Source organism: Dromiciops gliroides, chromosome 1 (genome assembly GCF_019393635.1).
Source record: "Dromiciops gliroides isolate mDroGli1 chromosome 1, mDroGli1.pri, whole genome shotgun sequence".
Classification (NCBI taxonomy): domain Eukaryota; kingdom Metazoa; phylum Chordata; class Mammalia; order Microbiotheria; family Microbiotheriidae; genus Dromiciops; species Dromiciops gliroides.
This window is the reverse complement of record NC_057861.1, coordinates 63166679-63296031: the sequence shown is the minus strand read 5'-3', so window position 1 is coordinate 63296031 and position 129353 is coordinate 63166679. Positions and strand designations below refer to the sequence as shown.

Genomic DNA, 129353 nt, shown 5'->3' with positions numbered 1-129353 from the left:
GGGTCCCAGCCCAGTTCCTCACCCCGCACCCCAGGACAAGGGCGGCGGACTGAGAGCACTGAGAGCGCTGCGTTCGCTCCAGCTGCTCTTGCTGCCCCACGCCTCCCCAACCCCTCCCTCTAGCCATTCAAGTGGTCGCAGCCCCTTCTTGAGTTCCGCCCGCCTCACTTGTTGTGGGGGCGGGACCGCCCAGCCTCAGGTGCAGCTGCGGGGGAAACAATCACAGAGAGGGGTCACTGCTTTGTGAGCTCCTGGAAGTCAGGGAGAGAAACCGCTTCATTTTTGTCGTTGTTGTTGTTCTGGTCTTCGCGCAATCTGGCACAAAGCTGCGCACGTAGTAGGAGGTTTCATAAATGTTTGTGAAATCGAACTCAAGTTTTGGTGCGTTCGCGTATGCGTTGTGGGGAACAACAAAGAGAGGAGTACCTTGAGGTTAACTGGCCTCAGCTGTGGAGCTCCTAGGTAGATTGTCCTGACGTCCTGAGAGAAGCAATGACTGTATATATGGGTTGAATGGAGAGGAAGGGATTTTCCCGGAGGGCGGGGGGTGGGGGTGTGTGGGGGGGTGCCTTCTAACCTCACTATGTCTACGGGGGTGATAGAAACCTTGACCTCCTTCAGTCAGACCTCCTACTCTGCCCAGGCATTTTCTCTGCATTATCCCTGATAACCCTTGCTCGACCTCCTTCAGGGCTGAGGAGTTCCCTGCTTCACAGGAGATATATAGAAATAGAAAATAGATATAGAAAATATGTTATATATAGCACTTCGGGACAACCGCGATCATCAGAAAGCTCTTCCTCCGACGAGAAAAAAAAAGAGCTTTCTGTCTGAAGTTTCTATTCAGTCTTTCTTCTACAAATATACAGAATAAATATACTCTCCCTTCTACATCACACCATCAAGGCCTAATTAAAGGGAGTTAATTTCAGAGCCAGAAAGACCTGGTTTCAAGTCCTATTGCTGACATATACGGCTATATCATTCAGGTTTTTAAGATGAAAGTCCTACACCTAGAACTTGAAGATTCTTATTAGTTGTCTTTCTTTTGAAATCCGGGTTAAGTGACTTGCCCATGGTCTGAGGTTAAATTTGAACTCAAGTCCTCCAGACTTCAGGGCCCGTGTTCTTTATTAGTTTTCCACTCTTCTCCCCTCCCATCTCTAATTTCATTACCAATTCTTTCAACTGTACCTTGTGTGACACTGAGGGATCATAGGAACTCAGAGACCATCTAGTTGACTCTAATGTATGTTCCTTTGTCCCCCCAACCCTCATCTAAGCTGCGGGCCCTCAAAAAGAATATGGTATTCTACACATTGTGGAAAGAAACACAATACTTCCAGACTTTTGCCTAAAATGAGCTTTTCTGATAGCTTGTGGTTAATTACATTTTCCTTGTTTTTCACAGGGATAGTTCAGGATCACAGATATGGAGCTAAAAGGAAACTTAGAAACCATTTAGTTCAACACCCTCATTTTGCTGTGGAGGAAACAGAGATGTGGAGAAATTTAGTGATGTGTTCAAGGTCACAGCAATAATATTTAAACCTTGATCCCTTCACTTCAAAGACAGTTTTCTTTCCAAGAGGAGAGAGAGAAGGGAAAGTGAACCAGAACACCGAGATTGTGAACATGAATGCCTGGTGATCTAAGAAGGAGGAACAGGCTTAAGGGAAAATAAGGTAAACTCAGTTTTAGATGTTGGGACACACTGTGTGCCACATGTAGCAGGGGTAGGGGTTGGGGGGGGATGTCATTGTGTAGCTCAAAGGGAGACAGAATAGGTAGCTCTAGCCTTTTCTCTCCCCACCCTTCTCCAAGGGAGACTTTGATTTCTGCCCGCAGGGGAAGCAGGAAGTAAGGACCAAAAGAAGCTTGGCCACTCTGCCTTTCCTCAGAGAGATGGGGTGCCAGGCTAGACTTATATGCTTTCTTCAGTATTATTATTGCCAGTCTATGGGCCTTTTGGGGTTATTGTTGTTGCTGTTCAAGCTAGCTTCTGACCACTGTTTCATTATTGGGGGAAGGAGGACCACATGCTCTATACCCAAAGCAAACACCAATTCCACACAAAGAAATCCATGCATCCAATTCAATGAGAAAACATAAACCAGAGAAAATAGACATAGAAGAATATATACCAGACATTACAGAGTGAAGGAGCTCTACCATTGGGAGTGAGATAACAGCTCAACCAAGACAGAGCAAGTGCTAGATCTCACCCAGGGAGAAGTTCTGAAAAGTGTCTCATATAATAATCTGGGGATAGGGACATAATGGAGGCTGCCAGCTTCTTCTCATGTCAGCTTCTTCTCAGATCCTTTTCCTTCAGCAACCTGATATGGGGCTGGTGTCTTCCATCTCTCTTGAAACTAGAAGCCAGAAAGAGCCAAAGTAACTGCAGAACTCAAAGAGACTCCAAGAGTTTGAAGAGGCAAAGAGACTTGAAGAGACCCTTGAGCTCAAAGGAGAATGAGTCTGTCCTCTCTCCTGCTTACCCCTCACACAGGCACAAGATTTTATCTCTATACCAATATGCTTTGGGACTGGAGTTACAAAGACATTTACTTTGAGGTACTGGTGAAATATCTAGGTGGAAGTGTCCTGTAGACAGTTGGAGATAAAGATTTTGAGCTGAGGAGAAAGGTCAGGACTAGTTGGAAGACTTATTTAGTAGAGCAGAATGAATGCCACATTAAAGGCTCTCCCATAACAGTCTCTTTGATGTATTTGTCAAAGTTATATAAAAGTTCTTCTCTGCTGATGGCAGGGAAGTTGATCAGGATACCCTAGATCAATTGATTTCTTATCTGTCAAATTGATGAAATCACAGGAAGTAATGGGAAAGTAATAGAGACAGTAGAGTGTTGAGCTTAAATGAATTTTCAACAAGAGATGGTTTAGCCCTTTACAAGGTTTGAAGTAGATGTTTCATCAAAAACCAGTGGAATCAGAGGACAGCTGGTCAATGGCCACACCTCTGGTGATTCTTTTTGGGGGGGGGCGGGAAATGGGGGTTAAGTGACTTCCCTAGGGTCACACAGCTAGTAAGTGTCAAGTATCTGAAACTGGATTTGAACTGAGGTACTCCTGACTTCAGGGCCGGTGCTTTATCCACTGCACCACCTAGGTACCTCTGAGCCTGGATATTTTTGCAGGTGGAGATTTCATTGGCAGGAGCAATGTCCTTTTTGGATGTGACTAAAGGATGTATTATCACTCTGGGCCTGCCCAAACTTCACTGCCTCACAGATCTAGGGTTTTGATATTTATTCACAAACAATGTCCCTTATTCTCGCTTTGCTTTTCTTGGTCCATTTCCTTCCTATTTCTCTGTCAGATTCCAGCAAAGAGCCACTCTCCTTTCAAAAAATCAGCCCTAGAGTCAACAGAGGTGGAACCTGGTGATTGGGGTATCCTGCCCCCATGTTCAGCGGCAGTAAACAGTTTTACTTTACAGGAAACTACTGTTTTATTTTATGCCTTTACAGGGGGAGAGCATCTTCCCCAGGCTCATAAACATCACCAGTAAATGTCTGTGTTTCTACCTTTGAAAGATTGTTTTATTCCTACTTATGATTATGATAAATGGGTCATAACAATGCATTTTGAGTGACTTGCACTGGTTATACCTGGTGGTCTTTGACTTTCCATCTTTTCAGTTGCCTATTTCTGTTTGTCCTTAAATGCTAAAGAGACAGAACACTACCCCTTCTCTCCTATTAGGGATGAGAAGTGGGTGGAAATGCTCCTTTCACTAGCATTATCTCCCTGGCTATTTATCCCTTAGAACAACTGAGGGTTGAGCCAGTCACTCAACAAGTATTTAAGGGCTCCTACCCCCCTCCCCATTTTTGCATCTCCCTAGTACTTTATGCCTGGACACATAGTACTTTAAAATGCTTGTTTACTATTGAATAACTAAGTACCTACTATGTTCCACAGGGATATTAGGAGTTGTTATCAAGCTCCTGCCTTCACTACCTTTAACCATATTCAGTTTTGCAAAGGTAAATGAAGATCTTGAACTCTCAGGCTCAAGACCAGCACTGTGAAACATAATACCAACTTAAAAAAAAATAAAAACACCAAATGTTCCATTGGGCAACAATACAGAACTAAGCTGGGGGTAAACAACTTCAGAAAACTACACTGGGGTTGGTGGAGGGGAAAGATGTGTTTTTGGTTTTTTTTCTCTAAGAGCTTCTAAGATTGAGCAAAATCACCAAAAAGAGAAAGATACAGATACAAAGATAGGGGAGTACAAATGCAGAAAACCATGACTTGTAAAAAAAATCTATGAATTTAATGATTGTTGTTATATCTAACAGTAGTGGGTAATATGCAGTGGTACTCTCCCAAAGAAACAAAATCAAACAAATTACATGTCCTTGTTAGTTGTGACTATCTAATGATGATGATGACGACGACAGCTGTTGCTGCTACTACAACTACCACCACTGCTACCACTACCACTACCACTACTAGCTAGTTAGCATTTACATAGCTCCTGCTATGTGCCAGGCATTGTGCTAAGGGCTTTAAAAATATTATCTCACTTGATCCTTACAACAAGCCTGGGAGATCAGTACTATTGTTATTTCCACTTTAAGACTGAGGAAACTTTCTTGTACCATTGGATTGGTGAGAAGAATCTAGTCTATCACAGTTGATCAACACATAATCAACTGTGACAGACAAGATTCTTCTCACCAATCCAATGGTACAAGAAAGTTCCAAAGGACTCATGATGGAAAAGGCTCTCCAAATCCAGAAGAAAAAAAAAAGAAAAGAAAAAGGAACTGTGGAATATGGATGCTGATTGGACCATATTATTTCTTTTGTTTTGATGCTGTAATTTTTCTTTTTTGAGGTTTTTCCTTTTTGCTCTGATTCTTCTCTTATAACATGACTAATGCAGAAATATCTTCAATGTTATATATATATATATATATATATATATATATATATATATATATATATATATATATATATATATATATATATATATATATATATATAACCTATATCAGATTACCTGCTGTCTAGGGGAGGGGGGGAGGGAGGGGAGAGAGGGAGAAAAATTTGAAATTTGAAATCTTATCTAAACAAATGTTGAAAACTAAAATTAATTAATTAATTAATTTTTTTTTTAAAAAGAGATAATAGGATTTAAAATTAGGAGAAGCCTTAGAGATCATCTAGCCTGGCACAGCACCTGGCATATAGCAGAAACTTAATAAATGTTTGTCAGTGGAAAAAAAAAGATTGAGGAAACTGAGGCACAGTGGTTAAGTGACTTGCCCAAGGTCACATATCTGACTCTAGATTGGAAGTCATGTTTTCCTGAGTACAGGCTCAATGTTCTGACAACTGTGCTACTTAGCTGCCTCTAGCTATTATGCATATGAAGGGGGTTTTGGGTTTTGTTTGTTTTGTTTATTTGGGCTCAACCTGTGCTTTTTTCATCCTTGTGGAAACTTTCTCCACTGATTGAATGAATGAATAAGGCATTTATTAAAGGCTTACCATGTGATTAGAAAGGATAAATGTATACACTCGTGTGTACCTTAGAGTCTTAAAAAGCTGTTAGGGAGCAGCTAGGTGGTGCAGTGGATAGATGGAGTCAGGAGGACCAGAGCTCAAATCTGGCCTTAGACACACATTAGCTGGGCAAGTCACCCAACTTCAATTTCCTCAACAACAAAAAAGCTTTCAGGGCACTGAGATGTTAAATGTCTTGCCTATAGTCACACAGCCAATATTTGTCAGAAGGAGGAAAGGGATCCAATTCTTCCTGACTTAAGGGCTGGCTCTTCTTCCCCTTACACTATGCTCCATCTCATAAGATGCTTAGCAAATGCTTATTGAAAAGATGAAATAGATGAGAGAGCCATATGCTATCTTTCTTACAAGAAGATGACTTTGTTATATCTTTTGCTGCTGTTAATCAAGCATACCTTGTGTTTGACTTTCTACGAATGGGGTAGACCTTGCCAAATTTTCCTTTCAACTCGTGGAATTTCCGTGAGATGCCAGTGCAATCAGTGCTGGGGATGGTGCAAAGTGACCTGGAATATCTTTGGATTCAAGCTGGGATTTGCAGGCACATTGTTCTCTTAGTCAGGATCTCACAGCAAGAGGACTAGGTTAAATCTAGGCATCCTTCCAAATAATGTTACTGGAGTTTGTCAACAGGATTTCTAAACTACTTATCTATAGAGACTCTGGAGCTTTCTGAATTCTAACTGAAATATGGGGATTTTCATCTTTCTTTTGATGTTGCATCTTCCTGTATAAAAGCATCAAACTAGGGGTAGCTAGATGGCGCAGTGGATAGAGCACCGGCCCTGGAGTCAGGAGTACCTGAGTTCAAATCTGACCTCAGACACTTAACACTTACTAGCTGTGTGACCCTGGGCAAGTCACTTAACCCCAATTGCCTCACTAAAAAAAAAAAGCATCAAACTTCTAACTTCCTTACAAGTAGGATTCACTTCTTCCTTCTCACATTATTTTTCTTTTTTGTTTTCCCCTCACATAATTTCCAATATCTCAATAAGAATGATGATGATGATGCCTGATATTTATATAGCACTTAAAATATGCAAGCATTTTATAGATTTCGTCTCATTTGAGCCTCATACATTCTGTTATCATTATTCTCGTTAGGGAACAATGAGATCAGGTTATGATTCGTGCTAAATGCCAGACAAGAATTTGGATTTTATCCTGAGGAGATTAAAATTATACGGGATTGGGGGCAGCTAGGTGGCGCAGTGGATAAAGCACCGGCCCTGGATTCAGGAGTACCTGAGTTCAAATCTGGCCTCAGACACTTGACACTTACTAGCTGTGTGATCTATGGGGTTGGGTCACAGACCATGGAATGCTGGGAATAAAAGAAGAATGGGAAGAAGGCAGAAGAGAAAGCGCCTCCTACTATGTTCTATTCCATTTCTTTTTTTTTTTTGTAGGGCAATTGGGATTAAGTGACTTGCCCAAGGTCACCCAGCTAGTAAGTGTCAACTGTCTGAGGCTGGATTTGAACTCAGGTGTTCCTGAATCCAGAGCCAGTGCTTTATCCACTGCGCCACCTAGCTGCCCCTATTCCATTTCTTTCTGATGCTGTGCTCTGTTAGATGCCACCTCCGTTGTGTCCTCTGGGTCACCCTGATTGTGAATAAAGGTGATTTAGCTATCCGACAACAACGACAACAACAAAAACTTTTATGGGGTTGCCTTATAATTGTTCCAAGTTTTAGGGGAAATTAGCTGGGGTTCTAATGTATAGCTACTTAGAAATTAGAAGCGACTGCACCAGTTTGGGGGGATTAAGCATTTATTAAACCATATTAAATATTAGGAAAGAGGAAGAGATAGCACATTGCTCAGAAAGATCAAAAGGCCTATCTAGGATAGAGTGGAGAGAGAATCATTTGCGTCCTGCCTCCTTGAGCATTCCAAGCCAACAGAGCAAGTCAGAGCAGACGCTTTCTGCAGAGTGAGATGGAGCGGGGCCTGGAAGCGCTTAAACTGGGGTATCGTGTTCCAGCGGCCCATCAGGTCTTGGTGCCACTACTGGCGCTTGTGGATCTTGGGGTTTCCGGGAAGCCCCTGAGCTATAAGCAGGGGAAAGTTCTTGACCTTGGTTGGTCCAGAGGTGGTGATACGATATGGCAATAGTGAAGCCAGTCCGTGGGAAAGTGCGGAGGCATCCTATTGGGAGAATCCCCATGCTCTGATGGACACCAGCCCTCACCAGCCTTCTCTCCGCTGGTGGAAAGGGCGCAAGGCATTCATGGATGGTAGTCACATCCATGGGATGCGAACTCTAGAGAGAAGCCTGTGGGATTATCAGAGGAGAAGGTACAAAAAGCTCCCCAAAGACTTGGTAAACCCTATGAAGCACTCCCACGTTCTCTTTCTCCCATCAGAATTATGTGATCCACATAACTACTGGTTCCTAGAGTGAACTTTACTTTCATACGTACGGTATGCTGGGGGGAGGTGGAGGGGAGAGAGGTTTAGCTTGAACCAGCGGTTTAATTTTCTGTATAGGAAGTAAAAGCGTCCCTGGGTGGGCTTGAACCACCAACCTTTCGGTTAACAGCCGAACGCGCTAACCGATTGCGCCACAGAGACATACCTACGAGCTTGTCTGCTTCAGCCCTAACTATTGGAATGCACTTCTAAAATTAAAACATATTCTTAGGAAATATGAGGAACTACCTAAGCGACCATAGGTGCTCAAGACAAGAACTGCAGGCAGGGCTGTCTTTTATAGTTGGTTTTATAAATGAGTTTCTTGGGAAGCCAAGGGTGGACAACAAGTAAGTGCTTCTGGATATGTTCAAATTCAAAGTCTTCTTACAAGATCAACCAAGCGAGGCGAAGGAGGACGAAGAAGAAAGAGAAGGAGGAGGAGGAAGAGAGAAGAGAGGAGGAGAAGAGGAGGAATCGATGAATGACAGTGCCCACAGGACCAGGAGCTGAAGCCTAGCTCCACCATTTTTTTCTTCAAATTAGCTGAAGTGCCAAGGTCAGATGGAACCTTTGGACCTTCACTGACGTTTATGGAATTGAACTTATCGACCAAAGAAAGAGCCTTGGGGAACCCGATTTTCTGCCTTTTAAACAGCCGTGCCCTTTAAAAAAGTCATCTTAAAGGAACATATATTAAAGGGTTCCTCATTACATGTTAGGGTGTAGTCCAACCTCAGCTTGTGTCTCTCCCACGCTTCCTGACTCCCCACTGACTTCTTGGATCTCTACCAAAATCCTGAAACCAGGGTCCAGCTGGGTTTCCAGGGACTGGGCCCACTCCTTTCCAAAGCCACATCTGAGGAGAAGAGACAGAGTGTTCCCTAAATTCCAGCTGTTCTCCGAATTGAGAGTCAGATTAGAAAGTAGGGTCTGCACGTTAGCCTTAGGGAGGACTAGGGATCTCTGTCCTTCCACCCTCACCAAAAAGGAATATATATATGGACGATGCTGCTGCTAAAATAGTTTTTGCACAATAGATTGGGGGAGGGTGGACGGTAAGGAAACGGAATCATCTGCCCCAAAGTGTGGGAAATAGGAGTGCAGTTGGTGGGGCAATTGGAGAAAAATAAAAGTTTGGGAACAGTGGCTATGGGGAATCCGGTAGGGAGTTGATAGAACCAAAATTAGCGCTGGGCAAGCAGAAAATTCCCCAAGAATACAAACATACTCCTGGGAAGTAATGCACTGTATGCAAAGAGGCTGGATCTTTTGCATTAGAATATAGGGATCAAAACTTAGAATTCTGCCTTTGCTACTTTACAACTTTTGTTACCTTAGGAAAGTCAGAGAACTTTTCTGTGACTAGGTTTCTTCATTTTAAACAGAGGAAGTTGAACTACATGACCCCTAAGCTTTGAATCAATGAAATCAATGTACTCAAACTGACATTTTTTCCTTCTGCTTGGTACTAACTTCTGTTCTGAATACTGTTAAGACTATTTTTCCCCTCCTCACCTCTTTTATTGTAGCACTTTAAAAAAAAATTCCCATTTAAGGGGGCAGCTAGTTGGCCCAGTGGATAGAGCACCTGCCCTAGAGTCAGGAGAACCTGAGTTCAAATCCGATCTCAGACACTTGACACTTACTAGTTGTGTGACCCTGGGCAAGTCATTTAACCCCAATTGCCTCACTAAAAAAAAAAAATTCCCATTTAAACTTGTAGCAACTGGGACATCTTTCTCTCAGTGAGGCCTCTGTATACCAAAGATTCTCTGTGAGTCAGCATACACTCAATACCTGCTCACTAGCCCCTGCTGATGAACCATGCCTCATCTTTTATTTGGTGACTATAAAATAAGAGAATTATTCATGGGATCAGTAGAACAGCGAAGGTCGGTACAAGACTTTTGAGAGAACAGCCCTGCCTGCAGTTCTTGTCTTGGGCACCTATGGTCGCTTAGGTAGTTCCTCATATTTCCTAAGAATATGTTTTAATTTTAGAAGCGCAACTAATTAAGATTAATACTATGTTATGTAAGTGTAACTTTTGGAAGGGCGTATAAACCCATGGATTTTGTAACTCTGGGTCCAACGCCTGGATGACCGGCTTTATTGGGAGACCAAAACCCTCTCAATAAACCTATTGGGTTTGTTGGGGGACTAATCCTCTCTCAATAAACCTATTTGCTTCAGGCTGGCAACTTTGTTGTTTTTGTTCTTCCGTAGGACTTAGAAATTGTCCTGACAATTTGGTGACCCCAATGTGATCCTTCAGTAACTCTGTCATTCGGGTTCTTCTTCTCCAACTTGGGACTTTACTTTAAGCTCGAGCAAAGGGCCTTTTCCCTAAGTCCCTTCCTTCTTGAGGGAGAGAAATCTGGGCACAGATTCTTGCAGGTTCAACCTTCCAGGCTGGTGAGTATCCACAAGCTGCAGGTTGTGATATTCATTTTTTAATTATTATTATTATTATTATTATTATTTAATACCTTCTGATTCTAAATTGATTTTAATTGGATAAAAAAAAGAGGCAGTAATTTATTCTCTGAGTCCCCACAGTTCCATTTATAAGGGAACTTCTGCTTTGTACATGGTGCACTGGAAAAGAGGAAGTTCTCTGTGAAACTGCACAGCACATAATTCTGAGTTAGGAAGAATTTAATGCCTGAGAGGATTAATTACCCCTCAAGGTAGGCTTGGGTGAGAAAGGTAATAAATCTTGTGAATGTGTTTTGAAAGACTGTGTTTGAGAGGTGTGTGTGTTAACCCCAGTGTTTGTTGATGTATTAAGTGAATGTTATGAGGAGGAATTGTCTGTTTTAATGTTGTCTCAATCTGAAGATTTCTCTATTCCAGACACCTTGCCTGAAAAGGTTTGGGCAAAATCTTCCACTGATGTAGGACTACAGCAGTTTCTATCTCTATTGCTACAAAAGGAGGGAAATCACCATCTGTACCACAATATCCACTTTCAAAGGAGGCAATTATTGGTATTACTCCCATAATTGACTCCCTTATTAAACAAGGAATTATTGTTCCATGTAGGTCAGAAGCCAATACTCCTATTCTTCCAGTGAAGAAGCCAAAGCCTGGTGCTGACAGTGAGCCTCTGTATCGATTTGTTCAGGATCTTAGAGCAAATAATGCTTATGTTGTTGCTCTTCACCCTGTTGTGCCTAATCCAGCCACTATTGTGACTGTTATTCCCTGTGATGCCACTTGTTTTTCAGTATTTGATTTATGTGCTGCCTTCTATTCAATTCCTATAAGCCCTGAATCCCAATATCTGTTTGCATTTACCTGGTTAAATCAACAATACACCTGGACTAGATTACCACAAGGTTTTATGAACTCTCCAACCATATTCTCTCAGATTCTGCAGAAAGACTTATCAACTATCACCTTTAAAGGTTCCACTTTGATCCAGTATGTGGATGATTTACTTCTAGCTTCTCCTAATCAAGAAACTTGCTACTATGACAGTTGCCATTTGGTCCAGGAACTGTTTCAGCATGGACATAAGATCTCCAAGTCAAAGGTACAGTGGTGTAAGGAGCAAGTAGAGTATTTGGGGTTTATTTTATCACCAGGAAAAAGAACCATTTCTCCAAAGAGAATACAGGCCCTGCAAAACTTACCAGTCCCCAAGACCAAGAGGCAGGTACGTGCTGTATTGGGGGCTGCTGGTTATTGCCGTTCGTGGATTCCTTCCTTTGGAGAGATTGTGAAACCCCTCACTGCTCTTCTGTTCCTGAGTCTTTGCAGTGGAAGGAACAACATCTAGTAGCTTTGAGGGAACTTGTAAAAGCACCCATGACTGCCCCTGCTCTTGGCTTGCCGGACTATTCAAAGCCCTTTACCCTTTATGTGTATGAAAGGAAGGGGGTAGCTTCAGGGGTACTGACCTAAACTTTTGCATTTTCCCAACTCCCAGTAGTCTGCTTCTCTGCGCAATTAGGCCCAGTTGGGGCAGGTGCTCCACCCTGTTTGAGGGCTGCAGCAGCTGCAGCTTTATTGGTGGAAAAATCTGCAGAGTTAGTTTTAGGAAATCCTTTGGTTGTTCAGTGCTCTCATGAAGTGGAAGCTTTGCTCTTGCATCATCAAACGCAGGGTTTCTCAGACCAGAGACTTGCCAGGTATGAAGTGACTTTATTAGGAAATGAAAATATCACTATCAAAAGATGTAACATCTTGAATCCTTCCACCCTGCTATCTGATCTTCTTTTATCAGGGGAACCCTTACATGACTGTGACACTGTGGTTGAGATGGCGGAAAAATCTCACCAAGATCTCATAGATGTTCCTCTTGAAAATCCTGAGTTAGTCTTATATACTGACGGCTCTTCATTCATGCAGAAGGGACAGAGATTCACTGGGGCTGTTGTGGTTACTGACTATGATGTTTTGTGGTCAGCTTCACTCTCACCAACTTTGAGTGTACAAGCAGCTGAACTTATTGCTCTGACAAAAGCCTGCCACTTGGCAAGGGGAAAGAGTGCTAATATCCATTCTGATTCCCACTATGCTATTGGAATATATCATGCAACAGGTATGTAATGGAAGCAAAGAGATTTCTTAACTTCATCAGGAAAAGAGATTGCCCACTCTGAATTGATCAGAGATTTACTGGAAGCTATTCAGCTACCTAAGATTCTAGCTATAATTCATTGTTCCGCTCATAAAAAAGGAACTGATCCAGTGACTCGAGGAAATGGCAGAGCTGCTGCTGCTGCAAAGACAGCAGCTATTGAAGGTCCTGTTTATGTGATGCCACTTCAAGCTTCTGGGACTGATGATGATGATGCTGGGAGTAAAACTCAGTGGCCAGACCTTATGTATAATGACAAGGAAGTGGACATCTGGAAACAACAGTATAATGCTCAACAGATATCTGAAATTTGGGCAAGTGAGGAAGGCAAGCCTTTTCTTCCAAAGAATTGTTATCACCAGACCTGTCTAGCAGTTCTTGCTGGAGGTCATTATGGTGCACAGGCAATTAGGCAAGCATGGGTGGCTCCTGGGATTACATCAGTAGTTTCTCGTATTACATTAGGATGTGTTGAATGTTTGGCTTTTAACCAGCATGCCTTTAAAAAGGTGGCATATGGTAGTTGCCCCCTAGCATATCTTCCATTTGAATCTTTACAAATTGACTTTATAAACTTACCAAAAGTTGGGCATCTTAAATGCTGTCTGGTACTTATTGATAAATTAACAAGGTGGGTGGAAGCTTTTCCTGCTTCCAAAGCTGATGCAGTTTTTGTGGTTTAAATAATTGTAAGGGAAATTGTTCCCAGATATGGCCCTCCTGCTAAAATTGATTCTGATAAAGGTTCTCATTTTACTGACACAGTTCTTTCTAGAGTTTATGCGAATTTGGGAATTGAACCAAAATTTCATACTCCTTACCATCCTCAATCTTCTGGACAGGTAGAGCATATGAATAAGGAAATTAAGCTTTTAATTGGAAAATTATGCCAAGAAACTCATTTGAAATGGCCTGATGTACTTCCTCTAGCTTTGTTTCATTTCAGGAGTAGACCCAGAGGAGATTGTCATATTTCTCCTTATGAGATGTTGTTTGGACATCCTCCCTTGAAGGCAAGACCATTCGTGCCTGTATATAACTCTACATTGGGAGGGTATTTATCAATAGCTAACTATATAAGAGAATTACCGAGTAGGCTTAAGGAGTTGCAATCAGTTGGAGCTGTGATTCAATCTGGTCCTACTGGTTTTCCTATACATGATTTTCAACCTGGTGACTATGTGTATATTAAGAATTTTACCCATTCTAGTCGACTTCAACCGGCTTGGGAAGGACCTTTTCAAGTTCTTCTAACCACTCCTACCGCAATCAAGGTTGATCAGAAGGACTCGTGGATTCATTGCTCTCACATTAAGCCTGCTCCTTTCTCCTCCTGAAAATGGCCACAAATTTCACTGATACTGCTACTTTTAAAGATCTTGTTGCCCTTTTAGATTAGGAATCAAGGTACTCTCTATATTTTTCTAAATATCTTTGGACTTATATACTTCTGACTGGATTGATTCTGTTGGTATTTTGGGGTTTGTTGATGTTTTGGTATAGATTTATACTACAACTTTTTCAAAGAGTAGGATTTCAGTTACTTCTTTTTTCAGTATGTAATGTGTAACTTTCCTTTTCTGGTTGCTGGATTAACACCTACTTCTTTTCCTGTTCTTAATTGTACTGTGTCTTTACCAGATGTTTATGCGTGTGACTTATCTTTTTGTTCATTTGTATTTCCATGCGTTATTGGTACCCTCAAATATTGTAGACATTCTCCTGATGATATTAGATATTACTCTTGTAATTCCCCCACTGTATCAAATATACATTCTTTGAGTTTTCAGATTTGCTTACTCTATTTTGGTATGATGCAGTGCCCTTCTCTAAAAGGAGGGGGTGATTTAGACACAGAGTTTCCTCTTTTTACGGTTAGAACTAATCTTTCTGAAAAAGACATATCAGTGGTGACAGGAGAAAATCTTGTGAGTTCTATTTTGGAGTGTCTTCAAATTTCTGAGGTTGATTTTCAGTGTACCCTATCATTGTGTCCTCATGATAGTTTGTTTGGTTGCCAGGCTCCTATTGAATGTGGGTTTCATAGACAGATATTGTATTGCAATGAGATCCAACATTCCTCTTTGAATAGGTGGATGCTTTCTGTTCAAAAGTTTCTTGGGTGTTTGGGTACTTTTGTTGGCTTTAATTGTTCATATGTAGTTGTTGGCTATTCTACTCTTGTTTTAAAAGGTGTTGAGCTAGTTTTGACAATTCATGATCTGGTCCCTCATGAGGGGGGATCTCTTGGAGGTGTCTTTCCATTTATGTCACCTGAGGAAACACCTGGGTTAGCATTTCCTTCTTTCTATATTTCATTGACATCCCATGTTCCTTTATAACTTTTTGTGGATCTGTCCCAAGGAGGGATAAATACGATAGAGTTTAATTTTGAATATAAAAATACCACTACTGAGATTACTACTGAGATTAATACCACTACCGAGATTACTACTATTACTGAGATTACTACCAAGATTAATATCACTAATGTCACTACTGAGTCTGATAAGTCAATTATTAAGACTTGTTCTACCAGACCTCCAATTATGCATAAAGGGACACTATCTCTTTATGGATTTTATTACTACTGATGTTCACTTATTTCATGGCACTTTTGTGTTGTATGGGAATTTTTTGGTTTTACAGATCCTAGGATTTCCCCAAATCCTAGACATAGTGAGGCAGTTTCTAATGTAGTTCCTATTGATCCTGCAAACTTGTTTACTTATGCACAATGGGAACCTTATTATGAAGTACAGATTATTGAACAAAGTGATACTACTTCTGTGACACCTAGAGAATATGTGAATGTTGAAATACACACCATTGACTCTGGTGATAGTGATAGTTTAGATAGCAGTGCTGATGATGGCACACATCAGGATATGACCATAGGGGCAACAGCAACTCATGGTACCCCTGTGCTTATAAAGTTTCCTTCAGTGTGGTACGTGAATAATCCCATTTTTATACTATTACTCTTTTTACCACTGACCTTTGGATATTTGGGTGCACCTTGGGAAGGTCCACCTTCCTTTGTACACTATAATGATGTTTGTTTGCCTAGAATGTATTATGGATTATATTGTCATCCTCATTCACCTGCTAGGAAACCTATCCCTAAACCTTTTCATGTTGCTCTTGTTGATATTCCTTTGATAAACATGAAGCAGGTTTGGTGGTTAAACTCCACTAGGTGGCCAAACCAGACTAGAGAAAAGAGTAATACTATAGAGAAGTCTTCTGGAATAACAAATGAATGGATTAAGGATAATCATATAATTAGGCTACATAGTACTATAGAGGGTATAAGTTATACCAGGCTCATCAGATAGGCCCACAAGGATGTTGGATTTGCAAAAAATTCCATCAATACAGTGTTCAGAAATGGTCTGTGGTACCTGTAAGCTTTAAAGACTCTATACTCCCAACAGTAGGACTGAATTTATCTTATTTTGGTCCATTTGCCCCATTTGTCTATGCAAGATGTGATATTAACAGTACTCATAATATTTTAGACTGGAAAACTTCAGTACCTATGAATATTAATCCTTTAGATCAAGTTAGGTTTATGATGAATGATTCAGATTTTTCACATCAATCTTATGTAGTAAAGTCTAGAATACCTCCTTTGACTATTTTACATCCACTTGCAAATTTTACTTTATGTGTGACCAGAGACAGAATTTCCTATACTACTATTAATTTAGGTAAGACTGTGAATTGCAATGACTTTAGAGATTCCACCTGAAGGTAATTTAACCTCTTTTATTTGTGCTGTTACTAGGAATCTAAATTCAAAGAATAACCTTAGTGTAACCTTTGCTACAGTAACATATAATAAGACTACTTTAAATGGAACTAAAATGGCAATCACACCATTACCTTGGGGATTGGTAACTCCCAAACAATTTTTTATCTGTGCTGGACAAGCTTTTTCCTCTCTTCCTGCAGGATGGTATGGTACCTGTGGAATAGATTATCTTATTCCTACTGTAACCCTAAAAAAACATACCAGTAAGTTAGTTAATGTTCAGACCACTAGAAACTTAGGTGCATGGTGGCACAGAAAAAAGAGATCTCATTTTGGGGGAAGTTCTAATCCAGTAGCAGCATATGGAAACAGCCCTGGTTACAAATTTTTATGGGCACTTATTCCCAACATTGGAATTACAACAGTAATAGATTCTGTAAAGGACTTATCCTCTGAATTGGAGAAACTTGCTCAAAATACAGCAGCTGTTACACAACATACTTCTCATGCCCTCTATCAGTTACAGGCTGAACTTGACACTGTTTCTCATATGGTGATGGAAAATAGGTTGGCATTAGATATTTTGACTGCTGCTCAAGGTGGAGCTTGTGCTATCATTAATCAATCTTGTTGTTCTTATGTAAATTATTCAGGAGATATTATCAATGATGTTGAAGAATTACAAAAATTGTTGAATAGTACATTGGAAATAGCTCAGCACACTCATGTCCAAGAGGGTACTATTTCCTGGTGGGATCCTACTTCTTGGTTTTCATGGATAGCTTCATGGTTTAATAATGGAGGTTTTGTTTTTTTTTTTACTGTTTATTTATTTATTTTTTTTAGTGAGGCAATTGGGGTTAAGTGACTTGCCCAGGGTCACACAGCTAGTAAGTGTTAAGTGTCTGAGGCCGGATTTGAACCCAGGTACTCCTGACTCCAGGGCCGGTTCTCTATCCACTGTGCCACCTAGCTGCCCCTAACATTTTTCTTTCTTTCTTTTTTTTTTTTTAAGTGAGGCAATTGGGATTAAGTGACTTGCCCAAGGTCACACAGCTAGTAAGTGTTAAGTGTCTGAGGCTGGATTTGAACTCAGGTACTCCTGACTCCAGGGCCAGTGCTCTATCCACTGTGCCACCTAGCTGCCCCAATAATGGAGGTTTATTGCAATTTATTTTGAAATGGATTTTGATTATTTTGGGAATTCTTATTCTTCTTAAAATAATTGTGCATTGCTGTGCTTCTCAATTTTCTAAATGTTAAAGATATATATTTTGAGTATATTTTTTTAGGCATGAATTCTTCCATGACACTCATCTCTTCCAAGTATACAAGTGCAAATCCTTGCTTTTATCTATGATATCTGGACTTTTTTAGTATTGTCACTGCAATGATCAATAAGGAATCATCCCCTGGGAAGACAGAATCCTCTGAACCAGGCTCTCCTTCTTCTGCCTTCCGTGACCCAGAACCAGTACCTGATGGACCTTCTACCTCCTCAGATGTTGTCATGTGTGATTCAAAGCTACAATGAAGAGTGTGCAGTAAAGAAGCATGTAGAATTGTATTCCAGATACTGTGTTGTAATGGTTGTTAAGGGTTTTATAGAACAGTTGTAAGGTCAGCTAAAATAAAGGGATATGTGACTAGTCTTCCTTGTCCCACTTCTGATAAATGTTATGAGGATGTGGAATTGTTATTAAATGCAGAGCTTGTAGGTATCGAAAGTGTCCAGGTTGGCTTGTGATTGAAAGCTGACACCATTTTGAGTTATCGAGTTAGAGTTAAGTGTCCTTATGTTCCTCCATGTAGAAAATGTTTTAGTCCTTTGTTCTATGGAACTATTAATTATCCTTGTTGTTTTCTTTGTCATTCCCCAGATGTTGAATGAACTTTAGAATTATTTTTGACTAATTTTCTTGTAACTTTAGATTCAATGTTCCCTTACTAACATAAGTTGTACCCATTCACATTATTATGTTTGTAAATTTTGCGCCTCAGTAGGGGAGTGCCCCCTCTGGAATTTTGCACCACCCATAGAAGACTGCCCTCTATGCATTGAATTGTATCCATCTTTTAGATTGTTAATGATCCAAAGGATAAATTTTAGTATTTGTCTTTGGATCAAAGGAGGGATAATGTGAGTGAGATTTTCCCCATCCTTTAGTTAAGAGACTTACCATAATCATAAATGATTTGATTAAGATAATAATCAATATATTAACTGAAAAATTGTAATAAAATAATATCTAAATATAATAAATCACAATTACTTTAAGGTCAAAAGGTTGTCTCTCTTCTGTCTAACTTTCCAATGTCAAGCATTAAGTAATATCACAAGATTCAGTAGTTCGCAATACTATATTTTAGTAACCATGAGTGACATACTTTACTCAAGGAGTTCACACTGCTCACCAGTGGCCTTACAATGACCCACCCTATTGTCATCATAATGCTGACATTTATGGTCACTTAGATAGTTCCTCATATTTCCTAAGAATATGTTTTAATTTTAGAAGCGCAACTAATTAAGAGTAATACTATGTTATATAGGTGTAACTTTTGGAAGGGTATATAAACCCATGGATTTTGTAACTCTGGGTCTAACCCTCTCTCAATAAACCTATTTGCTTCAGGCTGGAAACTTTGTTGTTTTTGTTCTTCAGTCGGACTTAGAAATTTTCCCGACAGTTAAAACATCTCGAGATCATAAAGACTATAATGACATTTGAGGGGACCATTTTCTCACCATTACCACTGCCTCCTGAATCAGCCCACAAACTCTCCAGTTCTCCATTTGAAACTTCTAATTAAAAACTGAGGGTAGAGTTCAGTTGAATGACTCACAACAATGACAAGAGAGTAGAATGGTTTATTAATACTCACATCAAAGTACAGAAATAGAAGACGGCATAGATGGACAGCAGCAGTTCAGTTAGGGATAGAGTCACACAAAGCCTCCCTTGCCCCCACTATCCTACAGAGCAGCATACAACCAGACCAGCAGTGGGATATACTCCCAGTTGGAAGACACAGAGCTTCTGGAAACCTATGTTTACCTAGATTTCATACAAAGGCCCTGCAATGGTAGCTTCAGCATTGCTGGTGGGATGACAGCCAGGGAACCAAGCAACTTGAGCCAAGAGAAAAAGGGAGGTTTGTAAAGATTAGTGGAAAAGCCTATTATTCATGATGAGGAAGGTGGAGTTATATATAACAAGGCTGCAACTCAAAGGAGAGTTTCAGCAGCCATTTCTAACTAGAAATGGGTAAGATTAAGCCTTCAGTCTACCACTGCTGTGTAACAGAAGCCAGACTTAGGACCATGGTCTCATCCAGTTATTCAACAACACAATTTTCTACCACAGACCAGGAAGTTTTAGTTCTCTTGTTCTAGAGAGGATCTAAGGTTGCTTACAGACACCATTGGTGGTTTCCACAAGAACCTACCTCCTACTACCATGGTGTGTGTACTTGTGATATAGCTCAAGGTTGAGAAGGACTTCCTGAAACACAAGTCCTGGCTTTTCTTTTGGTTTTTGTTTTCACAAGATGCCTTGCTTCCAGAACCCTTCAGTGTAGTCCTTACCTTTTCTATCATCACCTGAATCACAATGATCTTTCTTCAGAGTTGAGTCTATTTTTAGCTTCTGATACACTGGGAGACCCTAGTTCTTATACTGAGGGTAGTCAACTAAATGACCTCTTTGTACTGCAAAATGATCTTGGGGGACAAGAAGTGAGGGGATGAGGGGAGATGCAGGCTTATAAACACAAACATTTCTGTAGGCAGTAGGGAAGCAGCAAAGGCTAGTACACAAGGAGAGATTTGAGATAAGTGAGAAGAGGGATACAGAGAAGGAACAATCTACTGGAGAAGATGGGATGGAATGGGAGCTACTGTACATGTAGAAGGGTTTTCATCAGCAAGGAGAGGAGCCCCCTTTTCTTTCTTTTTTGGGGGGCAGGGCAATAAGGGTTAAGTGACTTGCCCAGGGTCACACAGCTAGTAAGTGTCAAGTGTCTGAGGCTGGATTTGAACTCAGATCCTCCCTGAATCCAGGGCCAGTGCTTTATCCACTGTGCCACCTAGCTGCCCCTTGAAGAGCCCCCTTTTCAAGTGAGACTGGAGTGAAGGAAGAGGAGCGGTATATGGGCCATTTGAGGAGTCCAAGAGGGAAGGCAAAGAGGATTTGAAACTCTAAATTTTTAAAAATGAATCTCAAACCGTTTTTACATCTAATTTGATGAAAAAATCCTTAAAAAACAAGTATTTCAAGTGCCAAAAGAAAAAAGAATCCAGCTGGTTCAAAACAGGATCCAAATAGAAGGATGCTCCAGGGGAAAGACAATTGATATAGAGCCAGGGCAGACTGGACAGGGCTGGGGTTCCTGATGGTACTAAAGTTTCATGAAGACTGTATTTCCCAAGACAATGAGTTGGCCTCGGGGTGGTAATTTTCACCATAATAGCCAATTCGGTAATTTCCTCTATTTTGTTGCTGTTGCAAGTGGTCTTCAGAGGCCATATTCCAGGACTGGTCCATTCTATAGTTTGACTGACTGGGCTCCAAATAAGGATTAGAATAGGTGGGAACAACAGTTGCTTGATGATAATTACCATTTGGGAACTCAGATGTCTTCTGCTCTTGTTTATGTAAAGGAGAGAAGGAATCCCAGGACTGGAGGCATCTTGTATTTGCATGAGTGGGATTATTTGTCCAGGAGTTTTGCTGCAAAGTAACTGTGAGCTGGTCAACAGCAGGCAGGGAAACCCCTTGAGTCCTATTGGGGTCAGTTACTGATAGGTCACACATCTGAAAAATAAAGAGGAGGCATCATTATTTGGTCCTTTGACAGAGTTCTTGACACTACTATGTCAATATGGAAAATTTATGTGATAACAGGGCCTATGAATAGGAACAAAGCTGACCAATCATTCCCATTGTCCAGATGAAGACGCTTGGGTCAGGGGTCCTGGGAATATTGTTTGTTTCAAAGAACACCAAAGGGGCTTGGGGAGTTGGGGAAGAATCAGGAAAGGCCTCTTGTAAGAGGTGGCAATTGAACAGAGCCATGAAGTTAGGGAGATAAAATTGACCAGACTGGGAAATGACTGAATGAATGTAGGAGGGGAGGGACATGATATAGAGAGTGGAGAAGAAGGTACTTTAAGGTGGTAGAAGGGGGAGTAATAAGCCAGCGAAAGACATTAAAACGGAAAAGTCAGATAGGTAGGAGAACCAGGAGTAGGCAGTGTCACAGAAGCCCAAGGGGAAGAGGATATCCAGGAAAGAGTGGTCAAGTCCAATCAAGTCAAGATTAGGAGATAACCCTGTGCCCCACACCCACACACCCCACCCCCACCCCTGGTTTTCCAGAGCTAAGGCCCAGCAAGCAAGCTGTGTCCTGATCTTGGCAAGGCAACAATCCTTTGTGATCACCCTCTGGATGATCTTGATGTAGGAGGCAAAAAAGGGGTTTACAGAAAAACCTAAGACCCAAGCTCTAGTTTAGATATGAGCTCTAAAAGGGATTCAGACCCCAGTTAATGGATAACTTCTTCATTAATATAAGTCAGGGCCCAGGTTCTCACATACTCACATAAAGCAGCACCCATAACAAGAACATAAAGAGGTAGATCAAAGAGAATTTAACTATAACAGTGATATACTGACAGGGTACAGAAATTCTACTGATAAATGAAGATATTTTGAAACTATCCATGGGATTCAAAAAGTGACATATGCAGAAAAAGCCAAATTTGTCCCCAGATTCACCTTATGCCATATAAACCCCCAAAACACACCTCCATGGCAAAAGGTACCTGCCTTGGGGGTTGGCTTAGGATCCCAGGAACTCCAAATTAGGATAAGCCCTCCCCTGTACCTCCCTAAGGTGGAGATTATTATAATGAGGCTGATAATCAATTTATCCATACTATAAATATAACTATCTTTTCTTCACCATTGGAGAGAAACCTTTCCACTTTTCTGGTTTTCTCCCTGTGTTCACTCACAGTATTGCAATAAAACTTGGGAAACTGAGTCACTGAGACTTGTAATTCTTTTGGGAAGACTCACAATCAATTGGACCCTAAATTCAATCCCACATCACTTGGCGCCCAACATGGATTCAGGTCCCAGACTCAAAACTATTTTTCCTTTTTTAAAAAAAAAAAAAAATCAGTGGGGTGAGACCTTGCTAGGGTAAGTTTGGCATCTGTCTTTATCTCCTGTACTTGGGTTTTGCTCCTTTGGGAGGCTGGCTTGCCAAATGGATAGTGGGTATTTCTTGTTGATCCAGGATCAGGTAATTTACCCTGAGGGATTTCGCCTTTTTTCTGAAAAGGGAATTGCCCTGTTGGTAAGACCCAGCAGTCTGGGGGATGACCCGGATTGGGTTCTTTGCAGTTAATTAATTGACACCCAAGTGGACACAAGTGCCCAAAGTCAGTAACCTCTGGGAGGTTATGAAGGGGTCGGGAAGTTAGGGCAGTTTGGGGTAAATTTTGACAAATTGGGATAAATCTGACCTTTAAGGTAAAACAGGTGGTGTTGTATTGCAAGGCTGACTGGCCACAGCAACCCCCTCATTCAGCTCTTGGGTTCCCTGGGATGGAGTGTGCATTGTGTTTTTCTCCTCCTTTGCCTCAGAAACCACAGTCACATTGGATGGGCCCCCAAGGGCTGAGGTAGGATTTTTCTCAGGTGCAGTCTTAGCACAACCATCCTTAAAGGGACAAGGAGAGAAAGCATTCTGCATGACCCCCCTTAGGTATATCCTTACAAATTGGGAAAAGGGAAAAGGAGAACAAAAGTGGACATAGGTGAAAAGGAACAAATGACTTATTTGCAAGAGAAAGGAGATTTAAGGTAACAAACCTCCTGATTAGTCTCTACCATACCTTAGAGTGGGCTGTTTGTTTGCTTGTCTGTATGTGGCTGCTAGTCTGCTTGTTGTCTCATACATTTATGTCTTTCAAATGTTGTGATTGTGTTGTAGAATCTGTGGGGAATTTTTGGTTGTACCTCCATAGCCTTTCAGAGCTATGGCCAGGCTCTGAAGGTGGGGGAAGTGAAGTCTCTGACTTTTGGATATCTTTACAGGTGTGTGTCTACTTAAGAGTTTGAATTTGGAATTGGGATGTAACTTCCTTGCTATGCATTCATAGCCTTAAATGAACATTGTAAAAGCTGGTTTGAATATGCTGCTACTTTGAAATCTTTTGTCGTGGAATGGTTAAAAATCAGGAACTATTTGAAACGTGTAAAAGTTTTAAAGAAAAATGATCTCTAGTAAAGCATGACTTGTGGCTTATACTTTACCACCCCCACCCCCACCATATACTCTGCAATCCAGTGACACTGGCCCCCTTTCCATTCCTTGCACAAGAGACTCTATCTCCTCACTATATTTATGCCCTGCCTGGAATGGTCTCCCTCCTCATCCTTGCCTCTCAGATTCCCTGGATTCCTTCAACTCTCAGCTAAAATCCTACCCTTCTGAAGATCTATTGCTTGCCAAGATCCAGTGCTACCAATACAAGATTAATGCTGGTGCCTTCTCTCTGAGATGATCTACAGTTTATTCTCTATCTTTTTTTGGTTGTTGTTCATGTTGTTTGCATGCACATAAGATTATAAACTCCTTGAGGGCATGGACTGTTTTTGCCTTGCCTTGTATTCTAAATGCTTAGCACAGTGTCTGGCACACAGATGCTTAGAAATGCTTATTGAAGGGGCAGCTAGATGGTGCAGTGGATAGAGCACCGGCCCTGGAGTCAGGAGTACCTGAGTTCAAATCCGTCCTCAGACACTTAACATTTACTAGCTGTGTGACCCTGGGCAAGTCACTTAACCCCCATTGCCCCTCAAAAAACAAAAACAAAAACAAAAACAAAAAGACAATGACTAGGTGGCTATGACTCATGTATCCTGAGTTGAAGAGGACATTGCAATATTGTCAGGCTCTCATATGTGCTTTTTTTCCCCCTAGGACCATGCTTCTTCCCCAACCTGGCTTCCCCCACCCCACAACTTCCATCTTTTGGTGTAGGTAGGTCTGAAGCAGGGATTCCAGGTAGGAAAGGATAGAGGAAGACACTGCAATAGGTAGTCCAGATGGGAGGGGAAGAGAGCATGAAAGAGGAAGGAGCTGGTATAAGCAGAAAGAAGGGGAGGGAAACTAGAGACTTATACTTAGATGTAGGAGTGACAGTATTTGGCACCCAATTAGATATGGGAGTTAAAGGTGAGAGAGAAGTCATGGGGGCAGCTAGGTGGAGCAGTGGATAAAGCACCGGCCCTGGATTCAGGAGTTCCTGAGTTCAAATCTGGCCTCAGACACTTAACACCTACTAGCTGTGTGACCCTGGGCAAGTCACTTAACACCATTGCCCCGTAAAAAAAAAAAAATGAGAAGTCATGGATGAACACCAGGAAACCATCAGGCTCGCTTGAGTAATGTTTAGGGAATATACTTACCTGTGCTAACTGAGGTGTCATCATCTGTCCTTTCTTCTTCATTCTCATATTCTGGAACCATTTTTTCACCTGTCAAGGATGCAAGGGCAAATTTGTTTTTTAAATAAAAGCTGATACAAGGATGAGCAAGGTCACAAGGTCAAAGGGGATGGCCAGAATAGGGTAGTGATAATGAGGCAAAATATACATTTTTCTAATATGCATTTTGTAAAATATACATTTTGCTAAGACATATCCCAGAGAGGAAAAATATTGAGTCATGAGCCTACACTGTTCAAGTCCCAAGGGCTTCTCCCCCTCCCCCAAATTCTCTTCCTTTTCCTGCTGAGCTAACAGTTATCTAAAGTTAGATAACAGAACCATGAAATCCCCATCCACAAGTTGTCCCATGGGTTGGGGTACATGTTTAGGAGTGTCGAGAATAATGTGCATCTGGAGTAGCCAGATCAATGGTGAAATGGGGGAGGGAATCTTTGCTTAGTACCCCTAAGATAAGGCTCACTGTGATGAGCATGCTTTGCACAACTTCTCTGGAAGTGTGAGTCCTTTTTTGCAGGATGGTAATACAATGGCTTTCCTGCTTTGCACCAGACCCAGGACTCCTGCCTCAGTTTACCTGTTTCTTACATTCATTTATGATTTCTTGAAATACATCACTGGAAAACCAGGCTTTGATAAAACTCATTGCGATTCAAATGCCTCAACCATGCCTTAAACCCATATCACTTTGCTATGGTAACAAATGAGAAGAAAAATGAAGATCAGGGGTACATGAATCCCTTCTACAATGGGAGTTTAGGATCTGATGGTAACCTAGGTTAGAAGCCCAAGAGTCAAGGAAGTAGGCAGGGACTTAGGGGTATGATGCTAATAAGACAATCAAAGAAAGGCAGAAGACAGAGAAGCAAGGGAAGACAGGATTGTGTCCAAGTCTTAGCTCCTATCCTGGCATACAAATCTTAGTGCTGAAAAGACCCTTTGGGAACCATGTCTAGTCTTCTTGTTTTCAGTTGAGCAAAGCAGAAGCCAAGTGAAAAATCCAGTCATAGAGATAGGATTAGACCCTCTATCTCTGGGCAACCAAACCAGTGTCCTTTTTACTGCCCCCATGATAGGTTATAAAGGGACACTGGCAGCCCCTGTCCTTTGAGACCCTCCAGGAAGATACCCTTTAACAGCTCTCAACTTAAAACAAGCCAAACCAAACCTGGAATTCTCTCTTCTTGGTTCATTGCAAAACTTTGCACCTTGAACCTTTCAGTGTCCCTTCCTCACCTGACTGTGGGTGAGCTCCAGTTTTATGGCTAGCTGTTCCATCTCTGAAGACTCAAGATAGGCATTCTGATTGAAATAATGGTGCAGTTCCTGAAGTTGTGCTTTGCTATAGGCTGTTCTCTTCCTGACCTTATTTTCTTTATCGCATCTCTTAGCAGAGGATTTGGACTTGGGTTCCTTTGTTTCCAAGCATCTGTCAGTTTCACTAGATTTTGATGAGCCTGTAACAAGAAAAGAGCAATAACCATAAAATTGTCTCAAGTCAGACTTCCAGCCATTTTCCCAAAAATTAGTTGAATCTCTATACTGGAGGGAACTTACCCACCATCAAAATCGCCTCTGGTTGGGCAGAAAGGAGACCTTATCATTGAATGCCAGGACAAGACACACTTAATGGGAAATCAGGTAAGGGTAATGTTTGTATTGTTTAATAGAGAATACAAACTAATATTTGCGTGCATTTGAATGCTAAAGTTTGATTGCTAGTATTAAGAAGTCTAATTAGTGTTTCTGTTGCACTAGTTTGCATATAAAGAAAATTTTAAAATCAAATTTTCACTGCACCATATGTGACATGCACCATGTATAACAGCAGGCACATAATACCCTGAACCTGTGTTAGTCACCCTCTGGGAGACCCAACCTATAAGTGCACAGTAAAGAAAGATAACCTAAGGGGGCAGCAAGGTGGTGCAGTGGATAAAGCACTGGCCTTGGATTCAGGAGGACTTGAGTTCAAATCCAGCCTCAGACACTTGACACTTAACTAGCTGTGTGACTCTGGGCAAGTCACTTAACCCTCATTGCCCTGCAAAAAAAAAAAAAAAAAAAGAAAGATAACCTAGGGGTAGCTAGGTGACACGGTGGATAAATCACTAGCCCTGGATTCTGGAGGACCTGAGTTCAAATCAGGCCTTAGACACCTGACACTTACTAGCTGTGTGACCCTGGGTGAGTCATTTAACCTCTATTTGCCTCAGTTTCTTCAGTTGTAAAATGGGTATGATTTAATAGCACCTTCCTCCCAGGGTTGTTGTGAGGATCAAATGAGATAATATTTGTCTAAAAAAAAAAAGTGCACCTAGTACAATGCCTGCCACTATAGAAGGGCTTATTCATTCTCTGTACCTCTGCACCTAGCCCTAGACACTCCGTTTTTTTGCAGATAACATGGTTGTTGATAAGAAAAAAACCTTGTACTGATAATAGAGGGACATTGGTACACAAGACAAGTAGTCCTTTAAGCAACTTCTTTAAGGGGAGAGAGAAAAAAAATCAATAAATGAACAGATATCAGATCAGAAACATTCTGAGAAGGGGCGAATAAAGCTTCACCATACTGCCCCGAGACATGCCTCAAAAGATTAAGAACTGTTTTAGGAAGTTGCCTAGAACAATGGAGATTAAGTGACTTGTCCTGCGTTAACACAACTCATAGGTACCAGAGGCAGGAAGAGGTCTCTATCCACCTTCACCTCACTACCTCATATCAATAAATGTACTCCTCAAAAGAAAGAGAAATAAGCCGACCTGGTGGCTAATGAGATGGAGCAGGGCAGCGGGGAAGAGGAGTGGTATTTGGGCCACTTGAGCCAAGAAGGAAGGCAAAGAGGATTTGAAACTCTAAATTTTTTTAAATGAATCTCAAATTGTTTTTACATCTAATTTGAGAAAAAATCCTTAAAAAAACAAATATTTCAAGTGCCAAAAGAAAAAAAGAATCCAGCTGGTTCAAAACAGGATCCAAATAGGAGGATGCTCCAGGGGAAAGGCAATTGATATAGAGCCAGGGCAGACTGGACAGGGCTGGGGTTCCTGATAGTACTAAAGTTTCATGAAGACTGTATTTCCCAAGACAATGAGTTGGCCTCGGGGTGGTAATTTTCACCATAATAGCCAATTCGGTAATTTCCTCTATTTTGTTGCTGTTGCAAGTGGTCTTCAGAGGCCATATTCCAGGACTGGTCCATTCTATGGTTTGACTGACTGGGCTCCAAATAAGGATTAGAATAGGTGGGAACAACAGTTGCTTGATGATAATTACCATTTGGGAACTCAGATGTCTTCTGCTCTTGTTTATGTAAAGGAGAGAAGGAATCCCAGGACTGGAGGCATCTTGTATTTGCATGAGTGGGATTATTTGTCCAGGAGTTTTGCTGCAAAGTAACTGTGAGCTGGTCAACAGCAGGCAGGGAAACCCCTTGAGTCCTATTGGGGTCAGTTACTGATAGGTCACACATCTGAAAAATAAAGAGGAGGCATCATTATTTGGTCCTTTGACAGAGTTCTTGACACTACTATGTCAATATGGAAAATTTATGTGATAATAGGGCCTATGAATAGGAACAAAGCTGACCAATCATTCCCATTGTCCAGATGAAGACGCTTGGGTCAGGGGTCCTGGGAATATTGTTTGTTTCAATTCAAGGAGCATTTGTTAAACAGTTACCAGGTGTTCAGGATCCAAAAATAAGGCATCCCATCAAGTAGGTGGGAAACAACATATTCAAAGAAAAGGAAATCTCAAAGAACACCAAAGGGGCTTGGGGAGTTGGGGAAGAATCAGGAAAGGCCTCTTGTAAGAGGTGGCAATTAAACAGCCATGAAGTTAGGGAGATAAAGTTGACCAGACTGGGAAATGACTGAATGAATGTAGGAGGGGAGGGACATGATGTAGAGAGTGGGGAAGAAGATACTGTAAGGTGGTAGAAGGGGGAGTAATAAGCCAGCGAAAGACATTAAAAGGGAAGATAGGTAGGAGAACCAGGAGTAGGCAGTGTCACAGAAGCCCAAGGGGAAGAGGATATCCAGGAAAGAGTGGTCAAGTCCAATCAAGTCAAGATTAGGAGATAATCCTGTGGCCCCCCCCACACACACACACCCTACCCCTACCCCTGGTTTTCCAGAGCTAAGGCCCAGCAAGCAAGCTATGTCCTGATCTTGGCAAGGCAACAATCCTTTGTGATCACCCTCTGGATGATCTTGATGTAGGAGGCAAAAATGGGGTTTACAGAAAAACCTAAGACCCAAGCTCTAGTTTAGATATGAGCTCTAAAAGGGATTCAGACCCCAGTTAATGGATAACTTCTTCATTAATATAAGGCAGGGCCTAGGTTCTCACATACCCACATAAAGCAGCACCCATGACAAGAACTTAACTATAACAGTGATATACTGACAGGGTACAGAAATTCTACTGATAAATGAAGATATTTTGAAACTAACCATGGGATTCAAAAAGTGACATGTGCAGAAAAGGCCAAATTTGTCCCCAGATTCACCTTATGCCATGTAAACCCCCAAAACACACCTCCATGGCAAAAGGTACCTGCCTCAGGGGTTGGCTTAGGACCCCAGGAACTCCAAATTAGGATAAGCCCTCCCCTGTACCTCCCTAAGGTGGAGATTATTATATTGAGGCTGATAATATAACTATCTTTTCTTTCACTATTTGAGAGACACCTTTCACTTTTCTGGTTCTCTCCCTGTGTTCACTCACAGTATTGCAACAAAACTTGGGAAACTGAGTCACTGAGTCTTGTAATTCTTTTGGGAGGACTCACAATCAATTTGACCCTAAATTCCATCCCACATCAATCTCACCCTCTGGCAAAATGACCAGGTGTTCAGAGCTGGGATGAGCAAAAAACTTGGATAGTCCTGCAATGAATCAAACTTATAACATTCTTGTTGCCTCATTGGCAGGGCTAGAGCTCACTGGGCAGCCACTAGTATAAGTATTGAGATCTCCCCACACTGCCTCAAGCCTCCCCACTAGGGACAGGGCCCTGGCACATGTATTCTTCTTTACAAGCCATTTTCCTCACTTAGGAAACTTCTCTTTGATTCCTGACAATATATAGAGAAGGGGAAAAAAACCAAATAAGTAAATAAATGCAGAATGCCTATAACTGAGACTAACAAGCAGCTGAGTAAATCACCAGTTACTGGTCTAATAAAATGTCTGTTTGATAGATTATTAACTATGCTAAGAATTAAGTAGGGGGCAGCTAGGTGGTGCAGTGGATAAAGCACTGGCCCTGGATTCAGGAGTTCCTGAGTTCAAATCAGGCCTCAGACACTTGACACTTACTAGCTATGTGACCCTGGGCAAGTCACTTAACCCCCATTGCCCCGCAAAAAAAAAAAAAAAAAAAAAAAAGAATTAAGTGGATGGAAAAAAATTGTCCCAATGACGTCAAGAAAAACTTGTAATACATCTGATGATCCCAAGAGGTTCCCTTTATAAGAACTCTTGTAAACAAGATCTGACACTCAAAGTGGACATCATAAGATCCCACAAACAAAGTGGATAGAGTAACTTGGTCACAGTCAGGATGATCTAAGTTCAAATCTTGCCATGGAAACATTAGGTAACTTTTGGCAAGTTATATAACCTCTGTCTTTCTGAATTTCCTCAATTATAAAATAGGGATAACAGTAACACCTCCTTTACAATGCTGTTTTGAAGTGTTTGGCCCTTAATAGATGCTCATTCCCTTATTCTCTCCTTCAATTAGAAGGTCTATGCAGATGATTCTCAGATTTTTTTTTTTAATTCAACCCCAATCTTTCTCTTGAACTCTACTCACAAATCTCAACTGTCTATTGGGCATCTCAAACTCAATTTCCTGGTAGACAAATTAAACTCAATAATCTCAAAAATTAAACTCCAAAATGAAACTCATTGCTCTCTCCCCCAAACCCTCCTCTATTCTTAACTATTACTGTCTAGGAGGGCACCATCATCCTTCCAGTTACCCAACCTCACAACCTTAGCACCATCCTCAACCATTCCTTCTTTCTTATCCATCCCCCATATCTAAAATTTGATGCCAGGCAACTGTCTTTTTCATCCATTATTCCTCTACCAGCTCTTGTTCCTGACTTTTGGACTTCAAAATCATGCCTTGAGTGGGTACCTTCATCTATTTCCCATAACCTCAACTTTCCAGCTCTCTTTTGTGTGTTTTCTTCCCCCAATAGAAGGTAAGTTCCTTGGGGACAGGTTCCCCTTTTGTTTCCTATATTTATATCCCAAGTGCTTACAGAGCTGGACATATACTCCATAAATGCTTGTTTCCTTCCATCTTCCCTTCCCTCCTTCTACCTTCATAAAATTTCTCATAAACACCCCTACTCTCTTTGGCCAATGTCACCAACCTGCTTTAGGTCTTTATCAACTCACACCTAGAATAGACTGCTGGCTGTTGGTCTCCCTGTCTCAAACATCTCCTCACTCTGGTCCATTCTTCACAAAGCTGTCAAAGTGATTTTCCTCAAATGTAGGTTTCACCATTTCACCCCTCTACTCAGTAAGTTAAAGTGGTCCAGGATAATACAACATCCAACCTTTGGCTTCTTAAGCCCTTAATAACTTAGCCCTTTCCAACTTTGTCTTCTTATACTTTACCACCCCCACCCCCACCATATACTCTGCAATCCAGTGACACTGGCCCCCTTTCCATTCCTTGCACAAGAGACTCTATCTCCTCACTATATTTATGCCCTGCCTGGAATGGTCTCCCTCCTCATCCTTGCCTCTCAGATTCCCTGGATTCCTTCAACTCTCAGCTAAAATCCTACCCTTCTGAAGATCTATTGCTTGCCAAGATCCAGTGCTACCAATACAAGATTAATGCTGGTGCCTTCTCTCTGAGATGATCTACAGTTTATTCTCTATCTTTTTTTGGTTGTTGTTCATGTTGTTTGCATGCACATAAGATTATAAACTCCTTGAGGGCATGGACTGTTTTTGCCTTGCCTTGTATTCTAAATGCTTAGCACAGTGTCTGGCACACAGATGCTTAGAAATGCTTATTGAAGGGGCAGCTAGATGGTGCAGTGGATAGAGCACCGGCCCTGGAGTCAGGAGTACCTGAGTTCAAATCCGTCCTCAGACACTTAACATTTACTAGCTGTGTGACCCTGGGCAAGTCACTTAACCCCCATTGCCCCTCAAAAAACAAAAACAAAAACAAAAACAAAAAGACAATGACTAGGTGGCTATGACTCATGTATCCTGAGTTGAAGAGGACATTGCAATATTGTCAGGCTCTCATATGTGCTTTTTTTCCCCCTAGGACCATGCTTCTTCCCCAACCTGGCTTCCCCCACCCCACAACTTCCATCTTTTGGTGTAGGTAGGTCTGAAGCAGGGATTCCAGGTAGGAAAGGATAGAGGAAGACATTGCAATAGGTAGTCCAGATGGGAGGGGAAGAGAGCATGAAAGAGGAAGGAGCTGGTATAAGCAGAAAGAAGGGGAGGGAGACTAGAGACTTATACTTAGATGTAGGAGTGACAGTATTTGGCACCCAATTAGATATGGGAGTTAAGGGTGAGAGAGGAGTCATGGATGACCCCCAGGAAACCATCAGGTTATTTCTCCCTTGAGTAATGTTTGGGGAATATACTTACCTGTGCTAACTGAGGTGTCATCATCTGTCTTTTCTTCTTCATTCTCATATTCTGGAACCATTTTTTCACCTGTCAAGGATGCAAGGGCAAATTTGTTTTTTAAATAAAAGCTGATACAAGGATGAGCAAGGTCACAAGGTCAAAGGGGATGGCCAGAATAGGGTAGTGATAATGAGGCAAAATATACATTTTTCTAATATGCATTTTGTAAAATATACATTTTGCTAAGACATATCCCAGAGAGGAAAAATATTGAGTCATGAGCCTACACTGTTCAAAAGTCCAAAGGGCTTCTCCCCCTCCCCCAAATTCTCTTCCTTTTCCTGCTGAGCTAACAGTTATCTAAAGTTAGATAACAGAACCATGAAATCCCCATCCACAAGTTGTCCCATGGGTTGGGGTACATGTTTAGGAGTGTCGAGAATAATGTGCATCTGGAGTAGCCAGATCAATGGTGAAATGGGGGAGGGAATCTTTGCTTAGGACCTCTAAGATAAGGCTCACTGTGATGAGCATGCTTTGCACAACTTCTCTGGAAGTGAGTCCTTTTTTGCAGGATGGTAATACAATGGCTTTCCTGCTTTGCACCAGACCTAGGACTCCTGCCTCAGTTTACCTGTTTCTTACATTCATTTATGATTTCTTGAAATACATCACTGGAAAACCAGGCTTTGATAAAACTCATTGCGATTCAAATGCCTCAACCATGCCTTAAACCCAGATCATTTTGCTATGGTAACAAATGAGAAGAAAAATGAAGATCAGGGGTACATGAATCCCTTCTACAATGGGAGTTTAGGATCTGATGGTAACCTAGGTTAGAAGCCCAAGAGTCAAGGAAGTAGGCAGGGACTTAGGGGTATGATGCTAATAAGACAATCAAAGAAAGGCAGAAGACAGAGAAGCAAGGGAAGACAGGATTGTGTCCAAGTCTTAGCTCCTATCCTGGCATACAAATCTTAGTGCTAAAAAGACCCTTTGGGAACAATGTCTAGTCTCCTTGTTTTCAGTTGAGCAAAGCAGAAGCCAAGTGAAAAATCCAGTCATAGAGATAGGATTAGACCCTCTATCTCTGGGCAACCAAACCAGTGTCCTTTTTACTGCCCCCATGATAGGTTATAAAGGGACACTGGCAGCCCCTGTCCTTTGAGACCCTCCAAGAAGATACCCTTTGGGGCAGCTAGATGGTGCAGTGGATAAAGCACCGGCCCTGGATTCAGGAGTACTTGAGTTCAAATCCAGCCTCAGATACTTGACACTTACTAGCTGTGTGACCGTGGGCAAGTCACTTAACCCCCATTGCCCCGCAAAAAAAAAAAAAAAAAGATACCCTTTAACAGCTCTCAACTTAAAACAAGCCAAACCAAACCTGGAATTCTCTCTTCTTGGTTCATTGCAAAACTTTGCACCTTGAACCTTTCAGTGTCCCTTCCTCACCTGACTGTAGGTGAGCTCCAGTTTTATGGCTAGCTGTTCCATCTCTGAAGACTCAAGATAGGCATTCTGATTGAAATAATGGTGCAGTTCCTGAAGTTGTGCTTTGCTATAGGCTGTTCTCTTCCTGACCTTATTTTCTTTATCGCATCTCTTAGCAGAGGATTTGGACTTGGGTTCCTTTGTTTCCAAGCATCTGTCAGTTTCACTAGATTTTGATGAGCCTGTAACAAGAAAAGAGCAATAACCATAAAATTGTCTCAAGTCAGACTTCCAGCCATTTTCCCAAAAATTAGTTGAATCTCTATACTGGAGGGAACTTACCCACCATCAAAATCGCCTCTGGTTGGGCAGAAAGGAGACCTTATCATTGAATGCCAGGACAAGACACACTTAATGGGAAATCAGGTAAGGGTAATGTTTGTATTGTTTAATAGAGAATACAAACTAATATTTGCGTGCATTTGAATGCTAAAGTTTGATTGCTAGTATTAAGAAGTCTAATTAGTGTTTCTGTTGCACTAGTTTGCATATAAAGAAAATTTTTAAATCAAATTTTTACTGCACCATATGTGACATGCACCATGTATAACAGCAGGTACACAATATCCTGAACCTGTGTTAGTCACCCTCTGGGAGACCCAACCTATAAGTGCACAGTAAAGAAAGATAACCTAGGGGTAGCTAGGTGACACAGAGGACAAAGCACTAGCCCTGGATTCAGGAGGACCTGAGTTCAAATCAGGCTTCAGATACCTGACCCTGGGCAAGTCACTTACTCTCATTGTCCCACAAAACAAAACAACACAAACAAAATAAAAGAAAGGTAACCTAGACAGAACACTCCAAGAGACTTATGTGCCTTATTTCTCCTGGCCAGAGATGGTAACATATCCATATTGAGCCCAGGTCTAAATCTTTCATGAGAATGCTGCTTGCCTAGCTTGGCTTGAGAGGAGGCAAAGTGAATTTGACATCAGGTAACCCTGGCTTCCAATCATGCCTCAGATGGTTACCAGCTGTGACTCTGGCCAAGTCACTTTTCTTGGCTATAAAAAGGAGATGATAAAAACTGTATCATAAGATATTTTGAATAGCAAATTAGATAATCTGGATAAAGTACTTTGCAAACCTTGTTGTGGTGTGTTTTTTTTCTTCCAGATTAGGAAAGTTAACTTGTTAAAAGGGTATAGAAACTTTGGCTTCAGAAGTCTGAATCTGATAGCTGCTGCTGCTTCTTTTTTTTTTTTGCAGGAAGAGATACTGGTATGGAGATGGGAGATCTAGACCTGTGATTTCATCACTAGTCGGGGGAGGAGTCTTGTTGTATAAATTCCCTTCACAGACAAAGATGATTGACTTATCTATAACTTCAGAACTTTAGAAAAGCTTCGGGGGGGGGGGGGGCGGCAGCTAGGTGGTACAGTGGATAAAAGCACCAGAACCTGGAATCAGGAAGACCTGGATTCAAATCTGGCCTCAGACACTTACTAGGTGTGTGACCCTGGGCAAGTCACTTAAACCTCTATTTGCCTCAGTTTCTTCAGTTGTAAAATGGGTATGATTTAATAGCACCTTCCTCCCAGGGTTGTTGTGAGGATAAAATGAGATATTTAAATCTATCCAGTCTTGCATCTCCAACTACCTTTGAGACATCTCAAAGTTAATGTCCTGTATAGAACTTTAACTCAACAGGTCTGCAGCCTCTCCTTTCCACCTCCACCATTTATCCATGCTTGAAACCTAGGTATGAATTATTTCTAAGAAGTGACTTGCCCAGGGCCACACAGTTAAGTAAGTGTCTGAGGCCAGATTTGAAGTCAGATCTTCCTGATTCCAGGGGTGGTGCTCTATCCATTGAGCCACCTAGCTGCCCCCCTTGCCGCCGCCGCCCGCCCCCCCCCCCCAAGTAGGGATTCTTAACTCCTCACTCTCTCACTCACTCACTCACTCTCTCACTCACTCACTCACTCACTCCCTACTTCACCCATTTATTGCAATAGCTTGCCTGTTGATCACCCTTCTACAAGTTTCATTCCACTCCAATCTAGACTCTACAAAGCTGCCAACAAGATTTTCCTAAAAGCTCAGGTGCTACCTCATCAACCACCCACTCAATAATCTCCAATGCTTCTCTATCACCTTTAGGAATATTAAATCCTCTGTTATTGAAAGCTCTTCATAATCTCCCCCACTACCTTTCCAGTCTCATCTCCAAACTCTGACATTCCCCCTCCACTCTGTGATCCAGATACACTGGTGTGGAAGATCTTCCAATTCAATCGAATCCAATAAACATTGATTAAGTACTTACTACGTGTCAGACAAGTGCTAAATGCTGGGGATCCACCTAAAGAAATGATATACAATCTGTGCCCTAAGGAGTTTATAATCTAATCAAATACACAAAAGGAGGCACGAAAGCCAGGGAGGGGCGGGCAGAGCAGCACTTGCTAACTAGAGTTCTCACAGAGCACTCCTGCCATCTCTCAGCACTTCCACTGGCTGTCTTCCATATCTGGAATACTCTTCCTCCTCCTCTGTACTTACTGGTTTCCCTGCTTCCTTCAAATCCCAGGCAAAATCTGACAGGAAGCCTTTCCTGATCCTCTAATTCTAATGCTTTTTTTTTTTTTTTGGTGGGGCAATGATGGTTAAGTGACTTGCCCAAGGTCACACAGCTAGTGTCAAGGGTTTCAGGTCAAATTTGAACTCAGGTCCTCCTGAATCTAAGGCCGGTGCTTTATCCACTGCACCACCTAGCTGTCCTATAATGCTTTTCTTTTGATGATCATTTCCAAATTATCCTGTATGTGGTTTGTTTGTACAGTTATTAACCTTTCCCTTCTATCAAGAGTGCCTGGCACATAGTAGGTACTTCATAAATATTGACTGACATATTCCTTAAGTCCTGGCAGAGAAATATGTTTTTAGGAGACATTCAGAAGATAGGTGTTAAGTGGGTGCCTTAAAACATATGGCTTAGATCTAGCCACTCACTATTGTCTCAGGTGAGGCATTTTCCAAGACCATACATTTATAGATTACTTACAGTCTGATAAACCACCTTTTTACCTCAGTATCCTCTCCCTTCCTACCCTTTGTCCACTGGTAGATAGTGGTAGAATAGTTTGCCTTCAGGGCAAACTGATTAGCTAACCAAGCCTGGAGTCAGGAAGACTCATCTTCCTGAGTTCAAATCTGGCTTCAGACACTTCTTATCTGTAACTCTAGGCAAATTAATATTGTTTTCCTCATCTGTAAAACGAGCTGGAGAAGGAAACAGCAAGCCATTCTAATATCCTTGCCCAGAAAACTCCAACTGGTCAGAAAGAGTCATACAGACTGAAAAAAAAAATAATAACAAGTTAAGTTTGGGGGCACCGACTCTGGATTCAGGAGAACCAGAGTTCAAATGTGGCCTCAGACACTTGATACTTACTAGCTGTGCAACCCTGGGATTAAGTTTGCTGAGGGCTCCAACCATCTCCCTTTCTTCCTCTCAAAGGCTTTAGGTGGAGGCCCAAAGTTTGGGTGGTTGCCTTGCACAATTTAAGAAATGTCCCTTAACTGATATGTAATTATTTAATTATAATTTATTTGAATTGTGCCTAATGAGCTGGAAGGAAGCTCAGGCAGCAATATACTGGAATTTTAGGGAGCCAAATATTATTTTCATTTACACCAATGAAATTGAGATATAGTACAGATATTGGGTTTGTTTGCTTTGTTTTTTTAGTGAGGCAATTGGGGTTAAGTGACTTGCCCAGGGTCACACAGCTAGTAAATGTTAAGTGTCTGAGGCTGGATTTGAACCCAGGTACTCCTGACTCCAAAGCCGGTGCTCTAACCACTGCGCCACCTAGCTGCCCCCCAGATATTGGTTTATTGTCTAGACTTAATAAAGTTATAGAGAATAAGTTAACAGTGCAGATGAATCTTAAAAATATACTCATTAATATTTGTTTTTTTCCTTTTGTTTGTTGTGGTTTAGAGAGCCTCTTATTAAGCATTTACCAGCCTTTCTTGCCTTAGAAGTCATCTAGTTCAACTTATTTCATTTATAAATGAGAAAAGAGAAGTCTAGGGAGCTGCAGGGACTTACCCAAGATAACAAAGCTAGGGAGTAGGCAAAGCTGAGACTGGAACTCAGGTCCCCTGGCTCCAGATCTGGCCTCTTTCTCAGTTCCCGTACACATACAAGCAATTTTATGAGTTCATTAAACACCTACTGTGTGCAAATCTCAGGAGTTACAAATACAAGTACAATCATTCTGAAAGAAGCTCACATTCTGCCCCAAGGTCGGGGCAGTTAGTTGGCACAGGGGATGATAAAGCACCTGGAATCATGAAATCCCCAGTTCAAATCGAGCCTCAGACACTACATGACCCTGAGCAAAGCATGGAACGTCTCTTTGCCTCAGTTTTCTCAACTATAAAATGGAGATAATAGAAGCACCCCCACCCCCAAACAATATATATATAAAATATAAAATATATATATATAAATATAAAATATATATATATATTTTAGTGAGGCAATTGGGGTTAAGTGACTTGCCCAGGGTCACACAGCTAGTAAGTGTTAAGTGTCTGAGGCCGGATTTGAACTCAGGTACTCCTGATTCCAGGGCTGGTGCTCTATCTACTGTGCCACCTAGCTGCCCCCAAATGATATTTTTAAAGTGCTTAGAACAGAGCCAGACACATAGGAGCTGTTGGGCCCAGTTGGGCCCAGGCAGTTGGACAAGCAATGAGGACGGCCACATATTTCAATGTCTACTGCTTACATTCCCACTACAGTTTGGGAGAGGATGTGGCTAGAATTAGGATTTAGGAGGAGGGGAAATAGAATTCCTTCTCCAGAAGGGTTTATTTCTTGACCACCTGTGGTTTTAGATATCAGCTTGAGGCTGGTTTGGGTTTGGTGTTCCACTGACTTCAATTTGCACTGGCCTTCTGCAATCCCAGGATCTTCCTTCCAAATGATATAATCCCTGTTGAACTCTGAAAATAAATGACCAGGGGGCAGCTAGGTGGCCCAGTGGATAGAGCACCAGCCCTGGATTCAGGAAGACCTGAGTTCAAATCCAGCCTCAGACACTTGACACTTACTAGCTGTGTGACCTTGGGCAAGTCACTTAACCCTAATTGCCCAACAAAAAAAGAAAAAAGAAAAAAGAAACAAAAATGACCAAAATGCTCACAGAGGCCATAGGCAAAAAGCCTTCTTTATTCTGTTGGAGGAGGGTGCTGGGATTTCCTCTAGTACTGAGGAGACCCAGAGCATTGAGACTAAGCTTTGATACATATAGTCATGGCTAGACCAAAGAGCCAGGCAAGAGGTGTAGCCATAACAATGAGGGGGTAACAGCACCAATGAAACAAGTTTGCCTAGCAAAAAAAAAAAAGACAGCAGGGCTTTATGTCCTGAATATGGTTCCTGCAGGTACTCATCTGAACTCAAGCTAGATTGAGCCAATTCTGTGCTTTAGTTGCAGCAGAGTTCATCTCGAGGGTGAGGGCAAAGGATTGTTGTTATGCCAAACCAAGGGCCCAGCTTGCTTACTAGGACTTAGCTCTGGAAAACAAGATGTTTCCTAATAACAAAAGAGAGGGGTGGCCTTGGATCTTGACATCCCATACTTGGGTCCTTATTAGCTGATAAATCAAGAAATGCTTACCTGAGTTTGAAAGACAGGTCAAGGAACAGTCCATAGTTTCCACAGGCAATTGTAATCTTTTTTTCATCTGTCTGATGTTGAGTCAGTAGGTGAGCTGAGTTGAACTGAGCTATGCTGGGAGTTGAGCTGTTCTCAACCAAAGAGGAGAGCAAAGGAGAGATAGCTGGAATCCTTCTATAAGTACCCCTTCCCAATCAAGGTAGAAGAAAGGAGATAATTAGGTGGAAATGGGTGGAGTAAAAAGCAAAACAAAACTCCTGAATACCACAAATTAAGTGTGAACCTGTATTTTCTTTCCCTCTTAATGTCTTTAGGCAATACTAGACCCCTCCCCTAATAATCACTAGATGTGTGAACTCGGGGAAAGCTACCTAACTTCTCAGAGGCACCCTCTCTAAGACTATCAGTTGTAGAGAAGGTATCAACCTGATTGAGGGGTTGTCTATAGCAATTTTTTTTTTTTTGTGAGGCAATTGGCGTTAAGTGACTTGCCTAGGGTCACACAGCTAGTAAGTGTTAAGTGTCTGAGGCTGGATTTGAACTCAGGTACTCCTGACTCCAGGGCCAATGCTCTATCCACTGTGCCACCTAGCTGCCCTATCCCTATCTTTTATCAAAAGGGTGAATTGAAATTGAAGGACAGCATGTATATTGAGATTACATACAAAAAAGAGATTTAGTATATACATGCCTACTGTGAGGAATTGGGGGATGGGTCGTCTCCTCTCAGTAGGGATCAAGTGAAAAGCTAATTTAGAATCATCTGGGAGAGTGTATCCACAGGTGAGGGTTAAGAGCCTGGGAAAGTGTATTCACTGATGAGTGAATCAAGATAGATTTCTCCCATGGCAAAAGTCAAGCAGAGGAGTGGGGATGCAGAGGGGTGGGAATACTGTGTCCAGATTAGCCAGTTCTTGTTCAGTAGATTGTAACCCTTGAAAAAAGGGAGTGGCCATTTTGAGTTAGGGATGAGGAGATAAAAGGGTGTCTGTGACCCTCCATTTTTGGTCACCCACACATTGGGTGGCCCATTCTCGTGAGAATGACAATAAATGAGCCTTTGACACATCACCACTGCTGAGTTCCAGAAAATGATTGTTGGAGTCCTTTTTCTCACACCTACTATGTACCAGACACTGTGCTAAGTCCTAAGGATATGTTAGGATCCCCATGCCAAGACCATTCCTCTCTTTTTACTCCTCTCATTTTACTATCAGGAGATATCCTGTTTTCCAGAGCTAAGTCCCAGCAAGCAAGCTGAGCCCTCAGCTTGGCACAACAACAATACTTTGAGCTCACCCTCTGGATGAATTTAGTCACAGCAAAATCCCAGAATTGTTTTACACTAGCACCAGGTGGTCCCTCAGCTCGGACAAGCACCTGCATGAACCATGTTCAGGTCATAAAGTCCTGCTGTGAACCAAACTTGTCTCATTGCTGCTGTTACCCATCATTATCAGGGCGACAGCTCACTATGTAGCTATTGGCATATGCCTTGAGATTTGCCCACACTAAAACTAGTCTCATCAGTATCAGAGAAGGCTCTCCACTGAAATAAAAGTTTTTTGTTTGTGACCGCCCTTAGGTCTTTGTTTTTATTTTATGTTTCATCGTTAAGTGTGGTCGTGATAACCTGTGTGAGGTCTTTGGTATTTTCAGAGTTAACCTCTGTGACTTTTTGGTCATTTGTTTTCAGAGTTGGCAGATCTAAAAAGAGGCAAAAAATAGTCCCTGCCCTCAAAGAGCTCACAATCGAATAGGGAGATAACAGGCAAACAGATATGTATAATCAAATGATATAAAGGAGAAATAGGAAATAAAGGAGGGAAGGCACTAGAACTAAGAGGGGTTGGGAAAAGGTTCCTGTAGAAGGTGGGTCTTTATTTAGGAGTGAACAGAATCCAGGGAGGTAAGTAGGCAGAACTGAGGATGGAGAACATGAGGGATGGCCAGAGAAAATGTCTGAGCCAAGAAATGGGAGTATCTTGTTCAAGGAATGGCCAGGAGGCCAATTTCACTGCATTGAAGGGTGTGTGGAGGAAGAGGGTGTAATAAATCAGGAAAAAATGTGTAGGGGGACTAGTTTATGCAGGGCTTTGAATGCCAAACGAGCATTTTGTATTTGATGCTGGAAATGAGAGGGAGTCATTGGAGTCTATTGAGTAAGGGGCTGAAATGATCAGATCTGTGTTTCAGGAAAATCACTTTTTGTGCTGAATGAAAGACGACACCTAGGTTAGTAGCCTGTGGAACTAAGAGAATGGTTGTTGCCATCTATGGTTATAGAAAAGTGAGGAAGCGGGGAAGGGTTCCTTGTCCCCACTGTCTTGGGGACAAAATAAAAGGGAATATACACCCTGTCTGAAGGCACAGAGGTTCTAGGTTTGACCAGGATTTTCAGACAAAGGGTCTGCTATGATAGCTGCCACATTGCTGGTGGGACAATAGGACCAGAGAACCAAACATGAATCAGTAGCAAAAGTGAGTTTTTTTCAAGATGAATTCATAGAAAGGCCTATTCATGATGAGAAAAGTGGAGTTCTAAACAGTACTCCAACCCAAAAGAGAGTTGTAGCAGTTGGTTCTAACTAGAAAGAGGTGAGGTTAATTAAGCCTTAAGTGTATCAGTGCTGTGTAACAGGAGCCTAGAGCAGTGGGACCATAGACCCTTCCCCCCCACTCCCCATTTTTTGGGGGGCAATGAGGGTTAAGTGACTTGCCCAGGGTCACACAGCTAGTAAGTGTCAAGTGTCTGAGGCTGGATTTGAACTCAGGTCCTCCTGAATCCAGGGCTGGTGCTTTATCCACTGTACCACCCAGCTGCCTCTTGGACCATTGATTCTTATGGGTATTCAGCAACATGATTTTCTACCATGCACCTCAAAGTTTTATTTCTCTTGTTCTGAAGAGGATCTATGGTTCCCTACAGACACCATTGGGGGTTTCCGTGACAAACTCCTAACACTATGTTGTTTAGGGTTGCCCAACCCTGAGAAAGACTTTTTGAAATATAAATCTTGGGCCTTAACAGGATGCCCTGCTTTCAAATCCCCTAACTGTAGCTCCTTACCCTTTCTGTCATCACCTGACTCAAAATGACCTTTCCTCAAGTTTGGTTTGTTTTGATCTTCTGACCTATTGGGAGATTTACTGAAGACAGTCAAATAAACAGCCCATTAATAGTGTAATGGGCTCTTGTGGGGATGGGATGAGAATAATTCTAGGTTCTGGCCTCTCTTTAGGGATTGAGTTCACACTGTTCAAGTTAGGGTGCACTCAGTGTTCCAGATCTTCCTCAATGAAATGTGTGAGTTTCGGAAACAAAGAGAAGATGGTTGTGTAAGGAAGGGGGCCAAAGAGGTCTTTTTAGAAAAAGGGGCTGTTTCAATCCTGGGCCAAGGAGGACAGTCACTGTCATTAACCTCTGATGAGACAGGACATATCTATGATCTACATTCCCTTGGGAGCTTCACAGTTGGGATGTTATACAGGAAAGGAGCAGCTCTCTATTCACTTCCCCTGCTCTGTCCAGTAATAGGTGTCCCTTATACTACCGTAGTCTTGCTAGATTTCTTTGATCTGCAAGAATTTACCAATGTACTTTCTTCATCATCTGAATAAAGATCTGACTTGCTCTTCATATGGGTCATCTTCTGGTACCAACTATTCATCTATAGCCAACAGCCCTTGGCAGAGTTCATTTCCTCTGCTCTCCATCACTCCTGTCTTCCTACTCAAAAGGATTAGCTTCCCTATGGAGAAGGGATGTATCATCTTTGCCGAGCCCTGACTGTTCTCTGGGCCTGGTGTGTAAGTAGACCAGCAAATTCACCAAAATTTAAGCTGCTTAATAAGTGATTACTCTATACCAGTCTGCTAGTTTGTGTTTTCTCTAGCCACTGAAATTCGTGCCTTGGGGATGAGGTGGCTTCATCAGTGTGTGACTAAGTACACACTCACCTAACTTTTTACATCTAACATACCCCCAAATCAAGTGATGCTTTATATTCCATCCAGATGTCTACCCAGGCCAAACTGCCATTTCTCCCACTTCCATATATATATATATATATACATATATATATATATATATATATATATATATATTCTAGTGGCTCCCTGTTTTATCAAAGCAGCATCACCCTTGGAATCAAGAGATGCAAGAGATGCTTGGTTCAAATTTTGCCTCCTTTATTAACTTGATGTATGAGCCTATACGCCTATAGTATAAGAGGCCTCTTTGGGTTTATGAGTGAGATTTTCCCTACCCTTTAGTTATAAGAGATTTAATATAGTTAATAGTGATGTAATTATGATAATAATCAGCATATTAACTGAAAATTGTGATTTATTATATTTAGATATCTTATTTTAATTGTATTAGTAGATTGTCTTTCTTCTTACTACTTAGTAATGTCAGATTACTAAGCAATTTTCCAATGTCAAGCATTAAGTAATATCACAAGATACAATAGTCAGCAATCCTATATTTTAGAAACCACAAGTGTTATTCTTGACTCAAGGGGGTCATGCAGCTCACTAGTGATATACTTGATTAGAAGTGATCATGCAGTGGGCAGCTAGGTGGCACAGTAGATAGAGCACTGGCCCTGGAGTCAGGAGTACCTGAGTTCAAATCTGGCCTCAGACACTTAACACTTACTAGCTGTGTGACCCTGGGCAAGTCACTTAACTCCTATTACCCCCCCCCAAAAAAAAAAGAAGTGGTCATGCAGCTTATGACCCTATTTCCACAAGAAGGATGATATGAGCAATGGCAAATGTTGACATCTGTCATGTAGGCAGTTTCGATATCTCCTAAGAAGATGCTTTAATTTTAGATACTTTAAAATTACAATTGTACAGAAGCATTCAAGCTCTGGAAGGGGTATAAAAACCCATTGATTTTGTACCTCAGGGTCTTTCAGGTCCAACCCCTGAATGACTGGCTTTATTGTGAGATGAGGCCTTCTCTCAATAAACCTATTTTCTATGGCTTGGAGACTGTGGTTTCTGTTCCTCCATTGGACTTAGAAATTTTCCCGACTGGTGTCAGTTTTCTCATCTACAAAATGGAGATAGAAATGCCTATAGTATTTATATTACAGAAGTTTTATAAGGTTCAAATTAGATTGTGCACATATACAAATATATCATGGAGGTATGTTGAGATCAGGAAGGGTCAAGGAGATAGAGACAGAGAGGTCAGGTTGGTGAAAAGGTTTGATATGGATGATAGAAGGAACAGGAAGTCAATTTGGGTGTGGAGAGATGTTGTAGGTACAGATCTAAAGCTAGCATTCTCTTGCTACTTAGTACTCTACTCCTTTCATTATAGAAGCAAAAAGCACCAGAATGAGAAGTAGTTTTCATTTTTTGTTTCATTATTAACAAGCATTTATTAAGTGCCAACTATACGTCAGTTGTTGTTCAGTCATGTTTGACTTCATGACACCATTTAGGGTGGTTAGCCATTCTCCAGCTTATTTTACAAATGAGGATACTGAGGCAAACAGGGTTAAGTGACTTGCAAATCTAGTGTCCGAGGCTAGATTTGAACTCAGGAAGAAGAGTCTTCCTGACTCCAGGTCTGGGACTCTATCCACTGAACCACCTAGCTGCCCACTACATGTCAGCCACCATGCAAAGTCCTGAGGATTCAAAGAAAGACAAAATCCAATTGATGCTCTGAAGGAGCTCACAGTCTAATGGGGTAGACAACATGTAAACAACAATGGACAAATAAGATCTATACAGGATAAATTGCAGATAATCTCAGAGGAAGGCACAAGTATTAAGGGGGATTGGGAAAAGTTTCTTGTAAAAAGCAGGATTTAGGATTTAGGGTTGAAAGAACTCAGGGAGGGGCAGCTAGATGGCGCAGTGGATAGAGCACTGGCCCTGGAGTCTGGAGTACCTGAGTTCAAATCAGGTCTCAGACACTTAACACTTACTAGCTGTGTGACCCTGGGCAAGTCACTTAACCCCAATTGTCTCACTAAAGGAAAAAAAAAAAAAGAGAAAGAACTCAGGGAAGCCAGAAAGTAAAGATGAAAAGGAGAGGATTCCAAGCATGGGGAACATCCAGTGAAAAGGAACAGTCAGAAGATGGAGTGTTTTGTTTGGAGACCAGCAAGGAGGCCAATAGGACCGATAGGTGGTGCAGTAGATAGAGCCCAGGGCCTGGAGTCAGGAATACCCGAGTTCAGGAAAACTAGTTGTAGAAAACTGGAAAGGTAAGAAAACTGAAAGAAAACTGTTCTGCCTGGTTTCAACTTCAGGGAACAAGATGTTCCTCCCAAGATAAGCTCATCACTTCTGATCTCATCACCTTGCAGCTAACTGAAGCCTAGATGGACCCCACATCCTTCAGAAGCCTCTCTGCCCTCTGATTTGAATACCAAACTCCTCCAATTAATTCATTCAAAAAACATTTATTACGTGCCGGCATTTGTACTAAGTACCTTCCTGCCCCTTCCTTTATAAAGGACAGAAATTGTTCTTTCATCCCATTCCACTTTGCACCTGCTGCTCTGCCTAGTTTCAACTTCACCTGATAAGATACCTCCATACCAGTTTACCCCTCTGTCTCCCCTACCCAGCTTTCCTGACTCCTTTTATGTGTTGTCTCCGCCCCACCCACCCCATTAGATTGTAAGCTCTTTGAGGGCAGGCACCATCTTTCTTTTTATTTATTGTATTCCCGGTGCCTGGCACAAAAAAGCAGGAATTTAATAAATGTTTATTAGATTAGATTTTATTAGATTAGGTTATGAAGGGCTTTTGAGGCCAAGCAGAGGTTTTATTTTTGATCCTGAAGGTTAACAAAAGTGACTGGAGTTTATTGAATAGAGTTGTGACAAAATCTTGTCACCTATGACGCTCCGGGAACACTAATTTGTTTTTTTTTGTGGGTTTTCTGGGTGAGGCAATTGGGGTTAAGTGACTTGCCCAGGGTCACACAGCTACTGTGTGTGTCAAGTGTCTGAGGCTGGATTTGAACTCAGGTCCTTCTGACTCCAGGGCTGGTGCTCTATCCACTGTGCCGGAACACTAATTTGAACTAGTGTTACTATTTTCCTGGTCCAGGTATAGGAAGAATTTGCTTACTATGAGACAATGTCCATCTCCTGAAGATTTAGATCATTATGTAAAGTGTCCAGAAAATCTGCACCCAAATAGAGAGGTGTCTTCCCAAGGTATTGACCTTCCTGGACATTAATGAACCTTTGAGATTTACTCTTTTACGGCTCTTTCATTCTCTTCACAGTTGTTTTTGGCATTTTTGTCAAGTACCAAGACACCCCCATAGTCAGAGCCAACAAACAGGCTCTCAGCTACATTCTCCATATCTCCCTCTCCTTTTGTTTACTCCTTGTTCTTCATTGTCGACCCAACTTTAGTGACTCAACTGTTTTCACCCTAGCTGTTTCTTCTCTTCTGGCCAAAAGAAGCAGAATCAAAAATAAATAAGTAAATAAAAAGTGTTCAACCTCGAGTACCTAACTCTTGTTCTCATTTGCTGTGTTATAAGTGACTCTTGGTAGCATCTGCCTGGGAACCTCTATTCTCTTCCCAGACACAAACCCACACTCTGAGCACGGACACATTATCATTGAGTTTAAGAAGGTGTCTACTCCGTCCTGAGGTATATGGGCTTCCCAGCTCTGGGGAGCTTCATTCATTGCTTTTCTAAGCAGAAAACTTCCTGACACCTTCAATGAAGCCAAGTTTATCATGCAGCATAATGATGTTCTTCAAGGGTGGGGTCTCCTTCCTCTCTACCTACTAGAGCACCAAGGAAAAGGCCACAGTGATTGCAAAGATCTTGGGCCTGTAGTGCTGGCTTAGTAGGACACATCTTTATCCCCAAGTGCTATGTGATTATATTGAGTTCAGATAGGAACATCCAGGAAAGGTTAAAGAATAAAACAGACACCAGGGGCAGGAATCATTCAGAAATTTTGCGCCAGAGGTCCTCCTAGAAATGATACCACTATCATAACTATTTTCAACATTCAACGTATCCCAGTAACTTCCTGTTATTTCTAGGATCAAATATGAAATTCTCGGTTTGGTTTTCAAAGCCTGGCCCTCCCCTTGTCCTCCACTGGAATCCAGTGACACTGGCTTTCTTGCTGTTCCTCATATCTTTACTGACTCCTGAGCCTGGAATGCTTTCTCCACCTCTCCTTTTCCCTCCCTACCCCATCTTCACCTCCTAGCTTTTTTCAAATTTCAGTTAAAGTACAATGATGCAAAGATTTCTTGATTCCTCTTCATGCTTGTGCTGTCCCTCTGAGATTACCCCCAATTTATCCTCCCCTTAACTTATTTATATGTAGCTGTCTCCCCACTTTAGACTGAGATTCTTGAGAGCAGGGATCATGTTATTTTCCTTTCTTTGTATGTCCAGCTCTTGGCACACTGCCTAGCACATAGCTGGCATTCAAAACATACTTGTTGATTTGACAGAATGAAAGTCAGATGCGGCAAGTTTCTAGCAGGCTTTAAAGAGAGAGGGCAAGGGGAATTAGGCCTTTCTTGTGTTGTCATTTCACCATCTGGCGGCCAAATTGTATACTACACCCCGTTCCTTTGATGAGAGGAGAGGGAGAAACAGAGGCAGGGAACAGAGTAGGAAAACTTCTTACATTTACCCTCAATATTTCTTTTCAGTATTTAGAAACTTCCCTTCTTATTCATATGCCCTCATTCATAAGACCCAATAATTCACTTTTTTCCCTTAATGGCCATGTAATTTATTAAGACACTGTAAAGGAACTAAAAAGAACACTGGCATAGCCCCACAAAACCCCACAAACGGCAGACTTTAAGATCTGCTCTAGTTTGGATGGCTCCCCTCCCCACTTCCCATGCCTCCTATCAGTTGGCAGAAGGGAGAGAAGGAAAGGAAAGGATTTGGTAAGCTTTAAACTCACTATGGTTTGCCTCAGTGTGCTCTGAGGGTCAGGGGGAGGTAAAGCAGAGTAATCAGCTGCTTGTGAGTCCTTGAGCAAGTTACTTAACCCTGGAAAGACATTCCTTATCTATAAAATGAGGAGGGTGGAAAGGCAGCTGGGCTCGCTCACCCCAATCAGAAACACCTGGGTTCGAATCCCAGTGCTGTCACATATTGCATGATCTCTGGCAAATCACTTAACCCCTTTATGCCCCCGTACAAATCTCTAAGACTACAACGTGTAGAGAAAATGCCAATTAGCTTTGATAGAAGTCCTTCACCAGGAGCTTCCTAGACCAACAAAATCAAAGGCCTGCCCCAGAATTAAATAAAATTAAATGAGTGCTGGACAAGATGGCCTCATAGGTCACCATCAGCTCTAGAGCTATGATCTTAGGTTTGTATATATGCTTACCTATTGGCCTTTATCTCTTTGGGATAAGATCTGTGACCAGCAGTAAGATCTCTAAGGGTGAGTTAAGTAACTTTTCTTCTATAATTCCAAATGGTTTTTCAGAATAGCTAAACCAGATGAGTAACCCAGTCTGAATTTTTTCCCCAATACTTGTTTATCTAGTCTGTTCTACTGATCGAAAGTTTTTATGATTACTGTTTGTTTGTGTTTTTTTTTAGTGAGGCAATTGGGGTTAAGTGACTTGCCCAGGGTCACACAGCTAGTAAGTGTCAAGTGTCTGAGGCCGGATTTGAACTCAGGTACTCCTGAATCCAGGGCCAGTACTTTATCCACTGTGCCACCTAGCTGCCCCCTTATGATTACTGTTTTACAAAATAGTTTTCAATCTAGAAATACTATTCCCCCTTCATTCTTTTTTTTCTCATTGTTTCTTTTAAGATTCTAAACTTTTCTTTTCCAAATGAATTTACTTTGTCCATTTCTACAAAGTATCACCATGGTAGTTTGATTGGCATAGTACACAATATGTAAATTAATTTAGGAAATGTTTTCATTTTTATTATGTTGGTGCAATCCAACCACGAGCAGTTAATATCCCATCAATTGTTTGTCTTGTTAGATTTCTGTAAGTAGCTTTTGTAATTGTGTTAGAAATCTTTAGTGTCTTTAGTTCGTTCCCAGTTATTTTGTGAGTTATGCAGTTATTTTAGTGGTGCTTCTCATTCTATCATTTCCTCCTGGCTTTTATTATTGTTACATAGAAATGCTGGCTGGCAATTATTATGGATTTATTCTGTACCCTGTTACTTTGCTGAAGCCATTGATCATCTCAGTCAGTTTTATTTGAGGGCATAGGCATGCATACACACATATCCCTGTTATATATACTGCAAATAAAAAAGTGTGCCATACTGATAGAGCAGATAAATACCCTCCTTCTGCCTACCCCACCCCCCAAAAAACCCAAAACAAAACACACCACACTTCCCCAGGTAAACAGTATTATAGTAAGTTTCTGGCTTGTTTCAATTGGCAAACCAGATTCATGTAGGATAGAAGTCACACATTCACCCTCATGACAAATCAGAAGGATAATCAGAATGATAATTCAAGAATAATTTGATTCAAGAGCAATTTATTAAGTGTCTATACAAAGCCTTGTGCTAGGAATACAAAAAAAAAAGGGAGAGGGGGAACGGCATGCAACAAATTTACAATATAAAGGGAGTAAGACAACATATATATTAATAAATATATAAGGTAGAATGTGGTGAGGGCAAAGGTAGGATCTAGGCAGAGGGCTGAGAGGTCACCTTCAGGAAGATAGGGCAGATTAAAGAAGCTTTCATAGAGGAGGTGGGGGCTGATCTAGGCCTTTAAGAAAGATGCAATTCCCCAAGTAAGGGATACAGAGGGCGTTTCAGGCATGTAGAGCAGTCTACAGAAATGTCCAGAGGTGTGAAGAGACAGGAAACAATTTGGAAAATCAGCAGAACAATCTGGCGATAACATACTATGCAAAGGTAAATAGCATAAGATATGGCAGTAAATGAAGTGGAAGTCTGATTGAAGAGAGCCAAAAACCTGAGTTTTGAATCTCATATAGATAATGAAAGGCCAATGATGGGTTTTGCCCAGAACACTGTTACAGACTTGTGCATGAGGAAGGTTAAAGCAGTTGCATAAATGATGGATTGGAGGGGGCAGCTAGGTGGTGCAGTGAATAAAGCACCAGCCCTGGATTCAAGAGGACCCGAGTTCAAATTTGACCTCAAGATACCTGACATTTACTAGCAGTGTGACCCTGGGTAAGTCACTTAACCCTCATTGCCCCCCCAAAAAAAAGAAAGAAAAGAAAAATGGATTGGAAAGAAGCTAAACCAGAAACAGACCAGTAAGTCCAGGCAAGGGGTGATGAGAACCTAATAACAGTGGGATATATGAAGAGGAGAGGAAAGGTATGAGATATTATGGAAATAGGATGAGAGGACTCTTGAGACTCCAGACACCTTCATGGAGGACGACTGGATTACTCTTCCTCTTCTCACCTCCTGGTTTGCCTAACTCCCTTCAAGTCTCAACTAAAATCTCACCTTCCATAAGAAGCCTTTAAAAATCTCCTTTAATGCTAGTGTCTCCCCTCTATAATTATCTCTAATTATCCCTGTTTGTACATAGTTGGTTTCACATTGTCTCCTTTATTAGACTGTAAACTCTCTGAGAGCAGGGACTGGCTTTTGACATTCTTTGTATACCTAGAATTTAGCACAGTGCCTGGCACATAGTAGGCATTTAATAAATGTTTACTGATTGAGTGGGAGGATACAGTGGAGATGAGATCTATTGGTAGCAGCAAAAAAGAGCAATTCAGTCATACAATTGGATGTAATGAAGTTCAAAAAGAAAGGTTGAGTGGTGGTAGAAAAGAAAATCCAGAGGTAGCATCACATGCCAACCATTACTCTTAGTTCTATGAGTTGAGGGGTTGGTGGGAAGCAGTGTAGCACAAAGAGAAATTGCCAAGATTAGAAAAGTTGATAAAGGATAGTATATGTGGGACAAAGCCAGATTCCAATTACTGGTAGGAATGTATAAGAGATTCAGGTCAAAATGTACTTGATTATCAATGGCAGATGTTCCAAAGAGCATAGTGCAGGGGAAACACAAAAATGGCTAGGGGTAGGGATAGTGGCTGGGTTGATCTAGATAAGAAAGAGGTTTCAGGAAGAGGTAGCAGGAGGAAAGAGATTTCTACTAGGCAATGTGGTGGTTCTGAAATGACAGCAATCAACACAGAAGGAAATTGGGCTTGGCTAACCACAATGCAGAGGGAATACCAACCAAGTAGACAGAATCTTGGAAAATATAAGTCAACCCGTGTTCTAAATGGAATGTTGATGTGAAGAAACCTTTATCAAACCCATCACATTTCAGCAGAGAAAGGCTTTTTCCAAGGGTACCAGACCCCATCTCCTTGATAGTCTTGAGATTATGTATCCTGGGGAAAGGGGGAACAGATGGATTTTAATGGCAGCTGAAGGAGTAGCAGTGGCTATTTCGGGTGGCAATTATAAGCCAAAGAAGAATAAGAAATAAAATTAGAGTGGTCACTATCTTGATGAAGCTAGTATACTGAGACTAGTCAGGATAGTCATTTCCCCTAAATCTAAAGAAAAAGAAGAGTTGCAGAAGTTATGAACTAAATGTGAAAAGGAAAACAGAATAATAAGGAGGCCCAATGAAATTAGGACTAATAAATGGAAAGTGTATAGATAGGAATGAGAAAGAAAGAGAAAAAGCAGAGATAAGAAGCCCAAAAGTCAGTATACATTGGTTGAAGCTCTTGGAAGTATGACACAAAAGACATATGGTAATAGCACACTTTGGATCCTTCTCAAGCTCCATGGGCCAATATTGAAATCTGCTGAGAGAGCAACCTCAGTGCCTTTCTATCCTCCAACTTACCTGAGGGGGCTGACAGAATAAAAGGAAAAAGCTTCATACAATCATGGATTTAGAATTAGAAGGAAGGTTATGGATCATCTATGCCAACCCCCTTATTTACAGATAAGGAAGGTGAGGCCCATCTTGCTCAAGGTTACACAGGGTATAAATAGCAGGGGCAGGATTCAAAGAAGACCTCTAACTTCAACTCCATTGCCAAGAATAAAAGAGAGTAACATTAACTTCCAAAGATCTCCATTTCTGGACAGTCTGGGGAACTGGACTGTTCACAAAGAGTGGCCCATCAGCTTAATAACAAACACTAGTCCTGTTTACTTCATTCTATGCCTGTACTCTTCCCACTGGTACAAAATAGGTCCAGAGGGATGCTATTTGATCTCTATTCCGTTTATTCCTATGCTCTAGTGTTTTTAATAGTAATGGGTGCTGCATTTTGTCAAAAGCTTTCTCTGCATCTATTGAGATAATCATATGATTTTGTTTAATTTTGTTACTACTGATTTGGTGGATTATGTTGATAGTTTTCCTAATATTGAACCAGACCTGCATTCCTGATATAAATCCCACTTGGTCATAGTGGATTATATCGGCGAAACATTGCTGTAATCTCTTTGCTGATACTCTATTTAGAATTTTTGCATCAATATTCATTAGGGAGATTGGTCTATAATTTTCTTTCTGTGTTTTTTTTCTTCTTTGACCTATATTCCTATTGAATTCATGCATAGTTCCCTGGGGACTGTTGAAATTTGCCTAAAGATCAAACCAGACATGGACAGAGAAAGCTGTGAAAAAACTATCTACTGGGCTACACTTCAGGTTGCTCAAGGGATCCTATGTTAGGCCGATTGTTCTGCCTGCTGTTCCTGGCTTGCTTTGTTATGGAGTTGTAAACCCAAAATGGATAATGTGATGGCTTTTTAAAATTGTGAATACTGCTTAGAAGTTGGAGATATATCTATTAGGAGAGAGTCTAGTACTGCGGTGGGTTGTGAGGTTCATATGAAATGTGTGCAAAGCTCTTTGAATATTTTATAGCACTACATTAACATTAGTTATTATTATTACTACTATTGCTGTGGATTTTCAGGATATAAGAAAAAAGAAGGGAAATTGGAGCAAAGGTGTTATTTGGGCATAGGGGACCTTTTCTAGAGTCAAGACATTGTGCTTTGTTACAGGATGGACCAAAAAGTGCAAGGGTGTAATGGGGCACATGGGGCTGGGTGGTTGGGAGGAATATGGAGTAGAGTTAGGGAGGAACTTAAGGAAAAATAAGAGGGAGAGAAAATAATGGGCAGCATGATAGAATTTTCTAAGGCTCTGCTTCTGCTGCAGATTTACAAGCCCACTAAAGCCTATTGGGCACCAGAATCAGGTGCATAGGTGACTAATAAAAGTTGTGTGCCCACCAAAATCTGAACCTAATATAGTCTGTCTATGCCTTGACATCATTAGAATGGCTTTGAACACACCACAGAGGAACTGCAGGCCCAGGGTCACTGCAATTAAACACAGGTACCATTCTGTCACTTATGCTTAAAACATTTAGATTGTCTCTTTCATGCTGCTTTCTCCTAGAAACTTCCACCTCTCCTACCTTCAGGAAGTGGAATACAAGACCCCTTATCCTTTTTTTTTTTTTTTTGGTGAGGCAATTGGGGTTAAGTGATTTGCCCAGGGTCACACAGCTAGTAAGTGTTAAGTGTCTGAGGCTGGATTTGAACTCAGGTCCTGATTTCAGGGCCAGTGTTCTACCCACTGCGCCACCTAGCTGCCCCTAGACCCCCTATTCTCAATTGTCACAGGGAACAGCAATCTAATTTAAAGGCCCTTCTAGTTCTGACACTAGATGCTTAAGGGCAGGACAGTAGGCTTCAAGTGGACCCATCCAGCCCCAGGAAGAATGAATTTTCATCTCAGAGGGGTTCCCATACAAGCAGTCTCTAAGCACTTCCCCTCCATACATATACACATCCATACAAACACAAACATATACACACATACAAAGTCACCCCCTCAAACAAGAAAACCACCTTAGGTTGTTCCTCTTTTGCTCTAACAAGTTATTGAAGTTTAAGCAGTCACTAAAGAACACTGTTATGGTTTAGGCAGGACTGCAGTTCCTAAACCGACACATGTATTCACCACAGGTGACTCTGCAGCCACCTGATGGCAACTAACGTGGCTAATGAGAGAAAGAGAGAGACAAGAAAAGACAGGGTTTTCTCTCCCTTCAGATGACCAACAAACTATGAAATCTTTACCCTCCCTGTATAGTGTAGTGTATAGATGAGTGCTTGAAGCCAGGAAGACCTGGGTTCTTTTTCCACCCCAGAAACATATTGGTTTTGTGACCTTAGGCAAGTCACCCAATCTTTCAGTGGCCCAGGAAACCAGCAAAGACTGTTAGTTGCAGAGGAAGCAATGACTTGCATCAGTAGAGGAGTGTCCTCACTCAGGAGCTCATCATACCAATGAAATCACAGGTCTAGTCCCCACCCTTTCTGAACAACTGTTAAGTCTTCATAATGTTTTCCTTATAGCATCCCTACATGGGAAGTCTTAGATGCATGATCCTAAAGGTCACAGGGCTCCCTCTTCAGTACGAATTATCTTATGTTTCAAATGGACTGACAGTTGATGCCTATGAAGACCCTCCCTTAGATGTTTCACTGAGGTTCTTCACAGGTGTGAATTCTCCAAAACTCAATAAGGTGTCCCTCTGTGGCTTAAGGCTTTCTCACACTCAGAACACACTAAAGGGGTTTTCCTCCCATGTGAGTTCTCATATGTTCAGTAAGATTTCCCCTCTGCCTAAAGGCTTTCCCACATTCATTACATTCAAAGGGTTTCTCTCCAGTGTGAATTCTATAATGTAGAGTGAGGGATGAGTTCTGGCTAAAGGCCTTCCCACATTCATTACATTCATATGGCTTCTCACCAGTATGAATTCTCTGATGATAAGTAAAGGATGATCCATGGCTGAAAGACTTCCCACATTCACTGCATTCAAAGAGTTTCTCTCCAGTGTGAATTCGCCTATGTTGTGTAAGATGTCCCTTCTGGCTAAAGGCTTTTCCACATTCATTACACTCAAAAGGTCTCTCTCCAGTGTGAATTCTCCGGTGTAGAATAAGAGATGAGTTTTGGCTAAAAGCTTTTCTACACTGACTGCATTGATAAGGTTTCTCACCAGTGTGGATTCTCAGATGTTCAGTAAGATGGGCCTTCTGGCCAAAGGCCTTCCCACACTCGTTACATTTATAAGGTTTTTCTCCAGAATGAATTCTCTGATGTTCAGTGAGGTGTCCCCTCTGACTGAAGTTTTTCCCGCATTCATTACATTTATGAGGTTTCTTTCCAGTATGAACATTCTGATGTTGATTAAGGTAGGAGTGTTTGCTGAATGCTTTCCCACATTCATTACATTTATAGGGCTTCTCTACAGTATGGATTCTCTGGTGTTCAGTAAGGTGTGTAATCCAGTTGAAGGCTTTCCCACATTCATTACACTCATAAAGTTTCTCTCCAATACGTATTCCATCATACTGAACCAAGTCCAAGTGGTAACTGGTGGGTTTCCTACATTTATTGTACTTAAAAAGCTTCTTGCCTAAGGAAATTCTATTCCACTTAATTAGCTCTGAAAACTGTTTGAAGCTTTTTTCAAGCATATCACACTGATGTAGACTTTTTCCTGTAGCAAACAGCTGTTGTGGATCAAGAATTGACCCCAGACTGAAACCATATGTATTACCTTCATTAACATTTACCTTACTAGAAGTTTTTCTGGGGATGAATATCACTTGCCTAGATTGTCTTTCCTGGTTGTCTTCATCCCCCTCTAACCTAACATCATATTCCCAAGATGATCCCAACTTGAAATCCCAGTACCCATCTTGTGGGAGCCGAAGTTCCTTAGATGGCTCTCCTATACAAAACCCAGGCTTTGGAGTTGAGTCTTTGTTTTCCCATTTAGTCTCCTGACTAAAGGAACCTAAAAGAAAAAGAAAAATGTCAATGGTCCCTGTTCTCTCTGAGAAAGTAAACTGCTTTATGACACATTCTAGCTTCCAGAGTTCTAGGTAAAGAAAAATGATCATAAATCTAAAAAGGCTAAAATAGGCATTATTAAAGGACAGCTACAGTCCAAGATAGGAAAGAAGATAAAATCAGCACATAGAGCTGCTCCATTACTAAATTACTTGGAGAGATCTCATTGATATTACTGGAAAAGTAGAGCTGGTCATCTCTGGGAAATGTCTAACTTTTTTTTTTTTTTTTGCAGGGCAACGAGGGTTAAGGGACTTGACCAGGGTCACACAGCCAGTAAGTGTCAAGTGTCTGATGCCAGATTTGAATTCTGGTCGTCCTGAATCCAGGGCCGGTGCTTTATCCACTATACCACCTAGCTGTCGCCATCTAACTTTTTAAAAAGGGAAAACAGGTTATTTTTGTAAATGACAGATTGATAAACCTAATTTCAAGCCTAGAGAAAATTATGGAACTTACATTATCAAGCTGGGTTTTTTTTTTTTTGGGGGGGGGAATGAGGGTTAAGTGACTTGCCCAGGGTCACCCAGCTAGGGTAAAGTGTCTGAGGCCAGATTTGAACTCAGGTACTCCTGAATCCAGGGCCAGTGCTTTATCCACTGTGCCACCTAGCTGCCCCCTTCAAGCTGTTTCTTTGTTTTTTTTAAAGGAAGAAAAAAGAGAAAAAGAAGTTTTATTGTGGCCTAAAAGAAAACAGGAATAAAGAAAGGAAAGTGATTTATTTTTGTTGTTGTTTTTTGTTTTGCGGGGCAATGAGGGTTAAGTGACTTGCCCAGAGTCACACAGCTAGTGTGTCAAGATAATGTAACTCAGGGGTTTACCTGGAGGTTGATCTAAACTGATTGAATTGGGACTGACTGCTGACTGGCATACTAGATTGTAAGCACATCTGGCTGGTACTTAAGAAAGGCATTGTTCTCAGAAGCTAAAAACTTTGAACTTTACATTGAAACCACCTTCATGTCCAGTGAACCAATGAATTTGAATGACACTAGTCAATCAGCTTGAAGAACCTCCCATTTCTGGGAGGGGAACATGAAGGAGGAAGCGGGCGCTGGTGAGGGTCTTCTTCCTCTTTTGGTGTGAGACATCAGCGTGGTGGCAAAGAACTTTAGGAGTGGGAGGTTTAAGAAGGTTAGGATTGCCAGGTTATAGGAAATCTGTTCTCAATCTTTCTCTTTCTTTTACTATCTTTCAATAAACCCTTTAAAAACCTACACTCACTTAGCAGTGATTTTTAGTCAGTTTCCCCCCAAAACTGGGGGGACAGATTAGAACCCACACTTACAGGAAAGCTGAATCTCTGTCTTCTGATCTTCTGTTTGGGTAAGATTTCCCTTCCCCTGTCCCCTTAAATTGGAAAGTACTGCTAAGTATTGGCTGTTTTCACTTTAAATTTTCAAATAGATCTTTTAAACTTCCTAAGTACCCCTTTTCTAGCATTAGTTTTACTAATCAGGGAAGTGGAAAAGATCATGTTGATACTTGGTGAGTTTGAATTTAATGAATATTTTTTTATTCCCATTCGTGGTTTTGTGGAGCTTTGTTGAGTGGTATGGAAAATGTGGCATGACATGGATGATATTAGGATGAAGATTATTCCCCAAAATTCCCCATTAGGAAAGCTACTTATGGATTGGAATAAGGGAAAACTTAAGAGTAAAGTCAACCATGACTAGAGGAGAGCTTATCAAACTGTGTTTTATGTGGCATGAGGCATTACAGGAAGAATGGCCCAAATATGGGTCATTTAATCTCCAAACATTGAGGCATTTTCAAGGAATCCTATGCAACTGTCCACCTGAACATTTACTTTATGGGAAAATCTAGATGAGAGCAAGGAGAGATTATCGTACTGAAAATATAGGATAGGTAAAATCCAGGCCCCAGCTTACATCTGAGTCTAGCTCCCAAATGGAAATAATAAATGATCTGACTCAATCCAGACCCCAACTTAAAAACAAGGCCTCTCAGACCAAAACAATAAGTGATCTAAATCATTCCAAGCCTAAGCTTAAAAACAAGGCCTCCCAAACTGAAACGCCCAATAATACAACTCAATCCAAACCCAAGATTGAATGCAAGGCCATTCAGACTGAAATTCCAAATGACCCAACTCCTATTCCCTCTCCCTCTATTTCCTCCATGCCAACCAAAGAAAGAAAGAAAGAAATGATTCCCCTGTAGAGGAGACAGAGAAGGTAGATTTTTCCCCTTCAAGAGATCCTCACCCATGGTCAAAAAGGTACTATATGTAAGCTCAGACAATACACACCTTTTGCACCCAAGGATTTGGTTTCATGGAGACAAAGTACTCCTAAATTTGACGAGGATCCCACAGCAGTTATCAGCCAATTTAGGACAATTTTTTTTTTTTTTTTGCAGGGCAATGGGGGTTAAGTGACTTGCCCAGGGTCTCACAGCTAGTAAGTGTCAAGTGTCTGAGGCCGGATTTGAACTCAGGTACTCCTGAATCCAGGGCCGGTGCTTTATCCACTGTGCCACCTAGCCACCCCCTAGGACAATTTTTAGAGCATATCAGCCCACTTGGAATGATGTTACTGACCTTATGGAAACAATATTGTCCCCAGGGGAAAAAGCACATATAATAGCTGTGGCAAATGGCCTGGAAGACACGGGAAAGGTTGATATTGGGTGGCCTACTCAAGACCCTGACTGGGATCCCAATAACCCTAGGCATTTTGATATGTTGGAAGATATAAGAGAAACATTGCTGAAGGCAATGGAATCCTGTACTAGAAAGGCTGATAAGTGGCAAAAATTTATAGATACAGTTTAGGGACCTGATGAGAGACCTAATAGATTCTATGACAGGTTGTGTAAGCATGCCAGACAATATGCTGGACTAGACCCATTAGACCCTAGAGATGCCCATATTGTCTGCTCTCATTTTGTATACCAGTCCTTACCAGAAATTCAGGAATATTTTAAAAAGCAGTGTCCAGGCTGGAATAGTTTGAGTCCTGACAGACTTAAAGAAATAGCATGGGGCAGCTAGGTGGCACAGTGGATAGAGCACTGGCCCTGGAGTCAGGAGTATTTGAGTTCAAATCCGGCCTCAGACACTTAACACTTACTAGCTGTGTGACCCTGGGCAAGTCACTTAACCCCAATTGCCTCACTAAAAAAAAAAAAAAATTAAAAAAAAAAAAGAAATATCAACATATATATATATTTTTGGTGAGGCAATTGGGCAACATGTATTTATGAAGGAAATGAGAGAGAAGAAAGGAACAAACAGGACATTTTAGCTCCAGTACAGGAAACAACAAGGCAGCGAAGCTGGACAGTTGAAAATCGCTATCAACCCCCTAGATTTTGCGAGTACTGCAAGAAACAAGGGCACTTGTTGAGGGAATGTAGGACTAGAAATCAAGAACTTAAGAGGGCTGTGGCCAAGAGCCTTGAGGACTTTTTTGGGGGAAAACAGAATAATTATGGAAACTTTTATCAGGAAGCAAACAACCGAGGTAATTATAGGCCTTGTTACAGGCAGAATCAAAATGGATATAACTCTTTTCAGGGGGATACAGAGAGACAGTATCAGAATAACTGCAGACCCTATCAGGGAGGTACAGAAAGACAGAACCAGAATCAGGGTGACCATGGACTCCCTCAGAGAGGGGCACAGGATTGATGAGACCAAGGGGAGGGATGGAAAATAAATACTGAAAGCTACAAATTCCCAGACCTGGACTTTTTTGAATGCCCTTGTATCAGTCCATTCACCATCCCAGATCAACGAATCTCATGTGACCCTCAAAGTTGGGGACACATATTATGATTGTCTGCTAGATACAGGAGCCTCTAAATCAGTATTAGTGAGTAAACCAGACCCTGGGTGTAAAGCTGTAGGATCTTTGAATGTGGTAGGAGTCTCGTGAAAAGCCCAAAGAGTAGCAAAATTAACCCCTCACATGGTATCTGTGGGGCCCTTAACAGTGGACCATTCATTCTTACTTATGCCTGATGCCCCTGTTAATTTATTAGGTCGTGATCTCCTATGTAAGCTCAAAGCAACCATATCTTGTGCTCCAGATGGGGCTGTCTCCCTACAATTGCCAGAGGATACTGTTCATTTATTACCAATTTTGCTTACAGAAGCTCAAGGATCAGTAGGGGATGTATCCAAAATTCCCTCTGATATTCCTGAGTCTTTATGGGCCTCATCCCCTACTGAGGTGGGGCTCCTTAAATCTGCCATGCCTGTTACCTTTAAAGTTAAAGGGGGACCACCCCTATCTATTCCACAGTATCCATTTTCTAAAGAAGCTATAGAAGGAATCAACCCTGTAATTGTGGCTTTGAAAAGCCAGGGTATTATTGTTCCATGTCATCATTCTCCATGCAATACTCCCATTTTGCCAGTAAAAAAACCCAAGCCTGGGCCAGATGGTAAACCTGTCTGTCGTTTTGTACAAGACCTTAGGGCAACAAACTCTTATGTTATACCAAGATATGCCATAGTTCCAAGCCCTAGAACGATAGTGTCTTCCATACCATGTGATGCTACATGCTTCACAGTGGGAGACCTCTACTCTGCCTTTTTCTCCATACCAGTACACGAGGACTTCCAATATTTATTTGCTTTCACTTGGAAAAATACACAGTGGACCTGGACTAGACTCCCACAGGGATTTGTAGACAGTCCCACATTATTTTCCCAAATTTTACAGCAGGATCTGGCCTCCATTGCCTTTAAAGTCTCCACTTTAGTACAATATGTTGATGACATACTTTTAGCCTCACTTAATGCTGAAATCTGTCAGGAAGATAGCCTTCACTTATTACCAGAACTACACAAGAGAGGCCACAAGGTGTCCAAGTCAAAGGTACAATAGTGTTTGCCCCAGGTAGAATACTTAGGATTTATTCTGGCTGCTAGAACTCGCTCTGTTTCTCCTAAGCAAATCCAGGTCATTCAACAACTTTCTGCCCCCACTACTAAGCAGCAGTTAACAGCCATTTTGGGAGCTACAGGGTTCTGCAGACAGTGGATCTCTTCTTTCAGGGAGCTCACTAAACCCCTGATATCCTTAACAAAAAATAATGTCCCAGAGCCTTTGCAGCTGGAAAGCCAACATCTCTCAGCTATAACAGAATTAAAGCGGGCCGTGCTATCAGCACCTGGACTAGGCCTCCCAGGTTACAGTAAGCCCTTCACTCTCTTTGTACATGAGCAAAGTGGGGTGGCTTCTGGAGTTCTGAGTCAATCACTGGGACCCAACCAAGGTCCCATAGCCTACTATTCAACCCAACTGGACCCTGTAGCGTCTGGGGCGCCCCCTTGCCTTAGGGCAGTGGTGGCCACAGCCCTTTTGGTAGAAAAAGCCTCTGATTTGGTCCTAGGTAACCCTCTAATCGTGCGATGCCCTCATGAAGTAGAGGCTCTCTTGCTACCTCATAGGACACAAGCCTTTTCAGATCAAAGGCTGGCTAAGTAGGAAGTAGTCCTGTTGGGTAATGAGAATATCACTCTAAAACACTGCACAGTCCTTAACCCAGATACACTGCTCCCTAACTTACCACTCTCAGGGGAGCCATTGCATGACTGTGCTTCTTTAGTTGATATGGCTGAGAAACCCTGGGATGATCTTTTGGATACACCTTTAGAGAAACCTGATATTGTCCTCTATACAGATGGTTCTTCATTTATGAAAGAGGGGACCCGTTTCACTGGAGCTGCTGTATTTTCTGATTATTATATTGTCTGGAGAGCTTCTCTGCCTTCCCATTTTAGTTCAAAAGGTGCTGAACTTATGGCTCTCACACAAGCCTGTACTATAGCCAAAGGGAAGAGTGCCACCATTTTTACTGACTTGAAATATGCCTTTGGGATATGCCACTTGGTGGGCATGCTTTGGCTACAAAGAGTTTTTTTTTTAACATCCTCCGGCAAGACCATTGCTAATGAGGAACTTATCAAGGACCTCCTAGATGCCCTGAAACTGCCCTCTACCCTAGCCATTGTACATTGCCCTGCCCACACAGGGAATAGTGATCCTGTTTCAGAGGGGAATGCATGAGCTGATTCTGCAGCCAAGCTCGCTGCTTTAGAAGCTCCTGAACATGTGTTTAACCTCTCACCTTCTGAGGATATTCCTCCCAACCTAACTTATGATGATTTAGAAGTGGAAAAATGGAGAAATTTAGGGCAAAACAGATCAATGGCGTCTGAGTGTCTCTGGAAGGTAAGCTACTTCTTCCCCGGAAATTCTATCACCAGGTATGCCTCTCTGTTCACAAAAAAGGCCATTTTGGTACACAAGGCATTGTGGACTCTATTAAGAGGATCTGGATAGCACCAGGTGTGACTAACACAGCATCTCGATTCTGCTTGGACTGCTCCACATGTCATTCTTATAAGCAGCATGCTTTCAAGGCCAAAGCTTATGGAAGACGTCCTCTAGCATAAACACCCTTTGAGCACTTGCAAATTGACTATATTACAATGCCAAAGGCAGGACATTATAAATTTTGCCTTGTTATAGTTGACCAACTCACTGTGGGTGGAGGCATCTCCCAGCCCCTGAGCCACAGCCGCCTTTGTTGCCAAGATTCTTCTTAAAGAGATAGTTCCTCGCTTTGGTCCACCAGCCCAAATTGATTCTGACAAAGGTACACATTTTATGGGTTCTGTTTTATCCCAAATCTACTCTGTCTTGGGGGTAACTCCAAAATTCCATACACCTTACCACCCACAAAGTTCAGGCCAGGTTGAACATATGAATAAAGAGCTTAAGTGTATGACTAGCAAATTATGTACTGAAACCTATTTCAAATGGCCTGATGTTCTACCATTGGCATTATTCTATCTACACAGTAGACCAAGAGGAGAACTTCACATATCTCTTTATGAGATGCTTTTTGGTTACCCTCCTATCCAAGCTAAAACTTTTTCCCCAGTTTATACATCACTGGTGGGAGGTGATACTTCTGTTGCCTCCTATACACAGGAATTACAAACTAGGGTATGTGAACTCCATGAGGCAGGAGCTGCTGTACAAGCTGGTCTTTTAGATTTTTCCTTGAATGATTTAAATCCTGGAGACAATGTATATATTAAGAATTTTCAGTGAACCAGTAGGATCCAGCCCATTTGGGAGGGACCTTTTCAGGTATTATTGACAACTCCTACTGCTATTAAAATTGGAGAAAAAGAATCTTGAATTCATTGTTCTCATGTAAAGCCTGCATCATTTATAGGTAAAGAAATTTCAAATAAAACTCAAGCAGATGCTAAAGAGCAAAAAAAAGTAAAAATAGCAGCTGTTAAAGAACAAAGAACCCTAACAGAGCCCAGGGACAAAAGACAATTCCCATCAGATAATCCTACAAATCAGTTACATGCTCTGAGACTGTATTGGGAGATAGGGGCAGCTAGGTGGCACAGTGGATAGAGCACTGGCCCTGGAGTCAGGAGTACCTGAGTTCAAATCCAGCCTCAGACACTTAACACTTATAGCTGTGTGACCCTGGGCAAGTCACTTAACCCCAATTGCCTCACTAAAAAAAAAAGTATTGGGAGATAGAAATTGCCTTTTTAGGGCCCTGGGGGATCAGTTAGAAGGCTACCCTAGAAATCATCTCAGACATAGACAAGAATCTGCTTCTTATATGCTTATGCATAGAACTGATTTTGAGTCTTTTAGCGTGAATGATTCTCCTTTTGAAGAATATATTGCTAATTTGAGACAACCGGGCATGTGGGATGACAATGATATGATTGTAGCCTTTGCTAAACATAACCAGCTGAATGTAATCATTCATCAGTTGAATAAGCCCCTATGGTAAATCCGTGGCATAGACAAAGCTGATGCTGAAGAACTCCACATTTTCTACCATAGAGAACATTATGACAGCATTAGAAAAATCAATGACAATTTGGAAACTCCTGCCCCTTTGGCATGCATGATGTGGTATACCCCAAAACTCTAGCAGCATAATAATTTAACTTTAACAAGCTTTACCTTCTGCAGGTAAACCACTGAAGCACATGGCCTTGTTTTCTGGTCTACCTCAATCTCCCCTCCCCCTTTCCCTCTCCCCCTACTTAAGCCTTGTTCCTTGAAACCCTCTTTTTTTTGTTTTGTTTTTGAAAGGCTTTGGAAAGGCCTGGAATTCACCACATACTTAAGTTTCCTCATAAACACAAAAGGGTACTTAGCAAAACTTTTGCTTTTTTGTTTTGCTTTTAACTTTTGTTTCTTTTGTTTTTTTTTAACTCAATTTTGTAAACTAAGTGAATTTTCAAAGATATTTTAAGTATATGCTGTGGGGCCATTGGGTCTCAGAAGCTATCACAATTTTTCTTTTTTGAGAGAACCATGGGTTTGATGAGCTTGTTTGTGGGATTATGTTTAAAAAAACAATAAAAAGGATTCTTGAAACCTATTGCTTGATTTATCAATGAACATATTAAATATTAAGTCTTGATCGAAGTTTTATTTCTTTTTGATAAATCAATTATGACTTTAAGTATCTGTTATTGTGATACTAGATAGAGAATTCATGTACAAGATGATGTGGTTTACTTGCTCAAAAAAGATTATGTAATAATGTCTAATATTATTAGCTATTTACATTCATTTATCATTTATATATCATTATGCTCTGGGTATGGATTGGAATTATTGTATATATTAGAAGTATATCCTCAGTTATGCAGCATAACATGCATTTTTACTATCATATCATCTTTGGTGAAATTAATATGAGATTTATGAATTATAGAAACTTATCATTTCAGAGACCAATTGTTCTTACAATGAGCTTGATGCAGGCCCTGGAGAGAACATATGTACAACAGAAGGAGAGATGGGTACATGTAAGTCCATGGTTTAATTGTGATGGTGAATACGTAGACCACAATTGCTGGACATAATCCAGTTTCTTCCTCTCTCCTTCCTAAAATATCCTGGTGTCATGGAAGCTCTAACACATGCACCTCGTTTAACTTAACTTGTTTTCTTTTTCATTCAGTCTGATGGCATGGTCGGAATGCATCCACCTGTGGCCTAGCACAATTGCTGGATGTCTCAGAACCATGAGATGTTGTATGATAACCTTTCCATAACATTTTCAGGTATCATAGACACATTACTATATTTGGCCTTAATCCAGACACATGGTGGTAAGAAGTGTTATAGATTGCATAACTACCTCAACTCTGTATTATATGGGTATAAATCCTCCAAAAGGGGAGGGAATGTAATATTTTATATATACATACATACATATATATATACATACATATATATATACACACACACACACACACACATATATATATATATATATAAAGTTTGAGTATGAGTTATATTGTGAAGAACTCTCACTGTTTAATTTGATCATTGCTATGCTAAGAATTAGTGAAAATCCAGCAGTTCAACAGCTAAAGAAGTGAGTCCAGAGACAACCAGAGTCCAGTTTTCTGGATGACATCCCACCACTCCAAGAAGACAAGATCTCAAAGACTTTGAATGAACAGTTTTGATTTGTTGTTTTTCTTTTTCCCTTCTGTTATTATATACACCATTTGTAACATGTATTCTCTGCAGAGGCCTTCCCTCTGCAGGCCAGTGTCAAAGCGCTGGTTTATGAGGGACTGCCCCTCTGGACAAAACTTTCCTCTCTCCTTTTTCTATATTGTTATTAACATATTGTTTGTCAGCATAGGGTGTGTTTCATCAAAGAACACACCCTGTTCCTCTAAGAAACAAAGGGGGAATGCATCAAGATAATGGAACTCAGGGGTTTACCTGGAGGTTGATCTAGACTGATTGAATTGGGACTGACTGCTGACTGGCATACTAGATTGTAAGCACATCTGGCTAGTACTTAAAGGTATTTAAGAAAGGCATTGTTCTCAGAAGCTAAAAACTTTGAACTTTACATTGAGACCACCTTCATGTCCAGTGAACCAATGAATTTGAATGACACTAGCCAATCAGCTTGAAGAACCTCCCATTTCTGGGAGGGGAACATGAAGGAGGAAGTGGGCGCTGGTGAGGGTCTTCTTCCTCTTTTGGTGTGAGACATCAGCGTGGTGGCAAAGAACTTCAGGAGTGGGAGGTTTAAGAAGGTTAGGATTTCCAGGTTATAGGAAATCTGTTCTCAATCTTTCTCTTTCTTTTACTATCTTTCAATAAACCCTTTAAAAACCTACTGACTTATCAGTTATTTTTAGTCAGTTTCCCCCAAAAAACTAGGGGACAGATTAGAACCCACATTTAGAATTTTAAATTACACACTAGTAAGTGTCAAGTGTCTGAGGCCAGATTTGAACTCATGTCCTCCTGACTCCAGGGCTGGTGTGTTATCCATTGTACCACCTAACTGCCCCAAAGTGACTTCTTTAAGTGAAAGATGAGGACTCCCTTTTTGACATTTCAAATATGCTGCTCACTAACTGATCAGCTGAAGTATTCCTTAACATTTACTTCCTGGTTTTCACTGCCTCACCTGAACATGTGCTTCTTGGGACTTCTGGAATCCAGGGGGCTTCTCCTCTCTCCAGCAGAGAGATCACATCTGGTTTAAAAACTGGAAGTCCTGTTTATGGAAAAAAAAATGAGAAAGTTTTCAGACAGAAAGCCATATGAGAATTCAATCCTATCCCCTTTCTCTTGACAGAAAAGAAGGCATAGTAGGCAGTCCCAAAGGGTAGTACTCCAAGGGTACACCTTTGAAGGGGAATGTGAACTGCGATCAATTTAATGTTGTGTCAAGATAATGGAATGTGACAGATGAGATTTAGCAGATACTCAAGGGCCCACTGGGAGATTAATTTAAACTGACTGAATTGGATAAGGTGACTGACTGCTGACTGGATTACTGCTTGACTTCTAGTTCACTAGATTGTAAGCACATCTGGCTGGTACTTAAGGGTACTTAATGAATTTGAATGACACTAAGTCAATCAGCTTGAAGAACCTCCCATTTCTGGGAGGGGAAGAGGAAGCAGGAAGCTGAGGCAGAGGACTTGCTTGGGCCTCTTTGGCTATGAGACACTGGTGTGGTGGCAGAGAGGACTTCAGAAGGGGGAGATTGTCAGGTTATAGGAAATCTGTTCTCAATCTTTCTCTTTCTTTTACTGTTTTTCAATAAACCCTTAAAAAACCTAAACTTGTTTATCAGTGATTTTAGTCAGTTTGACCCAAAACTTGGGGGACAGATTAGGACCCACATTTAGAATTTTAAATTACACAGTTTGGCTAACCACGAAGAGGAAAACTGAACATTTGTCTTCTGATCTTCTGGTTGGGTAAGATTTCCCCTCCCCTGTCCCCCTAAATTGCAAAGTATCAGCTGTTTTCAGTATAAATTTTCAAATGGATCTTTTAAACTTCCTAAGTACCCCTTTTGTAGCTTTAGTTTTACTAGTCAATGAAATTGGCCAGTTTGAGAACTTATCAGACTGTGTTTTATGAGGCATGAGGAATTACAGGAAGAATGGCCAAAAGATGGGTCATTTAATCCCCAAACAGTGAGGCATTTGCAAAGAACCCTACGCAAATGTTCACCTGAACATTCACTTTATTGGAAAATCTAGGCAAAATTATAATATTAAAAATGTAAGATGAAGAAAATGCAGACCCTAACTTAAAAATATGGCCACCCAAACCGAAACGCCCAATAATACAACTCAATCCAAACCCAAGATTGAATCCAAGGCTGTTCAGACTGAAATTCCAAATGACCCAACTCCTATTCCCTCTCCCTCTATTTTCTCCATGCCAACCAAACAAATAAAGAAAGAAAGAAAGAAATGATTCCCCTGTAGAAGAGACAGAGAAAGTAAAGATTTTTCCCCTTCAAGAGATCCTCACCCATGGTCAAAAAGGTACTATACATAAGCTCAGACAACAAACACCTTTTGCACCCAAGGATTTGGTTGCATGGAGACAAATTACTCCTAAATTTGATGAGGATCCCACAGCAGGTATCAGCCAGTTTAGGACAATTTTTAGAGCATATCAGCCCACTTGGAATGATGTTACTGACCTTATGGAAACAATATTGTCCCTAGGGGAAAGAGCAGATATAATAGCTGTGGCTAATGACCTGGAAGCCACAGAAAGGTTGATATTGGGTGGCCTATTCAAGATCCTGACTGAGACCCCAATGACCCTAAGCATTTTGATATGTTGAAAGATACACGAGAAACATTGCTGAAGGCAATAGAATCCTGTATTAGAAAGACTGATAACTGGCAAAAATTTATAGATACAGTTCAGGGGCCTAATGAGAGACCTAATAGATTCTATGACAGGTTGTGTAAGCATGCCAGACAATATGCTGGACTAGACCCATTAGACCCTAGAGATGCCCATATTATCTGTTCTCATTTTGTATACCAGTCCTTACCAGAAATCCAGAAATATTTTAAAAAGCAATGTCCTGGCTGGAATAGTTTGAGTCCTGACAGACTTAAAGAAATAGCAATATATATTTATGAAGGAAATGGGAGAGAAGAAAGGAACTATGGTAAAAATTATTTGTGGTAAAGATTAATATCGAAAGTTTTAGCTGAATCATTTGGGAGGGGCCACACATGGCCCACCCTGAGATTATGTATGCTACTGAGAAGGACCTCCCCTTTTGGGGGAGGAAAAAACAGAACTTGACTGGAAGGGAGGGGACTTCCAGGAGGCGGGCCGTGTTCAAGGAGTTTGCACTCTTTGGCAGGGCATTTCTGGAGGCGTCTTGGACCTGGTGGGAAGCACATGTTTTGCTTCCTTCAGGTGATTATCATTCTCCATGCAATACTCCCATTTTGCCAGTAAAAAAACCCAAGCCTGGGCCAGATGGTAAACCTTTCTATCATTTTGTACAAGACCTTAGGGCGATAAACCCTTATGTTATACCAAGACATGCCATAGTTCCAAGCCCTGCCACGATAGTGTCTTCCATACCATGTGATGCTACGTGCTTCACAGTGGGAGACCTCTACTCTGCCTTTTTCTCCATAACAGTACATGAGGACTTCCAATATTTATTTGCTTTCACTTGGAAAAATACACAGTGGACCTGGACTAGACTCCCACAGGGATTTGTAGACAGTCCCACATTATTTTCCCAAATTTTACAGCAGGATCTGGCCTCCATTGCCTTTAAAGTCTCCACTTTAGTACAATATATTGATGACTCTTTTTTTTTTTTTAATTGGGAACTGTAGCTCCCTCATTTTTTATTTTTTAGTGAGGCAATTGGGATTAAGTGACTTGCCCAGGGTCACACAACTAGTAAGTCTTAAATGTCTGAGGCCAGATTTGAACTAAGGTACTCCTGACTCCAAGGCCGGTGCTCTATCCATTGAGCCACATAGCTGCCCCTACGTGGTGGTGGCTTCTGGAGTTCTGAGTCAACCACTGGGACCCAACCAAGGTCCCATAGCCTACTATTCAACCCAACTGGACCCTGTAGCATCTGGGGCGCCCCCTTGCCTTAGGGCAGTGGTGGCCACAGCCCTTTTGGTAGAAAAAGCCTCTGATTTGGTCCTAGGTAACCCTCTAATCGTGCGATGCCCTCATGAAGTAGAGGCTCTCTTGCTACCTCATAGGACACAAGCCTTTTCAGATCAAAGGCTGGCTAAGTAGGAAGTAGTCCTGTTGGGTAATGAGAATATCACTCTAAAACACTGCACAGTCCTTAACCCAGATACACTGCTCCCTAACTTACCACTCTCAGGGGAGCCATTGCATGACTGTGCTTCTTTAGTTGATATGGCTGAGAAACCCTGGGATGATCTTTTGGATACACCTTTAGAGAAACCTGATATTGTCCTCTATACAGATGGTTCTTCATTTATGAAAGAGGGGACCCGTTTCACTGGAGCTGCTGTATTTTCTGATTATTATATTGTCTGGAGAGCTTCTCTGCCTTCCCATTTTAGTTCAAAAGGTGCTGAACTTATGGCTCTCACACAAGCCTGTACTATAGCCAAAGGAAAGAGTGCCACCATTTTTACTGACTTGAAATATGCCTTTGGGATATGCCACTTGGTGGGCATGCTTTGGCTACAAAGAGTTTTTTTTTTAACATCCTCCGGCAAGACCATTGCTAATGAGGAACTTATCAAGGACCTCCTAGATGCCCTGAAACTGCCCTCTACCCTAGCCATTGTACATTGCCCTGCCCACACAGGGAATAGTGATCCTGTTTCAGAGGGGAATGCATGAGCTGATTCTGCAGCCAAGCTCGCTGCTTTAGAAGCTCCTGAACATGTGTTTAACCTCTCACCTTCTGAGGATATTCCTCCCAACCTAACTTATGATGATTTAGAAGTGGAAAAATGGAGAAATTTAGGGCAAAACAGATCAATGGCGTCTGAGTGTCTCTGGAAGGTAAGCTACTTCTTCCCCGGAAATTCTATCACCAGGTATGCCTCTCTGTTCACAAAAAAGGCCATTTTGGTACACAAGGCATTGTGGACTCTATTAAGAGGATCTGGATAGCACCAGGTGTGACTAACACAGCATCTCGATTCTGCTTGGACTGCTCCACATGTCATTCTTATAAGCAGCATGCTTTCAAGGCCAAAGCTTATGGAAGACGTCCTCTAGCATAAACACCCTTTGAGCACTTGCAAATTGACTATATTACAATGCCAAAGGCAGGACATTATAAATTTTGCCTTGTTATAGTTGACCAACTCACTGTGGGTGGAGGCATCTCCCAGCCCCTGAGCCACAGCCGCCTTTGTTGCCAAGATTCTTCTTAAAGAGATAGTTCCTCGCTTTGGTCCACCAGCCCAAATTGATTCTGACAAAGGTACACATTTTATGGGTTCTGTTTTATCCCAAATCTACTCTGTCTTGGGGGTAACTCCAAAATTCCATACACCTTACCACCCACAAAGTTCAGGCCAGGTTGAACATATGAATAAAGAGCTTAAGTGTATGACTAGCAAATTATGTACTGAAACCTATTTCAAATGGCCTGATGTTCTACCATTGGCATTATTCTATCTACACAGTAGACCAAGAGGAGAACTTCACATATCTCTTTATGAGATGCTTTTTGGTTACCCTCCTATCCAAGCTAAAACTTTTTCCCCAGTTTATACATCACTGGTGGGAGGTGATACTTCTGTTGCCTCCTATACACAGGAATTACAAACTAGGGTATGTGAACTCCATGAGGCAGGAGCTGCTGTACAAGCTGGTCTTCTAGATTTTTCCTTGAATGATTTAAATCCTGGAGACAATGTATATATTAAGAATTTTCAGTGAACCAGTGGGATCCAGCCCACTTGGGAGGGACCTTTTCAGGTATTATTGACAACTCCTACTGCTATTAAAATTGGAGGAAAAGAATCTTGAATTCATTGTTCTCATGTAAAGCCTGCATCATTTATAGGTAAAGAAATTTCAAATAAAACTCAAGCAGATGCTAAAGAGCAAAAAAAAGTAAAAATAGCAGCTGTTAAAGAACAAAGAACCCTAACAGAGCCCAGGGACAATAGACTATTCCCATTTGATAATCCTACAAATCAGTTACATGCTCTGAGACTCAGTCTTCGTAAGGTATTGGGAGATGGAAGTTGTCTTTTTTAGGGCCCTGGGGGATCAGCTGGAAGGCCACCCTAGAAATCATCTCAGACATAGACAAGAATCTGCTTCTTATATGCTTATACATAGAACTGATTTTGAGCCTTTTAGAGTGAATGACTCTCCTTTTGAAGAATATGTTGCTGAATTGAGACAACCTGGTAGGTCGGGTGGCAATGATATGACTGTAGCCTTTGTTAAACATAACCAGCTGAATATAATCATTCATCAGTTGAATAAGTCCCTATGGTTTATTATTATTATTATCTATCTGTGGCATAGACAAAGCTGATGCTGAAGAACTCCACATTTTCTACCATAGAGAACATTATGACAGCATTAGAAAAATCAATGACAATTTGGAAACTCCTGCCCCTTTGGCATGCACAATGTGGTATACCCCAAAACTCTAGCAGCATAATAATTTAACTTTAACAAGCTTTTCCTTCTGCAGGTAAAACACTAAAGCACATGGCCTTGTTTTCTGGCCTACCTCAATCTCTCCTCCCCCTTTCCCCTCCCCCTACTTACCCTTTGTTCCTTGAAACTGTCTTTTTTGTTTTGTTTTGGAAAGGCATTGAAAAGGCCTGGAATTCACCACATACTTAAGTTTCCTCATGAGCACAAAAGGATACTTAGCAAACCTTTTGCTTTTTTGTTTTTGTTTTGCTTTTGACTTTTGTTTCTTTTGTTTTCTTTTTAACTCAATTTTGTAAACTGAGTGAATTTCAAAGATATTTTAAGTATATGCTATAGGGCCACTGGGCCTCAAAAGCTACCACAATTTTTTTTGAAAGAACCATGGGTTAATGAGTTGGTTTATGGGATTATGTTTTAAAAAAAAAAAAAGGGTTATTGAAACCTATTGCTTGATCTATCAATGGACATATTGAATATTGAGTCTTGCTGATTGGAGTCATTTCTTTTTGATAAATTGATTATCACTTTAACTATCTGTTACTGTTATACTAGATAGAGAATTCATGTGTAAGATAATGTGTTTACTTGCTCAAAGAAGATTATGTAATAATGTCTAATATTATTAGGTATTTATATTCATTTATCATTTATATGTCATTATATTCTGGGTATGGTTTGGAATTATTGAATATATTATAAGTATATCCTCAGTTATGCAACATAACATGTGCTTTTACCATCATACTGTCTTTGGTGAAATTAATATGAGATTTATGAATTATAGAAACTTATCATTTCAGAGACTAACTGCTCTTACAGTGAGTTTGATGCAGGCCCTGGAGAGAATATATGCACAACAGGAGGAGATATGGGTACATGTAAGTCCATGGTTTGCTTATGATAGCAACTATGTAGACCACAATTGCTGGACATAGTCCAGTTTCTTCTTCTCTCCCTCAGTCTGATGGCATGGTCAGAATCAATCCACCTGTGGCCTAGCACAATTACTGGATGTCTCAAAACCATGAGATGTGGTATAATTACCTCTCCATAACATTTTCAGGTGTCATGAACACATTACTAAATTTGGCTTTGATCCAGACACATGGTGGTAAGAAGTGTTATAGACTGCATAACTACCTCAACCCTGTATTATATAATGGAGGAGAATGTAATGGAATGTATTAATTTGATCATTGACAATGCTATGCTACGGTTTAGTAAAAATCCAGTAGTTCAACAGCTAAAGAAGTGAATCCAGCTTTCCAGACCAGAGTCCAGACCAGAATCCAGCTTTCCAGACCAGAGTCCAGTTTGCTCCTGATGACCACTCCAAGAAAACAAGAGCTCAGAGACCTTATGTGAACAGTTTTGTTTTTTTGATTTTTTTTTTCTGCTTCCATTATTATATACACCATCTCTTAACATGTACTCTCTGCAGAGGCCCTCCCTCTGCAGGCCAATGTCAAAGTGCTGCATTCCTGAGGGACTGCCCCTCTGGACAAAACTTTCCTCTCTCCCTTTTCTATGTTGTTATTTACATATTGTTTGTTAGCATAGGATGTGTTTCATCCTATGCTAACAAACACCCTGTTCCTAGAAGAAACAAAGGGAAGAATGGGTTAAGATAATGGAATGTGATAGATGAGATTTAGCAGATACTCAGGGGCCCACTGGGAGATTAATTTAAACTGACTGAATTGGATAAGGTGACTGACTGCTGACTGGATTACTGCTTGACTTCTAGTTCACTAGATTGTAAGCACATCTGGCTGGTACTTAAGGGTACTTAATGAATTTGAATGACACTAAGTCAATCAGCTTGAAGAACCTCCCATTTCTGGGAGGGGAAGAGGAAGCAGGAAGCTGAGGCAGAGGACTTGCTTGGGCCTCTTTGGCTATGAGACACTAGTGTGGTGGCAGAGAGGACTTCAGAAGGGGGAGACTAGGAAAGCTAGGATTGTCAGGTTATAGGAAAGCTGTTCTCAATCTTTCTCTTTCTTTTACTGTTTTTCAATAAACCCTTAAAAAACCTAAACTTGGGGGGCAGCTAGGTGGCGAAGTGGAGAAAGCACCGGCCCTGGAGTCAGGAGTACCTGAGTTCAAATCTGGCCTCAGACACTTAATATTTACTAGCTGTGTGACCCTGGGCAAGTCACTTAACCCCAATTGCCCCACAAAAAAACAAAAAACAAACAAACAACAACAACAACAAAAAACAAACAAACAAACAAACAAACAAAAAAACCTAAACTTGTTTATCAGTGATTTTAGTCAGTTTCCCCCCAAAAACTGGGGGGACAGATTAGAACCCACATTTAGAATTTTAAATTACACAATGTAATAAGAATTTTTAGGAGACTTTAATATTCCAAGCATTGTACTAGGTACTGGGAGATATGGGGAGAACAAGCTCAGAAAGAAAATGAATTCACATGACATACTGCCTGCTAAAAGGATGGGAACCTTTTTGGTCTCAGATATCTGCACTCAAATTTCAGGGCATCCTATTTGACCCAGGGCAACACTCTGGGGAATGTATAAGCCTCCTCAGGGGTAGCATTGTGAAGCTGTGACTTCTAGTTATAAAAAGCAACAGGGAAACTGGGTGTATGACCACCTTGCTCCTGGGTAATGAATGGGCTACTGCGGGAGCTAGTGGGCTCCACCTCACTGGAGGGCCTTCAAGCAAAGGCTGGATGGCTACTGGCCAGGTATGCTATAAGGGGGCTCCTATTCAGGTATGGGTCAGGCTAGATGACTTCCACCTCTGAAAATCTGTGATTCTTGACCCTTAAAGGCTCACAAGATCATAGTACTTACTTATCATACAATTACAGGTTCATGGATTCAGAGCTAGAAGAGGTCTCAGAGGCTATCATGTCTAACCCCCTCATTTTTCAGGTGAGGAAACTGAGGCAGACAGAGGTTAAATGGCTTGCCTGGGTTGACACAGCTACTAAGTTCCTGAGGCAGGATTTGAATCCAGATTTTCCTGCCTCTGGGCCAACTACTCTATGCACAATGCCATGCCATCTCCCCATATGCCTGATTATTACCAAATATTTCTGCACATCAAGCCATAAATCCAGGTAAATTCCTCAAATCAAAACACTTCAATCACCTCAGTGGATAAATTCTGAAATGGGAATTGGATGATGTCCTTACCCAATGAGACCAAGTTTCTGTAATTCTCCAACATCACATCCCTGTATAAATCCTTCTGAGAAGGGTCTAGCTGCTTCCACTCCTCCTGGGTGAAGTCCACAGCAACATCTTTGAATGTCACTGTTTCCTGAAATACCAAGCACATTTACACTTAGCTTGGGAACACCTCTAATATGGACCCTGGGAAGACAGGAAATGGATAGGATCACAGCAGAGGGAGTTGTTCCCATAGTGTGGAGGGTTTCAAAATGATTGAAGTCAAATGTGTAAGTATCTACTAAGTGTCTTGCTCTGTATTAGACCTCGAAGGCACAGGATTAGATGGTTTTCATTCATTGTTCAAGAACATGCTCACAAATTCAATTCCAAAGGGGCCTCCAAGCACTTTCCTTTTAACCTCCAAACCACAGCATTAATATAATTACATACGATCCTAGAATTTAGAGCCAGACCAGGGATTGACTAGTTTAACCCTATCATTTCAGAGTTGAGGAAACTGAGACCTAGAAATGCTACCTGTGACTTGCCCAAGGTTAAACAGAGCTAGTAAGTAGTGGAACCTGAAATCAAAGCCAGATCTTCTCTCTTCCAAACCACAGATTCCTTCATCTCAGGTGAAAAATAATTATTAATAATGCATTTCTTGGGGGGACCCAGAGATTAGCTTAGTCCCTTTCTCTCCCCACCGCCTCCCAACCCTCCTACCTCCAGAAAGTCCAATCCTTTACTGGATTCTTGTTTGGGGAAAGGCCAAGGGATCAAAAGAAATGGAGACAGATTCTTTTGTCTAGTTCATTGAAAGCTGATGACTTGACCACAAGAGGGTCAAAGTCTTGGCTCAATCTTGATTCACATTTTGCCCCTGCTCGGAATTCAGGGGGATTGGTGTGCACTTTTCCTCGTAGGCCTTGAGACCTGTAATGATTGGAATGATACCACCTACTGGAGACTTACTATAGAAAAGCTCCACCATGAAGGAAGGTCTTTGAGGGCAAGACCATGCATCTTTTCTTTGGTGTCAGGAAGTGACGTTTGCTGGTGGGAGGAGGAAGGGGGAGCCAGGCAATGTCTCCTTTTTTTTCCTGGGGACGCTGGTGGAGAAGGGAGCTAGAAATGTGCTCTCCCTTTAATAGATAGATGAATGTAGGCCTTTCTTCTCTCTTTACCAAATTCTTATTCTCCTTAATAAATGCTTAAAAGTCTAACTCTTTCTAAAGCTTATAATTTATTGGCGACCGCTCATTAGATATTTTAGACAGTTTAGCTAGAATTTTAGCCCTTAACAGACCACAAGCTGTCTGAGAGACAAAATGGGTCTGGGGCTTTTCTCCTTCTTGTGCTTAACTGCCATGCAGTCAATTCTTTACTGGCATGTATGATATTAATAATAAATGCTTACTGCCAAAATGGGTGCAATACCCATTAATTTATAAATAGCAATAATTTTAGAAAATACCATTTAGCAATAATTTTAAAAGCACAGTCACTTCATACAAAGCACTATGCCAGGTACTGTGGGGAACACAAAAATGAAATATGGGTCACAAATGAGAGGGGAATTGGGGGGAAGAGGTTTGCCAAGTGAAGACATAGATAAATAATTATAATACAAAAAGATAAGTGATCAAAATGTAAAAGAAAGGTAAAACAAGTGCTCTGAAGGTCAAAGGTAGGGAGAGACCAATACTAACTGGAGAGTAAGAGATAAATGAGGGAGGAGACAGTATTTCAGCTGAGCTTTAATGTATGGACAGGATTTCAATAGGCAGAAGTGGGAATAGGAAGGTAATTACATACAGGTGGATGTAATCAACATTTTATGAATAGAGGACCCCAAAACGTTATTTATCCTCCTCCCAACTTGGAAAACACCTACATTTTCTTCCAATTAGATTACCTAATTTTGTATCCTGGCTATTTATTTCTGTTATAATTCATTGGACTTTGTGGATATATTTGATTGGTTTTTTTGGGTATAAAAATCTGCTTTACTTTGTATTCAGGATCTTTGGATTAACTGGGGAGTTCACTGACCCATTCTGTTTGAATGCCTAACCAAAAAATATCATCTATGCTCAGATTATTTTCTGATCTTAATCTTTTCTTTTTTTTTAAAGCAATTGGGTTTAAGTGACATGCCCAGGGTCACACAACTAGTAATTGTTCAAGGCTAGATCTGAACTCAGGTTTTCCTGACTCCAGGGCTGGTTCTCCATCCACTTCACCACCCAGCTTCCCCAGAGATAATTTTCTTAGTTATTATTAATTACCTGTTACATATACGTGTATGTATAAATGCCATACTTATATGAATATAAACACATGCACATTTTTATTCACCTGCTAGAATATAAGCTCCTTGGAGGCAAGGGTTGTTTCATTTTTGTCTTTAAATTGCCCAGCACAGAGGTACCTAATAAGTGTTTATTGACTGATTGCTTAATAAGTGGTTGTTATTTTAGTGAGTTCATCATAAAAATGAGGTCATATCAAAGACCCATATGGCTAGGGGAAGAGAATGGTGAAACCAAATATAAAGCCTAATGTACTTAATCAAACCAAATTCAATCACTTTTTTTTTTGTGTGTGTGAGGCAATTGGGGTTAAGTGACTTGCCCAGGGTCACAGAGCTAGTAAGTGTCAAGTATCTGAGGTTGGATTTGAACTCAGGTCCTCCTGAATCCAGGGCCAGTGCTCTATCCACTGCATCACCTAGCTGCCCCCAAATTCAATCTTGATAAGCCTAATGACCAAAAAACAATAAGCAAAAAAGTTTTTAAAAAATCATTCAATAAAACTGTTGGGAAAGTTGTACAACTGTATGGAAAGAAAAACAGATATAGGTTCGCATCTTGCACTATATTTTATAAAGAATCCAAATTGAATTATCTATTTTTAATCGTTTAAAAATTGGAAGCAAGAGAAATCATATATTTAACATGATTGCTTGGATTATAAGTATTTTTAATTGTAAAACTGATTAAATATAAAAGAAAAAAGAATGGCTTCGGCCATTCCAATCATTCCACCAAAGCCATTCAAAAAGGAAAGTAAAAAATAATAATCATCATCTTTTTTTTCCTTTTTTTTTGCAGGACAATGAGGGTTAAGTGACTTGCCCAGGGTCACACAGCTAGTAAGTGTCAAGTGTCTGAGGCCAGATTTGAACTCAGGTACTCCTGAATCCAGGGCTGGTGCTTTATCCACTGTGCCACCTAACTGCCCCAATAATAATAATCTTAATGACAGCAGACTGTGTCTTATTTAAAATTTGTCTCACCCATGGTACCTAGCAGAACAAAATAAAAGACCACTTTATTGAACATCTAGTTGTGTTTTTAAAATTATTTGTTGCTAACAGTGCTTTCTAAAGTATTTGCTATTTATATAATAATGGTTATTGCACCCATTTTGTCAATAAGCATTTATTATTAATTAATATTGAATATCAGTAAAGAATTGACCACATGGCAGTTAACACAAGCAGAAAAAGCCCCAAGGGCCTTGTTGTCTCTCAGAGACATCATGGCCTACCAACCTGCCCTGTCCTAAGAGCATGAGGGTCCAGGAAGGCAAGAACACCAAGAAGAAGGTGGTCCTCTTGTGATCTTGGCTTTTATCCTCTTTTGATAGAAGGGATCACTATATATATTGATCAAAGCTATTTGGTTAGCATAATTCAATTCCATTGGTTGATATGACTTGAGGACTGTCCAAATTAAAATGAGCTCTACAGATGACATCAAGGGGAAATGTGCAAAAAAGACTCTTCCCCCAAGGTGCTCAAGGCAAAATCCATTATCTAGGTGTGGTTTAATCCTATCAGTCCAACAACCTGCTAGACAAAAGAATTGATCTCCATTCCCACAGTATACCTGGAGCCAGTCCCAAACCATCTAAAGTTCCTTAAGAACTGGACTTTCTGAAGTGGGGGGAAAAAAGGGTTAAAACTGATTTAGAAGGGGGCAGCTAGGTGGTGCAGTGGATAGAGCACTGGCCCTAGGGTCAGGAGTACCTGAGTTCAAATCCAGCCTCAGACACTTAACACTTACTAGCTGTGTGACCCTGGGGAAGTCACTTAACCCCAATTGCCTCACTAAAAAAAAAACCAAAAACTGATTTAGATGATTTTGATTACATTAAATTGAAAAGTTTTTGTACAAACAGAAGTAATGCATCCAAAATTAGAAGGGAAACAGAAAGCTGGGAAACTTTTTTTTTTTTTGGTGGGGCAATGGGGATTAAGTGACTTGCCCAGGGTCACACAGCTAGTAAAGTGTCAAGTGTCTGAGGCCAGATTTGAACTCAGGTACTCCTGAATCCAGGGCTAGTACTTTATCCACTGCGCCCCCTAGCTGCCCCAGAAACAATTTTTATAGCCAGTATTCCTGATAAAGGACTTCTAAAATACATGAGGGGGTGGGCAGCTAGGTGGCACAGTGGATAGAGCACCAGCCCTGGATTCAGGAGTACCTGAGTTCAAATCCGGCCTCAGACACTTAACACTTACTAGCTGTGTGACCCTGGGCAAGTCACTTAACCCCAATTGCCTCGCTAAAAAAAAAATTAAAAAATTAAAAAAAAAATACATCGGGAACTCAATCAAATTTATAAGAATCCATGTCATTCCCCAATTGAGAAATGGTCAAAGGATATGAACAGGCAGTTTTCTGATGAAGAAATCAAAGATATCTATTGCCATATGAAAAAAATGCTCTAAATTACTATTGATTAGAGAAATGCAAATTAAAACAATTCTGAGGTATCATCTGACACCTATCAGATTGGCTAATATGACAAAAAGGAAAATAATAAATGTTGGAAAAGCTGTGGAAAAATTGGAACACTAAAGCATTGTTGATGGAGCTGTGAATTGATCCAACCATTCTGGAGAGCAATCTGGAATTATGCCCAAAGGGTTATAAAGCTGTGCATACCCTTTGACCCAGCAATACCACTATTAGGTCTTTTCCCCAAAGAAATAATAAAAAAGGGAAAAGGACCCATGTGTACAAAAATATCTATAGCTGCTCTTTTTGTGGAGGCAAGGAATTGGAAAATGAGGGGTTGCCCATTAACTGGGGAATGGCTGAACAAGTGGAATATGAATGTAATGGAATACTATTATACTGTAAGAAAAGATGAGGAGGTGATTTTCAGAGAAACCTGGAAGGATTTACATGAACTGATGCTGAGTGAGATGTGTAGAACCAGGAGAACATTATACACAGTATCATTAATCAAGTGATAGACTTGATTCTTCTCAGTAATACCATGGTCCAAGACAGTTCCAAAAGACTCATGATGGAAAATGCTCCCCAAATCCGGAAAAAAAAGAACTGTGGAATCTAGATACAGATTGAACCATACTATTTCTTTTGTTTTTGGTGCTGTTGTTTTTCTTTTTTGAGGTTTTCCCCTTTTGTTCTGATTCTTCTTTCACAGCATGACTAATTCAGAAATATGTTTAATGTGATTGTACATATATAACCTATATCAGATTACTTGCTGTCTTGGGGATGGGGGAGGGAGGGAGAAAAATTTGAAACTAGAAATCTTATAAAAACAAATGTTGAAAACTATCTCTACATGTAGCTGGATGATAATAAAATAAATTTATTTTTAAAAAATAGATTTGGGTCCCGCCAAGAAAACTCATTATTAATAATTATTTTCTCACAAATATAATTATAGCAGTAGAACTGAGGTAAAACTAATACTAGAGTCAAGTTGTATTTCTTTTCTTTTCTTTTTTTTTTGTCGAGTTGTATTTTGATGTGCTGCATATACTCTTTAGTGGGCTCCGAGGGATCAGTTTTGAGCTCTGGGACCAGCTGAACTAAATTAATTTCTTATAACACCAGACCTTTCATCTTCCACTATTTTCTTCTTTTTTTTCTAATCCCATTCCCTTTATTTTCTTTTTAATTATAAAAGTATTTTATTATTTTTCAGTTACATATAGAGATAGTTTTCAACATTTGTTTTTATAAGATTTCTAGTTTCAAATTTTTCTCCCTCCTTTCCCCCCTCCCATCTTCCACTATTCTCTAACACTTCAGTAATTAATGAATCTCAAATTCAAAGCACTGAGACATCTGACTTTTCTTGGTTCTAGTGATGAGTAGTTCCACATTATTCCTAATTACAAATCCTCCCCCTTCTACGACTACCAAATTATCTTGGTGTTCAGTTCTACCATTTGCTTCCCTTCTCTTGATTCAACCCTTATCTCTGCACATTGAAGACGAGAAGTATATTTTCTACAATGAGGAAAAAACATACAAAATCAGAAATTATACACTACGGTGATGGTAATAGATAAGGAGGAATGAAGGGAAGAAAGGAAGAATTTATTAAGCACCTACTATGTGCCAGGCACTGTGCTGAGGACTATACAAATATTTTCTCATTTGATCCTTATAACAACCCTGGGAGATAAGTGTTATTATCCGCATTCTACAAGTGAGGAAACAGAAAGAAAAAGGTTAAGTGACTTGCTCAGGATCACACAACTAGAAAGTATCTGTTGCTACATTTGAGGTAGCAGGTCTTCCTGACTTGAGGCCTAGTGCTGACTCCACTGTGCCATCTAGCCACCTCTATACCTAAGAATACATATAAAAGAAATGTACCTAGTCCCAGACTGCCTAGCATAGATAGTCTGTAACTAGATAAAATACATTAAGCAGTTTAAAGGCCTAATCTGGGACTGGATAGAAAGATAGCAGGTGGGGCAGCTAGGTGGCGCAGTGGATAGAGCACCAGCCCTGGATTCAGGAGGACCTGAGTTCAAATCCGGCCTCAAACACTCAACACTTACTAGCTGTGTGACCCTGGGCAAGTCACTTAACCCCAATTGCCTCACTAAAAAAAAAAAAAAAAAATGGAAAAAAAAAAAAAAAAGAAAAATAGCAGGTAATAAGAGATCGGGCAGCCGGGTGGTACAGTGGGCCTGATAGAGAGTTGGGCCTGGAGTCAGGAAGACTCCTCTTCCTGAGTTCAAATTCGGCTTCAGACACTAGCTGCGTGATCCTGGGGAAGTCACTTAAGCCTGTTTGCCTCAGTTTCCTCCTCTATAAAATGAGCTTGAGAAGAAATGGCAAACCACTCCAGTATTTCTGCCAAGATAACACCAAATGGGGTCATGCAAAGTTGGACATTACTGAAAAAAGGACTAAACAACAATAAGAGATAAGGCACAATCAATCTCTGAAACTGATTCTAGTGGCTCCTTGGTTTCCTCATGTGCAAAATGAAGGGATTGATCTAAATCAGGGATGTTTAAGTTCTTCGGTGTCATGGACCACTTTGGAAGCCAGGTGGTGTCTATGAACCCCTTTCAGAATAATGTTTTTAAATACATAAAAGAAAATACACAGGGTATAATAATACATAAAAATCCATTATATCTAAATGCAGTTACAAAACATTTTCCTAAAAAAACAAGTCCAGAGACTTCAGGTTAGGAGCTGTTGCATCCAGATGATCCCCAAGCTTTCAGCTCTATGTCATCCAACAGAATAGAATGAGGTACTGGGTGAAAGTAATCAATTTGTAAACCTTACCTGAAAGAAGGAATGACAAGCAAAGGAAGGAAATGGGATCACACTTGAAAACTGAAATGACATTTCAAAAAAGAGAGGGAACCCTAACTCACCTGCATCCTGGTTGTCAGAAACCAAGAAGTCATCACGCCTTCTTCTTCTAGACTCCTTTCTTCTGAAAGAGCAGAATCTTCAGAAAGCAGAGCTGAGGAAGGAGAAAGGAATCATGAGAGAGAACAGGTCTGCCTTTTAGCTTCCAAACTTATCAGGATAAATTGTCCACACACCTCCAGGATCACATCTACAGAAGAGATCAAAGGGGGCATAGAAGCTGCCCTGACCCCTATTAGGATTAGAGAAAGGTTGGGGGACATTAATTCCCAAGACCCCCTAACTCTCTCTCTCTCTCTCTCTCTCTCTCTCTCTGTGGCCAGAGAAGGTTTCAGGTTTTGCCTGGACCTGTAGTCCAGGAATTAGGAGACAGGATGAACTCACAACTGTGCCCTTTATGTACTATGTGATATAGGACAGGTAATTCAACCTCTCTGTGCTTATGGGAAAAAATGTCCCACAATTATGGGAAACAGTAGAATGGAGCTATGGGTAGAATATACTGGAACTTCCCTTGGAGTCTGATCATGAAAATGGAATTGATGCATCACTACATATAACCAAACTGTTTACCTGTAGTCATATGCAGAGCTCTCCATGAGTGGGCAGGGAGGTTATCTGAGACTGAGAATGGATAGATGGATGGATGGATGGATGGATGGATGAATGGATGGAATGGATAAAGGAAAGAAAGAAAGAATTAAAGTATTACACATTTACTATGTGCAAAGCAATGCGTTAAGTTCTGGGGATACAAAGTAGTTCACATTCTAATGGAAGAAATAACACATATGGAAAGTTTTCATTGGAAGTCAGATGGAAAGATCTCATGGTCCTTAGAGTATAGCAGCAAAGCAGATGGGAATGCCTCTTAGGCAATTGGGGTTAAGTGACTTGCCCAGGGTCATACAGCCAGTAATTGTTAAGTGTCTGAAGTCAAATTTGAACTCAGGTCCTCCTGAATCCAAGGCCGGTGCTCTATCCACTGCGCCACCTAGCTGCCCCTATGCCTCTTCTTTAATGTCATTTCCACTGATAAAATTCCTATCAGTGTCTGATGTTGAACCAAGTGCCAAGGTGGCCCTGGTGGCAAGGCCTTTCTTTTCCAGGTCCTCAGTAGTTGTGGCTTCAGCACCTGCAGAAGCAGTTGCCAGGCTGTGCCTCTGCAGGGGTTGCTTCCCAAGATGATGGTAGGAAGCATCACCATTCCACAGGCTCTTGGGTTCACGGTCCTGGGTTGTCTCCACTGATGTCTAAAGGGAGATGGTGGTCAAGGTGGTGGTGGTAGTTTGACTTGCCCAGCACAGGCTGCCTCCTGCCTTGCCTTCAGGGGGCTGCTTCAGCAAAGCTGACTTGCCTGCCCTATAGGTGATTGGTTGGTTGGTCCCTTCTGTACAGAATTTGCTTCCCCAGATGATGACTGAGGGCTGGATTGGAAACAGGATCAGTGTGATCTGCAAGGTGCTACCACTTCCAAGGTTCTTGTGCCCATCTGCTTGTTGGTGGCAACTTGTCAACAATTGTTGCTTATGGTGATAAAGAAAGTAGACCCCCTCTCTAGAACTTTCTCCCTCAATGATGACTGTGGGGGCTAGGTGGAAGCAGGTCTGGTGGACATTGCTCTTCCCAAGATGCTTGTGTTCAGGGTGCTGGGCTGTCTCCATTGGGGTCTGACAGAAGATAGTGGTTAAGGTGGTGGGGGTGGTTTGACTTGCAAATACTGCCTCTCTCCCTCAGCATGGCCCACTGTATCAGTTATTCTTCCTGGCCTACCCTGGGAGTAGAGTAGGACCATCACTATACCCTTACATTTATTAAACTTCTCTAAGAAATGATCAGACACTGTGTCTTTACTTTTGTCCTTTTCTCACTCTTCACAGTCAGCAGCTTTTTAGTAGGTCATATGAGAGATCCCATTGTCTTCTCACATTTATTCTTTATTCTAATTTGGCACTTATTTTAATCTAACCAATTAATAATATGACTACATGCAGATAGCTATTGCTTAATTGATAATCATTCGTTTATATATTACCTGATAAGTCAATTTCATTGTTTGTTTGGTGTTTGCTTGTTAGCCTTCTGATTCTCCTCTTGAAGAAAATATTCGTGATATACAGGCATGAGGCTTTTGAGTAATCTATAAGCCACTGGCTTATTTCATATCTTAATCACAAACCAGACTCTTCAACATATAGATAGATATACATATAGATACATATACATCTCTCTTTTTTTTTTTTACTGTCCTGAGCCCCACATCACATTGAAATCACCAATATCAAGGTATGTGTTAGACTAGGTTTGGAGGATCTTACTGAGTTATTATTAGAATTTCTCTACATTCTCATCCTCTGCAACAGATATTGGTACATAAGCCATAACTATCTTCATGGTGGTTCCCCCTTGCATATATGTTCATCATTAGCAAGATAATAAATCGTCCCATAAAATCATGCACAATGAAACCAACTCCACCACCTCTTTCATTTGTTTTTCCATGTGAGACTATGAGACATCCTTCTGTTTAGATGCAACTTCTTTATGTCTTCTGGTCTCAGGAGACCAATTATCATTATACTTGTAGATAGATGGTCTAAAAATTATATGATCCTTAGTACCCTCTGCCACTTTTTGTGACAGTGGGTGGGAGGAGGTTGCACAGAACTAGAGCATTTTATATTTCTATCTGGTCACTGATGTCAAAGAATTCATCACCAATGAACCTCACCATATTTAATTGGGCTGGTCCTCAGACAGCAAAAATAAGCCTTTCTCCTGGATTGTACTTACCAATATAGTTGAACTTTAGCTTGTTCCAGAATTCAGTTACCTCCATCCCATGATGAGGCATCAGAGTAGATTTTATGGAAGAAGATGAAATTAAATAGGGATAGATGTGAAATCAGGTTGGTTTTTTTGTTCAGACATTTCAGTCATGATGCCATTTGGAGTTTTCTTGAAAAAGATACAAGAGTGGCTTGCCATTTCCTTTTCCAGCTCATTTTATAGATGAGAAACTAAGGCAAATAGGATTAAGTGACTTGTCCAGGGTCATACAGCTAGTAAGTGTCTGAGGCCAGATTTGAATCAGTGCTCTATCCATTGTGCCAACTAACCACCCTGTGAAATCATGTACTCTGGTTCAAAAACTCAACTGCACAAGTTGGAGGTGATATATTTAACAGTTCATGAGAGAACTAAGGTTTTAAGGGATGGGAAACTCAATGATGTTGCTGGGCATCCAAAAAAGCTTCCAAGTCCATGTTTCTGTTTGGATAACAAAGGTTAATTTTTTTTCTCTTAGTTTCTTAGTACAAATACCCCCTTGAAAAACTAATCTTGTTTTAGTTTAACTAAGAAGAAAAGGGACGTTTCCACACCTTGGGCATGAGAAAAACTGGAAATCAGCATATCACTAGAGACCAATGTAGTTATGGCTGTGGGACCCAACCAACTCAGAGGCCAGAAATCACTGGTCACTCTGGGATATATCAGTGGACAAATATTGGGGAGCAGAGGAACAGGAAGGGAAGAGTCAAGTTGGCTCAAGTTGGTCAAGTTGTTTTTTCACACATCCTGCCCTGTGTTACATTTTCCTTTCCCATACTAGACAGATTCATACCCACCCCATGCCGTCTCTGTAATTCTCACCTCTCTCTTCCAGCAAGAAAGCCAAAGCGGAGTCTTCCATAGTTAGCCCTCGATGTTTCCTGAGTATTCTGATTTTGCTCAAGATGATCAAGACTTGTTCCAGCCCCAAAAGCTACAGTCTCTGCTCCTACATATCAGTCTCTGCCCCGACACTCAGAACGTTTGACATGGATCTTCTTAGATCATTCTTGCTTCCCCAGGAATCCTCTTCCACCTTCACCTTCTTGCAAGGCTCAAGTTGGGGAGGAGGGACAGGAGCCACCAAATACAAGATCACTTTAACTGGAACCTCTTCCCTGGTGCTCCGATCTGTCTCCCCAGCACAGATAGTATCTCTCTGTCTCTGGTACCCCCAGCCTAAGTCACTACAGAGCCTACCAAAGGCTTCTTGGTAGACATGATCTGCAGGGTTAGGTCAGTGTCAGTAGGAGGGACCCAGCAGCACCATCACACATTCCAAACCTGGGCCCTAAAGAGACAGGCAGACATCCTAGACATACAAATGAGCACATGGTAAGTTTGGTTCATTCAACAAATATTTCATAGTATCATAAGATTTAGAGCTAGAAGGGCCTTAGAGGTTATCAAATTCTCTCTTTTTACAGATGAAAAAAAAGGGAAGCCCTGGGAGGCTGGGGCCAACGAGGAGACCCAGCCTGCATGTGCCTGAGAAGAGACCTGTGTTTAAATAACTAAATCATTTTTCTGTAGAATTAGATTCAGTTCTTGGCCAAACATTTTACAAAAAACACTGATAAACTGGAGAACATCCACAGAAGGGAGAGGGGGATGACAAAGAGCCTGGAAATCCTGCCATAAGAACTAAGGACATTTAGTCTGAAGGACAGATGACACAAGAGACACATGACAGTTTTCAAGTATTTGAAGGGATTTCAGTGAATGAGGGATTAACCTATTCTGTTTGGCCCCAGAAGAGAGAACGAGAAAGAAAAGGGAAGAGGGAAATGAATAAGTATTCATATAGTACCTACTATGTGTCGGGTACTTTACAAATATACTTTCATTTGATCCTAACAACAGTTGAGGAAAATGAGGCAAATGAAAGTTAAATGACTTACTCAGGGTCACACAGCTAATAAGGGTCTGAGGCCAGATTTCATTTCCTGTCTTCCTGACTCTGACCTTAGGACTCTATATCCATTACACCACCTAGCTGCCTAGAAGAAATAGGTGAAAGTTGCAGAGGAAGATTTCAACTTGATGTAAGGGAAACATTCCCTAACAATTAATTGTGAGGACTGGGATAGGTATCTAGGCACCTACAGGATAGCTCCGTCAGGTCCCTTCTAGCTGGGGCAAATCAATTAACCTCTTGCTGTTCACTAAGACTATAAATTGCAGAGAAGGGGCCAACCTGTGTTGGTAGATGGGGTTTCCTTACCTGGGAGTTCCCAGCACCCATGAAATCACAGGTCTAGTCCCCATCCCCCTTTCCCTTGGCGACCTTGAGCTAGAGCACCGTGCTGTGGTTGAAATGAGTTCAGATTCTCTGAGCTGTAAGAGGCCTCTGAGACCATTTAGTCTAATCCATTACCTGAAGAAGATTCCAGATGATATAAGGGAAGGAGCATTGACTCTGGAGTCAGGAGACCAGGGTCCAAATCCTGCCTCTGACATGCACCTGTGACAGTGGGTAAGTCATCTGTCTAACTTCTCTGGACCTCCATCTCCTCATCTGTAAAATGAGGGGGTTGGATGAAATAGCCTGAGTGCTTTTCAAGCTCCAGATGAAGGGGGTCTTAAGCGGTAATCTATCTTTTGTTTGAAGAACCCTGGGGAAAGGGAACCCACTATTGGCTAAGGTACCCTATTTTGCTTGTGGACAACTCTAATCATTAGGAAGTGCTTTCTCCTCCCCTTAAATGAAGCTGAAATTCCCCCCTAAGAATTGTGCTCCCTAAGTCCATGCAGAACACATTGAATCCATAGTCAATCGACAGCCATTTATCAAAGTTACTACTTGACAGAGGGTGTACTAGGTGCTGGAGATACAAAGACCCAAACTAAATAGTTCCTGCCCTCAAGAAGTACACATTCTATCAAGGAAACAACATGTAAATGGGGCATTTAGTTGGTTCAATGAGCAGAGCTCTGGGCTTGGAATCAGAAAGACCTGAGTTTAAATCTGACTTCAGAAAATTACGAGCTGTTTGCTTTGTCAGTCCAGGCAAGTCACTTCACCTGTTTGCCTCAGTTTCCTCATCTGTAAAATGGGAAAAATAATAGCACCTATCACCCTGGGTTTTTGTGAGGAGAAAATGAGATAATAATTGTAAAGCACTTAGCACAGTCCCTGGCACACAGTAAGCACTCTATAAATGTCAACTATTATTATTATTTGTACATATAAATATAAAATATATACAAAATTATCCTTATATACTGATTACATTATGGTTTACTTAGGAAACCCCAGAGAAGCAGCATCAGTATTTTTATAAAGTTCTGAGAATAATCAGGATGGAAGGAGATTAGATAGATAGACAGATGATATTGGATTAAGTGCTTATTATATTCTAGGCTCAGGAGGCAACAATAAGAGAAATTCCATTCAAAACTACTACAAAATGTATAAAACATCTAGTGAACCTATATCCTAGGTGCTATTCTCAACTCTTTCCTATCTCTTATATCCTCATATCTGATTTGTTGCCAAGTCTTTTTGTTTCTCCTTCGTAATATTTCTCAATTTTTTCTTTCCTCTGACACCACCACTTCTCTAGTGCAGGCCTTCATCACATGAATTTCTGCTGTAGCCAGCCTGTTGGTCTTCCTGCCTTAAGTCTCCCCTCACTCCAGTCCAGCCTCCACTTAGGTGTCAAACTTATCTTCCTAAAGCACAAGTCTGACCATCTCATCCCCATATTCAATAAATTCAGTGGCTTCCCGTTACCCCCAATATCAAATATAAAATCTTCTGTTTGGCTTTTAAAGCCCTTCATTACCTGGCACCTTTCCAGTCTTCTTAAACTTTTCTTCTCCCCCTCTCCCCATGTCCCATGTAGTTTTTGATCCAGTGACCCTGACCTCCTTGCTGCTCCACACTTAAGGAGGAACTCCATCTCCCAACTCCGGGCATTTTCTTTCTCCTTATTTCTGCCTCCTGTTTTCCCTGACTTCCTTCAAATCTTAGCAATAAAACCCAAAACAAAAACCCTTTCTAAAAGAAGCCTTTCCTGAGTTTCCTTAATGCTAGTAACTTCCCTTTAAAATTATGCTCCGTTTGGCATTCAAAGCCCTTCATAACTTAGCCACCCCTCACCTTTTCAGTCTTCTAACACCTTATGCCCCACCAGATATTCCATTCAGAGACTTGGGTGCCCTAGTTGTTCCTCGAAGACACTCATCTTCCCAGCATTGTTTCTCAATATAGTTCTATGCCTAAAACCCTCCCCCTTTTCTGCTCTGGAAGCCTTCCCCAACCCCTCTTAATTCTAATGCCTTCCCTTTGTTAAGTATTTCCTATTTATCCTGTATATCTCTTGTTTTTTATATATTTGTTTACATGTTGTATTCCCCACTGGATTGTAAGCTTTTGTCTCTTTTTGTATCCCCAACATTTAGCAGTGTCTGACATAGAGAAATCATTTAATAAATGTTTACTGATTGATTGACTGAAAATCTTCAATTTATCCAGTATTTATCCTTGCACATTGTTGTTTACATACTGTCTCTCTCGTTAGACTGTGAGCTCCTTGAAAGTAGACTGTCTTTTGCCTTTCTTTGTATCCCTGGTGCTCAGCAGTTACTGGAACATAGTAAGCACTTAAGAAATGCTTGTAGATTGAAAGGTAAGCACAGGACTTGGGAAACAACATGTATAAACAGAAATAAATACAAAATATATGCAAAGTAAGTACAAAATAATAGAGAGGGTGGCTATTCACAGCTGTGAACATCTGTAAAAGTCTAATGTAGATGTCACTTGAATTAAGTTTTGAAGGCAACTTAAGGATCCTAAGTGGCTTTGATCCACATCCAGTCAGTTAATCAGTATTTATTAAGCACCTACTATGTGCCAAGCCCTGGGGATAAGACAGGAAAAAGACAATTCCTGCCCTCCCAGGAGCTCAGTCTAATGGAGGCCATATCCTCAAACAATTATATACAAACAAGTTATTTAAAGATAAACAGGTAATCAATAGAGAAGGGACTAGTTTCAAGGAAGATCAGGAAAAGTTTCCTGTAGAAAGGTGAGGTTTTAGCTGGTACTTGAACGAAGCCAGAAAAGCCAAGAGATGGATATGAGCAGGGAGAGGGTTCCAGGTATAAGGCATAGCCAGTGAAAATGCTCAGAGCCAAGCCATGGAGTGCCTTGTGGAGTAACGGTAAGGAGGCCAGTGTCACTGGATCGAAAACCTGGTGGAGTGTAAGGTGTAAAGACTGAAAAGCTGAGGGGGGAGGGGCTGTTAGGAAAGACTTTGAATGTCAACCGATCAAATGCTTAAAGCCAGCGATCCCATTTTCCTCAATCATTTCTTCAGAAACTTAAACGTTCCCAGTCCCGTAAGCGGCTCGTCCGATAACATGATCTCCATCACCATCCGGGTAGCCCTCCTCTGGACCCGCAGTAGTTTATCAACGCCCTTCCTAAAATATGGCGCCTAGAACCGAACTCGGGACTCCAGAAAAATGATACGGTCAATACACAGGCACATGGACACAGGGCGCTTACACCCAGCCCCAAAGGTGAGAGCAGCTCTTCCCAAAGCCGGTCCGGGGTCAGACAGGCAACCAACAGAATCCCCGAGTCCAGCATCCCCTCCCAGGGATTTGCCCTGTCTCTGACGTCAGTCCCTTCCCGGTTCCACAGGCCCCGCCCTTCTCCGAAGTCCCAACACAGCGGGAGGGCTGACGTCAGACCTACCCTCGTCTACCTCCCCTCCCCGCCCCCCCCCGCCCCCCGGCCCCCCCCGCCGCCGCCCCCCGGGAATTCCCCTCCACACCCACACATCCCTAAGGAACCCATTCATCCAAAACCATCCTGGGTCTTGACTATCTATAGGCCGGTAACTCCTGCTGTGGACATTCGGAGCCAAGCAAGCAAGAGGAGGCAGGACCAGGAACCAGACTCACCTTCCAGTCGCCTGAAGAACAAAGAGCCGAGCTCCGGATCCACGGACTACTGCGCCTGTGCAGATTAAGCCGCTGAACTACGGTTCCCAGAATTCATTGCGCACCAAGATCTGGGTATGCTGACGGGCGTACATTTGTGGGGGGCTTCTACAAAATGAGAGTCGGTACTGGTGATGTGAGCAAGGAATGTCTCAGAGTGTTCTGGGAAATGGAGTCCAGAGGTTACTGTGGGCAAGCGAGCTCCCTAATAAATCAAGCAATGGAGTTTGATTAATTAATTGAGCGCTTAATTTGATTAATTAATTGATTAATTAATAATTTGATTAATTAATTGAGCCCTGAACAACCTATCTTACCTGACTGCCCTAGAGAACTGCCCCTGCCTGACTTCGTTTCCCAGCCACCTTAACGGCTCTCCTTTCCAAACATCTGCAACTGTGTCAATTCAATTCTTACTCTGTGCAATATGCATACCAATTTAAAATGAAGCAGCCTCTGTTGTCTAGGAACTTAGCTTCTGCAAGTGGACAATGTTATGGGCCCACAGCACCCGAGAAGTTCTCTGGGGCACATCAAAGAATCTTCTCCTGGAGAAACTAAACCAGAGGACAGACAAGCTTAGAGAGATAAGTAGAACCAGATCAGACTGAGCTAGCTCCTCGACCCCCACCCTTCATTCTAGTCTCCCTCAACCCTGGGGCGATAAGATTAGGTGTGGTTGCTTCCTTTGTGTCCTGAGGAGATGGCTTGAGATCCATAGCCACCCCTCACCCAATTCCTCCAGCCACCACCAGTGGGGGATGGTCCTCCTGGTAGGTACTTTTATAGAGGACTGATGGGGGTGACCATCTGACTGTGGAAAATTCCCTTAGTGAGGGAAGATTCTTTGATGTGCCCCAGAGAACTTCTGGGGTGCTATGGGCCCATAACAAAAACAAATGGGGGGAAAAAAAGTAATGGAATGGGATGAGGAAGGGCTGGCTAACAACTGGGGAAAGGTCTCCTAAAGCAGATGGCACTTCAACTGAGGCTTGGTGGGAGCTAGGGATTTTAAAGTGCAAATGGAAAAGTTCTGCATTTCAGATAGAGGAACAGCTTAAATGAGAGATAGGGTCGGTCTTAGCTCAGGGCTTCTCAGGGACCCAAGTCTTTTTGGGAAGAGGAGTAAGCTGAAACAAGGTAGGGGGTTTGTAATGAAGATGTGGACAACATTAGTCAGTGTAGCCCTGTGAGCTGGCAGGATCTATATGACTACTTCCACACCCTGCAATAACTGAGGTAGAGAGGTGCTAGTAACTGGGGGACTCGGCATTGGCCTTTTACGTGATGTAACCAAGCTGAACTTTGAGGAAGCTAGGGGAAAACTTTGAGGAAACTGTCACAGGGTGCAGAGCACCCCAGAAATTCTCTGGGGCACATCAAGGAAACTTCTCCTTGAGAAACTAAACCAGAGGACAGATAATGCCTAGAGAGATAAACTGAACCAAATCGGACTGAGCTAGTTTGGGATTCCTACCCTTCATTCTGGTCTCCCTTACCCTGGGGAGATAAGTTTGGGTGTGGCTGCGGCTTTTGTGTTCTGAAGAGGGATCTGTAGCCACCCCTCACCCAATTCCTCTAGTCACTACCAGTGGGGGATGGTCCTTCACTCCTCACCCAATTCCCCCAGCTACCACCAGTGGGGGATGGTCCTCCCTCACTAAAGGAACTTTCCACGGGCAGATGGTCCACCCCCATCAGTCCTCTATAAAAGTACCTTCCAGTTTCCTGTTCGAGGACATTTGGTACCTCTGAGCCATGTGCTTTATACCAAATCTCCCCATGAAAAGTCCAAGGATTTCTTTCATGGTTTCCCTCCCCCGACCCTTCCCTTCCCTTGCTCCTAAATAAACTACCACCTTATTCTAACTACTTTTGTGTGCAAGAGGGTGTAATTCTTTAAAGAGGAATTCCTAAGAACCCCATCCCCTAACCCAACCTGTACCCCATTTCCCACTATATCAAAACTTTTAGATAAGATTAAGTTGAGGACGGAATAACTTCCAGGGTATAGGGGAGAACAAGTAGACCATTTTAGCTGGAATATAGAGGTTAAGTGGGGGGAAAAGCAAAACCCTGGAAATGTCCCTCTCACAGCCCCCAGAATTACTAGTCCAGTTCAAGGTACTCTCTAGGTCCATATGTGCTAAAAGCTATAACTCAAGTCCTTACAGACCTTTCCTTTTTCTCTAGTCAGCCAGAGAACACAAGTACTTCGAAGCAGAAACATTTAGTGAAATAGTATTGTAAGAAAACATTTTTTAGAACATTCTCCTTGTAAACCTAGGTCACATTCTCACAAATATATGCTCCATCAGTGGGGAAAATGTGATATCATTGCTTTGCTCTCACTAAGTTTGCTCAGTGATGGCTCTGTCATCTCCAACATTGCTCCACTAATGTTACAGGAGTTGCTCTGCCAGTGTCCTGGTAGATAATGGCAGCTGGATGCCTACTTATGGCTGGCTATTAATTGCAACTCCTTCAGATTCTGAGTTTATCTCTTGATCGGCCATTTTAGTTCCAATCTCCTACTGTGGTGACTAGTACCTAGGGTCCTAGGATTTGACCAGTCATTAGTCAAAACCACCACATCCAGTGGAGAACTGCAAAATTTACTGTGAACTGAATTCCCACCCAGTCCCCCCTTTCCCAGGCAAATGAATTGCCTGGGGCTGATGGTCTTTGTCATTTCCAGACTCTTGATGGGCTTAAGGACCTTCCCCCAAGCAACTTATGCCCTCCAGACGTTCTCCACCTAACTCCCTTTAAGTTATTATGTAAAAAGGGTCAACCCACATTAAGTACTTTCTATTCAGAGTCAGTAACGCCTATACTTAACTTAGGTGCAGTTCTATTATTTCTTTTGTCAAAGGTTCATTTACATGAAGTAGCTATCTCACTCTGGAGCAATGTTTTGGTTCCCTTTTTGTTCTGTTACCCCATTGAAAACCCTGTCCTCAGTTCCCATCTTTGGGTATTCCTAGCCTCCGAGCTTTGCAATACCACAAGCTATAGTTCCTCTGCCCCGATTAAAGACCTTATTTCTCCTATATTGATTGCTTCCTTAATTTCCAGGTTAATACAGTTTACAAAAGAATGCAGAGTATCCTAAAGCTGATTGTCTTTTTTCCCTTCCAGACATTGTTTGCTCAGACATCAGAATACTCCCAACATTCCCACCACACTCTTTGGCTTCACCTGCACATGAAATTGAAAGAGAACAAAAAACTAAGGAGACAAAGTTATTGTACACCCACCTACACCATGGTCTTGCCTTTATACTACATATCTGCTACAAAGCCCCATAGACAGTTTGGTGGTGGAATGGTTATAGCACTGGGCCCAGAATCACGAAAATTAGTTTAAATCCAGCCTCAGACACTTCTTAGCTGTATGACCCTGCACAAGTCACCTAACTGCTGCCTGCCTCAGTTCCCTCAACGTAAAATGGAACTAATAATAGCACCCACCTCCCAGGAGTCTTGTAAGAATCCGATGAGATATTTGGCAAGCGTTTAACACATCGCTTGACACAGAGTAAGTGCTTAATACATGCTTGTTCCCTTGCCTCCCTTTCTCCGCTTGGTGCTTGCTATACTTTGACCAGCAAGCAGAAAAACCTATCTCCTTTCCTACATTAGGCTGAAACCTGATTGTCATAGGCCTTAAATGTCAAACAGAGGCGCATAAGAGCTCCACCTCCTGTTTTGTTTAAGATCATCTACAATCGCCTGATCCAAATGCAGGGTCTGTCTCCAAGGGAGACTGGGAGGGGGAAACAGAAGATAAATCCTGCTCCTCCCGCATGCTGACTTTAACTGCAGGACTGGAGAGTCAGAGCGCCTGCGCGCTCGAAGTTCCTCCCCAGCCAGTCTCCGTAGTGCATTCCATTTCCCACAATCCCATTTCTACTCCCACCGAATCCCATGGGGAGTAGGGCGCAGGCGCGGCCATCCCCGAAGCCTTCGGGAAATGTAGGCTGACAGTCTTTCTCGCGTATGCGCATTTGCTTTCGGGCCTGGCTCTGATGGAACGTCGCTTTGTCCGGTTAGTTGGGAGCGGCTGCGAGTGTAGGCTGGGGTGAGTCCGGCGGGGAAACGGAGCTGACGGGATTCCAGGAATGGGGAAGGCCTACAGGAGCTGACTGGAGAGATGGAGCTCAGCTTTGGGAGGGGGAATTAGAGGAGCTGGAGGAGGGGCCGTGCAGTGAGCCGGAAAAGGGCGGGAGAGTGTAATTAAAACCAGCAATAACAATACTAACTGGGATCGGGACGAGACCTGTGATTGCATTGCTATTAACTCCCAACGAAGGGAACTCTCTCCACCAATGCAGATTGTCAGCATCTCTGCCGTTTTGTGTCCGAGGTTCCTAGGGCACTGAAATTGTGATTTGATTGCCAACTTGTCAGAGGTAGCACTTGAACCCGGGTCTTCCAGGCTTCAAGGCCATCACTTTCTATTATGCTATGATGCCTCTCTAGTAATACTAGCAACTGACATTTACATATACAGTATATAGTATATAGTACAACACAGCATATAGTTCAGTGTCTCACATAATTCTATGCACAATTCTGAGATAGGTAGAGTGGGCTGTAACCCTATTTTAGGGAAAGCAATTCGGTACAATGAAAAAGAAACTAAATTTGGAACACTGCACTTAAAGGCAAGTGACCTGGGCTCAAAATACTGGCCCTGCCACTTAAGTGTGTTATATTTGAACAAGTCTCATAATCTTTCTGGGCTACAGTTTTCTCATCTGTAAAATGGGAGAGAAAGGCATTATTGTTATTAGTGAAGAAACTGAGGCTCAGAGATTGAGTGTTAGAGTCATACAATAATAATAAAAGCTATCATATAAGGGGCAGCTAGGCGGCACAGTGGATAAAGCACCGACCCTGGATTCAGGAGGACCTGAGTTCAAATCTGACCTTGGACACTGGACACTTAACTAGCTGTGTGACCCTGGGCAAAAGCTATCATATAGATAGCACTTTAAATCTTTTTTTTTTTTTTTTTTGCAGGGTAATGAGGGTTAAGTGACTTGCCCAGGGTCACACAGCTAGTTAAGTGTCAGAGGCCAGATTTGAACTCAGGTACTCCTGAATCCAGGACCAGTGCTCTAGCTACTGTGCCGCCTAGCTGCCCCACTTTAAATCTTATAAAGCACTTTATTTATATTAACTCGCTTAATATAAATAATAATCATTCTAGCCTAGGTATCTTTTAATTCCAAGACCAGTGGCTCTAGTTGAGAGAAGTATAGAAAATGGGGGTAGAGATGGTGCTGAGCTATTGCCTTCTCTTTGGACTCCTTTCCCAATTTCCTAACTATCCTGGTATTCCTCCATCCCTTGTGTTTCTCCTCTCCCCACCTCCTATCATATTCAGTCTCCTCTCCTAGTGGGTGTATTTTGGAGGGGAAAAAATAACTCATCACCTCTACCTTTCTAAGCAGTTATAGAGGTACAGATAAAGAAACAGGCATAGAAAGTAGAGTGATTTCCCCCTGTGTTTGAGTAAGGGTTTTGCGCCCAAGTCCTCTGATTTCTACTGCAGTATTTATGGTTTTTATTTTTTTTTGGTGGGGCAATGAGGGTTAAGTGACTTTCCCAGGGTCACACAGCTAGTAAGCGTCAAGGGTCTGAGGCTGGATTTGAACTCAGGTCCTCCTGAATCCAAGGTCAGTGCTTTATCCACTGCGCCACCTAGCTGTCCCCTGCAGTATTTTTTTTCTGTTATACCAGTCGGCTCCCCAATATCAATATTTAATGTTTCACTAGCTACTTATCCTAGAATCCCTCACTCTCTTTACCTGTGAATATCCACAGATAACTACTCCTGCTCCAGGATTGCTGAAAATCCTCCAGTTTAGCTGATTTCAACCTCTACAAATCAATGCTATATAATACAACGAAGAGCAATGTGATATAGTGAAAAAAAGGACAAGCAGTTAGTCCAAAAACTCAGAGTTCAAGCACCAGCCTTGTGAATTTGGGTAAGCCATTTAAGATACTTGATGCCCCGAGAAAACCTTCTAGAAGTATGTTACCAAAAACTTTATCTGTATATGTGGAAGGCATATACAGACGGGCAACAGAGAGCGCAGTTTTCCAATGCCCTCGTTGTGGCAGGAGCTGCGGCTCCCGTATCGGACTACACAGCCACACTGGCCTGTGGCTCTTCAAGGAGCTGATCCATGGTCGACTGTGACTGGTGGAAACCTACTATATGTAGAAGGACTTTCCATGTTAGAAGTTTCCCATAATTCCCTTGTATATATCACTTACCCTTTCTGAGCATTATCTCGAATTAGCAAATCTAGCATACATATGTTGATACACATATTATGTATGTACATACATATGTAACATAGATACAATCCCTAAGTTTTATAGATAAGAAAAATGAGGCTTAGACAGGGGAAGAAATTTGCCCAGTGTGACATAGCTTTATAAAAACAGAGCTAGGGTATGTAGTCTAGCCCTCTAATGCTGCAGCTCAGGAAAACAAAGTCTGAATAGAAGTATCTTACCCAACACCACACAGCAGGGTCAGGACTAGATCCCAAGTCCCCAGCCATCCAGGCTAGGGCTTTTCCCACTCCACGGTACCATGTTACATCATGGAGTGTTTCTTTGTCCCAAGAGCCCTGGGCACTGGTCTGCAGGATGGCTCCTCAAGCTAATTACATCCTATCTCTGCCTCATAGCAGCCTCCAGTCCTCTAGGACACAACCTGAGGCTTCTGAGAGAGGACTTCTTATGGTTCAGACTGAGATTAGGACCTCCGAAGAGCTCCCAGTTGAAGAGCTGCTGCCTCTGAGGCCCCACATCCTGGCTCCACAGATCAGACCAGATTCCTCAGATATTAGAATTGGAATGGAGATGAGAAGAGAATGGAATTGGAAGAGAAAACCTCCGGGGAGTCAGGCGCCTCCCCCAGAGGAAGCATGCTGCTCCCTAAGACCCCTCTTCAGAACATCAGAAGGAGAAAATCAGGGAGCTTCTGGTGCTGAAGCAATTCCTGCCCAAGGAGATCAGGACTTCAGTGATATCAAGAGATCAGACAGATATCAAAGAGGGTTGACTATGCAAGAGAAGACACAGATTCTTCAGGAAAGAGGTAAGAATTTACAGGTGCAGGGAAAGTATAATCATCCTGGGTGGGGAATAGGGAACTGAATCCATAAGGGAAGATAAAGGTTTTCCTGGTTCTGTGGTAAACCCAGTAACAAGAAGATTTAGAGGATCTACCAGGGCCTCTCATCCTGCATGGGGCTCTGTTGTTGTATGCAACAGAGTAGGTTTAAAGACCCTTGGGTGACTTGAGGAGACTACTGCTTAGAATCAGGAATCTTAGGCTGTCACCAACTTACCGACTCATACTGTGATCCTAGCCAATGACCAGCCTCTCTCAGAGGCCTTTACTCTGGACTCTTTATACCCTTACTGTGTGTTCATCTTTTAGCCTCCATTCCTCACAACCTCTTTCTTCCCTTTCCCAGACACATACAACCTTCTTATTACAACCTTTCCTTTCCCTTCCCTTTTGCCCATCTTTTACCTAATGGGAGGGTGGGGTCCCGGGGAGAAGAAAGAGAGAAGGGACAAGGGTTCCAGCATGGATACTCTGAGGCCTAGATTTCTTGGCTCCTGATCTGCCTTCAACCTGAGGCTGTCACTTCCTTTGTGTAGGTCTTTATGAAACTTTGTTTAGCTATATCAGGGCTTCTTAAACTTTTTCCACTCACGACCCCTTTTTGCCCAAGAAATTTTTATATAAATAGACATATGTATAACCTTTTGCTGTTGCCAAATTTTTCTCACTCCCCACATTCAGTTACATAACCCACAGTTTAAGAAGCTTTGCATTATATGACTATATTTGTTCATGATTGTATATTTGTGAACAGGTATCTTTGTGTGTTGTGTGTGTTTTTAAATTATTGTGCTGAACAGTTCTTTATGAATTAATTGCTATTTATGTGTTAATGACTATTGCATCTGTTTTGGCAGTACGCATTTATATTAATTAATATCATATGAATATATGATATATGATATTAATTAAGTAAGCGTGTCTCCCTAACTTCCCCACTAGTCTCAGGCCTTCAGGCCTACATATGTACATATATACATACCTACATACCCCTATACCCCTAAGAGGAAGAGCATGTACCAAGAAACAGCTTTCTGAGCTAAGGGAGCGGATCCAGGAAGCCAAGAGTACACCAAGATGGTGACCCTCATGTGTTAAAGGCTTTGGGGAAGGAGGTGGGAGGGTGGGGATGGGGGGGGGGGGGGAAGGGACCCAAACTGGGTGCCCCTAAGAAACTCATTATTGATAATTATTTTCTCACAGTTGATATGATTTGCATAGATATCACTCTGTGTAGTTGTGTGTCTTTTTCTATCTGTCAAACTGTCTCACATAAATATAGATTTAGATAAAGTATTCTAATGGTGAATTATTACCATTTTAAGCTTTTGTATAAAAGTGGAAGCTCCTCTCTTGTAGGGATTGTTATTCTATGTACTTATATCCCAACTAACTAGCACACAGTAGGTACTTAATAAATGCTTGTTGATTGATTCATTCCAGAGACCTTAATTGTTGCCTTTTGTATTCAATACCCTAATATGTTTGTGTGTGTACCTTTCTGGATAAATGTGTTTTTGTAAATGTGCTTTAGGTTTTGGGGTTGGTGGGAACCCTATACATTTTTATTTTTATTTTATTTATTTATTTTTGTGTGAGGCAGTGAGGGTTAAGTGACTTGCCTAGTGTCACACAGTTAGTATCAAGTGTCTGAGGCCGAATTTGAACCCAGGTCCTCCTGAATCCAGGGCTGGTGCTTTATCCACTGTGTCACCTAGCTGCCCCCCACATTTTTATTGACAAGGAGATGAATCTAGCTACTTTGTATGTAGTGAAACAGTGATATTCAGAGAAAATATTCTTGGACCAGAAATCAGGAGACTTGAGTTCCAGGACTTGAGTTTTGCCACTGACATGATATAAAACCTAAAGCACATCACCTTAATGTCTTCACTCTCCCTTTCTATAAAATGAAAGCTAGATAATCTCTATAGTTCCTTCCAGTACCAAAAGCATGTGATTCTGTCTTTAATCAAGCTGTGTTTCTTCAATTATTGTTGCCAAACTGAGTTTTCCAAAATTATTTGCTACTTATATTAATGGCTATTTATATAATAATGGCTATTGCACCTATATTGCAGTATTTATTATTAATCAATATTGAATATCAGTAAAGAATTGACTATGTGGCAGTTCAGAACAAGCAGGAGAAAGGCCCCAGAAGACCCATGCTGTCTCTCAGAGAGCCAGCATGTCATCTCAAGCAGAGTTCAGAAGTCTTACATTACTTACTCTTTCATAAGAGGAGAGCGAGTACCAAGAGACAGCATTCAGAGCCAAGATTGGGGAACCAAGATGGTGCCAACCTCTCAACCCTAACAAGGCTTTTATTCTCTTTTGATAGAGGCGGGTCACTATGCATTGATCAAAGCTAATTGACTAGCATCATTCAATTCCATTGGTTGACATGAGTTAAGGGTGGTCCAAATTAAAATGATCTCTACAGATGACATCAGGAAGAAGCATGCAAAAGAAGACCTTCCATGAAGGGCAAAGCTGAAATCTAGGTGTGGTTTAATGCCATTGGTTCACTGAGCTAGACAAAAAGAATCAGTCTCCACTTCTGTTGTACCCCTGAACCCAAAGAGGTTAGCTAAAGTTCCTCAAGAACTGAACTTTCTGAAGTGAGGGTGGGGGGGAAGGGACTAAAACTGGGTCTAGGACCCCCCAAGAAACTTATTCTTAATAACTAGTAATAATTACTCATTATTTTCTCACACTACTTTATATCATCAACCTCTTCACTAAAGCCTTCTACACAACAGCTCTATTACCTCATCTTTCACCCTACTGACCTTTCATACTTGTTAACTCCAAGCATTTATGTTCTATCCCAAAGCAGCAGAACACTCCAAGAAGAAATTCTAAAGTCAGTTGACTAATTTCATTAATATTTATACCATCCAACCTCAACCAGGCTTTCACTGTTTCATGGTAATTATTTTATTCATTTTTTATTGATTCTATATCACACTCCCCACAACAGCTAGTCCAGACCTTCTCTGTTCTCCTTTAGTCCCTCTATCCCTTGTCCTCTTATTTTCAGCTGATGACTGCTTCTTTCTTTACTAAAAAGATTAACACTCTCAGATGTGAATTTCCCTGGTCTCAGTGATTCTGTGCATACTGTCCTTACTCATTCTCTCCTTCCCCCATGTTCTGCAGGTTATGGACATGATTATACTGATTCAGAGCTCTACCAAACAATGCATTACAGTATCTGTCTTTCCACAACCCCTCAAATGTTGGCTCTTCTCATCTTTCATCTTTGCAAATTTACTGGATGTGAAATGAAACCCTCTTCTGAATACTTTCTCTTCTCTAGGTTTTTGTGACACATCTATCTCCTAACTCTCCTTGTACCTGTCTGACCATTCCTTTTCATCTTCATCTCCATCTAGGTCATACCCACTAATATAGGTGTCGTTCCCCAAGAGTCTGGTCTGATCTCTCTTTTCTTCTTTATCTCAGCTGGTGATCTTATCAGTTCCTGTAGGTTCCATTATCATCTCTACGCAGATCTATATATTCACATACATAGATTCAGATGTGAGAATTGGAATGACAGCCCCTGCTGGGAGGGACATTGTGAGCTCTGCCATGAGGAGAAACCATGTGACTTAGCATCCACATGTGACTTAGCATCTGGAAGTTACCGCCTGTTAGTTGTGTTGATCAAAGTTATTAGCCAATTAGCTTAGAGCTGTGTGCTTGGGCTTCCTGTGTGGACAGGGGGCTTCTGGGAGAAGGGGAAGGGATCTCAGTCTTTTTGGTTCCAGACTTGGGCTTGGCGGCAGAGGTGGCAGAGACAGGCAGAATAGGGATACTTTATCCACGTGTTTCTCCTTACTAACCCCTAAAATACTTTGTTTTTGCAGGGCAATGAGGACTTGCCCAGGGTCACACAGCTAGTTAAGTGTCAAGTGTCTGAGGCTGGATTTGAACTCAGATCCTCCTGAATCCAAGGCCAGTGCTTTATCCACTGTGCCACCTAGCTGTCCCCTAGTATACTTTAATAAATACTTAATGCCCAAAGATTGGTGCTATATGTTTTCTAATTTAAGGCGACCACTCAGATTTTAGACATCACAACTAGAATTTTAGGCCCTTACACAGATCTGCATATTTAGCCCAAACCCTTCCCTCTTCCTATCTTTTTTATTTCTGTCAAGGATGCCACCATCCTTCTAGTCACCCAGACTCCCAACCTAAGTATCATTCTCAACTCCTCTTGCACTTATCCCATATATCCATTCTGTTGTGAAATTTTTTTCTACCTTCACCATTTCTTCTATATGTTCCATTCTCTCCAGTCACACAACCACAATCTTCTGTCAGACCTTCATCACCTTACTCCTAGATTATTGCAATAATGTTCTACTTTAAGTCTCTTCCCACTCCAATTTATCCTCCACTCAGCTGATCAAGTGATCTTCCTAAAGCACAGAACTGACTGTGTTCCCTGCCCCCCCCCCCCAACTCTAGTAGGACCCTGTTACCTCTAGGATCAAATATAAAAGTCTTTTTGGTTTGTAAAGATCTTCACAGCCTGGCTCCTTACTACCTTTCCAGTCTTTTTATACTTTACTCTCATACCTATACTCCACAATTCAGGACAGTAACCTTGATGTTCCTCACGTGGGACAAGACATCTTTTAGCCTGGTGCTTTTTAATTGGCTGTCTCCCATGCCTGGAATGCCCCCCTCTCTATCACCTCCTGGCTTCCTTTAAGATTCAGCTGATATCTCACCTTCTGCAGAAAGCCTTTTGTCTAAGATTAGTTTTGATGTATAGTTTGTTATATGGGGGAAAATAATGGAGTTCTGCTTTGGAAATGTTGAGTTTGAGATGCCTATAGGATATCCAGTTCAAGAAGTCCAGATGGCAGTTGGTAATGGGAGACTAGCTCAGGGGAAAGACTAGATTGTGGTGCATAATACAGTGCTTTTCATGCCATAGTCCTTTTTTTTTTTTTTTTGGCGGGGCAGTGGGGGTTAAGTGACTTCCCCAGGGTCACACAGCTAGTAAGTGTCAAGTGTCTAAAGCCGAATTTGAACTCAGGTACTCCTGAATCCAGGGCCAGTGCTTAATCCACTGTGACACCTAGCTGCCTCCCATAGTCCTTTTTATTAATATTTTTTGAGTGACCTGAATTAAACAAATAATAAAATATTGATCCTACTGGGACAGAGCCAGAATCCCAGGTCACAGTGACTGGGCCTCATTTCTGACCTGAAAAGGAACCAAGGATGGGTTATAAACAGGTTTGAGGGGATTTCTGCCCTGGGGAGCCTGGAGGCACAAGACTAGAGTGCTCTCCCTCACTACAATTTTTCTCTCCCATAGCTTCATGGTTTCTGAAGTCTTCCCTTCCCCAAAACTGGAACACAGAAGAAGAGGCAGTGGTTGCCAGGTCTGTCACTTCCTGGGTAAGTTAGATTCTACAAAATCTCTCCTGGAACAGTACTCCAGATCCCCAGGCATGGACATATTTCCTTTCTTCATTCTTTTATGTCTCTTCCCAACAGAATCCCATCCACATTCTTGAGTCCCAAGTCTTTGTCCTCATCTTGGGGAAACTAGGCCTATCCTGATGAACATTGGTCTCCATGGGAGACAGTATGTTTTGATGGGAAAAGTCTAGGACTTGGGAGTCAGGAAATCAGAATTTAAGACTTTCATTCACAAGCTGTGTGACTTTAAGTAAGTCACTTTCCCTCTTTCTGGACTTCATTTTCTCCTTTGTAAAAATAAGAGGGGGTTGAATCACAGTAAATTGTCTCTGAGAGCCAATCTAGGTCCAGAATGTAGAATTTATGCTTTACATGTGTTTGAGGGTGGCAGGAGGGAACAAAGCAAGGAGAGTACTCTGGCATGTTAGCTTCTTTGAGCAAAGGACTCATAAGATTGGTTTTTTTGGGTTTTTTGGTAAGGCAATTGGGGTTAAGTGACTTGCCCAGGGTCACACAGCTAGTAAGTGTCAAGGGTCTGAAGCCAGATTTGAACTCAGGTCCTCCTGAATCCAAGGCCGGTGCTCTATCCACTGCGCCACCTAGCTGCCCCCGACTCATAAGATTGGACCCATACTACCTGCCTAGATGCCTGTCTGAGACTGTGACTCTGAGTCCCACTTCTTTTTCTATCAGAGAATGAGGAATAGATTCTAATTCAACACCCTTATCTTATCTTTTTGATAAGTTAACTAAAGCAGAGTAAGTCAAATGATTTGCTTAAGTTGGTGGCAGAATTGGATTTATCTTGAGTTTATAATCCTGACTGTCATACTTTGCCTCAGGTCACTCTCTCCTAAACTTTAGATCTAGTTCTTATCCATCCCATAGTAATAATAGTAATGACTTATACTAACATCAGATTTTAAAGTCTGCAGAGTATTTTACATATATCATTTCATTCGAGCCTTTGTGAAATAGGCATTAGAGAGAGTATTATCACCATTTTACAACTGAGGCTCAGAGAGATTAAATACTTGTCCGTGGTCACACATGTAGGATAGATCAGAAGTGGAATTCAAAACCAGGTGCCTCCTGACTCCAAGCCCCAGCACTCTTTCCATTATACCATACTACATCTACCTCCCCCACCCCAGGAGAGTCCTGCTGCTAACTCCAGCCTACCCCACTAGGGGCATGTTGGGAGATGGCCCCTGGGCCAGCAGGAATCTGGTGTTTCAGGAAGCAGTGACATTCAAGGAGGTGACTGTGGACTTCACCCGGGAGGAGTGGGAACACCTGGACCCTCTTCAGAGGGACCTCTACAGGGATGTGATGTTGGAGAACTATAGGAACCTGGTCTCCCTAGGTAAGGTTGCTTGTGAATCAGGTCTGCCTTTGAGGGCACCTGTGATTAAATGCTGTTGGGTTTCCACTGTGCTTTGACAAGGCAGTTCAGTCTTCCACATGTCCTAATCATATGTATTCAGACACAGTGATATCTGATCCTTGTTACCAAGTAAAAGGGATTCCAGAATAGCCTTGGAAACCTGCAGTTTCTCTTTCTGGCTCTTCCCTGTTCCGGAACAGCAAGGGACTTTCTAGAAAGACCCCAGTGCAGAAATCTCTGTTGGACAGAGACTCCTCTCCTTGTGGTTGAGAAAGGCAGGCTGACTTTCTTTGCAATCCCTTACCAGTCATAGAATCTTAGAATTAGAAAGGTACTTTGAGATCATTTAATCTAATGTGAAAGTTGAGACCCAAAGGGAGGAGAAAGGTTTGGGAACCAAACCTGTGTCTTAGTCTAGTATCCCTTCTATTACACCATGCCCCTTATAAACATGAAGATATGGGCTCCGAGCCTATTTCAACTTCCCTCTTAAGTAGGAGTCTTCAAGTAGAAGGTAGATGAGTTGCTTCCGGTATATGGTTATGGGGGAATTCATGTTTCAGGGCAAGTTTGGATGAATGAACCTCTCATGTCCCTTCTATTTTCCAACGATCGTATGATTCTTTGATTTGTCTAGATACTACACTGAGCTGGCAATAGAGCCAGGACTCAAACCCAGGTTTTCCAAGTTCTAGGGCAGAGCTCTCTCCATTGTGCCATACTGTCATGTGTACCATTCTACCATCCCACTTTGAAAAACAATCCTAAATCTTTTTGTTTTCTACTTTTTACATATACAGAAATTTCTTGTTTCTTTCCTTATAAACAGGACTTATGGATTCCAAACCAGTCATGATCTCCTGGTTGGAGCAGGGGGAAGAGTTGCAAATGCCTTATCCTCAAGGAACTGACAAAGGAGCGGTTTTAGCAGGCACCTGTCTAGGTAAGTGTGTTCCATGTACACCAGTCACTGCAATGACCAGCCTATTCACTGAAACATGACCGTCTTTTGGTAGATTGGATGGGCTTGATGGGCAGAGGTTTGGGCTTTGGCATCTCCAAATCAAGAACAGTCTTTACTTAGAGTTCTTTGACCTTTCTGTCAGGGGAGAAAGATGAATATTCCCTCAGTAGGCTCTTCCCTACCAAGAGCGCAAGATAACTCATTGTGTGGCTTTAGGTAAGTCAAGTAACCTCTCTGGACCTCAGTTTCCCTATCTTTAAAATGAATATGTATAGTAGGGGCAGCTAGGTGGCGCAGTGGATAGAGCACCAGCCCTGGACTCAGGAGTACCTGAGTTCAAATCCTGCCTCAGACACTTAACACTTACTAGCTGTGTAACCCTAGGCAAGTCACTTAGCCCCAATTGCCTCACTTAAAAAAAAAAAAAAAGAATATGTATAGTGCCTTGTTTTAAGCACTGAGAATAAAGAGATAACCATGGACCTTACCTGCATTATCTTAACTAGATAATCTCTAGAAGTCTTCCATTCAAATGAGATATGAACTCTTTTGTTACAAAAGAAGGCTTCCTTATTCCCATAAAGGTTTGATTAAGTTTCTGAAGTCTTCCCCTCTATATGCATTCCAACATCAGAATTCTTACGATTTCCATTCTTTTTTTTTTTTTTCCAGACTGGGAGACTAAGTGCCAGATCCAAAAGTCACCTCAAAAGCAGGACTTTACTGAAGAAGAAGGTCAACCAGAAAGATTAGTGGAGGCATTCAGCAGAGAAGTTTTCCATCAGGGTTGCATGTTTGGAAAAGCTTCTAAACAGGGGAGCCAAAAGGAGAACCTTGCAGAGGAGACTCAAAGGAGTTCTTATTCCCAAGAAAATGATTTTCTACAAGTGATAGTTTCTAACAAAAAAAACTTCATCGTACAGAAAGGCCACGAATACAATGAATTTGGCAGAACCTTCCATCAGGGCATCTGCAAACAGACAAAATATTGGAATCGTAATGAATGTGAGGATTTCTTTAGTTATCACACAGCCCTTACTCAACCTCAGACACTAAATGGGAAAGAGAAACCCTGCCAGTGTAAGAAATATGGGCAAGCCTTTAGTATTGATGGAGGGCATGGTGAACAATATCAAAAGCATGCTGGAGAGAAACCTTATGAATGCAATGAATATGAGAAGGACTTTAGCCACAGCTCATTTCTTATGAAACCACAGAGAATTAATATTGAAGAGAAATCCTGTGAATATAAAGAATATAGGGAAGCATTCAATCAGAGAGCAGACATTACTGTACATCAGGAAATTCACAATGGAGAGAAACCCCATGAATTTCATGAGTGTTGGAGATCCTTCAGTCAGAAGTCTAGTCTTATTCACCACCAGAAAATTTATCCTATAGGCAGCCCGTATAAATGTAATGAATGCGGAAAAACCTTCAATACTAGTGGGAGCTTCATTGAACATCACCAAAAACATACTGGAGAGAAACCTTATGAGTGCAGTGAATGTGGGAAAGCATTTAGCCACAAACCATATCTTATTCAACATCAGAAAATTCATACAGGTGAGAAACCTCATAAATGTAATGAATGTGGAAAGACCTTTAGGACCCGAACACAACTTAACAGACATGAGAGATTTCATACTGGAGAAAAGCCCTATGAATGCAGGGAATGTGGGAAGGCTTTGAGCGATAGTTCATCCCTGATTGAACATCAAAGAATTCATACTGGAGAGAAACCCTATAAATGCACAGATTGTGGAAAGTCTTTCAGTAAGAGAGCACGCCTTACTCCACATCGTAGAATTCATACTGGTGAGAAGCCCTATGAATGCAATGAATGTGAGAAAGCTTTTCGAGATAGCTCGTCTCTTATTAACCATCAGCGAATTCATACTGGAGAGAAGCCCTATGAATGTAAGGAATGTAGGAAAGCCTTTAGTCGGAAAACAAATCTTACTGTTCATGAGCGAATTCATACTGGAGAGAGACCCTATAAATGTCATGAATGTGGGAAGACATTCAGTCAGAGGTCTAGCCTTATTCACCATCAGGTAATTCACCATGGAGAGAATGGCTACAAATGTAATGAATGTGGGAAAGCCTTCAGTATTGAAGCCCACTTGATTGAACACTGCCGAATACATACTGGAGAAAAACCCTATGAATGCCATGAATGTGGGAAAGCTTTCAGCCGAAGTTCATCACTTACTCAACATCAGAGAATTCATACTGGAGAAAAACCCTATAAATGTACAGAATGTGGGAAGGCCTTCTGTAGGCGAACACACCTTACTCAACATCTAAGAATCCACACTGGAGAGAAGCCTTATGAATGCAACAAATGTGAGAAGTCCTTCAGTGACCGATCATCCCTTAGTCAACATCAGAGAATTCATTCTGGAGAAAAACCCTATGAATGTAAAGAGTGTGGGAAGGCCTTCAGTCAGAGAACACAGCTTAATAAACATCAAAGAATTCACACTGGAGAGAAGCCCTATGAATGTCATGAATGTAGGAAGGCCTTCATTCAGAAATCTGGTCTTACTTACCACCAGAGAATGCATCCAGAAGGGAGCAACTACATATGTAATGAATGTGGGAAAGCCTTCAGTCGGAATTCATGCCTTATTTATCATCAGTTTATTCATGATAGGAAAAAACCTTATGAATGTAAAGTATGCGGGAAAATCTTCCCTCATAACTCATCTCTTATGGAACATCAGTTCATTCATATGGGAAAGAAATCTTTTGTATGCAATGAATGTGGAAAATCCTTTTTCTTGAGCAAAAGCCTTAAAAGACATGAGAGAATTCACATGGGAAAAAAGATCTTATGAATGTGATACATGCAGAAAACGTTCAGTTATATATATTCCCTTATTTAAAGAGAATAAATGGTAAAAAAAGAATACTATTGATGCAGTGGATATAGATAATTCTGTTATAATTTAATGGGTTGTAGTAGGAAGAACAATTAACATGGAGTCCAAAGACCTGGGTTTATGTCCTGGTTTCATTCACCATGTGACCTCAAGCAAACTACCTCATTGCTCTTGTGCCTCAGATTTTGTTTTTGTTTTTTCATCTTTCAGATGGGGTTATATTAAAGAAAGGGTAAAAATTAGATTCACTTTGATGAATGTGTCCATGGTGAAAGGACATATAGACATACATATATAATATGCACATATATATATATATATACATATATGTCTATATAGATATATTCTGTAGGCACTGAGAATACAAAGATGACAAACACTTTATTGTCAAAGAGCTTACAATCAAATGGAGTGAGGGATAAGCTAAGCACAAGTAAGAGTGATGTAAGGTAGAATAAATGCCAAGGAGAGATCTATGTGAAGTGGGAAATTTGGGGAGAAATGACAGAATCTTCTTCCTGTGGGAGTATTGGAAGGTAGAGTAGAGTTGATTCTTGAAGGAAGGAAAGGGACTTCAACAACTGAAGATAGCAAGTCAAGGGGTCATTTCTAGTCATTGGGAAAGACATTAACAAAGACAGAAGAGGAGAGAATGAGAATGGGGAAGAATGAGTAATCCAGATTGACTGGATCGTGTAATATTTGAAAAAAGAATATTTTGATGCAAGGTGCCAACTTTACTCAGTAGGCAGTGGATAACCACTGAAGGTGTTTTGGGGTTTTTTTAATTAATTAATTAATTTTTTTAGTGAGGCAATTGGGGTTAAGTGACTTGCCCAGGGTCACACAGCTAGTAAGTGTTAAGTGTCTGAGGCCGGATTTGAACTCAGGTCCTCCTGACTCCAGGGCCGGTGTTCTATCCACTGTGCCACCTAGCTGCCCCTCCACTGAAGGTTTTTGAGGGGAAGGATAGTAAGAGAAATCCATTAAGAAGATTATAGGGTCATAAATTTAGAGCTAGAAGGGACCTTAGAATCTATCAAGTGCAATCTTCTCACTTTATAGATGAGGAAACTACAGTCTAAAGTGTCTTGCCCAGGGTCATTCATCTAATAAGTGTCTCAGGTGGGATTTAATGTAAACTATGTATTGGAGAGAGAATAGATTAGAGACAGAAAGACTTGATAGGTCATTACAGTAATCAGGAAAAAAAGAGATGATCTGAACTCTGATGGTTGCAATGGGAGAGAATGGATGAGAGAGTTGTGGGGAATATAGAACCTATAGGTCTAGACAACAGGTTAAATATAGTGATTGAGGGAGAAGGAAAAGTAAAGATGATCCCAAGGGTGACTAGAAATATAATGGTGTTATTTAAAAAGAATTTTTAAGGGGACAGCTTTGCCAGAAAGATGAGTTCAGTTTAGGACACGTTGAGTTTAAGTATAAGCAGGTCACCTAGATAGAAATATCTAGTAATTTCACTCCTCCATGACTTTGTTTAAGAAATATCATGGTGATGTAGATTGAGAATTGACTTTGGATTCAGGAAAACCTGGATTCAGATTTTGCCTCTGACACTGGTATAAAATGAGTAAGTCACTCAACATCTCAGAGCTGCCTGGCAATTTATTAATGCTATTTTCTGTACCAAGAGTTCCTCACATCAGTGAAATCACAACAGAAAAGAAGGAATACCCTGCAAGTGACAACTGTTTCTTAACTCATTCATGGGTACAGGAGCAACAAATTCCACCCACAATCCATCCATGACCTCTATCAGAAAGTAGTATCTGACACTGGTGTGTATGGCAGTGCTAATGATTGTTTTTTCCCATTCCCCTGTTAGTTTTGTTTGTTTGTTTGCTTGGTTTTTTGCGGGGCAATGGGGGTTAAGTGACTTGCCCAGGGTCACACAGCTAGTAAGTGTCAAGTGTCTGAGGCCGGATTTGAACTCAGGTTCTCCTGAATCCAGGGCCGGTGCTTTATCCACTGCGCCACCTAGCTGCCCCCCATTCCCCTGTTTTTAAGTCATTTGTCTAAATAGAGCAAGAGAATCTAGGTAAGACCTAGTATCATAAAGGGCCTCTACCTCTGTTGTCTGTTCATCAGCTAAACCTGATCCTCATGTATTAGTGTATTTTCTTTTTCTTTTTTTTTTTTTGTTTGTTTTGGTGAGGCAATTGGGTTAAGTGACTTGCCTGGGGTCACACAGCTAGTAAGTGTTAAGTGTCTGAGGCAAGATTTGAACTCAGGTCCTCCTGAATCCAGGGCTAGTGCTCTATCCTCTATCTACTGCGCCACTTAGTTCCCCCCCCCCTTTTTTTTTTGGTGAGGCAATTGGGGTTAAGTGACTTGCCCAGGGTCACACAGCTATTAAATGTCAAGGGTCTGAGGCCAGATTTGAACTCAGGTCCTCCTGAATCCAGGGCCAGTGCTCTATCTACTGTGCCACCTAGCTGCCCCTCCACAGTGTATTTTCAAGAAACACTTCTCTGAGGAACTGATCCTAGGAAGGTAGGCTTTGTCTTCTATATCCCTGATGTAATGATTGGAATGATGCCACCTGCTGGAGACTTACTGCAGGGTACTCTGCCATGAGGAGAAGGCGTCTGAGGGCAAGACATGCGGCTCTTTGGCATAAGGAAGTGACGTTTGCTTGGAGCAAGAGGGGGCGAGGCTAGCGCTCTCGCTTTCTTTTGTCAGGACTCTGGTTGAGAGTGGAGCTAGGAATGCTCTCTCCCTTTAATAGATAGATGAATCTAGGCCTTTCTCTCTTTACCAAATTCTTATTCTTCTTAATAAATGCTTAAAAGTCTAACTCTTGCTAAAGCTTATAATTTATTGGTGACCACTCATTAGATATTATAGACAGACTGGCTAGAATTTTAGCCCCTGTTTCCTTGATGAAACACTGAAGAACAGTAAACTATGCTGGCCTTCTCTAGTTGTATGGAATAGTTACTTAGAATTTGGGGATAGAAGGGAAATTATCTAGCTCACCTTTTACAAAGGGAAAAAAAAAAACAAACAACCCAGGTCCAGAGGTTGAGTGACCTCAGGTCACATAGTAAGGAGACCTGATGAGTTCAGCTTCTGCTTGAAAACATCCAATGATAGGAAGCCTGCCTCCTGAGAACACTTAGTTTAGTGTTGGACAGCTCTAAGTATTACATCAAGCTTGATTCTGCCTCTACAATTTCCACTTACTGCTCCTATTTTTGTCTTTTGGGACCAAAAAGGATACATCTAAGTGCATTTCCACATAATAGCATTTCAAGTACTTGAACACAGCTATCATGTCTTCTCCATATTAACCATTTCCAGTTCTTTCCAATGATTTTTGAATTACATGCTCTCTAGCTTCACCATCCTAGTTCCCCTTCTCTGGATAACCCTTAACATATCAAGATAAATCCCTAAACTGATGCACTGAATTCAACATAATACCACAGATATGGTCTAAACAGTGTAGAGTATGATAAACTCCCTCATCCTGTACTGTAGCTAGATTGCAGCTTTTTAAGCTGCCATATAATATCATTTCCTTTCTTGATAGGGTTACTAAATAAGTGGTAGATTAGAGGAATGTTGTAAACATGGTTTGCATAGACTTTTACTATGATAAATTCACAAATTTTATCATACTATTCTTTGGAAAGGATAGAGGAGAGAGATGGGCTAGATGGTAATATAATTGGATGAATTCAGAATTTAGTTGATGGCTAGTTTCCATGTGTAGACAATAAGGCTTCCATGTTAACTTGGCAAAAGCTCTCCAGTGGAGTACCTCAGGGATCTATGCTTGGTCCTGTGGTGTCTAATATTTTCATCAATTGTTTGGATTAAGGCACATAACATAGTTATCAATTTTTCAGATGACAAAACTAGAAGGGATAGCTAATACACTGAATGTTCAGATCTCAAAAAGATCTTAGCAGATTAGAACATTGAGCTGAATATAAGGTGAAATTTAATAGAAATTATAGTTGGGCTTTAAAAAATGACTTCACAAATTCAAAATGGGGAAGGTGTGACTGGAGACTTCATTTGAAAAAGATCTGATGGCCTTATTGAACTGCCAACATAAGTTAGTAGTGCAATTAAGGTGCTTCCTGCCCCCCCCCCCAAAAAAAAGCTAATTCAATCTTAAGCTGCATTTTAAAAGGCATGGCATCTAGAACTAGGAAGATCATAGTCCTTCCTGGCACCATGCTTTAGATAGAACATTGAAAAGATGGAGAATAGCCAGAGGAGAGCACACAGGATAGTGACAGGTTTTCAGATCATACTGTGTAAAGATTGGTTGAAGGAACTGGATTTGTTTATCTAGGAGAAAACTTATGGCAAAAACATGACTGCTATCACATGGAAGAGATAAGGACTGCTTCTCTGAGTTCAGAACTAGGAGCAATGGGTTGTAGTTGCAGAGGCAAATTTAAGTACTTCCATTGCCAAGATGGCAGAGTGAGAAAGGAACCCTCTGAAGCCCTCCCAAATTCCCCTCCAAACAACTTGAAAACTGCTTCAAAATTGATCTAGAAGCAGAGAAGCAGCTTACTAGCACAGTCTGTCTTACAGGGGTAGAAGGGGAAAGAAGTTGGAAAACAAAAGCAGCCAGCCTTGCAGAAGGGGGCCTGTGGCAGGACTCTGAGTCTGGGACAATTTACCAGTGAGGCTCTACCCTCCTGCCTGCTAGGCATGCCAGCAGTTTGCAGCACAACAAAGCCCCACCCCAAGCACAAGCCACTTGCCAGGCCTTGACCCTTTTGCTACCAGTAGTAAAGCTCCACCTCAGGGCTGGACAATAGCAAGATCTTACCCCAGGGCTCTCCTGCAGAGAGGCCTTGTTTCCATAGCAACTCAGCAGGAGAGCATTGCCCCTGGGGAAGACCAACAACAGGGTTCCTCCCCCAGGGACAATCAACAGAAAGACTTTCCATAGCAACTTGGCAGACCAGCAGAAAAAAACCTACACTCCAGGAAATTCAACAGGCAGCCCTACCCCTTAGTACAATCCAGAAGGGAAACATACTCTCTAGTGCAAATAAGCAGCTAGTTCCTGAATCGCAGTGAAAGCCAAGACACTGAGCCCCAGCACAAAAATCTTGGAACAGTGCAGGACCAGAGCCCAATTCTCACATAAAAACAATAAGTCATTAAATACACAAAAAAACCCCAAGCAAAACCCAACCAAACAAAAAAGAACTTTAATACAGAAAATTACTGTGGTAATGGAGGATCAAGGCACAAGCTTAGAAAATAGTGTCAAATAGCTACATGTGAAGCCTCAAAGAAAAATGTAATTTGGTCTCAGGCTCAAAAAGAACTCCTGGAAAAGCTTAAAAAAGGATTTGAAAAAGCAAATTAAAGAAGTAGAAGAAAAATTGGGAAAGGAAATGAGAGAATTGCAAGAGAGTCATTAAAAAGTCAACAGCATGAAAAAAGATATACAAAAATTTACTGAAATAATTCCTTAAAAATAGAATCTGCCAAATGGAAAAGGAAGTATAAAAGCTCACTGAAGAAAATAATTTCTTAAAAATTAAAATTGAGCAAGTGGAAGCTAATGACTCCATGAAATACCAAGATACAATAAAACAAAATCCAAAAAGTAAAAAAAAAAACATAGAAGAAAATGTGAAATTTCTCATTGGAAAAACAACTGACCTAGAAAAATACGTCCAGGAGAGATAACTTAAGAATTATTGGATTATCTGAAAGCCATGATTTTAAAAAGCCTGGAAAACATCTTTCAAGAAATTATCAAGGAAAACTGCCCAGATATACTAGAGCCAGAGGGAAAAAGAGAAACAGAAAGAATTCACCATTCATCACCTGAAAGAGATCCCAAAATGAAAACTCCTAGGAACATTATTGCCAAATTCCAGAGCTTATAGATCAAGGAGTAAGTACTTCAAGCAGTCAAAAAGAAGCCAATTAAACTTTATTTAAGGAAGAGCTTCCTGGGGCAGCTAGGTGACACAGTGGATAAAGCACTGGCCCTGGATTCAGGAGTACCTGAGTTCAAATCCGGCCTCAGACAATTGACACTTACTGACTGTGTGACCCTGGGCAAGTCACTTAACCCCCATTGCCCCGCAAAAAAAAAAAATTAAAAAAAAAATGAAGAGCTTCCTAATAATTTAGAGCTATCCATAAATAGATAGGCTTTGGAAGGTTCAAAGTCTTTAAGCTAAAGTTGGAATACTACTTATTGAATATGTTGTAGAGGGAGGTTCTTGTTTGGATATGGGTTGGAGCTTCCTGCTCTGAGATTCCATAATGTTAAGCTTGAAGTGTAATTTTTTTTCATACAAATCTGTCTAGCTATTCCTCTTCCATCAAGTACTTAAGCAGCTGTGTTTTTGAACCTCTATTTAATATAATTTTACTAGATTTTGCCTAGGGTTCTAATCTGTTGGCATCTTTTTGAATCCTGACTCTGTCATCCAGACTTAGCTTCCAGCTTTGTGTCATTTGCAGAATTGATAAATATGTCAGCCATTCCTTTATCCAAGACATTGGAAAAATGTTGAACATTGTTAAGGCCAGGAGCAAATCACTAGGACCTCCTCCCATATTGACTTGAAAAAGAGAACCAGGCAAGAGCCTGAGCCAGTTAAGTGATTTGAGTTTGAGGGAAAGGAAAGAGGAATTGGTGCTCACCTCAGAACTAGCCCCAGACTAGCCTAGGTAGATGTATATATGAGAGAGTGGTTCTTCCTCCAACCTCCCTCAGCCTATTTGGTTTCATAAATGGATCAGAAGTTGATTCCCGGGGCAGCTAGGTGGCACAGTGGATAGAGCACCAGCCCTGGAGTCAGGAGGACCTGAGTTCAAATCTGGCCTCAGACACTTAACACTTACTAGCTATGTGACCCTGGGCAAGTCACTTAACCCCAATTGCCTCACTAAAAAAAAAAAAAAGAAGTTGATTCCCCTCTTTGTTTTGATTTCCCAATCTATAGAAATAAGATTGAATTAGCACAGTAAGAGCATAAAACTGAGTCAGGAAAAAGGTTTGCTCCTTACGTTCATCATTTACCATGTGATTTAGCAGGCCAGATTTTTTCCCTCCTTTTAGATAGCATTTGTCTTCTTGGGTATGTAGGTATGTAGGTAGGTTATCAGTATGCCTCTGTAAATATGTGTAGGTTTTATAGTGGAATACTATGTATGTGTAGAATGTAAGTATCTAGATTCTCAGTAGATTGTGTATTGATTTTGTCTGAGTGTGGAGATTGTGTCTTTGGTAGTAGATTTATGTGTATAAATTGTATGCATGTATGTGAAGATCAGCTAGTATATTGGAGATTGTTCTGTGCAAGTGCAGATTGTGAAAAAATTGTTAATTTTGTGTGTGACTATAAATTGTTTTTTTGTAGATTTTGCATATGTATGAGTTTGCAAGGCCATGAAGATTGTGTATATGTGTGTATAGGTCATGCCTGTGTGCTTGCATGTTTAGATGGACACTAGATTTCGCACCTCCAAACCCCTTCATTCCACAATACTTCACCTTTTGGCAATAAATGCATGCCATTAAAAATAACAACAACCAGTGTGTTGAATGTTGTAACGATTGGAATGACGCCACCTGCTAGATACTTACTGTAGAAGAGTTCTGCCCATGAAGGGAAGGTCTTTGAGGGCAAGACCAGGAGTCAGGAAGTGACGCGGGCTAGTGGGAGGAGGAAGGAAGAGACTGGCGCTCAGTCTCGCGCTCTTTCCTGGGGACGCTGGCGGAGAAGGGAGCTAGAAATGTGCTCTCCCTTTAATAGATAGGAATCTAGGCCTTTCTCTCTCTTTACCAAACTCTTATTCTCCTTAATAAATGCTTAAAAGTCTAACTCTTGCTAAAGCTTATAATTTATTGGCGACCACTCATTGGATATTTTAGACAGTTTAGCTAGAATTTTAACCCTTAACAGATGGCTGACCACGAAGAGGAAAGCTAAACCTCAGTCTTCTTCTGATCTTCTGGTTGGGTAAGAAATTTCCCCTCCCTCTCCCTTTAACTGCTAAGTACTGGCGTACTGGCTGTGTTTTCCTTTAAATTTTTTCGAATGGACCTTTTAAACTCCCTAATTATCCTATTTTTGATTTTAGTCTGTTTAACCAGACAAATGGGAGATAAGATCATGTTAATGCTTTGTTTTTGTGGATTTTCTATTTTTCTTTTTATTTTTGTTAAAAGAGCCAGCAACTTACTCACACAAGGAAATATCTCTCCCTCTCCCAACTATGCTTTTTCAGAGAAACCTGAAGAGATTCCCGCAGCTTTTCCCAGTTCTAACAGTAATTGTTGCTTTAATTTTGCATGCCTGGAGGCAATGACCCACCCTCTAGAAGCTTTTAATCCCCTAGCACCTGGAGGCAAAGTGGGGGAAGAGGAATCCAGGCCTGAGTTCAAAATCAAGTCTGATTCAGATTGCTCTGGTCCCTCCCCTCCTCTCCAAACCCCACCCTCTACTCCTCCCATGGCCAAGCCCATTGCTTCCCCTGCCTGGGAAGTCCAGAGATTTGATGCGCATGCTCAACTTTCTCTAACTACATTTGCAGCTTCAGGCTCAGCCCTTCCCCAGCCTGGCTGTGCTTCTGAGACAACTTTAGAAAACCCTTTAAATTCCAGATATGCTCGATTTGTTCATAATTTTGCTAACCTGCTTTTGTCTTTAATTAGTAATCTTATAAAGCGTTTGTATGGTGAAAAGCCCGACAGACAATATAGAGGGGTTAAAGAAGAAAAACTTAAGCTGAATAAGAATGACAATCATCACCATAGTTCAAGACTCCGCTTCTTTTGCCATGGAAGGGTACATATTTTACAGAAATGTAGAAGTAAGCAGCAAGGTATTGATATGAGTATTGGGGATTTTAGATATCGGAATCAAAAGTGTTCTGAATTCACTCAGAGTATTAATGTCAGTTCAGAGGTTACATAGGATTTCTATGCTATTACATCTACATTTTGAAATTAATGGTATGGGTTTATTTTCATAGAGATTTTCATGCTTTTGAGATTGTGTTTTATACTTAGTTTTTAAAACAAGGAGAATATTTGTAGAAACTTTTTATGGTCATGTGATCAAGTTTATATTTTATAATACTCTTATATTAAGTTCACATTCATTTAGACTTCATTAGTTTGAATTTCATTGTCTTTTATTGTTCCATGTGTATTTTCTTATATTCATTTGTCTATCTAATTTTGAAACATTGCAAGATGGTTTTGATTTCATAATGCAATGTTAATTCTAGGAGTATTGTGCTCCCATATTCTGAGTTGTTTGTTTTTGTTATTTTTTCTCAACTGATTATTTGATCAAACTCTTTAAAGCATTTCCCTGGCAAATTGGTTGCCATGGCAAGTGTAAATTGATTCTAGAAGTATTATTTTTGATAAGCATATTCCAAAAAAAAAAAAAAAAGAGGGGAACATTTGTAAAAGTTGTCTTTGAGATTGTGTTGTGCTTTAACTTGTATTTAAATATGTTCAGATTTTTCAAAAAAGTAATTGTATACTAAGTTAAAAAAGGGGTATTATTTGAAATTGTTGCATAATTATATATTGTGTTCTGAGTCAAGATGTATTCACATTTTTTGCAATCATTTATTATCCTCAATTTTTAAATCCATATGAGACTTGGATTATGGGAACTTATCATTTAAGACATTAATTGCCTTTATTCTGAGTTATCAGATGCCAGTTGGCCAAGATGCCATCCAATCACAAGAGGAATACATGCAAGAGCAGACACTGAACTGTCACATGAGGGGAGAAATGCATGAAGTCAAGGTATGGCCGAGGGAACGGCTTTTGACTAATGTTGAGGTTGGATTCTCTTGGTTTAATATTTTATTTTATTTTTCCCCACAATATTGTACAGATGGCTGGAAGTATTCATCCCACCCATCTCACTCCTACACCTGGCTTCTATGCTCCCTCCTATATGCCTGATGCCATGGACATCTCAATCCCATGCATCTGATTAAGTCTGACTCAGTTTCTTCCAATATGTTCGGTGGCATGGACATATATTCCATCCACCTATTTTAAGCCTGGCATACTGTATGGGCAGTACATATTGCTCAAGTGTGGGAATGCTCATATCCCATCATTTCTCTGTTCTTTTATGGTAACCCCCATAATTATCTCAGGTGTCATGATAAATAACAGTGTTGAATTTGGCCTTGACACCTGTTACCAATTATATTAGATTTTCTAATTTCTCATAATGGCATGAGGATAATTAGGCAGATGATGCAAAAAGTGATGAAACAAAGATAAAAATTATTTTTAAAAATTAATATCGCAGCAATTGTCTTCTCAATTACTCTCCATAAGGGGGGACTATAATAATAATGTAATTTTAAAGAATGGTTCAATTTTTGTTTTATTGTATGTTTCACGTGTTAACAACTAAGATTCTGTATTCCCTTAGACATGTTTTTGAGAACTTTCATTGTTTGATTTGATTATTGACAAAGCTATTTTAAAGTTGTATTAAGCTCAATTTTGTAGGAAATTTCCTGGCTGATTACCAGTATCCACACATCAACCCCTGAAAAGACTTCCATTCCACGACTACACCTAGAGGACATCTGAGAAAAGACTTTCAGAGACTTTAAATGAACAGTTTTGATTTGTTGTTTTTGTTGTTTTTTTTCTCTTTCTGTTATAATATACACCATCTGTAACATGTATTCTCTGCAGAGGCCCTCCCTTTGCAAGACTAATGTCAAAGCGTCGGTTCATGAGGACAAAAAATCGCCCCTCTGGACAAAACTTTCCTCTCTTCCTTTTCTATATTGTTGTTCACATATTATTAGTTAGCAATAGTTATTATATTGTTTTTACTGTTCCGTCAAGGAAACATTTTGTTTCTTGAGGAACAACAGGGGGGACTGTAACGATTGGAATGACGCCACCTGCTAGATACTTACTGTAGAAGAGTTCTGCCCATGAAGGGAAGGTCTTTGAGGGCAAGACCAGGAGTCAGGAAGTGACGCGGGCTAGTGGGAGGAGGAAGGAAGAGACTGGCGCTCAGTCTCGCGCTCTTTCCTGGGGACGCTGGCGGAGAAGGGAGCTAGAAATGTGCTCTCCCTTTAATAGATAGGAATCTAGGCCTTTTTCTCTCTTTACCAAACTCTTATTCTCCTTAATAAATGCTTAAAAGTCTAACTCTTGCTAAAGCTTATAATTTATTGGCGACCACTCATTGGATATTTTAGACAGTTTAGCTAGAATTTTAGCCCTTAACAATGTTATTCTGTCCAACAAAAATACCCAAACTTTAAGTTTTTCTTTGGGGTAAAATAACTCATATTGGACTATTTTGTACCCTAACCCTTCCTGGGGGCAGAATGGCAGGACCTCTAACTGAGAGCTTCCAGTTTATCAATCACCAAGGATTTAAGAGATCCTTTGGGCTAGATAATTTCAAAGATCCCTTCTTGCTCTATGATCCAATAACTATGACTGGTCAGGGTTGCAGAGTACTCAAATATGGCTTTATGAAAATGGATTTCCGAGGCAGCTAGGTGGCGCAGTGGATAGAGCACCAGCCCTGGAGTCAGGAGTACCCAAGTTCAAATCCGGCCTCAGACACTTAACACCTACTAGCTGTGTGACCCTGGGCAAGTCACTTAACCCCAATTGCCTCACTAAAGAAAAAAAAAGAAAATGTATTTCACCATCTAGTAGAAATAATTCTACTGAGGAGTTGGAGAACAATCTTTAGGGTAGCAGAGGATAGGAAAGTGCTATATTAGGAATTCAGACATTCTCATAATCTATGAACACTTCCCCCTCCTCTGAGTTCCTATAATTTTCTCCTTAGTATTCTTAATACCCTCTGAAGACCATGGGGCTCACAATTTATGGAATTTGTAAGGTAGAATGAGTAGAGGGCTTATCATCATATTATTCAGTGGCAGTAGTCTGACAAGAGACTGACTAGGTCCCACAGTGACAATCACTCACATAGAAGTGGTTCGAAGGGTCTACACTCAGAAGGTATCCTTCCTGACTCCTGTCAGAGTTGCCTCACTCAAGTTACAGTCTCTTCACAACTCCTCCAGCTTTCAATAGTGTTAGGAAAACAGCCTAACCAGAGCCAAAACTACAGTAGAATCATTGGGGCTTCCTGACCCCACAGCATCAACAGAATTTGTAGTCTTTGAACAGCTTAGAAACTGGGTTTAGCAGCTTTTAACAAGATGAAAATTAGAAGGTACTAGATTGCTCAATTTCTATCCCAACTGATCTCAACCTAAGTTATTTCCTACCACTGTCTTAGCCCCATCAGAACTGTCATCACAATGTTCCAGGGTTCTGAATTTATTTTAAAAGTCTATTTCAGGGGTAGCTAGGTGGTGGATAAAGTACCAGCCCTGGATTCAGGAGGACCTGAGTTCAAATCCGGCCTCAGACACTTGACACTTACCAGCTGTGTGACCCTGGGCAAGTCACTTAACCCCAATTGTCTCACCAAAAAAAAAGTCTATTTCAGCGGGTAAAGCACCAGCCCTGGATTCAGGAAGACCTGAGTTCAAATCCGACCTCAGATACTCTACACTTACTAGCTGTGTGATCCTGGGCAAGTCACTTAACCCTCATTGCCACCCAACCCTCCCCCCAAAAAACGTCTATTTCAGAGTGATTATCAGTGTGGGACCTAGTCAGTTCCTTGTCAGACTAATGATACTGAATAAAATGCTCTATCCACTGTGCCACCTAGCTGCTACATGTAAGCACTGGTTAAAGAGTATATCCACCCAACCCATCCTCCAAGATATTCCCAACACTATTGTCAAATATTTCAGGAAAATGATTTACATTCATGGCTCCCCTTGTTCCTATACTACCCAGTCTTTAAATACATCACAAACATCATTGCTTCATTTCCTTTTTCTTTTTAATTTGAATATATTTTGTTTTGTTAAATATTTCCCAATTGCATTTTTTAAATTTTGAGTCCCAAATTCTCTCCTTCCCTTCCTCTACCCCTTGAAAAGGCTTGCAATATGATATTGATTATACATGTGAAGTCATGCAAAATATTTCCATATTAGCCATGTTGCAAAAGGGAAAAAAGAAAAAAAAAGAAAGAAGGAGGAAGGAAAGAAGGAAGCAAGGAAGGAAGGAAGATAGATGAAAAAAGAATCCTTCAATCTGCACTCAGAGTTCATCAGTTCCCTCTCTGGAAGTGGATAGAAGTTTTCATCCTGGGTCCCTTGGAATTGTCATGGATCACTGTCTTGATCAGAGTAGGATAGCTTTATTTTCAAAAATGGTTTTTAATAACAATCAAAAGTTGATACTTAGAAGTTAGAATACATCTGACAGCCTGCTACCACTTCCCAATAGTATACATTCTAATAAAAACTGAAAACATTGCCCTTGTTGCAACAACCTGAGTCAAGGGATAAAACACAAAGAAAAAACAAAAGAATAAAAACAAGGAATAAAACTGTTTTAGATCAGAAATGTTTCCGAATGTTTCAAGGGAAAAATACTTTCCATTAAAGGCTCTAGTAATGATATTTGTTTTCATGTATATAATTTAAAAGATAATCTTTGTTGTGTCTTAAACTAAAGTTTATTTCTCAAATTTTCTATTCATTACATATTGTTACATACAAAAGGAAAAAAGAACACTTCCACATTTTCGTATACACAACAGAACATAGAGGATTCAATATAAAACCATAAATTCCAATTTCAGACTGTTTGCTTTTAAAAAAAAAACAACTATGTAATAAATACTACACATTGTTTTCAATATTACCTAACTTTTCTGTGCTTCCTTCTAAGTTTTCTTTTGTTCTCTGCTGTACACTTTTTGTTTTTTTCTCTCCCTCCCCATCTCATCCTAGAGAAGGCTACAATTAAACATTAATATATACATATGTGTGTATATATACACATACATACATATTTACATATACACATATACATATATGTAAGACCATACGTATTATTGTGAGACTATTATTACCAGGGACCCCCTGCTGAGAGAGCATAAGTTGTCCTTCCTCTTTTGGCGGTGTGAGGGTTAGCCTTTCTAAGGTTGATTCAGTGTTGGGAAGTTACCTTGCCTCAACACGAGACCACCCTCAACTAATCAGCTTGAAGCAGTGTGTAAGGCTGTTCGTTTTGTCAGTCGGTGGTTGGAACCTCGTGGTGGTAGCAGAAGAAGGAAGCCAGGTTCAACTCTGATCTCTCCTCTAGGGTAGATGGGTTTTCCTGTTCTTTCAGTGACACGTGTTCTCTCTTTGCTAACCTCTAATAGACTTTAATAAATGCTTAATACCTAAACTGTTGCTGAAACTTCTAATTTATAAGTAAATCCTAGCTAGCTTTCCCCACACTGGGGACAGGTAAGGTGACCACACACATTTGGTTTTATCCATCACACTATACATATTTCTAATTGTCAGTTCTTTCTCTCGAGTTAGATGGCATCTTCCTTCATAGGTCCAAGCTTTCCAAGTTTTTTCTAAAATCAATCAACTCATTATTTTTTTTCCTTTTTCTTTTCTTTTCTCTTTTTTTTTTTTAACGAACAAGGCAATTTATTAATGAATCTGGTGTCCTGTCTTATTTATTTATTTATTTATTTTTTTCTACTTTTTTTTTTTTTGCAGGGCAATGGGGGTTAAGTGACTTGCCCAGGGTCACACAGCTAGTAAGTGTCAAGTGTCTGAGGCCGGATTTGAACTCAGGTACTCCTGAATCCAGGGCCTGTGCTTTATCCACTGCGCCACCTAGCCGCCCCCATGGTGTGTTCTGTCTTAATGTTTCTTGTTGGCAGTGGCCACCTGTCCAGCGATTCTGTCTAGGTTTCTCTGTCTCTGAGGTGTCAGTTTCTGGCCCCCATCCTGGTCCTTCTCCACCATCTTGAGGCCTTCCAGGGCCTGCAGGACCCTCTGAGCCACACTCTTGGAGCCTCTGCTGAAGTGACTGGGCATGACCCCATTGCGCTGGTGCCTGCCATAGATCTTGGTCATGGATCCCACCCCTGCCCCACCTCAGAGGTACATGTGGCTGGAGGTGGAGGCAGCCTGGGTGTAGAACCATTTCTCGTTATAGGGTGCCAGCTCCTTGTGTTTGCAGCTTGACCGTGTCCACCCATTCAGGGACTTTCAGCTTCCCTGACTTTTTCAGGAAGGCAGTCAGGGCCTGGAGGAACTCCTGCTGGTTCATGTCCTTCACAGTGACTCCGGGCATTGTGTGGGCTCCGTGCGGTCAGCCAGGGGAAAGGGAGAAACAGGCAACTCATTATTTCTTGTAGCACAGTAGTATTCTATCACAATCATACCACAGCTTGTTTAGCCATTTTTCAGTTGAAGGGCATCTATGCTTTTAGCCAATCTGATAGGTGTAAGATAATATCTCAAAGTTGTTTTGATTTGCATTTTTCTAATTGATAATGATTTATAGCACTTTTTGTCATATGACTAAATATAGTTTTGATTTCTTTATCAAAAAAATCCCTGTTCTTATCCTTTGACCATTTATCAAATGAAGAATTACTCATTCTTTTTTTTTTAATTAAAAATTTTTTTTTTTTTAGTGAGGCAATTGGGGTTAAGTGACTTGCCCAGGGTCACACAGCTAGTAAGTGTTAAGTGTCTAAGGCCAGATTTGAACTCAGGTACTCCTGAATCCAGGGCCAGTGCTTTATCCACTGCGCCACCTAGCCACCCCCATTCTTATAAATTTAACAAAGTTCTTTATATATTTAAGAAATGAGACCTTTATCTGGGAGATTGTATGAAAATTCCCCCCTATTTTCCTTCTAATCTTGGCTACATTTGGTTTTATTTGTACAAGAACTTTTTAATTTAATATAATAAAAATTATCCATTTTACACCTCACAGTGCTCTCTGTGTCTTGTTTGTTCATAAGTTGTTCTCCTATCCATGAGTCTGATAGGTAATAGGTTCTATGTTCTTCTCATTTTCTTGTAATATCTCCCTCTATATATAGGTCAGGTATCCATTTTTACCTCATCTTGGTAGATGTTTTTTAAGATATTGGTCTATACCCAATTTCTACCAGACTGCTTTCCAGCTTTCCCAACACTTTTGACCAAATAGTGAATTCTTATCCCCCAAACTTAAACCTTTATGTTTGTCAAACACAAGGTTACTATAATCCTTTATTACTGTGTATTATATGTCTACTCTATTCCACTGATCTCCCTTTCTATTTCTTAAGCATTCCCAGATACTTGCAATATTTACTGCCTGGTCATGTAGTTTGAGGTCTGGTACTGCTAAACCTCCTTCCTTCACATTTTTTCATTAGTTTCTTTGAAATTCTTGACTTTTTATTCTTCCAAATGAATTTTGTTATTATTTTTTTCTAATTCACTGAAAGAATTAAATGTCCCCTCCTCAGTAGGCAGGATACATTATTCAAAGGCTTGGGGGCTTCTTCTCCCCTGACCCCCCCACCTCACCCCCCATTCCCTTCCTTTTCCTGCTGAGTTAGCAGGTACAATTAAAAGAAACCAGTGGTATATGTTCCCCTTAGATAGGGCAGGCCACATTGTTCAGGACCCCTTCCCCCTCCCTTTTCCCCCTTCTACTGAGCTGGCAGTTACAGTTGCCTAGGGCAGATAACAAGAAGGCTATAAAATCCCCATCCAATCAGAAGTTGTCCCACAAGGATGATTTCTCCTCAGAATCAGGGAGATTAAGATTCTAACCCAAACCAGTCCCTCCATGTCCCCCAGTAAACCCCAAATTGCAGTGTACTTGCTTAATAAGCCTCATGCATAGTATCTAACACACCCCTGAGTGGAGATTTAACATTATAATTAGACATGCATTGTATGATCTGGGTGGGGGTTTATGTTTAGGAGTTAATATGAAGTAGGAGTGCTTCAAAGAATGTATATCTGGGAGTAGCCAGCCAATGGTAAAATGGAGGAGGGAATCTTTGTGTTAGGGACAGAATATAATGTGAGAGGGTAATGGATTTTGGGATGCCCAGAATATTTTTTTATCCTTTTGAAAGGATAATATTGGGATTGATTGGATTGACTTTTGCTGATTAACTCACTTAAAGTCGACTTGATTGAAACCACACCTGACTGGTAGCCTGGCCCTCAGGGGGTGTGTTCTGTGAATTCTGACCTCAGCACATTCTGCTCATGGATCACCCTCAAGTCCAGTAAATCAATAAACTTGAATGATGCTAGCCAATTAGCTTTGAGCAATGTGGAAGGGCCACCTTTCCTGCAGACCCAGAGGAGGCTTTCACAGTCAGTTGGACTCTCAAATGAGCTTGTGGAAGAGGGCTTGGTGGAAGAAGCAGGCCAAGCTGAGCTCTAGGCTAGATAGGCCTTTTCTTAACTTTCTGAGCCAAGTGTTCTCCCTTTACGAATATCTGGTATGCTTTAATAAATGCTTAATGCCCCAAACTGGTGCTAAAGCTTCTAATTTGTAAGTAACAAATATATTAGAAATCCCAGCTAATTTTCCCTAAACTTGGGACAGAAATAAGGTGACCACATATAATTTTAAATGCCACAATAAGGACCCACTGTGACAAGCATGCTTTGTACAATTTCTTTGGAAGTGTGTTCCCTTTCTTGCAAGATTGTAATAAAATGGCCTTCCTGCTTTGCACCAGACCAGGAGTCCTGCCTCAGTTTACCCATTTCTAACACTCAGTAAAATAATTATTAGTAATTTAATTGGGATGGCATTGAATAAATAGATTAATTAGGTAAAATTGTCATTTTAAAAATTATATTTGTTTTATCTACACACAAACAATATTTCTCTATTTAAATCTGACTTTATTTGTATAGAGTGTTTTATAATTATGTTCATGTAGTTGTTAGGTCTGTTTTGACAGGTATACTGTCAGGTATTTTATACTGTCTATAGTTTATTTGAAATAGTCTATAACAATATTGAACAATATTGGTGATACAGTATAGTTTTCCTGTTTATCTCTCTTAATTAAATCTATTTTAGCTTTAACTTTGTCTGAGATCATGATTGCTGACTCTGCTTTTTTTTTACAGAAACAGAAACATAATAAATTCTACTCTAGTCCTTTATTTTAACTCTGTATCTCATTTTTTATTGTTTCTTGTAAGCAACATATCATCAGATTCTTGATTTTTCTTCCATTCTGCTATCTATTTTCATTTTATGGGCAAATTCATCTCATTCACATTCAAAGTTATAATTACTAGCTGTGTATTTCCCTCCATTCTATTTTTTCTCACTATCCTTCTCACTCAGTTACTCTAGCCCTAATCTAATTTTTTTAAACAAATAAAAGTATTTTATTATTTTCCAGTTACATATAAGGATAGTTCTCAACATTTGTTTTCATAGGATTTTTAGTTCCAAATTTTTCTCCCACCCTCCTCCCTTCCCTCCCCCCTCCCCAAGACGGAAAGCAATCTGATATAGGTTATATACGTGCAATCACATTAAACATATTTTTGCATTGGTCATCTTGTGAAAGAAGAATCAGAGCACAAGGGAAAAACCTCAAAAAAGAAGGAAAAGGAAAACAGCCCCAAAGTAGAAACAGTATGCTTCAATCTGCATTCATAATCCACAGTTCTTTTTTCTGGATGTTGAGAACACTCTCTATCATGAGTTCTTTGAAATTGTCTCGGATCATTGCACAGCTGAGAGGAGCCAAGTCTGTCCCCATTGTTCATCACACAATGTTGCTGTTACTGTGTACGATGTGCTCCTGGTTCTGCTCCTCTCGGTCGGCATCAGTTCATGTAAGTCCCTCCTGCATCTAATTTACTTCTACTACCTTATCCTCCTTAATCTGTCCACTCTGTAAAGAGTCCTGCTCTTATACTCTCCCTGACCCTTCTAATTCTTAATCTATAGACTATTCTAAAAGCCCTTCCCTTAACCTATTTCCTTGCCCTCTTATTTCTTTATAAATTTAGAAGAATGTTAGATCCTCCTAAATGTATATGTTGTTCCCTCTTTAGCCCATTTCTGAGAGAGTAAGGTTCTAGCACTACTAGCCCTCCACCTCCACTTGCTCTATCTGTCTCAGTTCTTCCTTTCACACCTCATTTGTATTATGTAATTGCTCATTTTTACCTCTCTCTGCCCAGTTTTATTTTTTTTGGAATCACCCTATCATACTCAACTCAGCCTGTCTTGCTATCAAACTACCCAAATAATTTTGATAGTCTTAAAAGTATTGGGGGCAGCTAGATGGCGAAGTGGTTAAAGCACCGGCCCTGGATTCAGGAGTACCTGAGTTCAAATCCGGCCTCAGACACTTGACACTTACTAGCTGTGTGACCATGGGCAAGTCACTTAACCCCCATTGCCTAAAA

The 129353-nt window shown here is 41.1% G+C and overlaps 2 protein-coding genes, 1 non-coding gene and 1 pseudogene across 7 annotated transcripts; 1 reads left to right on the top strand and 3 right to left on the bottom strand.

The window, feature by feature from the left end:
* Nucleotides 1-8074: 8074 nt before the first annotated feature.
* TRNAN-GUU lies at nt 8075-8148 on the bottom strand. Its single transcript has one exon. It is a non-coding gene; the product is annotated as a tRNA-Asn (tRNA).
* A 14723-nt stretch (nt 8149-22871) lies between these two features.
* On the bottom strand, nt 22872-92282 carry LOC122745309 (zinc finger protein 25-like). The gene is made up of 13 exons (XM_043990523.1): nt 92102-92282; nt 87005-87494; nt 83924-83974; nt 83353-83444; nt 75693-75819; nt 67015-67104; nt 55418-56473; nt 33951-34171; nt 32514-32582; nt 28140-28335; nt 26096-26316; nt 24821-24889; nt 22872-23066 (listed from the first exon to the last, which is right to left on the bottom strand). The coding sequence occupies exons 2-13, from the start codon at nt 87042-87044 to the stop codon at nt 22872-22874; spliced, it is 2427 nt and encodes an 808-aa protein (XP_043846458.1). The 5' UTR covers nt 87045-87494; nt 92102-92282.
* Nucleotides 92283-96109: 3827 nt separating this feature from the next.
* LOC122735195 (zinc finger protein 260-like) lies at nt 96110-110070 on the top strand. 5 transcript variants are annotated; one of them, XM_043976570.1, is made up of 7 exons: nt 96110-96223; nt 97975-98141; nt 98859-99268; nt 104652-104734; nt 105998-106124; nt 106975-107088; nt 107782-110070. In XM_043976570.1, the coding sequence occupies exons 3-7, from the start codon at nt 98908-98910 to the stop codon at nt 109950-109952; spliced, it is 2856 nt and encodes a 951-aa protein (XP_043832505.1). In that variant the 5' UTR covers nt 96110-96223; nt 97975-98141; nt 98859-98907; the 3' UTR covers nt 109953-110070. The 5 variants fall into 5 exon arrangements, with proteins under 5 accessions (XP_043832505.1, XP_043832489.1, XP_043832497.1 ...); XM_043976554.1 differs by having other exon boundaries at nt 98856-99268; XM_043976562.1 differs by having other exon boundaries at nt 96123-96190; nt 98856-99268.
* A 14729-nt stretch (nt 110071-124799) lies between these two features.
* On the bottom strand, nt 124800-125235 carry LOC122738182 (annotated as a pseudogene).
* Nucleotides 125236-129353: the final 4118 nt, after the last annotated feature.

Coding starts and splice junctions, on each gene's coding strand:
- LOC122745309 (XM_043990523.1), bottom strand. CDS start 87,044: ATGGAAGACTCCGCTTTGGCTTTCTTGCTGGAAGAGAGAG. Junction 83,975..87,004: donor TTTCTTGCTGGAAGAGAGAG/GTGAGAATTACA, acceptor ATCCATTCTCAG/TCTCAGATAACCTCCCTGCC. Junction 34,172..55,417: donor TCATCAGAGAATTCATACTG/GTGAGAAGCCAT, acceptor TTCTTGTTACAG/GCTCATCAAAATCTAGTGAA.
- LOC122735195 (XM_043976570.1), top strand. CDS start 98,908: ATGGTTCAGACTGAGATTAGGACCTCCGAAGAGCTCCCAGTTGAAGAG. Junction 99,269..104,651: donor ACAGATTCTTCAGGAAAGAG/GTAAGAATTTAC, acceptor TCTCTCCCATAG/CTTCATGGTTTCTGAAGTCT. Junction 104,735..105,997: donor CCAGGTCTGTCACTTCCTGG/GTAAGTTAGATT, acceptor CTGGTGTTTCAG/GAAGCAGTGACATTCAAGGA.